Genomic DNA, 143,843 nt, shown 5'->3' with positions numbered 1-143,843 from the left:
TTAATGATTTATCCAGCAAAGCTTATTAAAATGGACCATAGTCTCTGAAGAAAGGATAGTTTGTCAAACCTACATCTTAGGACTAACTGGATATATTTTGCATGAATTGTGATTAATGCAAGGTAATTTCAGGGGATGGCTTTTGCTAATTAATAAATCAATCACACTGACTCCTCTGGGTAGATGGAACTTTAAAAGTCCATTACTGACTTGTTCAAAACCAGGATCCCACATACACATAGATTAGTGGTTTTAAGGCAATTCTTCATAAGGAAGCAAACAGATTGAGCAATACTTTAATGCAGGAACACGTTGCTAAATGTGTGTGCCCGAGAAAGAGAAACTGTAAAATGCAAGCAGTATCCTACAATATTCCTCCTTCCTGGTTGATTTCACATTTACAATCAACACTGCTCCATCATGAAGGTTCTGAGAAAAGTCAGATAGAAGCCCCCCCCCCGCCCCCACCAGTGGGATTGTGGGAGGAGCCGGAAGTGCCAGATATTTTAAAACAACAAAATAAAAACTTCTTGGAGCACTCAGTGGAGGAGCCCTTGCCTAGTGTGTGTGAGGCCCTGGGTTGGATTCCAGCATCACAAAACAGCAGTAACAACAACAAAGTGTTTATCTGTTATAAAACATCTGCACCAAACTTCTAGAGCACTTAGAAAAGAAATGCAGTTGCTGGGAGTGGGGGAGCGCACCTGTAATCCCCGCATTTTGGGAGGCTGAGGCAGGAGGATTGTAAATTCAAATCCAGGCTCAGCAATTTAGCAAGACTCTGTCTTAAAATAAAAGGAAAATGGGGGCCGGGGATTTAGCTCAGTGGCCCTGCGCCTGCCTCAAAAGTGCAAGGTCCTGAGTTTGAGCCCTGGAACCAAATATAAATAAACAAACAAATAAATAAATGGAAAATAAGATCAAAAGGGCTGGGGTTTTGCACAGTGTGAATCTCCAAAAACAAAACAAAACAAAAAAAAGCAGGTGACCTTCTACAGAAAGCAAGAAGCTGCTTTTTGGAAACCGAGTTCCATGCAGCGAAGGGCAGAAATCCAGAACTTCTGAGGTCCAAAGACACAAACGGGAAAGCATTATTAGCAAGTCCTGCATCAATTAAACCTGAAATAATTTTTTCCAAGTGTCTTTTCAGTGTTCCGTTGCCGGGGCATTTTGAAAGCTTCCCGGGGGGGAGGAACAGGTATTTCATGAATGTCCAAACACAAAGGGAGGTGCGGCCTGGGTGCGGGCCGCCAAAGGCTTTGCAGCCGCAGAGGACAATTGGAGAACCGCAGGCCTCCCTGGAAGGCCCCGGGCGACCCTGGGCCCCTCCCGCGCCCTGTCCTCCACAGGGACCCAGTGACGGCGCTGCTTAGGGATGCAAAGTTTATGGGTCATTTTGGTACGGGAGGAAGAGGAGGGAGAGGGAAGGGAAGGAATTCGTTCTCATTTTAAAAGTAAAATGAAGAGCCTGGGATTTAGCTCAGTGCTTCTGCTGCCTGCCTCGCAAGCCCAAGGTCCCGAGTTCGATCCCCGGTAGGTACCAAAAAAAGTAAAATGACACGATGCCCCAGCTGATCAGAACCGGTGTTTCAGTAGGGGTAAGGGCTTCCTCCTCCTTCTCCTCTGGAAACTTCCAGGTAGGTAAACTTTCCCCTCACAGGCAGGGGCTTTTCCTATCCTCAGCTCTCGCTCTGGCTAAGGGGCAGGTAGCTGAGACAGCACAGGCCGTGCCAGGGTACAATGAGGGGCTCCCCGGTCCACTCTGACTTTGGACGCCCCGAATGCAGACAGCCTTTCTCCACCGCAGTTTCCTTCTGCCGCTTGAGTCTGTGAGATCGTGGCCGGCCTCTCCCCACCTCAGCTCAGTTTGCCATCTAGAAAATGGGCACAATAGTGTGAGGCAGATTATACTTGGAATCAGAGCCGGCTTGCTAGTGAGTCTGTCTGGCAAGGGAACCCTGGAGAAAGACTGGACCTTGTCTCTGGCCTTTGAGGAAACGGCTACCAACGTGGAGGGAACAACTCTCTCCAGCCTGAATTTGAATTAACAAATAAGCATCTAAGGAAATTTTTTTTTTTTTTGGTACTGGGAATCAAACTCAGGTCCTTGCGCTTGCCCAGCAGGCTTCGAAACCACTGAGCTAAATCCCCGGCCCATCTAAGGAAATTTTTATTTATTTTTTGCAATACTGAGGATGGAACTCAGAGCTTCCCCTATGCTAGGCAAGTGCCCTACGTGAGCCAGCCCCAGAGGAAATATTTAAAATTAAAATCAGCTATTTTTGGGGAGCACATCTTGCTGTGTAGCTCAGGCTGGCCTTGAATGTGTTGTGTCCCTCCTGCCTCAGCCTCCGAAGTGCTAGGGTTACAGGTGTGTGCCACCGTGCCTGGCCAATAAAAGTTGATTTTTATATGGGCACGGCGGCACATGCCTGTGATTCCAGCGCTCTGGAGGCTGAGGTAGGAGAATCGCTGGGAGTGTAAGGCCAGCCTGAACTACAAAGTGAGACCTTATCTCAAAAAACAAAACAAATCAACTTATCTCCTAAAAGCATAGATTCTATGCAAAAATGTACTGAGTTCTTTATGACTTTCTACAGTGCGTATTGAATGTAAACTACTTCAAGCTAGTAGGCAAAGAAGAGCAATATTTTTAAATGTAAGCGATTGTATCGATCCGATAATTCACTTTTCTCTCTAGGAGGGGTTTTATTGTTTTGTGTTTATTTTTGCTTTTAGCGGCACTGGGGATTGAACACAGGGCTTTTGCATGTAGCTACATCCCAACCCTTTTAATTTTTTGTTTTGAGACAAGGCCTCACTGCTATATTGCCCAGGCTGGGCTCCAACTTGCTATGCACCTGGCCCAGCCTCCCAGAATTCTGGCAGTACAGGTGTGCTCCACCATGCCATGCCATGCCAAAACATTCTCATGCCAAACATTATGCAGCTGTGCATAGTAGTGCCTTAAAATTTAAAAAGCCAAGCCAAGTGTGGTGGCACACAACCGTAATCCCAGTACTCTGGGAGGCTGAGGCAGGAGGACTGCAAGTTCCAGTCCCAAAAGACTGCTCTGAAGGTGCTGGAGTCCTATAGCACTGCGGGGGCTTTTTTGCCCACTCGCTGAGTATAATTATGTCTGTTTGTTTGTTTGTTTGTTTATTTATTTATTTGAGGCAGGGCCTCCCTCTGTAGCTCAGGCTGGCCCTGAACTCACTATGTAGCCCAGGCTGGCCTTGATCTTGTGGCAATCCTCCTGCCTCAGCCTCTGGAGTGCTGGGACTACAGGAGTGGGCCACCACACCTGGCTTATTTAGTGGTTAATAGGGCTGGAACCCAGGGCCTCCTGCATGCTCACCCCCCACCCCCCAGCCACCCTAGTTTTGGTGTTGTTTATCATTACTTTCCCTTGTTTTTCTTAGTTATTCTTGCCAATGATCTGTCTTAATTTTATTGGACTTTGCAAAGATCCAATGATTAATTTCATTGATCAAGGGCATTTAAGAAAAAGTCACAACTTCCTCTTTGAAGTTTCACAAATCCCCTTCCCCTCCCTCTCCCCTCCCCCTCCTCCCTTCTTTTTCTTTTCAATCCGGGCCTCACAGACACTGAGCTGGCTGCTGAGCCCCTTCCACTGGGATCCCAGCGGATGCCCCATCTCCATTTCGAGGGAGGGGATCCCCACTGGAGCAGTGTCCTGGCCCTGGGGAGCGGAGCGGGCCGAGGGAAGGGGCTGGAATTTCCACTGGGGCGAGTGCTGAAGGAACGAAGGGCCTTTTCCTTGTCGAAGCTGTTTTTAGAAGCCAAGTAGAGCCAGAGGCCTACCATGCCACACCTTTCACAGGAGCTCAGCCCTCCCACAACCACCTTTTTCTTTTGCTTCGGGATTTTTCTTTTCTGGCTTTTATGACCTTCACTCCTCTCAGATCAAATAGTTTGTTTCTTTCTCATTCTGAGAAAAGCTTTCTAGATTCAATTTTCCTTTTGAAAGAGAGACTTTGAAGTCTTTTTCCAGCCCATCCTTTCTAAGAGGCCTACGCTGAGAGGAGCCAGACAAAAGTCACTTTCCAAACACTCACTCCCAGTCATCCCCAGTCCTAAGCTGAGAAGCCCCAGCTGCTGCGGGACCAGCACCCCAGCCCCCTTCTTGGAGAGGAAGGTATGCAGAGCCCAAGGAAGCAGGTTTCTGTTGTTTTTGAGACAGGGTCTTGCTTTGTGGCCCAGCCTGGCCTGGAACTCGTGGAGATCATACTGTCTCAGCCTCCCGAGTGCTGGGATCACAGGCATGCACCACCATGCCCAGTTGTGTTTGCAGTTTTGAATGAAGTCCCTTGAATGGCGCTGTTAGTTTAAAGGCTCGGATATTTAGTCGTGTCTCCTAGGACTGAGGCAGAAACAGTCCAAGCCCAGGTCGGAACATTTTGTGGCATGGCTGTGTCCCAAATTCCCTTTGGGGGCTTGGGGCACCTGCCACACACTGGCTGGAACCCCCACCACCCACCCAAGCCTCTCCCTGCGGCCAGAGGTGTTTGTACACAGACCCACCTTTAGTTGTGTAGCATCAACATATGGTTTGACTTATTCAGCAGAGGTTGGTGCGTTCCAAGCTGCTTCCTGTTATTTTCAGCATTTAAATGAAACATTTTTGGGCCGGGGATTTAGCTCAGTGGTTCCAGAGCCTGCCTCGAAAGCGCAAGGTCCGGAGTTCAATCCCCGGTACCAAAAAAAAAAAAAAAAAAGCTTGCACAATAGATGAAACATTTTCAGTCCGGTGTATTTGATGTGGGGCAGGGAGCCTGCCTCTTTTTCCCCGCCCCTTAGATTTTATTGTTTGATTAGGTCTTTTTGTCAATCGGCTCAAAGATGGCTTTCCTTTCTTTAGGAGAGATCTTTTTATTAAAACAAATCCATGGGGCCGGGATTTAGCTCAGTGGTCCTGATGGCAGCCTAGCAAGCGCAAGGTCCTGAGTTAGATCCCCATACGAAAAAACAAAACAAAACAAAACAAAACAAAAAACAAATCCATAGGAGAGATCCTCAAGTACAGAAAACAGGCATTTGTGTGAAAGATTTCAGAAAGAGGGAGAGTGCTAGGAGAGCGAAGAGATGTTTTATGTGTGTACTATGTCCGTCCATCAGGGTTGGGGAGAAGGCAGTGCTTTGGAGCTTTAAGCTGCAGATTTGCTGGGAGAGGCTTGGCCGCCCTATCGGGGTAGGTGCATCCTTCTAAAAATTCCTTTCCCACTTTATGATCAGGGGCTACCAAAGAGCTGATGTTTCTTCCCCACCTGTCTCAGTTCCTGCCCTTCATGATGAGGGAGGGTGAGCTGGCCCCTGGCCTTTCTGGAGTCTGTCTCAGGTGAACACCTTCGCCTCAGCAGGCGCTGCAGAAGTTTTCAGAAGGCATCTGCATTTCCATAGCAACCTGCAGTTACCTCTGTGGAGGCACCGCCATTTTATACGGAAATCATAATATGTGCACAATCATAATATGTGCACTTGGGGGCTGCCATCCTGAGGGACAGGAAGTGCGCGCCTCACCTTGTTCTTCCTCTCCTAGTTGAAGCTCAGCATCTATTTGCCAATCAAAACTGAATGAAGTCAGAATTGTGGTCATTGTTCGCTTTGCCACCTGAGAGATAGGCTGGTATTGGGAGTGTCTGGCAGTCCCATAATAAATAGCATCTGTAAAACATCGCGGATGCTTCTGTGCAGCACGTGCTATTATCTCACATTATAGGTATTTTTCTTATTTATTCATATTATCTGTCTCTTCAGCCTACAATGTCTGCTCCTGAGGACATCTTCACTACTGTGTCCTCAGCATTCAGATCAATGCCTGAGACATAATAGTTCAGTTTGTGTGTGTGTGCTCGTGTGTGCATGTGCATGTGCGTGTGTGTGTGTGTGTGTGTGAGACGGGGTCTCACTGTGTAATTCAGAGTGGACTTGGATTCACTACGAAGCCCAAGTTGGCCTCAAACTCACAGCAGTCCTCTTGCCTCAGCCTCCTGAGTGCTAGGAATACAGATGTGCGCCTCAAAAATTAGAACTTCGGTAGCCAGAAACCACTATTTTGCCAGGGCCTACAGCTGCTCTCAGAAGCCTCTGGCTTTAAAAAAAAAAAAAAAGGAAAAATCCACCTCAGGCAGGGTGGCACATGACTGTGAATGCAGCACTAGGAAAGCTGAGGTAGGAAGACTTCCAGTTGGAGGCCAGCCTGGGATTATAGAGAATTCAACCCTGTCTCGAAGTGGCTGTAGGACAGCCTGTTGTCCAGCTGCAGGGTCCCAGCCCCTTCCTTGGCCAGCCTGTCTCCGCTTCAGGCCAGCTTCCTCACCCGGTGGGCTCAAGATTCCAAAGAATTTCTAATACCAGCACAAGGTCCTGAGTTCGATCCAAAAAAAGGAGTAAGATTATTATTTAAAATTTATTAAAAACAAAACAGTAGAGAGGCAGGCTCATAGCCCTCGCTGTTTGGTGGCTTATTATTATTGTTATTATTGCTGTTTTATTGGCAATCACATTTCATTAAGTTTTTTGTGTTTGGGATGATTCAGGGCCTTGTACGTGCTAGAGCCACCCCCCCACCCCCCAGCAGACAGGGTCTCGGTATGTAACCCAGGCTGGCCTCAAACTTGCAACAACCCTCCTGCCTCAGCCTACTGGGTGCTGGGATCACAGGCCTGAGCCAACATGCCTGGCTATTTATTTATTTAGTGGTGCTGGGAATTTAACCCAGGGTCTCATACATGTTAGGCAAGTGCTCAACCACTGAGCTACACCCCAGTCCCCTACCCCTTTTTATTTTTATCTTGTTCGTCTGTTTGAAATAGGATTTCATCAAGTTGCTAAATTACCCAGGCTAGGCTCAAATTTGTGATCCTGTGCCTCAGTCTCCCAGAGTGCTGGAATACAGAGGGGCCTCCACACCCGGCTGAAGTTGTTTTTTGTTTTGTTTTGTTTTGGTATGGGGGATTGAACTCGGGTCCTTGTGCTTGCATAGCAGGCGGTGAAACCAATGAGCTAAATCCTCGGCCAGCCCTGAAGTTGTTTTGATAAAAAACAAAAAAGAAAAACAAATTTTAAAACCGGGGGTGGAGGAGGAGGGGAATATAAAGAATCGGGGTGTATTGTGGAGATGTATCAATTCTCCACAATGAACAGACTGCAAGCATGCACTAATAAAAATTTTTTAAAATCTCCTAAACTGGCAGGAAGTAAAAAAAAAATCAATCAATGAAATGGTCCTGATGACAGCTTCCGTGTGGGAGTGAAGATCTGCAATCCCTGGTTGCTGGGGTGGATGTGGCCTCCGCCATGTTGCTCGCCAGGCTGGACGCCGCCTGGCCCAGGAAGGAGTAGCACGAATGAGCTCGCCTGCTCCCAGGTTGTGAGGAAATGAGTGGCTGAGTGGGGAGGACGGGCTGATCTCAGGGCAGCAGACAGTGACAGCCCAGGGCTCCGGCATCCTCTCCAGTGACTGAATCCAGCCTGGGGCCAAGCAGCACTGTGCAGCTGTTGGTGCCCATGAGCTTGGGCCTCTGCCTCCCAGGGCTGACTCCGTTTGCCCTTTTCTGAGTTAGATCTGGGGTGCCTGGGTTGGAGGATCCGGGTTCCTCCTTTGTCCCGTTGTTCACAGCTGTGTGATGCTGTCCAGCACCCCTAGCGGTTCTGGGCCTTCATCTTCTCCTGTGTAAGAGCAGGGAGCCCACAGGATTTCAGTCCAGGCATAAGTCCCTGGGTTTCATCCTCAGCACCCAAAACAAAAAAGGTTATGCTTGCATAGTATTTATGGGGTTCTGCTCCGGACTTTGAAGTCTGTGTCTCCGAATCTGTACGATGGAATCTGGTCTCCAGTGTGGGGGTATTTGGGGGTGGGGTCTCTAGGAGGCCAGAGGTCATGAGGCCAGAGTCCCCGGGAGTGCCCTCAATGTGCCTTCCTATGGAAGAAGAGACCAGGCCGGGGATGTAGCTCAGAGGCACCACGCCTGCCTCGCAAGCTCAAGGTCCTGAGTTCGATCCCCAGTATCGAAAAAAACCCAGAAGAGACCAGGAGGCTGCCTTGTTCTCTTTCCACCACGTAGGACTCAGAGCAAGTCGGCTGCCTGTAACCTGTAAGTGGGCTCTCGTTGGAAGCCACCACCCTGGTACCTTGATCTTGAACCTGTACCCCCCAGAGCTGCAAGAAAAATGCTTGTTATGTAAGCCACCCTGACTGCAGAAATATATAAGCCCAGACTAAGGCAGTACTTACTATGTGCGAGACATTTTCTCATTCCTAACATGAGCCCTAGAATCTATCAAAGTGGGTAAATGTAGTCACCGAAATACTCCACCCAGTGTAATAAAGCTATTTCACACTGAATGATTCCTTATACTCCAATGTACACATTTTCTTCTTTTTTTCCCTGAATTGTCCTATGCAAAAAATCTTTGCATAGGGCCAGGGATTTAGCTCAGTGGTTTCGCTGCCTGCTGTGCAAGCGCAAGGACCCAAGTTTGATCCCTGGTACCAAAAAAAAAAAAAAAAAAAAAATCTTTGTACACTCCTGGTCTAGGAGATGGGGAATGGAAAGAATGAAGGACCAGCTGTGGATTCGTAGGAAATAGTAGAATTTTCAAAGAAATAATAAAACTAAGAATTGTTTTAAAGCGGGTATGACTCACATTTATCCTTTTAAAAAGTTCTTTGGGGAAGGACTAACTCCACCATCAATAAACTCAGGAAATACAATCTCCTCCCCTGGAAAATCCGCAGCGCCCGTTTACATTTTAAAAGGGCTCAAATGGTAGGGGAAAAACCTGGTGGATTTTCAGCAGCCCCACATTTCCTAGGAGGAAATGTCACAGAGCAGCTTGGGGGCCGGAAAGCGCTCACGTATTGGTGTCTGCCGGAAATCGAGCAAACTCGGGCCAGCTCATCAAAATCGCTCATCAGAATCGCTGATCAGGTGAGGAGCTGGGTGGGATCCAGGAGAAGGCACGGGCAAGCAGCCAGCGCATGCTGTCCCGATTCTGGTGGCGGCGTGCAGAGGTGAATTCAAAAGCCAAATCCCAAAGTGCAGAGGCCTGGTGAAAAGTAGCCGGGGCTCGGCAGAAGAGGAGCAGCGAGGTGCCGTGCAGAGTGGCAAAAAGCATCCCCGGCCGGCCTGTACCCGCCTGGCCACACCCCGGAAGGGAGGCAGCGGCAGATGTTCCAAGCCCGGGAATCTGCAACCACTTCGATCACTCACCGTGGGGCCGGTGCGGTTGTTTAATTGAGAAAGTTATTTATTCCACTTTCTTATTGATACCTCTTGTTTTTTCTCACTCCCGCTCTGTAATCAAGATGTTTCTCAGCTTCATATATTCCTCATTTTTCCGGCAGAGATTTTGTGGTTTCAAACACCTGAATAGCTGGGTGTGGTGACACACGCCTGTGATCTTAGCTCTCTGGGAGGCTGAGGCAGGAGGATTACAACTTTGGGCCCTGCTGGATGATTTAGCAAAATCTTGTAAAAGATAAAAGGAGCTGGACAATGGCTCAGGCCGAGGTCCTAGGTTAAATCCCTAGTACTGGGGCAATTTCTTATACATTTTTCTTATTTGTGTTTATGTTACAACTGGTGAGCCCAGATCTTACCTCTGTGCTGCTTCAAACACTAGCTAATTCCCTGAAACAGCTGTTCAGCGGCAGCTTTTGCATTATGTGCACAGAATGGAAAACTGGGTGGCTTGCATGGTAGGCACTTTTTCCTTCTGAAGTGACCTGCAAGAAAACTGAACAAATCTTTCTTCTCTGAGTATATTAAAGTGGATCATAAATGGTCATAAAGGTACAAGTATTAAAAAAAAAACAAACCCAAAAACAAGCCAGATGTGATGAAGAATTGTTTCCCTTCTTCAGCTCTTGGGAAATTCTTTTCTTTTTTGCAGTACCGGGGATCAAACTCAGGGTCTTGCACTTGCAAGGTAGGCACAGTGCCACTAAATCCCTGGCCCAGGAAATTCTTTTTTTTTGGTACCAGGGATTGAACTCGGGTCCTTGTGCTTGCGTGGCAGGCGCCGGAACCAGTGAGCTAAATCCCCGGCCCAGAACTGTAAGTAGATATGAATCCATTAAATAAAAAATTTAATTACGGAATGTACAATAAACAACCTGCTAATTTAGTAACATGTACTGGTTTTCTGATTTCTCTCTCCAGCCAGGTGGAGTGGCACAACCATATAATCCCAGCACTCAGGAGGCTGAGGCAGGAAGATCACTATGAGTTGGAAGCCGGCCTGGGCTACTCAGTGAATTTAAGACATGCCTAAACTACATAGTGGGACCCCATCTCCAAAACAAAATAAAAACCAAAACAATTTCTCCCTTTAAAATTCTTAGACTTCCAGACTAGTATTTCCATCCTGGCAGAGTATTCCCAACAATACTCACTTCCCAGGATACATTAGATATTCAATTTAAAAAAAACCTGAATGAATACATAGTGTATCGCAAAGTTAAAAAGTAAACTGTCCTATCAATCAGAGTCTATCTAATCAGGCAGAGTTATTCAGGAACAATGAATGGACAAACTGTGGCGGAAGTCCATGTTTTACACAATCCTCTGCCGAGCTGGGTGTGGTGCTACAGGCCTGTAATTCTAGCACTCTGGGAAGCTGAGGCAGGAGGATCCAAAGCCTGAACCCAGTTTGGGATACAGAGCAACTCAGTGGAACCCCGTGTCAAAAAAATGTAAAAAAATAAAAGAAGGGCTAGGAATACAGCTAAGGGGAAAGGCCCTGGGTTTAAGCCCCAGTCCTGCCCAAGAATCTAATTTTTTGGATTTTTTTTTACCATTAAAACTTTTTATTAGTACACGTTTGCAGTCCCTAATGATGACATTTATCGTGGCTTTTCTGGATTTTCATGCTTTCCATAAGCAGAGACATTGCATGGTAAACAAGGGCTGCCTGAGCCCGGTCATGTTTTTCTTGGCACCGAGAGTATTGCAATATTTTGAAACAGTGGCCAACCTTTCCAAAGGAAGTGCTTACATCAAAACCTGGGTTTGCAGCTCTTCAGCCGCGACAGAATGTGAGGTCCAGCCGCGGCAGTCTGGACGCCAAGCTGCGGGGCCACAGGGCTCCAGGCGGGACCCCTCCCCCCTCCCCAGGCAGTTTTGGCTTTGCCAAGTCCCCTTTAAAAAAAAAAAAAGTTGGGAATGGGGTCTTTGGGGATTTTCTTAGATTGTTCCCTCCACTCCAAGAATTTACTTGGTGCTTCTTTCCTGGTGTTTAAGACCTCAGCTCTCCTGAACCTCCCTCCCTGGGGATCTTGTACTTTGTTCTTTGTCTTTCAGCAGGAAAAACTCCAGAAAGCCTCTCTGCCCAAGGTTGGTGGCAGTCAGGGAGGGGCAGACAGAAAGGTGGGAGAGCGGACCACGGAGGGACCCCGGCTGGTCCCCAGCCCGAGACCCTGCTTACTACAGAGCTGTTTTGTTTGTCTTTTTTGGGGGATGGGTGGGTATCTTGATTCTATTCTGTTCTAATTCAAACACGCGCGCGCGCGCACACACACACACACGCACACACACAACTGTTGCCTCTTTCCACGCACAATTAGTCCTCCAGTTTGTGATAAGGAAAGCAGGTATTTTAGACACGGCAGATTCCCTACCAGATAGACACTGCCCAGCGCCCCCTCCGCCCTGAGTAGTGGAAGAATAAACGCCAATCTTCCGTGATGACCCAACTCCTCCGCGGTTGGAATGGGCTTTAGGGTGGGTGTTGGTGGCAATGTACGTTTTTCCTACCACGGACCTCCTTCCCCAAACTGTTAATTTTGTTTTTATGAATAATCCAGTATGCCCCAGTTATTATTTAGTTTGATTGTATGCTAGCCTCATGCTCTGCATTTTAATTTAAGTGTAACTGCAAGGAAAAATGCAAATCTCTTCTATTCAAATTCAAAAGAAAATAAATGGATTTTTTATGGCCTAAAGGATCTATTCATTACCAAATCATTTATCTTTTCAGGAAGAACAGTTTATATATCCAGCATGCTGTAGCGCTGTCTTTATTTTCGTCATTTTTCCTCTCCTTTGATAAATATGCTTGCTCTTTCAAATCCCCCTGAAATATCTGCCGATACGGGCAGCTTTCAGCAGAACAAGAATATAATTAATAGCATTAAACAGAAAGCAAAGGTTGATAGAAAGCTTGAACATACTGATATTAAAAGAAATCATAACAAACAAACCTAAAACTTGGATTGTGTGAAATGCATTTTTTTTAAACCATTGCTAGGCTAAAAAAAGATACACACTTGGCCTTCTCAAAGCAAAATGACATAAAAGGGTGGGGATAGTGTGTCTTTTCAGCTTTCTTCAAGTCTTGTTGAACATAGATTTCCCTAAGAGCTGGCTAGAGTCAGTACAGATTTTCCTTCTAACATGATCCGCTGGTAGAAGCTTGGAATTTAGAAAGCCAGGCTGTGGGTTTATTGAGTAGAGGTTTATATTTATATCTTGATTGAAGAATGGCTCGTGGAGGGTGTGGCTTCTGAGAGGGTGTCGCCTGCAGACAGCTGGGAGGCACCCAGCAATTTCTGCTCAACACCTCTCACCTCAGCAGCTGGCTTCCTCCTGCCCTAGGAAGGGCGGCCTGAGAAGCAGCGGTGTCCAAGAGTTATGGTTTTTATTTCTTTCTGTAGACATTTGCCTTTCTCCAGTGTATACCACGAACTTTAAAAATCGTATGATTGTGTTAAAGTTATCAAGAATGTTGACTTGCCCATTCACATTTGTGTATTAAATGGGATTTCACAGCAGATTGAATAGGTTTCTTTGTCCTCACTAGATTAAGTCCAGATAGATAATCTGGTTTAGTGATGGCTACATTGTTTGAACTGTGCTAATTATAGTGCTTGCAAAACCGTGGCGGGGGGATGATTTAAATGTTCACTCGAGGAAGGAAAAGAAGTCTTATGCCAAGCTTGGAAATACACAGTCACTAACTCCTCCCCAAAGGCCTGACAGCTATTCTGAGGCACCAGGCACGGTATGTAGGGGACCCAAGTGGCCCCCGGGCTGGTTTGAATCCCAGGCATACTCACATCCGGGGTTCAGAGCTGAGAGGTGGAGGCTTCAGATTAACAGACTCAGCAGGCGGAGGAGCAGGGTGAAACGCTGCAGCCACACCTGCAGGGGTCCCTGGACTGAAGGCTTCCAAAGGGAAACGAAGGGGCAGCCCTTAAAGAGGTCAAAGAGGGTGGCTGGGGGCCCAGGCCCCCAAAGCCAGGCCCAGGTGGGGCCAGGACCCAAATCCCTGAGTTTCCTGAGGTGTTTTTATTAAGTGCAGTTTCCCCTACAGACAAACTACAGGATTAGGATGGGAAGGAAAAAATGAGGAATCTAGAAGCTAATGTTTACCTTGCTACTCCTTTCTGGGTTCTAGGGATTGGCTCTTAACTGCAATTGTTCTTCATGTTATGGTTTAGTTGGGGGATTCCTGAAGTTAGGGCCAAAAAGCACAGCGAGGTCTTGGCATACAGCAGGCAGGAATAGGCTGTTTAGCAGGTGACGAGCACATGCTGAGAAGTGGGTTGTGGACAATGGAGAGACAGCGCTGCCGGGCTCACCAGCGCAGGAAGACCCAGTGGAAGGTGCAGGTTATTTAGGTCATGTGTGTAGAATTTGTTTTCTGAAAACCTCCCATCCTTAGGGCCGGGGATTTAGCTCAGTGGTTTTGCCACCTGCCTTGCAAGCGCAAGGGGCCGAGTTTGATCCCCGGTACCAAAAAAACCCCCCAAAATCTCCCATCCTTTAGGGTGCTAGGTGACTAGGAGGGGGGACACACAGAGCCCCTTTTGAGGAGGGGAAGAGAAGATGTGAATCCTGCCACCAAAGTCAAGGGCAGCATTCTTGTTCAGTGTGTCCAAAACAGCAATATGGAAAATAGATTATCCTTAAAAAAACAACACAAAACTTCGGAATGTGGGAAGATTTGAATTTTGCTCACCCTCAGATTTCCAGGAATTGGCTGTGACTTGAAGCTACTGTGAATTCATGCAAAATAAGTTTGGGAGCAAAAGTGAACTCAGTTGTAGAGTGGACCCTTTGCACCTCTGCCCTCTCAATTATAATAGGTTTAGCAAGCTGGGTATGATGGGACACACCAGTGATTGCAGCTACTCGGGAGGCTGAGGCAGGAGGATTGCAAGTTCAAAGCCAACCTGGGCAAGTTAGACTCTCTCAAAATAAAAAATAATTTTAAAAGATTGGGGATATAGCTCAGGGGTAGATCCCCAGTATATACACATAAAAACGTTTTGTAATAATTCATTCATCTGGTTTTGCAAGAATTAAAGGCTATATGTTGAGCATCAGCTACACCTGACATAAGGCCAGTATGAGAATTACCTAATGTGGAGCTGGAAGTGTAGTTCAACAGCAGAGAGCTTGCCTTGTACACGCCAGGGCCTGGGTTCTATCCTGAGCACCAAAAAAAGAAAAGGAAGAAAAGAAAAGAAAAGTTGCCTGCTATGTTGCCATGGTTATCCTGAAATTTATTTCTACATGCTCTATTTATTTGTGGAGTTTTTTCATTGGGGGGCGGGTAGGGTTTTAAAACAGGATCTCACTTTGTAATTGAGGCTGGCTTTGAACTTACTATGTAGCCCAAGGGAATCCTCCTGCCTCAGCCTCCTGAATCACTGGGATTACAGGTGTGTGTCACCATGGCTGGCTCTATGTTCTATTTTGATAAGCTGGGTTTTGTGTATTCATTGATGGCTTGCCTGTAAATTCATGCACCTGAAAAATGTTCATGTGCTTTAGAAAACGGTGTTTGTGAGTTGGAGTTCATTCTCACCGAGATAAACATAACTGCATGGAGAATATGTGCTTGTGGAAAAATATTTTTACAAAAAGCATAAGAAACTTGGGTTTGGAGGAATAAAGCTGTATTGGTAACAGTGAGTAGCTGTTAGTTCTCACGTATAAAGAAGAAAGGAGAAATTTACCTTCCACACGTAGACAATGAATAATAGTAGTAAGAACAGCTAGGGCTTGGGGATGAGGCCCAGCCTGCTTCCTCAGGTGCCACTGTATTCATTCTTCAGGGCTGAATTCTGCTCCTGTCTTTGTAAGTTCAACTCACTTTTACAATCCACATTTTGGGGGCATTAACAAGGGGAAAGGAGCATTAAGTGACAGTGAAATGTTCCAAATCTGCAGAAACAGCTCAAAAAAATCTAATTTTAGCCCTTAATTATCTGTCTCTCTCCCTCGAACCCTCCCTCCCTCCTTCCTTGGGGGCTCAATACGTAGTCCAGGCCAGGCCAGTAGCTTCGATCTTGCCATGTAGCCCAGGCTGCCCTTGAATTTGCCATTCTCCTGCCTCAGCCTCCTTCCTGAGTGCTAGGATCACAGCCAGGCACCACCTTGGCCAGTTGGCTTCTTGCTGTCAATCAGACATGTGCCCTGTGTCCAGATCCTTCTCCCAGCGTCAGTCATCTAGCGAGGCTCCAGGGCTCTGAGCTCTTGTTTTCCTGGAGGACTCAAGAGGGCTCGCGTCCCTTTTCTGCATCACGCATGCGCCGCTACAGAGGCCACCATCGTGGGTGAAGCAGCTGGATTATCAGCTCGAGGGGAAAAGGCACCATGCAGAGAAGAGGGACGGTGCAGCCCAGGAGGGGCTTCGAAGCCGGCAGAGGGCTGATTGTGAAAGAAATTGGAAAGGTCAAGTGTCCTGGCTACTAACCGGTGGGCTCAGCAGGCAATCTAACTATCAGGAGTGAGAACTTTATGTTTTGTTTGCATTTGCATATATGTATTTAAAGGAATGTGAACTGTAGAGCTGAGGGCGGAGCTCAGTGGTAGAGCCCTCTCCTAGCAGGCACGGGCCCTGGGGCCCTGGGGTACATCCGCTGCACAGCAGAGTGTGTGAGCCTCAGATTCCTCATCCCTAGGACGCCGTCCAGGCAGGGGGCACCGGAGCAGGCTATTGGGGTTTTGGAGCCTTCGTTTTCGTTTTCAGATCTTCAAGATGGGATATGTGGTGTTAGCTACCTGAGAAGTGATAAAGGGAATAAGTGGGTGGTGAATGTATCCTCTCACCAAGAAAGAAGAGCTTTGGGCTGCGGATGCGGCTCTGTGGTGGTGCGTGCTTATGGGAGATCCTAGGTAGGTTCCTCCCCAGCACTGAAAGAGGCGGGGGGAGAGTTGTTCTTTAAACTGTGACTGTTATTTAGCAGTGGGGAATGAGCTGGGTGGAGAGGCAGAAGGATGTCAGGATCCTCACCTTACAATTTAAGGCAACACCTCTGCATCCAGGAGCCCAAATTCTACCTGCAGCCAAAAGGAGTGGGTTCAGCTCGCAGAGTACTCAACATTTTTGGAAGGAAGCAGATTTATACACAAATTCAGCTATCCCCTTGAAAAACAGGGAAACCAGACAATTCTGAGTCTTCTGTCTTCTATAGCAATAATTACTAACAAGCTCTTGACTTTGATGGAGCCATGACCTTACTAGAATCCTTTATCTTTGAGGGTCTTTTCTGGTTCTTTTGGCATTTCAGTTTGAGATCTTTATTTTCCTTAAAAAATTTTTTTTAATCTGGGGCTGGGGATGTAGCTGACCTGCCTGGCAATCGGAAGGTCCTGAGTTTGATTTCCGGTATCAGAAAAAAAAAATTATTTATTTTTGCTGGGCTAATTTCTTTCTGTTTTACTTGCATTAAGGGATACTGATATTAGCCTAGAGAGTACTGAGGGAGGAATTTCTGATATCACCAGGAATGAGACACTTTGGGGTGAGTGGAGCTGGAATCCACAGGCTGAGAACCACTGATCGAGAAAATAAATGTCTTTATGTGACTTGAACTACAATGGTAATATTTGCTTGCCATAAAATGAAATACAAATAATGCAGTAAGGTAGAACATACATATGATGTAAAAAACCTATCATGTCTCTACTGGTTAATTTCAATCAAGAGATCATTCTACCCTTCTGCAATTAAAGGAAAAAAAAAATTTAAAAATCACTGCTTATTTCCTTATATGATAAAGGGTATACTATATATCTGAAGAACTTTGAATTTTTCCTCCTTCCCTTTCTTCCTCTCTCAAGATCGCACCCAGGGCCTCAAACAGCAAAGTGCAACAGCTCAGTGTCACACTTAGAGAAATGGAAGAATTCTTTATTACGGCAGTGAGTTAGTACTCCAAAGTCTGAGCACTGAATAGCAATGCAAGCAGCCTTACATAGAGATCTTTGAGGTGGGGGGGGCCCACCTACTGGGTGAGCATGCTCATTGAGGCAAATAGACGGAGTTATCAGAACATTCTGTAAACCTTAGGAACAAACAGTGCAGCATAAACAGTTACACTGTTTGAACAGAACATTTCGATACATTGGGCAGGAACATTGTGCAGTACAAACAGTTACATTGGTTGAACAGACTGTCCTAAGGGAAAAGCATGGTGTCGGGGGGCTGGCAACCAAGGCCTGCCTTGTCACTACTGCTCTTTTATAGTTTGCTTGGGTTATGAAAATTAAGCAGAAGAAAGACTTCAGGGGTTGAGCAGAGCTATGAATCCTTGGTGGAGCTAAGCAGGCTCACACAGCCACCATCTGCCTAAGCCTGAGCTCAGCGCCGTGCTCATTTAATCCCAGGGAAGGCGTGGTGAAGGAGGCAGTGTTTATTACTCTCAGGCTACAGGTGGGAAAACGGGCCTGGCAATGCAAAGCGACTGCTGGCCATGGAGACCAGAATGCCTGAGCTTTCACAGTCGCTCCCTAACCACTCCCGGCTGCTGCCTTTGCTCGCTGGCCTGCAGTGATTGCCGCCTGGCATTGTCACTGGGCTTGGTAAGGGTCTCAGGAACTCAAAACCTGGAGAGCGCTTCCAGCCTCAGTTTCTGCAGTCACGATTCCCTTGGGGCTGTTTCCTCAGAGAAAGGTGCCCAAAGACAACTCTGGGCGCAGAAAGACCAGGGTTTCATCCGCATCCCCCCAAGTCCATGGACCTCCTAGATCCCAAGATAAGGGGACACTTGATCTTGGAACCTAATCCTGCAATTTTTTTTGGTACCGAGAATTGAATTCAGGACCTGGTGCTTGCGAGGCAGGCAGAGGTACCACTGAGCTGAATCCCGGCCCTGAACTTAATTTTTAAATTAATGGATTATTTAAATTTTCGAGATGGAGTCTTGTTGTGTAGTTCAGACCTTGACCTCACTGCAGAGCCCAGGCTGACCTTGACCTTTTGTGATCCTCCTGCCTCAGCCTCCTGAGTGCTGGGGTTATGAGAGTGTGCCACCACACCCAGCTCATGAACTTCATTTTCAAGATTTTTGGGAAGCAATAGTCAACAAACTGATGATGTAAGGACAAGTTGTCAGAGACCTTTGTATTTCAGGACAACAAAGTTCATCCGCTTACTCAGAGGTCTGGAGGACTATTTAGAAGATGCATGTATGTTTTTATCACTTACGTGTGGTTTACTCACACATAGCTGGTCACACTCCCAGGTAAAAGAGCAGGTACCTTTAGGCTGGGGTGGGAGCTCAGTGGGAAAGTTAGTGCTTAGCAAGGCGGGCCTGGGTTCATTCCAGCGTGCCAACAAACACACATACAACAGAAACATGGGATCAGTGCCAGTGGCTTCAATGTCTGCCTGAGAATTCTGAGTGATGACACAGAAGCTGTAGGACACACTGACAGGAAAGTTTCACAGGGTACAGAGAGAATTATGTCAGGTGTAGGGGCACAAGTGTAATCCCTGCTACTCAGGAGGCTGAGGCAGGAGGCTTACAAATTAGAGGCCAGCATGGACAATTTAGTGATATGCTGTCTCAAAATAAAACTAAAAAGGCTGGGATGTGGTTTAATGGTAGAGCATGAGACACACACACACACACACACACACACACACACGGAGAATGTATTTACAGAAGGAATAGAAAGTGCATTTATATGGAAGGTATTTCCAATACTAAAGGTTTAATTATATTGTTGGACATTATTTGGGGGAAGGAGATAATCTAATCTCTATTTATCTATCATCTGTCTGTTTTTGTGGTATTGGAGAATGAGCCCAGGCCTCAAATACTCTAGGCAAGCATCATCATAAAAACAAAATGTGAACTGTTAACTTAAAAGAGAACTGAAAGTTGTTTTTGTACTAAAAAAAAGTCTGTGGCACCTTTAAATACTAAAAGAAATACTGTATTTCCAAATTACTCTTCTTTAATAAAATAGTTTTCCAGTTTTCCGTACTGAATGGTAGTGTTCTTATACTTATTTGATTAAAAAAGAAGTTCTTTGAAGCCCGTGTTCCTGTAATATGAGAACTGAACTCATACTTGCCATTCCATGCTGTCGCCTGGACTTTTAGCCTTTATAGCAATCTGTGAGATTTTTTTCGAGGAAAAACCCTACAGCTAACCTTTGCTCCCTCCGCTCTCATCTTCTCCTCCTCTCCCTACCTCTCCTCCTTTCTTTTTCTTCCTTCCTTTTTTCTAAAAGAAATGAGCTGGTTCATCAGTTTGTAAGATAATTACTGTTTACTGTATAATACAGGCTATGAACTAGCATCTTCTATGAGTAATAATAACACAGACCGCATTTAATAAGTGCACAGGGCCAGGGTTTTAGCTCTGGTTCCAATGGCTGCCTCCAAAGCACAAGGTCCCGAGTTTGATCCTCAGTACCAAAAAAAAAAAAAAAAAAAAAAAAGTGCATAGCCAAAGATTATAATCGAGCCTGACGGCATTAAAAATCACTTGCAGACTGGAACTTGGAAGGAATTCCCAAGTGTATTTTCAAACTCCTGAGTGCTGGGCTCGTCCGCATACACCGTAACACTGGCTGACCAAAACCCGGTGTGAAAAACTATTACTTTATTTTGAACACTTATTGACTTTCTGTGCAAAGCGCTGTAAGTGGATTATCTCATTTCATGCTGACAGCCATCAAGGGAGATGATGCTATTAGCTTTCGTTACCCACGAGAGAAGCCCAGAGAGGTTAAATAAGTGGCTGGACGACACACAGCGATTAAGTAGTGGGACTGGGCAAAAACAGGATCTGCCTGCCCAGCAAGACAGCAGGTACTTGACTGTCATTGCCAGAGTCGAGGGACTCATTTAGTTGGGAAGAACCAAGTGGCCGAAGGCGTCGCAGGGCTGCATCTTGACTTTCAGCCCTTCCCTCAAATCAAGCTAGACGTGTGAATTCTTTCGAAGCTGCTTCCTTGGTTTGCTAAGAGGGAAGACGCGTTTGTCTCTAAGCCTCTGAGCTCTGGACTTAGGCTGTGTTTGGATCAGCCCCACCCCCAGCGAGTCCCGTGGATGTGCTCGGTGCCCGCTTTTCTGACGCTCAGTTTCCCTTCCTGGAAATGGGCCAGAGCGACCTGCTGGAGGATGTGGTGGGGACCAAGCGAGGAGCCAACTGTGTAAAATGCAGCTGGAAACTGCTCGTCGCCCTATGAAGCTCCTGACAGCTAGAATATTTCAGTTTTTTCTTACTGAGTTTTGTATCTCTTTTCAGCTGTAAACATCTTTTTAAAAATTCTTTTATTGGTACATTTTAGGTATAGAATACGCTTACGTTTATCATTGGGTGCTTGGACCTGTACATGATGTATCTTGGCTTTTATTTTTTTTCCCCATTACCTGTGTGCCCTTCACCCGCTCCACCCTTCCCTATTTACATAGACTTTGTTTCCATTTTTTTTTCTTTTCTCATAATTTTTCCTTTCCCTACTTTCCTTTCCCTTTCCCCTCCCACCACCCTTACACCTTTGGACCTTTTAATATTTCAAATTATCAGTTATTCATTTTAATCATTTAAATCCTTATTTACACTTTCAGTTTCTCACACGAGAGAAACTATTCAGTATTTACACATGTGTGTCCTATTTATTTCACTTAAGAGTATGGCCTCGATATGTATCCATTTAGCTATAAATGTCTGTAGTTCTTGTTCTTTATGGCTGAGTAGTACTCCACTTTATAAAAAAACCCACATCTTCTTTTTTTTTTTTTTTGGTACCGGGGATCGAACTCGGGTCCTTGCACTTGCAAGGCAGGCGACGGAACCACTGGGCTAAATCCCCAGCCCAAACCACATCTTCTTTATCCAATTTCCAGTTGATGGGCAGTTGGGCTGTTTCCAAGCTTTAGCTATTGCAAACTGTGCTGCTATAAACATGGGTACACATATATTGCTGTGGTATGATTCATTTTTTTCCTCTGGGGAAGATACCCAGCAGGGGAATAGCTGGGTCAAATGGGATCTCTGGCCCTAGTTCTTTGAGGTATCACCACACTGATTTCCACAGTGGTTGCACCAGTCTGCACTCCCACTAACAATGGAGAAGGGTTCCTTTCTCTCCACACCCCCACTAGCATTTGTTATTGGTTGATTTCTTGATAGCAGCCAGTCTTTCTGGGGTGAGGTAGAATCTCAGTGTTGTTTTTATCTGCATCTCTCAAATGACCCGTGATGTTGAACAATTTTTCATATGTTTACTTGCTATTTCTATTTCTTTGTCTGAGAATGGTCTGTTCATTTCAGATGCCCGTTTTTGAATTGGGTCTTTGAATTTGGGGGGTCTGATTTTTTTCAATTCTTTATATATTCTTGATAGTAGATCTTAGTCTGAGGTACAGCTGCTAAAAATTTTTTTCCACATTGTAGGTTGTCTCTTAACTCTGTTGGTGGTTTCTCTTGCAGTGCAGAAGCTTTTTAATAAGATGAGATCCCAGTTGTTGATGCTTTGTGCAAGTTCCCATGCTACTGAGGTTTTGTTCATGAAGTCTTTTCCTATGCCAATGTCTTTAAGAGTTCTACCTAACTTATCTTCCAGCAAGTTTAGTGTTTCTGTCTTAATATTTAGATCTTTAATGCATTTCGATCTTAGTTTAGTGCATGGTGATAGGTATGGGTCTAGTTTTATTTTTTATTTTTTTTGGTACTGGGGATCGAACTCGGCTCCTTGCACTTGCACGGCAGTAGTTTTAATCTTTGGCAGGTTGAAATGCAGTTTTTTCAACACCATTTATTAAATAGGCTATCTTTCCTCCAATGAAGGTGGTTGGCTCCTTTGTCAAAGATGAGGTGGCTGAGTATGTCTGGAGTTGTTTCTGCATCTTCCAATCTATTCCATTGATCCTTGGGTCTGTTTCTTTGCCAGTACCATGCTGTTTTTTTTTTTTTATCACAGTAGCTTTGTGGTATAGTTTCAGGTTGGGGATTGTGATACCCCCAGCCATGTCTCTGTTGCCTAGAATTGCTTTTGCTATTCTAGGTCTCTTCTGGTTCCAAATGAATTTTTGGATTGTTTTCTCTAGTTCTGTGAAGTATACTGTTGGAATTTCAATCGGCATTGTATTAAATCTATATAGTAGTTTTGGAAGTATGGCCATTTTCACTATATTGGTTCTTCCTACCCAGGAACAAGGGATGTCTTTCCATTTGTGTGTGTGTGTGTGTGTGTGTGTGTGTGTGTGGTGCCGGGGATTGAACTCGGGACCTTGCGCTTTCGAGGCAGGTGACAGAACCACTGAGCCAAATCCCCGGTGCCATCTTTCCATTTTCTTATATCCTCCTCCATCTCCTTTTTCAGAGTGCATAGTTTTCAGTGTAGAGGTCTTTTGCTTCCTTGTTGATTCCTAGATATTTCATTTTTTTGGATGCTATTGTAAAAGGAATTGTTTCCCTAATTTCTCTCTCAGTGAGTCTGCTATTTGTATATAAGAAGGCTATTGTTTCTTGAGTGTTGACCTTATATCCAGCTACTCTACTGAATCTGTCAATTAGGTCTAGAAGAGTTTTGGCCAAGTTTTTTGGGTCTTCTATGTAAAGTATCATATCGTCAGCAAATAATGACAGTTTAACTTCTTCCTTTCTTATCTTTATTCCTTTTATTTGTTTCTCTTTTCTAATTGCTGTGGCTAATGTTTCCAGAACTATATTGAACAGGAGTGGTGAAAGTGGGCATCCTTGTCTTGTTCCTGATTTTAGCATGAAAATTTTTCGTTTTTGACTGTTTAGTATGATGTTGGCTGTAGGTTTTTCATAGATAGCCTTAATCAGGTTGAGATAAAGACCTTCTATTCCAAATTTCTGTAGTGTTTTTATCATGAATGGGCATTGGATTTTTGTCAAATGCCTTTTCTGCATCTGTTGAGATGATCACATGGTTTTTGTCCTTGACTCTGTTAATATAGTGTATTACATTTATTGATTTATGAGTGTTGAACCATCCTTGCATCCCTGGGATAAATCTGACTTGGTCAGGGTGTATGATCTTCTTGATGACCCTCTGTATTCTGTTTGCCAGTATCTTGTTGAGGATTTTTGCGTCTATGTTCATTAGGGAGATTGGCCCGTAGTTCTCTTTTTGGGTCGGGTCTTTCCCTGGTTTTGGAATCAAAGTAACACTTGCTTCTAGGAATGAATTTGGAAGCCTTGCTTCCCTTTCAATTTTCTTGATGAGTTTGAAGAGTAGTGGTGATAGTTCTTTAAATGTCTTATAGAATTCAGCAGCGAAGCCATTAGGACCTGGGCTTTTCTTTTTTGGTAAAATTTTTTATTACATTTTCAATTTCAGTCATTGTATTTGGGGTGTTTAGAATTTCTATATCTTCTTCATTTAACTTTGGCAATTCATATGTATCTAGGAATCTGTCCATTTCTTCTGTGTTTTCCATTTTATTAGAGTACAGGTTCTTTTTTTTTTTTTTTTTGGAATGGAGGTGGGGTTTATTTTATTAATATTATTATTATTATTATTTTTGGTACCAGGGATCAAACTCCGGTCCTTGCACTTGTGAGGCAAGCAGCGGAACCGCTGAGCTAAATCCCCGGCCCTGGTGGGGTTTATTTGAAAAGAAACAACTCCTTAAGAAACAAGAATATTCTGCACTGGGAGGAAAGACATTAGGATACAAAATTACACGTGTTTTAACTCCAGTCCTGTCCCCAACTCCAAGAGCAGAGTGGAAGGAGACAGTAGAAGCAAACAAGCAGTTCTGTAAAATTACACTTAAAAACCCTAGAAATTTGATTAAAATCTAAACTTGTTTTGCTTTTAAAAAAATTTAATATATCAAAAGACCTGTTTTAGTGACATGCTAGCCCCACTAGAATAGAACTCCTGTACCCGTTCGTCAGTAACGTGCTCAAGTTCACCAGCCATAGAGTATAGGTTCTTGAAGTAGGTATTGATGATCCTCTGGATTTCTGCTGGGCCTGTTGTGACTTCACCTTTTTCATCATTAATTGCATGGATTTGAGCTTTTTCTTCCTTTTTTTGATAAGGTTGGCTAAAGGTTTATCGATTTTATTTATTCCTTCCAAAAACCAATTCTTTGATTCATTGATTTTTTTCTATCATTCTCTTAGTCTCCATTGCATTGATTTCTGCTCTGACCTTTATAATTTCCTCTCTTGTATGAGGTTTGGGTTTGTTATGCTCTTCTTTTTCTAGGAGCTTGAGGTTCTGCATTAGGTTTTTTAACTGAGTTCTCTCTGTTTTCCTAATATGGACATTCACTGCTATGAATTTCCCAAGTAGAACTGCTTTCATTGTGTCCAATAGATTCCTGTATGTTGTACTGACATGGTCATTTACTTGTAGAAAATGTCTAATTTCTTCTTTAATTTCCTCTGTGACCCATTGGTTGTTCAGGAGGGTGTTATTCAATTTCCATGTGTTTGTGGGAGTTTTGCGGTTTTTTATGTTATTGACATAAAATTTCCAATTTTATTGCACTATGGTCTGATAATGTACAGGGGGTAACTTCAGTTCTTTTACATTTATTTAGACATGTCCTATGAGCTAGCGTGAGGTCTGTTCTGGAGACTGACCCATGTGCAGCTGAAAGGAATGTGTATTCTGATTTTGTGGGGTGGAACACTGTGAACATCTATTAAGTCCATTTGTTCAATAGCTTGGTTCAGTTCTAGAATTTCATTGTTAACTTTTTGTCTAGATGATCTGTCTATTTGTGATAGTGGGATATTGAGGTTCCCCACTACAACTCTATGTGCTTATTTGGCTTTTCATGTCCATTAATATTTGTTTTGTATAGCTGGGGGCAGTCGTATTTGGTGCATATATATTTAGGATTGTCATCTCTTCCTCTTGGATTGTTCCCTTCACAAGGATGTAGTGACCATCTTTGTCTCTCTTAATTAATTTTGGTTTGAAATGTTCTTTGTCTGCAAATAAGATTGCTACCCCTGCTTTTTTCTGGGTTCCTGTCGTGTGAACTGTTTTCCATCCTTTTACTTTCAGTCTATGAATTTCTTTTTGAGTTAGGTGCATTTCTTGTATACAGCATATTGCTGGATTTTGCTTCTTAATCCATTCTGTCAGTCTATCTTTTGATTGGTGAATTGAGGCCATTAACATTGAGAATTATAATTGATAGATATTGACTCATCCTTGTCAAGATATTTTGCTGTTGTTGACTCTTTTATTTCTTATTTTTTCCCCCTTTCCCTTTAGTTTCTTACCTTACCTAGTGGCTTCCCTCTGTTGGGCCTCATGGAGTTGTGATCTTCATTGTCTTTTTCTAGGATATTGTTTAGAATTGTTTGGAGAGCTGGTTTGGTCTTCTTGAAATTTCTCGGGTGTTCTTTGTCATGGAAGTATGTAATTTTCCCATTGATTGTGAAAGATAAATTTGCAGGATGCAACAGTATAGCTTGGAAGTTATTTTCTTTTAGGGCTTGAAATACTTCCCTCCAGGCTCTCCTTGATTTGAGGGTTTGTGTTGAGAAGTCTGCTGTGATTCTGGTGGGCTTTCCTTTGTAGGTGATTTGTTTCTTTTCTCTAACTGCCTGTAGGATTTTGTTCTTCTGTTGGGTTTCTGGGATCTTCACTATTATATGTCTAGGTGTAGAATTTTTTTGATTGTGGCTGGTTGGAGTTCTATATGCTTCACTTATCTGTATGTCCAATTCTCCACCTCTGTCTGGGAAGTTTTCTACTATTACTTCTGTGAACAGTTTTTTTATGTCAATTGTACTTTCTCTTGTTTTTTCGTGGACTCCTATCAGTCTTATGTTATTCTTCTTTGCATCATCTAGCAGCTGCTGGATTGATTTCTCATGGCCCCTTACTATTTTGAAGAGATCTTTGTTTTCATAGTCCTTAAGCGCAATCCTGTCTTCTATATCTGGTATTCTATCTTCAGATTCCCTTAATCTGCTCTGCATGCTTTCAGTGGAGTTTTTAACCTCCTGAATATCTGTTTGAATCTGTTTCATGGATTCCATTTCTTTCTTATGTTGGGTGATCATGGTTTCCATTTCTTTCTTATGCTGGGCATTTATGGCTTCTAGCATGTTTCTGAGTTCATCTATTTTTTTTTTTTACCTCTTTCTGTTCTAGAGCCTCTAATCATGTCTTTCACTCTGCTCAATATCCCTGTAGTTATCTGGGAAATTATTTCTCTTTTGAATTTTTCTAGAGCCTCATTCATCTGTTTTGTTACTTCCTGTGCTATCAGTTCAGGGTGACCAGGTGGTTGATTATCAGACTTTTCCACCTCGTTTCCCCCAGAATTTGCCCTTGGTGGGGTGGAAGTCTGAGTTTGTGGCTTGCTTAAATGTCTTCTCATTTTTATTTTTGGTACTGTCCTTGGTTTAGTTCCTGGGTTGATACTTTGAAGTTGTTTATTGTAAGTATCTTTGTTGATGTATTTAGACCACTTATGGAATGGTTGCTTCTCAGAGATTTCTTCCAGATACAGCTGCTCTTTAGGTTTTGAGTCTCTAATGACTCTGAGGCTGTCTCATTTTTATTACACCAGGAAGGACAACTGATTAAATCAATCACAACACCTTAGCCCAAGTGATGCAATCAGCAACACAATAGCTTCAAGTACCTCTTAGAAAATGACAGTTTGTGATAGTTATTAATCTATCACCTTTAACTGTGTGTATTAAATCAAAATCAAGGACCAACCCAACATGTGTTTATAGTGAATAAACTCTTCACTATAGCAACTTTTCCCTTCGGGGTGGGGAGCTAGAAGAAGTTGGGAGGGAGGGATAGGTTGGTAGAAGGATAGGGGAAGGTTAGCAGTGAGGCCTGAGGACACAGGTGAGAGAAGGAAAGAGAAGAAAAGAAAGATAAAGAAGAAATACGAATTAGGGCCAGAACAAGAACACAAAGAAAGATGAAGAACAATGTGCGACAGCAAGGGAGTGAGGCAGAGAGAGAGAAAGAAAAGAGAAAAGAAAGAAAAAAAAGAAAAATAAAAATTTTAAAAGAGTAGCAAAGAAGAAAAAAAAATAAGAGCAAAAAAATAGTGGTAATTTTGAAAATAACAAATAAAAAATAAAAGTGAAGGGCCTCCTTGAAGGTATTGCTGTCACAATAGACAACATGGGCAGCAGTGTGCAGTTATAAGTCAATGAGTCTCAGCAAGCCAGTCACAGACCCATGAGATCCAGGCAGATTTCTGGCTGCAAGTCCCAAGTTGAGCCCCCTGTCCTCCTGCAGGGCTGAACTCTGCAAGGTTCTACTGCAGGTTCCAGCTGCTCTTCCCCTGAAGATAGTCCAGCTTCCGATGGGAGGTGATGATCCCTCCAACTTACCAAGCATGGTGGTCTGGTGTGCCTTTATTGCAGAGATTCTCTTCACTTTTCCAGTGGGCTTCAGTTTTCATCAGGGAGCCTGAGAGAGGTCCTCTCTCTGTTGTTCATTTCTGCAGCTCAGGACAATGGCCTTTATGCTCCCCTGTGCCTCTGTAGTGTGGAACCAGGTAGCTGCACAGCCAAGAGGTGGGGGGGAAGCCTGTTATTGCAGGCACCCGCGCGTCTAAGCTGGAGGCTGGTGGGTGTGCCTGGGGGGTTCCTCACCTAGTTCGGTCTTCGGTTCGGTCCCCTGGTCCCCTAAAACTTCATTCTTGCTTCAAGAACTGCTGATCCAACTTTTTCCAGAGCCTCCTTTGTCTAAGCACATTCTCTTCTTCCTGGGATGCCTTCCTCATTTGGTCCATCTCCCAGGAGAAGTCTTGCCTGGCCAAGAGCCCTAGGACCAAGTGAGTCACAGAGCTGTGAGAGAAAATTGTGGAAGAAAAATAACCTCGCGTGGGCGTGGGAGCTCAGACTCACTGGAGGAAATCGCGTGCTAAATGATGCTGGCCAGGCCGAGCCTCTCCAGCTGTAAACATCTTTGAAGGAAGATGTTTCCTAAGGTCAGTTTTTGACCCAATCAACTACAACTATATTCAAAATTATGAAGGTAGACAGGGTCTGAGAATCCGGGATGTGAGTGAGAAAAGATTTGGCCACACTGGTGACCCTTTGCCTTTGTTATTAAACCTGAGACCCCCCCTCAATAAATAAAAAGTCCTAAATTAATGGCTTTTAAAACTATACTTTTCAAGGTTAGAAAAAGAAATAGACTTTCTGGAGTGAATGAGAAAATTCAGGGTGAACACATGGGGAATAAATGAGGCAGCAGAAGAGAGGTTTATGGGGAAAGAGAGAGAGAGATGAGATTACACTGGTGACTTTAGGCATAGTGGCTCACACCTATGATCCCAGCACCCTGGGAGGCTGAGACAGGAAGACCACATGTTTAAGCCCAGCCTGGGCAGCTAAGTGGCTTAGTGAGAACCTGTCTCAAGCTGAAATTTTTAAAAAAGGACTAGCGATGTGGCTGAGTGTGAAGGCCCTGGGTTCAATCCCCAGTACTGCAAAGAAAACAATAAATTGTTTGTAAACCGCTTGCAGGAGATCTCAAGTGAAAAGTACAATCTGAGGAGCAGAGCTCCGCCGTACTGCTTTTGAGTCCGAATGCTGTATGATCGGATTAACATTTTAGGTAAAACCACTCAGGGATCTATCAAACATGCTTACTTTTTGTTTTTTATTTTTTTCCAAAGCTGAGGATGGAACACAGGGTCTCACGGTGCTTGGCGTGTGCTCTTCTACTGAGCCGCCTCCCCAGCTTGAAAAAGTCAGGGTTTCCTACTATTTTCAGACTGGGTGTGCACCAGCCACACAAGGTCAAGCCCAGGAGCCCCGTGCCTGGGACAGGTGGTTTCTGCATCAGCACCTGGGACCCCAGGGCCTTGGGTGTGGCTGAGCCCAGTGGTGCACTTGCCGGTCAGGACGAGACCCAAGTGAAGGGTTGAAAGTTTAGGTTCCCAAAATACTGGCTCTTCCTTCCCTCTTGCCTTCTGCTCTTCTGTCAGTTTGGCAACCTGGCCCTGAGGAAAGCCAGCCAGCCTCCAGGCTGTGAGCCATCCTGCGGAGGCACCCACTGGGCAAAGTCTCTGCCGACAGCTGCAGACAAACTGACCTTCTGTGCAAAGTCCACATGCCAAAAGCACCCGAGACCTTGGATGCAGATCTCTCTCGAGATCTCATCTCGAGCCACGAGATGAGGCTGCAGCCCGGCTGACACCTAGACTGTCCGTCCCTTGAGTTAGTGACATCCAGAGTCCTTAGAACACAAACTACATTTGTTGTTTTAAACTACTGTGTTTTGGAGTCATCTGTTGCTTAGCAACAGTTAACTGACACAGTCTCTGTTTCCATGGAGCTTACAGCCTATTGGCGGCCAATGATGTCAGTTAACTATGATACCAATTAGTGTAAAATTCCAAAGGCAGAGGAGAAAGAGGCATGAGATAGACATAGGGTAGACCATCCCCTGGAGCGCGGCCTGAGTGTGTTTAAGGCCAGGGAAAAACTGTTGAGAAATGCTGCTTGCGCTGGGATCGGAGGAGCACAGCGCTGCATTAACCTGGGGTTCCAGAAAGAGCAGGGATGTGGCTGGAGTGATGCTGAGCTGGAGGGGCAGCGGATCCCGGAGCCCTCTTAGGCCCCTGAAGGAGTTTGGTCTGTACCGAGGCCGGGGCTGGGATAGAGCTCTAGTACTCGAGGCCCTGGGCTCGTCCTCAACTCTGGAAGGAAAAATTCCCAGCCCAGTGGGATTGGGAGGAGCTCTTGGATTCTGCCCCGGGGCTGAGCCTCCTCACGCAGCAGACAGCGGCGAGCCCAGGGGTTTTCAAGGGCAGACGGAAGCAGGATCAGTTGGCAACTGAGACCCAGATGTGCGGCCGGCTCTGGAAAGTGCTGGGCAGACCGGGCAGCAGGACGGGTGGACGGCTGGGCTCGGGTGAGGGAGTTTTCAAGCAGGGAAGCAGCAGGGACCAGAGGGGACACATTATCCAGGGACCCAAGCGTGGCCAGAGAAAAGCAGCACGAAAGAGATGTCGAGCTTTCCGTGTCCACAGTGTTATTGCCAGAGTGAAAAGAAGGCCCGCCTCAGTGAGTCCATGCACGGCCCAGACACCTCGAAGGAGAGCCTGTGTTTCCTGGAGCAGGTCCTGCTGATGCGGGGGTTGGAACTGTCAGTCCAAACGGGCTTGCAGGGGACGGAGCAGCTGCAATGAGGGGAGGTCGATTCGCAACACCTTGGAATTGGCTGTTTCTGCCACACAGGAGACAGAGAATGCTAACACAACAAAATATGTACCTAGGCTGTGGGTGTAGCTCAACAGCACAGCACCTGCCTGGCAAGCATGAGGTCCTGAGTTTGATTCCCGGTACCCAAAAACCTCAAGAAACAATAAAAACTGCAATTCTGCAATAAAATATGCACCATACACACAGAGGGTGAATATATAATGTAAAATATTAATTTATAACCTTATTATAGATGGATTTGATTAATTTATTGTGCTGGGGATTAAATCCAGGGCCATTGCATGGAGCTACATCTCTGGCCCTTTTTATGTTTTATTTTGAGACAGTGTCTCTCTACATTGCCTAGGTAGGACTTGAACTTGTGGTCCTCTTCCTTCGGCTTCTCAGAGCGTTGGGATTGTAAGTGCGGAGCCACTGAGCCTAGTCTATGTTATAGATTATATGCAAGTTAATTTTCAGCCCTTAATCTTTCTTTCCTAGCTTCCCCTCCCACTTTTTTTTGTGTTTTTTTGAGACAGGGTCTTACCGTTTGTCCCAGGCTATCTGCCTGCCTCAGCCTCTCAAGGGCTGGGATTCCAAGTATGCTCCACCATGCCCAGCTTCCCTAGCCCTTTTTATTTTGAGACAGTTTCATGAAGTTGCCAGGCAGGATGTAATCTTTCCATTCTCCTGCCTCAGCCTGCCAGGTGCTGGGATCAGCAGCCACGCCTGGTGCAGCCCTTGAACCTTCAGCAATCCTTCAACCCACTGGACGCCTGCACATCCGTCACACTAGCTCAGACCCGGCAGAGGTGTAGCCACAGGAAGCCATGGCCAAAGCCCTGCGGGCTGAGGATCAGACTCCACCACTGCCTTTGCTCCACCTACCACCTGCGAGCTGCTCTCTGAGGCAGGAGAGGTCCCGCTGTCCTCGCTGTCCTCAGACCGTCGTCAAGGGCCTCCCACCCGGCCTGGGATGAACCCAGGGGCCTTGAGTGGCCTGGGAGCCTCTGCCTGGTTCTCTCTGATCCCTTCCGCAGATCAGGCTTCCTGCCCCAGGGCCTTTGCTGCTGCTGTTCTCTTAGCTGGGAACATGGTTTCCTGGGAATCACCTCCTCTCTGGCCCCCTCTCACTGCCCTAGTTTATCACCAGCAGGGCACTTGTGGCTCAACTGACCTCACCTGGCTGCACATGCTGCTCAAAGCTGCCTCTCACCTGGGTGTTACCTCCCCAAGGACACTGTCCTAATCTGTCTCCAGATTCGATGGCACCGTGTGGGGACCGGCGGCCTTGCTGGCCCTGCTACCCTGGCTGGGCCCCGGCGGGTTGTGCGTCCCGACAGGGTGCACACAGCCAGCACACATGCCTCCTATTTAAAGCACACAATTCCTGGGTTTTCAGTAAACAGAGGGACTTGTGCAGCCATCACCACTGCCTGATTCAGAACCTCTTCATCACCCCTGACTCCTGAGCAACATTCCAGTCCCACCCTGGGCCACCTTGCAGCTGCCTTCTGTCCGTTTGGTTTGCACCTTCTGCTCTGCACGTTTCATCCATGTGAAATTGTACACTGTATACTTTGTGTCTGACTTCATTTGCTTCCATAGTGTGTTTAGGGCTCATCCATGTTGTAGCACGTATCAGCACTTCATCCCTTTTTATTGCCAAGTAATATTTTATTTTATATCCCCATTCATTCATGTGTCAATGGGTATTTTCTTTTTCTTTATCTTTTTTTTTTAAGTGCCAGGGATGGAATCCAGGGCTTTGAGCATGCTAGGCAAGTGCTCTGTCATTTAGCTACACTCTCAGCCCTTTTTATTTTATTTTGAGAGTGTCTTGCTAAATTGTCCAGACTGGCTTCTAACTCTGATCCTCCTGCCTCAGCCTCTTGACTAGCTGGGATTAGAGGTGTACACCAGCATATCTGACTTGTTTCCAATTTTTGGGGACTATTGTGAATATGATTTTTTTCTTAAATTCTTTTATTGGTATATTTTAGCAATACAATACATTTACATTTATCATTGGGCCCAACTTCCCATCCCTGGTACCAAAAAAAATTATCATTGGGTGCTTGTACCTGTATATGATGTATGGGGGTTCTTATTTTTTCCCCATGACCTGTGTGCCCTTCACCCCCTCCACCCTTCCCTATTTACAAAAACTTCATTTCCATTTTTTTTTCTTTTCTCATAGTTTTTCCTTTCCCTTCTTTCCTTTCCCCTCCCCTCCCACCACCCCTACAAGTTTGGACCTTTTCTTCTTATTTCAAATTATCAATTATTCATTTTAATCATTTTAACCCTTATTTACACTTCAGTTTCTCACACTAGAGAAACCGGTATTTACACGTGTGTCCTCTTTATTTCACTTAAGAGTATCACCTCAGTGTGCATCCATTTAGCTATAAATGTCTCTAGTTTCTCATCCTTTAAGGCTGAGTAGTACTCCATTTTATAAAAAAACCACATCTTCTTTATCCAGCCTCCAGTCGATGGGCACTTGGGCTGTTTCCAAGCTTTAGCTATTACAAACTGTGCTGCTATGAACATGGATACACATATATCACTGTGGTATGATTCTTTTAATTCTTTGGGGAAGATCCCCAGCAGGGGAATAGCTGGGTCAAATAGGATCTCTAGTCCTAGTTCTTTGAGGTATCTCCATACTGATTTCCACAGTGGTTGCACCAGTCTACACTCCCACCAACAATGGAGAAGGGTTCCTTTCTCCCCACAGCCCCACCAGCATTTGTTATTGGTTGGTTTCTTGATAGCAGCCATCCTTTCTGGGGTGAGGTGGAATCTCAGTGTTGTTTTCATCTGCATCTCTTGAATGATTAGTGATGTTGAACATTTTTTCATATGGTTATTTGCTGCTTTTACTTCTTTGTCTGAGAAATGTCTGTTCATTTCAGATGTCCATTTTTGAATTGGGTCTTTGAATTTGGGGGGGGGTCTGATTTTTTTCAGTTCTTTATATATTCTAGATAGTAGTCCTTTATCTAAGGTACAGCTGCTAAAATTTTTTTCCCACATTGTAGGTTGTCTCTTAGCTCTGTTGGTGGTTTCTCTTGCAGTGCAGAAGCTTTTTTTTTCTGATAGAAAAATTCTTTAATCAAAACAATTTTACACATCAACACTTACAGCTTAGAAGCTTTTTGATAAGATGAAATCCCAGTTGTTGATTCCCTGTGCTAGTTCCCTTGCTACTGAGGTTTTGTTCATTAAGTCTTTTCCTATGCCAATGTCTTCAAGAGTTCTACCTAACTTATCTTCCAGCAAGTTTAGTGTTTCTGTCTTAATATTTAGATCTTTAATCCACCTTGATCTTAGTTTAGTGCATGGAGATAGGTGTGGGTCTAGTTTTAATCTTTGGCAGGTTGAAATGCAGTTTTTCCAGCACTTTATTAAATAGGCTATCTTTCCTCCAATGAGGGTGGTTGGCTCCTTTGTCAAAGATGAGGTGGCTGAGCATATCTGGAGTTGTTTCTGCATCTTCTAATCTATTCCATTGATCCTCGGGTCTGTTTCTTTGCCAGTACCATGCTGTTTTTATCACAGTAGCTTTGAGTATAGTTTCAGGTTGGGGATTGTGATACCCCCAGCCATGTCTCTGTTGCCTAGAATTGCTTTTGCTATTCTAGGTCTCTTCTGGTTCCAAATGAATTTTTGGATTGTTTTCTCTAGTTCTGTGAAGTATACTGTTGGAATTTCAATCGGCATTGTATTAAATGTATATAGCAGTTTTGGAAGTATGGCCATTTTCACTATATTGGTTCTTCCTACCCAGGAACAAGGGATGTCTTTCCATTTTCCTATATCCTCCTCCATCTCCTTTTTCAGAGTGCTTAGTTTTCAGTGTAGAGGTCTTTTGCTTCCTTTGTTAGATTGATTCCTAGATACTTCATTTTTTTGAATGCTATTGTAAAAGGGATTGTTTCCCTAATTTCTCTATCAGTGAGTCTGCTATTTGTATATAAGAAGGCTATTGTTTCTTGAGTGTTGACCTTATATCCAGCTACTCTACTGAATCTGTCAATTAGGTCTAGAAGAGTTTTGGCCGAGTTTTTTGGATCTTCTATGTAAAGTATCATATCGTCAGCAAATAATGACAGTTTAACTTCTTCCTTTCTTATCTTTATTCCTTTTATTTGTTTCTCTTTTCTAATTGCTGTGGCTAATGTTTCCAGAACTATATTGAACAGGAGTGGTGAAAGTGGGCATCCTTGTCTTGTTCCTGATTTTAGCATGAAAATTTTTCGTTTTTGACTGTTTAGTATGATGTTGGCTGTAGGTTTTTCATAGATAGCCTTAATCAGGTTGAGATAAAGACCTTCTATTCCAAATTTCTGTAGTGTTTTTATCATGAATGGGCATTGGATTTTTGTCAAATGCCTTTTCTGAATCTGTTGAGATGATCACATGGTTTTTGTCCTTGACTCTGTTAATATAGTGTATTACATTTATTGATTTATGAGTGTTGAACCATCCTTGCATCCCTGGGATAAATCTGACTTGATCAGGGTGTATGATCTTCTTGATGACCCTCTGTATTCTGTTTGCCAGTATCTTGTTGAGGATTTTTGCATCTGTGTTTATTAGGGAGATTGGCCCGTAGTTCTCTTTTTGGGTCGGGTCTTTCCCTGGTTTTGGAATCAAAGTAACACTTGCTTCTAGGAATGAATTTGGAAGCCTTGCTTCCCTTTCAATTTTCTTGATGAGTTTAAAGAGTAATAGTGATAGTTCTTCTTTAAATGTCTTATAGAATTCAGTAGTGAAGCCATCAGGATCTGGGCTTTTCTTCGTTGGGAAATTTTTTATTACATTTTAAATTTCACTCATTGTAATTGGTACATGTGCTGCTGAAATGAGCACTCATTATAATTGGGATGTTTAGAATTTCTATATCTTCTTCATTTAAATTTGGGAATTCGTATGTATCTAGGAATCTGTCCATTTCTTCTGTTTTCCATTTTATTAGACTACAGATTCTTGAAGTAGTTATTGATGATCCTCTGGATTTCTGCTGGGTCTGTTGTGACTTCACCTTTTTCGTTCTTTTTTTGGGGGGGCGGGTACCGGGGATTGAACTTGGGACCTTGTGCTTTAGAGGCAGGCACCGGAACCACTGAGCTAAATCCCCGGCCCCAAAAGCTTTTTTTTTTTTTGATACCGAGGATGGCACTCGGGTCCTTGTGCTTGTGTAAGAGGTGGCTAAACCACTGAGCTAAATCCCCAGCCCACCTTTTTCATTCTTAATTGCATGGATTTGAGCCTTTTCTTTCCTTTTTTTGATAAGGTTGGCTAAAAGTTTGTTGATTTTATTTATTCTTTCAAAAAACCAACTCTTTGATTCATTGATTCTTTTTGTATTGTTCTCTTCGTCTTCATTGCATTGATTTACCCCACTATCACGAATAGACAGATCATCTAGACAAAAAATTAACAACAAAATTCTAGAACTGAACCAAGCTATTGAACAAATGGACTCAATAGATGTTTACAGAGTATTCCACCCCACAGAATCAGAATACACATTCTTTTTGGCTGAACACGGGTCATTCTCCAAAATAGGCCACATGCTAGTTCATAGGACATATCTAAGTAAATGTAAAAGAACTGAAGTTACCCCCTGTATATTATCAGACCATAGTGCAATAAATTTGGAAATTTTATGCCAATAACATAAGAAACCGCAAAACCACCACAAATACATGAAAACTGAATAACACCCTCCTAAACAACCAATGGGTCACAGAGGAAATTAAAAAAAAAATTAGACAGTTTCTACAAGTAAATGATAATGCCAGTACAATATACAGGAATCTATGGGACACAATGAAGCAGTTCTACTTGGGAAATTCATAGCAGTGAATATCCATATTAGGAAAACAGAGAGAGAACTCAAATAAATAACCTAATGCAGAACCTCAAGCTCCTAGAAAAAGAAGAGCATAACAAACCCAAAGCTCGTACAAGAGAGGAAATGATAAAGATCAGGGCAGCCATCAATGCAATTGTGAATATGTTTTCCATGTTCTGCTGTGGAATGCTGAAGGAAACAGATTCCTGTGAGACCAAAGCCCCGCAGTGGTAAGGCGAGTGGAGAGTTACTGGTGAGACAGTCTCCCTGTTTGGGGTGGGAGAGAGGCTCTCAGCGGCACAAGGAGGGAGCATGATCTCCCTGAATCCCCTTTCCACTGTCTGCTGCAGACTCATAGTCACTCGGAGAGGAGTCGCACCTGGGTGGCAATCCTGTCTCCAGCTCTAACGTCGCTCTGAGCTGCCTGAATGGCGCTGAGGAGCAGAGAGCAGCTCAAATTCAGAGCCTTGGGGGAGGCAAAGCTCCTGGCCTGGAAGCTGGCTTGATGGGGGAGGTGGGGGGGTGTCCTTCTGTTCTCTCTCCATTCCATTTCCTCCTCCCTCCCTCCTTCCCTCCCTCCCTCCCTCCCTTCCTTTCTTACTTTCATGCTGACAATCAAACCATGGCCAGGCCCCCAAGGCCCTGCAGCTGCTAGGTAAGTGCTGTAACCCTGGGCTAGACACCAGCCTTAGAAACCCTTTAAAACAAGACACACAGCTCTGTGTGGAAGCACAGTGGGGAAGGAAGCCCTTCTGGAAGTGGCCCGGGCCTCCCGCTCTGGTCCTCACCCTGGGCCTGGGCAGGAGCTCCACCTGATGCAGATGACAGGCGCCCAATGCGGCAGAGGGCTTCAGTGGACTGGGTCCCTGTTGCGCGGAGGCCTGAAGGTCGTGCTGGCTTGGGCAGTGGGGAGTCACTTCCCATTCCAGGCGATGCTAAGGCAAGGTGGAAAAGCCCTGCAATTCACAGGAGAGGGTCTGGTCCGAGGCAGCAGCCCAGCTCTAAGGCATGGGCAGCTCATTGTGTACCAGTTTCTCTTTATGACTTCGGTTCAGAGGTGCAGTGCCAATTGTGAACCCATATTTCAGAGATTGCTTTTTTCCACTGCTGAGCATGGACACCAGCGTCTTGTCCGTGAGCTAGGTGAGTGCTCTACACCCCAGCTTCACCTCCAGCCCTTTGACTATGACACAGGGTCTCCCTAAATTGCCCAGGTTGGGCTTGAATTTAACGATCCTCCTGCCTCAGCTGCTCAAGTAGCTGGGATTACAGGTGTGTGCCACCAAGTCCGCCTCAGGTAACTTCTGTTATGTATTTTGTAATTTTTATTTTTTTCAGGCAGGGTCTCGCTGTGCAGTTCAGGCTGCTCTTGAACTCACTATGTAGGCCAGGCTGGCCTTGAACCCGAGGCCACTGTCCTGCCTCAGCCTCCTTAGTGCTGGGATCACAGGTGTGTGCCACGGAGCCTCACTCAGGTGGTTTGTTCAGTCAAAGGAAATGTCAAAATGAGAACTTCGATCCAAGCAGAACTGTACAGTGAGAAGAGAATGCTATATAGTAAAAGTCCTGGGCCGAGGGGACAGCAGTGGTCAGAAGGAAATGTATAGCTTGAAAATACACCTACTGGAAAATAACATAAAAAGGGATTGGTAGTGAACATTTGAACTCAAGAAAGATGGAAAAGAATAACGTAATAATACCAAAAACTAGAAGGGAGGAATGAATAGAGTCAAATGAAAAAAAAAAAATCAGTGAGGGCCAGGGATTTAGCTCAGTGGTGCCGCTGCCTGCCTCACAAGCTCAAGGTCCTGAGTTCGATTTCCAGTTCCAAAAAACGCCCCCAAAACAACTTAATGAAATAGAAACAAAATAGAAAAAAATATGATGATTTTTCACAGGAGAAAATTGAAATGTAGAAGGCTTACATAACTTTTCCAAGGGATCCCACTTAGCTAGGGAGGGGTAGCAGGCAAGGGACCAATCTTCCGTGCCTTATTTGGCTCTCGCTGGCCTCCAGCCCTGTACCCCTGCCCTGAATGCCAAGGGGCCTCCTAGGCCGGGGAATCCCTGCTTCTTGCCAGCCTGGCCCGGGGAAGGCACCACCTTGGAGACCCAGCCCGGCTAACATTTCTGGGAGAAAGGAGCCCTGGGGACTGGCCGGTCCAGTGTCACCTGGCTGTGGCTGGGCTGGGGCTTTCCGGGTTGAGCACGAAATTCCCGTGTCTGGGAAGCCCCTCGGTGCTGGGCAGCCTGCAAGGGCTTCCAGAACCTCCTGGTGGGAGGCTGAGGGGCCAGGGCCACTCACTGGAGTCACCTCCTGCGGGAGGATTCCTGTCCCCCTGAGGGCTGGCTTTGGAAGAACAGACTGGGGTGAGGCCCAGGAATTGGTATTTCCCCTGGGGGGATTTTGATGCACATTTAAATTCAGAGAATCAACGTTCTCAATTTATAAAATTCCAGGCCCAGATGGGGCTCAGGATAGCAGCGCTGTGGGCCAGCTGTGGGCAGGAAGAAGCTGTTTTTTTTAAGAAGCTGGGTTTTTAACTCTCTGGATAATAAATGACCTCTCCAAGCCCTGGCTTTCTGAGGCCTGAATGGTGGTAATTAGGGGCCATACCAAACACAGAGCCTGACCTAATAAACATCTGAGCAGCTCTAGTTTCTCTTCCTAAGACTGAGAATCACTACAAAAGTTTTGCCTGTGGGGAACCAACTCTTGAGGATGTTTTTCCAGAAGGACCCCAATTAAAAAATCTCCTAATAGCTTTTAGAATTTAATATCTGAAAAACAGAATAAGGAATTTGCCTTGGGCACAGTGGTGCACACCTATAATCCTAGCTACTTGGGAGGCTGAGACAGGAGGATGTAGATTCAAGGCCAGCCTGGGCAATTTAGTATCACCCTGTAATACGGCTCAGTGTGAGGCCCTAGGTTCAATCCTGAGTACTAAAACAAATAAACAAAAAAAATAAATTGACCTGTTTATTCCAGGTCTCTCCCCTTCACAGCTTGGCTGTCAAGAAGTTCAAACAGTGAAAATTTAATCATTTTTATTTTTATTTATTTAAGCATTTTCTACCCAACTATCCCCCTCCTAGGCATCTTCCCCAAAGAGCTAAAGACATCAGATTACAGCAACACGTACATGTATGTTTATAGCAGCACAATTCATAATAGCTATGTCCTGGAAGTAGCCTCTATCATGTAGTAGCTATACACAATGGAGTACTACTTGGCTATAAAGAAGGATAAATTTGAAGCATTTGTGGGGAATATAATGTTGAGTGAAATAAATCAGACACATGATTAAATATCATGATATTTCTCATTTGAGTGAGGCAAAGTACAAACAAAGAGCAGAATAAAGAATGAATGGAAGGAAGCAAGGGGATGGATCTCTTGCGAATGGGAAGGTTCAGGACACTGAGGGCGAGGGGTTGGGGAGGCGGAAGTAGAGAGAACGAAGATGAACCACGTATAGGGAGCCAACAACCGCAGCGAGCATAAACAGCGTACGTCGTCAAGAGCAAGAGCTAAGAGTAATAACAAGAAGGAAAATGGGGAAAGGGGGTGAGGGCAGAGAGAGGAAGGGCAAAATATTAAAGAAAAAGGAACCAGCTGCCTTCTGCACACATGCCTGCTCCCAAGATGAATGCAAATTCACACATTGCAAACACGTACTCATCAAATACAAATTAAAGGGTTTTCCCATGCTGGCCGTTGAATCCACTGCCTCATGTGTGCTAGGCAAGCACTGGACCCCGAGCTACCTCCCAGCCTTAATTATTTTGAAAAGCCACTCGTAGCCAGGTGTGGCAGTGCACACCTATAATCCCAGCACTATCTGGGGGGCTGAGGCAGGAGGATCACAAACTGGAGGCCAGGCTGGGCAACTTGGCAAGTAGCAGAGACTGTCTCAAAAGAAAAAATATAAAAGGGCTGGGCATGTAGCTTAGTGTGAAAGCCTGGCACTGGGGAAAACAGCCACTGGCGAGCACAAGTCTGTATAATTTTTTTCTATATTTTCTTTTGTGCCATGGAGGTGGAAGCTAGGGCTTTGGGCTCATGGGTCCCAGCCCTGAGCCACCCTATCTCCAACCATGCACCTTTGAGCAGACTTGTTCGCATCTCCCGAGACACTGCATGTAGACTGCTCAACCCACCTCCCGCCGCCTCCGCTCCCTCTCCCCTCCTTGTATACAGAGGCTGTGTTTCCTTTTTTTCCTTCTTTCCCTCTTTTTTTTGCCTTGTCCCTTCCTTCCTTTTCCCCTCCCCCCTCCCTTGTTTCCCTTCTCATTTGAACATTTTCTTCCCATTTCCCAGTATTTACGGTACATTTCAGTCTTCATTTCCACTTTTGGTTTCTCACCCAGAGAATGCGGTATTTAAACATGTGTGTCTGATTTTTTTTTTTTTTTTTGTACTGGGGATCGAACTCAGGACCTTGCGCTTGTGAGGCAGGTGGCAGAATCACTGAGCTAAATCCCCGGCCCATGTCTGATTTATTTTTATTTATTTTCATTTTTTTGGTACCAGGGATCAAACTCGGGTCCTTGCGCTTGCGCAGCAGGCAGCGAAACCACTGAACTAAATCCCTGGCCCATGTCTGATTTATTTTTGAGACAGGGTCTCACTGTGTAGCCCAGGCTGGCCTCGAACTCAAGGTGACCCTCCCGCCTCAGCCTCCCAAGTCATATTACTGAATTTTTAAACTTTAGTTTTAAAATCAATCGAAATCACTCTGTGTTCCACAAAGTGGCAGCCGTCATGCAGAGGGTCCCCACGGCTGTGGTGGAACTCAGTGACAGCAGGAAGCCGGCCGTGGCACCTGCAAGGTCTCTGCCGCGGGGTCAGGTGTGTGGATGCGTGTGACTGCCGCACTGCAGACACAGGGCCACCTGTCACCTCAAAGAGCTTCCCCTGCTGCCCTTCCGGTCACTTCGTCCCTCTCCTCGCCACTATCCTAGTCCCAGGCTGCCACTCACCTGCTCTTGTGTCATTTTGAGAACCTCCTATAAATAGGAGGTTGCCACAGTGTTTGGCCTTTGAGATTGGCTTAGGACCACTTCTCAGAATGAGCTTGAGATTCATCCAAATCGTTATACTCATGGGTAGCCAGTACCTTTCATTGCCAAGTAGTATTCCACATATTATCATAGTATAGATATTATAAATATTGTTATATTATTTGAATAATCCCAAATCATTTTAGTCAAAGGTGGAGCTATAATTAGGGTACTTAACTAAAAATTCTATGCTACTTGCTGTTGTGTACTGACTCATTCCATCCTGAAAGTTGCCCCATGACCTGCGTGTGATAGCCTCTCCTGTAATCTCAGCACTGGAGAGGCTGAGGCAGGAGGATTTATTGGTAGGAAATTTAGCGAGACCCTCAAAAAAAAAAAGCCTGGGGATTCAGCTCAGTGAAAAGGCCCTGAAATTAACCCCAGAAACCCCTCAAACAAAACAACAAACAGTGCTGTGAGCTGGTAGCTATTATTTATCTTTCATTTATAGGTAAAGAAAGTGAGCTCCAAGAAGCGAAAGTCACAAAGCCAGCCAGTCTGGCCCAGAGTCGGGCCCTCAGCCACGACACCCTGAGTGGCCGGGTGCCACACATGTCCAGCTCAGGACCCGTGAGGACCTCCCAGCTGAGGGTCCCCGCCAGACAAGACTAAACCTGTTCCAACCTGCCAGCTGGAACCGACACCTCCACTCAGCTTCTTGGCTGAATACCAAGCTTGTGATTCTTGGTAGTAAAACTTCAGTCGTGGGGCCAGGATTCGGCTCAGTGGCACCTTGCTTGCCTCGAAAGCACAAGGTCCTGAGTTCGATCCCCGGTACCAAAAAACAAAACAAAACAAAAAAAGTTCAGCTGTATTTGAGATTCAGAGAAACAATAGAGGAAATGAAATGCAACACACCGATCTTTTGGACATTGCCTGTGTTTTTAAAATAGAAAGCAGAATCAATGTTTTTGGTAATTTCTATTTTAAAAGGTTTAAGTTTAAATTCATTAATTCCTATTGTTGATACTATTATTCCTGCAGCGCTGGGGGTTGAACCCAGGACTTTTGCACTGAGCTGCTTTCCCAGGCCTTTTTAAAACTCATTTTTGATTCTGAGGCAGGGTCTCGCTACGTTGCTAACTAGTTCAGGGTGGCCTGGAACTTTCCTCCTCTGGCCTTCTTGCTTGTGGAGAGGGTAGAGATGTAAGGAAGGCGGCGGAGGGGAGGGAGAGGGAACATGAAAAGAAGTAGGATGTCTTACGTGTGTGTACTAACGCCCCAGGCAGAATGTGATCACTGTGAACTACAAACATGGACTCATAAAAATTTAAAAACTTAATAAAATTAGCCATCTTAAGCATTTTCAATTGGACAAGTCAATGAAGCCTTCACTACATTCCCAAGGCCGCATGAGTCTCACCACTATTTATTTCCAAAAATTTCCATCATTCCACATAGAAACCCTGTACCCCTTAGGCAACAGTACCCCTCCCTCCTACCCGTAGGCCCTGCTAACCTCTAATCTACTTTTGGTCTCCATAAATTTAACCATTCTAGATATTTCACGTAAGTGGACTTGCAGCATATTTGTCCTTTTGTCTTTCATGTAGTGTAATGCTTTTGTTTTATTTTTTTGAGACAGTCTCTCACTATGTAGTCCAAACTGACTTTCAACTTCTGTAGCCTAGACTAGCGATGAACTCAGATCCTCTTGCATCAGCCTCCTGAAAAGGGTTCCAGGCATGCACCACCATGCCTGGTTTGGCATAGTACTTTTTTTCTTTTTGGTACTGGGGATTGAACTGAGGACGTTGGCTTGTGAGGCAGGTGGTGGCACCACTGAGTTAAATCCCCAGCCCTTGGCATAGTACTTTTAATTTCCTTCCATGCTGTAGTACATGTCACAACTTTGCTCATCTTAAAGGCTGAGTAATATTCCATTCCATAGATGTACCACATTTTCTTTGCCCATTCATCCCTCGATGGAATTTGGGCTGCTTCCCTGTTTTAGCTGTTATGAATCATGCTGCTAGGAATCTGGGTATACAAGTATCTGCTTGTGTTCCTGTTTTCAAGCCTTTAGGTTTCTGGCTTGGAATTGAACTGCTGGCTCATGCAGTAATTCTAGGTTTGAGGAACTGCCAGAACAACTCCAATGAGCAGGAGAATAAGGAGCCAAAGAGAAACCAGGAACAGTGGCACATGCCTGTGATCCTAGCACTCTGGGAGGCGGAGGCAGGAGGATCACAAATTTGAGCATAGGCAACTTACTTAGTGAGACCCTTTCTAAAAAAAAAAAAAAAGAGCCAAAGAGAAAAAAAAACCACACCCAGGCCTCCTAACTGAGCTCAGAATTTGTATAAGTACACTGATTACATTTCTCCCTTTCCTATCAAGCATTCCATCTATAATTCTGCTAGTTAATATTCAGAAAGAGATTCAGGAAAATACAGTCTCGACTTTTCTTTTAAGTCAAGTCTTTCTTTCAGAAGTCCTGAGAAAATAAAACTTCTCTAGAACTGGAAACTGTAATTTTATACCGTGTCTGATACTCAAGCTTAAGTAAGTTCCTTTTCTGGGGGTATTTTTGTTTTAATGTTTGAAGATACACATGAATAATTGCACACAATCACACACTATACTATATTAGGCAAGCTGTTGATACATCTCTTTCCTCAAGGGTGTGTTTGCTTGAATTTTCAAATTTCTGGCCCGATCATAATTAGTAAATCAAAATCACAATGAGTAAATCAATGTCCCTCATGGCAAGCAACTTAGAACATGGTCCTATCTATGTTAAATAGTCAGCATTTGGGTTCAACACAAATGTGGCTTTTCTAAGAGGGTAACTCAGCCATACAGGCATAATCAATTGGGGATAAAATTCTTTAGGAAACTTAAAATATTTCAGGAATCTAAAATATCCTATTTACAGATAGGAGAAAATGTGCTCTCTCTCTGTGGAACCAAAACATGTGCTGAGCACAATTCCCTGAAGAGAAATCCCCAACCTGCCTCTGCACCGAGTGCATTTTGCTATATTTATGGTCTTGAATTGAAAGTTCCTCTGTACCAGTTCTGAGAAGCAATTTGTTATTTTCCTCTAAACCCCTCAGTTGTGGCGAGACTTCCCTCCCAGCTGAATCAGCCTGCTGCAAGAATGTGTTTGCATGACATTTAATCCCTGACTGGGAGCTCTGGTAGAGTTTCTTGCCAGCACTAGAGATTGCCTGTTTTACCAATCCCCCTCCTAAGCAAGCAATGATAACCCACATTTGGGGCCCGTAACATCCTATCAGTCCAGTTTTAAACAAGAGGAAAGAGCTCCACCTTGTACCATAAATTACAGTAACGGCGTTTCTAACCACAGGCGCGAGTTCACACGAACACAGTCTATTTCAGGATCTCCGGGCCAAGAAGAAAGCTTTAATAGAAGAGGGCTGGGACTCCCTGCCCAGTGGCATGCTGGGAAACTGGCTTATGAGGTGCATGGGTCGGGTCAGGGGGCTTTGACTGTGCCTGCCAATGTCCCTGGTGTAAATATTCCCACATCTCTCAAAACAGCAGCCCCTGTTCTTTGTTGCAGAAAGCTACACAGGAGGCTTTGCTACCCCAGGACTTCTGCCTCTCAGAAAATCCCAGGGGCACTGCTAATTCTTTCAGAGTAACAGAATTGACTTAAATTGTTCCAAAGTCCATATTTAACCACACACACACACACACACACACACGCACGCACACTGGAAGCATCTCATTAGTGCCTCCCTGCTGTGTGGAATTAATCTCATTTCCAAATGATTGTTGCATGTACTAGGACTTGGTGTTACTCTAACAAAATGTTCTTGCCGTGTTGATCTCATTGGTATTTTTGTGCTCCCCAAGTGTGTTTCCCAGGAAACTGACCTCTGGGCAGAGTGGCAGGCAGGGAAGTGAAAGTGTGTCAGAAACACCACGTTAGAGTTTGCTGAACGCATCTACTTGAAGTTCCTGAGTGACTGATGTTTTTCTAGGGAGGAAGAGCTTTCTGATCTCTTGGCATTAACTAGGTAGGTTTTTCTCTGGCGTCCTCTGGGTTTCCTCCGAATCCCAAGCCAATCTCTGTGATATTTATGCAGCGTTTGTGACTCGAGATGGATGGCCTTCAGCAAATCCCTGTCATATCTCTTTCCCACCGTCCAGTGCCCAGAAAAGCACCTGGATTTGTCACAAACTGAGCTACAGTGACTCATTTTCAAAACGAAAATGATAGCTGCTGTCAGTTTCCCCATGTCTTTCTGTGACTCCATCCTGCACGGTGGGACCATGAGCATCTGCTCCACAGGACGTGTCCTCGGTTGTGAGGCTGAGACGTGTCACGTGTCCACTGTTCCCACAAATGTAGTTGTTGCTGGGCACAGGGTGCTCTTCTCTAAGCCCAGCAGAGGCAGGAGAATTGCAAGTTTGAGGCCAGCGATTTAGTGAGACCCTGCTCAAAATAAAAATTACAAAAATAAAACATGGGCTGGGGATGCAGTTGAGTGGTAGAGCCAGTACCTCTGAGTTCCATCTGAAGGACTGAAATATAAAAAGTTCTTATCCCGATCTTCTGCCCTCTTCCATCTGCCTTGTTTTTTTCAGCTAAATGTTTTAAATTTTGGTAAAATATACTTACTTTACTTAAAAGACTTACTTTTTTCTTGGTACCGGGGATCAAACTCGGGACCTTGCGCTTGCGAGGCAGGCGGTGGCACCACTGAGCTACGTCCCTGGCCCCAGACTTACCATTCTAACCATTCTGCACATACAATCCAGTGGCATTAAGCACATTTGCACTCTCTGGTGCTCATCCTGATGAAATTGTTCATCTTCCAAAACTTCGCTCTGTGCCCATGAGACCAGCACCCTCCACTGTGCCCCGGCCCTGGCCTCCCCCATTTTCCTGTCCCTATGAACTTGGCTGTTCTCGGTGCCTCCTCAGTGGAAGCGCACAGCATCTTCCGTGGGGCTGGCTTCTTTCACTCAGCACGGCACGCGTGCCGGCATTGTGCCTGTTTCCAGGGCTGTTGGGCACGCACCACCTTTCCATGTATCCATTCCCTGGATGGTGGAAATTTGGTTTTTTTCCACTTTGGGGCTCTTGTGAAGAATGCTACTGTGAATCCTGGTGTACAAATGTCTCTTCTAGCCACTTCCCTTTTTTAAAGTGTGTTTGAGACTCGAGGACCCAATTCTTACCCACAGCACTGAGGACACGGGTTCTAGAACAGCCTCAAACCTCGGCCCTTGGAGAAGTCTCCCCATCCACCCTCTCGGAAGTAGCTTCCATCATTTTCCAGTCCTGGGCTCAGCTTTATTTTTCTTGCAGGAATTATAGGCTTCTTACATCTAGATACTGATCTACTTGCGAGCTGTCTAGAAGGCCTATGGTGACAGTTCCAGGAGGCCCAAGGACTTGGCTGTGTCCCAGCATCTTGGACAGTGCCTGGCATACAGTAGATGCTCACTAAAAACACCAATGGCTGGACAGCTGGCTGTGTCGTCTCTGTGTCTACTGCCCGCTGAGCTGGAAGCCTCCCAGCCTGTGTACCTGCGGCTCCGGGGCCCTGCGCTCCCCACTCACCTGGGAGAGGAGCATCCGGGGGTGAGTCACCTGCTCCCGCCCTTGCTGAGGGCTTGGCCTCACTGTGACCCTGACCCCCAAGTCTAGAGATGGCTGTGACTCACACCTGCTGACAGGTGAGTAAGGCTTCCCTGTGGCCAGGGACAGACACGCGACAGTCTGCTTTCAAAACAAAGGGACTTCACTTGCTTGCTCCTGGTTGTTGTATGCAAAAACATTGCCTGGTGTTGTGTTGCCTGCTGGCTCTGCTGCCGCCTGCTTCGCTCCTGAGGTGTTCCAGGGGACAAGTGCACCTGCTCTTCCTTTCTTTCCCCTCCTCCCCTCCCCCTCCTCCCCTCCCCCTCCCCCCTCCCCCTCCCCCCTCCCCTCCCCCTCCCCCTCCTTGTTCCCCACCCCCCTTCCTCTCCCTCCCTCCCTCCCTCCTCCAAGGCCTCCACAGTGATCCCATCTTCCCGTCCCCGCAGTCCGGCTACAGAGGCCCAGTTGCCTCCTTCAGGCACTTAGCAAGGAGGAAATCTCCAGGGACAGGTTCAAAACGGAAAGCGAGCCCCGAGACCCTCACTCGACAGCTCAGGCACTTGTCTGAGGCCAAAGGGGCCAGGATGAGGCCACAGATCCGACAGCGACCTCGGGAGTCTGCAGAGCGAAGGGGGCGTTCTGAGCACAGACTCGGGGAGCTGGGCCCACGGGCCTTAGCTCCAGCTGGGCAGGACAGGCAGGCTGCAGGGGAGGAAGCCGAGGAACAGTCGCCCTCAGGCAGTGGGAGATCTTGTCCCCAAGCTCTGCTGACAAGGTCCGGGGTCTGCCTGGTTTTGCTCTCCCAGCGGCGGCAGAGGGGCATCTGGGAGCAAAGGCCACAGATTCGGAAAACCCCATGGCGAGACTCCCCGCCGCCGAGAATCACCCCACCCAGGGCCCGGATTCAAGGTGCCGGGCACTTCCCTCCTTCCGGGGGCTGCTGGGGGAACCACGTGCGTCCCTGACCTCTGCCCTTCACTGTCACTCACCAGACTTTCTCCTTCCGATACATTGTAATTACACTCATGGGGGTGGCACCTGTACTATCAGATCTTAGTCCTATTTAGTTTCCCTCTCTCTTCACCTCTAGCTCTCCTCCCCATTTGGAAGAGCTATCTTCTCGTTCTTACTATCTTTCTTCTTTAAATTATTTACACTTTGAGTTTCTCAAAAGACAGAAATCATGTGATATTTGAGCTTCTGTGTCTGATTTATTTCACTAAACATTATGCATCCATTTTCCTGCAAATGACTCAAATCTATCCTTCTTTATGGCAGAGCAGTACTCCATTGTGTGTAAACACTCCATTTTCCTTATCCATTTATCTGTTGATGGACATACAGGCCACTTCCAATATTTAGCACCTATGAGTTGTGCTGCTGTAACACGGGTGTGGCTGGATCATTGTAGTGTGATGACTTCAGCTCATCCAGGAAGATACTAGAAGGAGGATCTGTGTTGAGTGGAATTTCTAATTTTAGCTTTTTGAGGAATCTCCACACTGATTTCCACAGTGGTTGTACTATTTACATTCCCACCAACATCATAGAAAGGTTCCTTTCCCCCCACAGCCTCGTCAGCATTTATTACTTTTTGAGTTTCTGATGATCTCACTCTCTCTGGAGTGAGGTGGAATCTCAGGGATGCAGTTCGGGCTTCTCTAGTGCCGGGAGAGGCGGAGCGTTGTCCCATGTGCTTATGCTCCTGTGCGCTTCTTCTCAGAAGGTCTCTCCACCTCAGGTGCCATTTTTGACTGGGTCTTTCAACTTTGAGGGTCTAAACAGAACCTCTCCGGGCACCCGCTCTGCGCCACTTCCGGAGGAGGGGCACAGCGGTGACTGTGGCAAAGGACCATTGTCCTGGGTTCCCTGGCCCTTCCCTAGATGGTGCTGCAGGTGGGCGGGATCGGGTCCCGAAGGGGAGGCCCACAAGGAACGGGCACCCGGTCCCCCTTCACCCCTACCCTAGGGGAAGCCCTGCTGCTTCCAGAGCAACCCTGCAAATGACGCAGGTGTGTGAGTGACAGGTGTGGGACGCGCTGCTGGAGGCCTCCTGCTCACAGAGTCACCACGCTTCCGTCCTCTCCTCCCCCTTGTTCTTCCAAATATCGGGGAGTCAAACAGGGGCAAGAGGGACGCAAGGACGCACGGACGTCTCCAGAAACTTTGCTGGCACTCAGGGGAGGGGCTTACAATGCAAATCCCTCTACTCCTACGGCAGCTTCCCCAGGGCTTTCTTTGTGGTGCTGGGGTTAGAACCCAGGCCTTTTATAGGATAGGCAAGGGCTCAGCCAGTGAGCTAGGTCCCCAGCCCTGTTTTCCTTTTCTTATTTCGAGACGGGGTCTCACTAAGTTGCCTAGGATGGGCTGGGCCGTGTGATCCTCCTGCCTCAGCCTCCCAAGACTGGACTATCTGGAATTATAAGTGTGCTACCCACCGGCCTCCACTCCAGGGACTCCTCTCTGCCACTGCTCTTTGCTGCCCACCCCGATCCCTTCTCCTGCAGCCCCCAGACATGCTGGCTCCATTTCCTTTCCCTCCCTTTATTTTGCCCCTCACTCTCCGCCTCGCTGCTCCTGGAAGAGAACTGAGTTTTCTTGTTGCTGAAGGCCAAGCAGCTTAGAGGCCACTTTCCCTAGGGGTCTCTGGAGGCCATTTCTTCCCACACAGGCCAGGTCAGCCCCTGCCACCCCCTGGTCCCACGTGGGGCGGGCAGAAACGCCCTCGGAGACCTTCGGGCAGCAGCCCAGGGAGCCCGGGCCTCTCCCTGGACTCGTGGCCGTCTGCGCTGTGGCGGGTCAGGGTGGGCTCTGCAGCCTCCCCTGGCTCCCTACGCACCATGGCCTTGTGTGCGGCTGCTCACCTGGAAAATGGGCAAAATGATTTTCCCTGCCTCTGAGGGGGACAAACAAGTGCGTGCATGGAAAGTGCCTCGCATTTGTTGACCGCTCTTTCTGTCTCTGTCTCTGTTTTCTCCAGCGCCCTACAAGATTAAGGGCCCACCTGTTTCCTGCCTCATCCAATAGCAGCTGCCCTGACCTGCAAAGCAGCTGAGGTGGGCATTACAAAGAGCAGGTCTGCAGCCCGCCTTCTGTGCTAGGACCCTCTGGCACTGCTGCGGACTCTGCCTCCCCTTCCTGCTTCTCCTCTTGCACCCAGATACACACTCTGGGTTCCCCCAGAAGCCTGCGTCCTCCTCTTGCCTGGAGGGGCTCAAGGACTGACCGGGCCAGACCAGAGGGAGAAACAAGGTCCCCTCGCCCCTCCCTTCACGGTGTGAGCCAAGAGTGGAGAAAACAGGGGAGTGTGACCTCAGCGTGGCCGCTTATGGGTTTGTCTGGGTGGGCCATGGAGGTGTGGCCCTGGGATCTGTGTCTGGTCCTTCACCCCTTCCTCTCTGCCACTTCCCCTGCTGTGCTTCCTGGTCCCCATGAACAGCAGCTTTGCTCCTCCCTACCCTTCCACTGTGATGTTTCCCCCTTGGAGTCAGAATACTATGGACTGAACCCCCTGAACCTTGAGGCAAATTGAACCTCTCTTTTAAGTTGTAGATAGCAGATATTGTGTCAAGGCAATGGGAAAGCTGTCTGGCACAGGTCAGGTAAAAATTTACTTGAGAAAAATTAGTTTTTCTGCAGCTATCAGAAGGCCTGGCAGCCATGATCTGGTTTTCTGCACAGCAAAACTGAGTTGAGCACCCCTTCCTCACCATATGTCTCACGTCCTGCTGTCTTCACTTCCTTCCTGGGCTGTCTGGCCCAGGAGGGCTCTGGAAGGCAGGCTGCAGACCTGCTCTTTGCAATGCTCACCTCAGCTGCTTTGCAGGTCAGGGCAGGTGCAACAGAGGCTGCCCCTGCCCGTACAGGGCACGCTCAGAGCTGCGACTTCTCAGAATGGTCTAGTGGGTGGGCTTCGGCTGGTCTTTGGGTTCTCACCTGCTGATGGGTCCATGGTCTCCTGTAGGAGGAAGACGATCATCACCCAGGGAAACAGAAATAAGATCATAATAAGCACTAAGAAAATATAAGGCAAGGTGATAGGTCTAGTATAGGGATTTTTAAATTGGAGTTCACAAGGACAGATTCAGGGGACCTGTGAATTTACACGGGGACAAAGTGACGTCTCTATTTCCACTCACCTCTTGCCTATATTTTATCTATTACTTTGTCACATACTACAAATTATGTGAGTCAAATATCTTTTCCTGTACTTGGCTTCCTTTGTAATCTGTGGTGTTTTGCTTCCCTGTATTTAAAACTGCCATTCTGAGACAGGCTGGACATCTGTCAGGGGCACATGTCCCCTGAATGTGTTGAGAATCCCCGATCTAGTGAGAAGCATGTGTGAGTGGGTGATCAGTGTCCACAGTGCAGACGGGAGAGCGCCTCTGAGAAGCTGGATCAGAGTAGAGATCAAAATGCTGACAAGGACCCCGCTGTGCTGAAAGCCAGGGAAACCCTTGGGCGAGGGCAGGGGAGTTACAGTAGGGCACCGGGTCCAGGGATGAGCCCCCATAGGGGCCGGTGATTGCATTGGGTTCCTGATTGTTCCCCGGCATAACAAATGTCCGGTTTCATCCAAATCAGATCATTGAACCCAGGAGAACGTTAAGGGAGTGAAACTACTCTGTTCGGCACAGCAATGCTGGGTACACGTCACATTTGTCCACACCCACAGAATGGACATCCAAGAGCAAACCCTAGTGTCAGCCATGGGCCTTGGGGCATAGTGATGTGTCGGTGTAGGTTCATCCGTGGAAAGAGGACCACTGCAGGGAGGATGTGGGTAGAAAGAGGCTGTCTATGTAGGGGGCAGGAGGTGCAGCGGGGAGCTCTTCACTTTTGGCCATAAACCTAAAACCGCCCTAAAAAAGCCAAAGGATTTCATTTCCCTCTGAATTTCCCTATTGGCCAAGAATGGTGCTGATCGTAAAATAGCACAGTCTGTCTTCTACAGGAGTGGGGACACCAGACAGGCCCCGGGAAGGACGCTGAGACAGAGCGAGGACATCGGTAGAAAGCTGGTGAGATGCGGACAGAGTCTGCATTGATGGGGCAATATTGCATCACGGTAAATTTTTGCATTTTCATAGATGATTTAGGAACAGGTAAGATGTTAACAGCCAGAGAAAGTTGGGTGAAGCGCTCATGGGAACTCTCTGTACTGTTTCTGCAGCTTTTCTGTGAATTTCAAATTTTTCAAAATGAAACTATGAAAGAAAAGAAAGAACACAGTTAGGAATGTTCCTCACTCTCCTTCAGGATGAACCAACATTATAATTGTACACCGCACAAGTTGGAACCTCGGTTCATGAACTTCATTCATTCCATGATTCTGGGGAAGATGATCGCAGTCTTGTGTTTCTCACCCGAAGCAGAATTTGCAACCAGAAGCAAAATTTTGTTGAATGTTTCTGTTCACGAACCAAATTGTTCAAGAACAGAAGCATTCATGAACCGAAACATAACCTTTGGAGGAGTATTATTTAAACTCTCAAAAAAATTAATACTTGCTATAATATCAGATTTATAAGGTACAAAAAGCTGTTGAGTCCTACTTTAAATAGAAAACAGTAAGCATTTTTAAGAAAAATAAGACACTAGAGCTTGGGATGTAGCTCAGCGGTGAAGCACTTGCCCGGGACACAAAAAGCCCTGAGTTTCATCCTCAGCACTGATAGATTGATAGATAAATTTAAAAAATGAGATGCAGGGCCAGGGATTTAGCTCAGTGTTTCCGGTGCTTGCCTTGCAAGCACAAGGTCCCAAGTTCGATCTCCGGTACCAAAAAAAGAGAGAGAGAGAGATGCAAGTAGCTCAGGCGGCCGTAATAAGCTCCTGCAAGCAAGGAGCAGACAATAGTACCCAGAGTTTACACATCTGAGAAATGGCTGGAAAACAGATGGGCTGGTAATGTTCTGCCTGTTCTGTTTTCCCAAGAGCCAGAGCGTTTATTGCAGTGTGAACAGGGAAGGGCCCTTCGCTGGTGTTGGTGGGGATGCCCCTCATTCTAGGGCCAAAGCACTGGGCCATTCCCCTTGAGCGTCCACATTCCTGTGCCGACCTTGCAGGGATGTTTTCCTGGCCACCTTCCTGCCTGCTGATGGAAGAGGGCTTTGTTTTGTTTTTTCTTTCTGTCTGTTATGTCTTCAAGATGTTCAAGAATCTTTTTTTTTTTTTCTTGAGTTGGTAAACAATGACGATGGTTTGTGAAATCCAATTTCTCGTTTCAGTTGGAAAGAAAGATGATTTCATCAGCACACAAGCTTTTTGCACTAGTCTCAGCTAGGGTAATCAAGCTGCTCACAGTTCCATAGAGCTCCAAAGCATATTTGATAGCAGGATGATAATAAAATAACAATGAGCCTGGCAAGGTAGCGCATGACTGTTGCCCTAGCACTGTGGGAGGCTTAGGCAGGAGGATTGCCAGTTCAAGCCCTTCCTGAGCAACTCAGCGGTTTAGCAAAACCCTGTCTCAAAATTAAAGTAAATAAATTAAAAAGGTGTTCTGTGGCCAGCAGCTTCAGCACTGCCCCTCTCTCCAAGATGCCCAAGAAGGGCAGCCTGGCCCGAGGGGTAGGGAAGGAGGAGCCCAAGAGGAGTGAAGTTGTAGGCTAAACCCCGTCCTCTAGAAGTGTAAACAAAACCCCAAAAGGCAACACAAATGGTTAAATTTTGGGAAAGAAAAATGTAGCAAAAGGGAAAATAGGTTGAAGAGGCTAACAAAGAAACTAAAGATTATTTACCTGCAGAAGAGGGAGAAGCTAAAAACGGAGACTCCAGCCTCTTAAGAAGCAGAAAAGAAGCCAGGGAGTGGTGGTGCATGCCTATAATTCCAGCACTTGGGAGGCTGAGGCAGGAGGATTGCTGCAAATTCAAGGCCAGCCTGGGCTACATAGTAAGTTTTCAAGGCCAGCCTGAACTGCATAGTGACACCTTCTCCACCCCCCCACCCCAAATTATGGGATGATTTGAGGTCTGTGTCCTAAATGAACGTTTGTAAATATAATGCAATATCAGCAATTCTCAAAGCGGGTGATGGTGCCTCCCAGGAAATATTTGACAATATCTGGAAACATTCTTGGTTATCACACTGGGAGGTGCTACTGGCATCTAGGGGGTGGAGGCCGGGGTGCTGCTCAATATCCCATAATGCATGAGACAACCTTCCAAGCAAGGAATCTCCTAGTCCACAATGTCAAACGTGCCACATTTGAGAATCCCTGTGCTTTATGGGCAGGTACTGTGGGTGTATCCAACACGTTTCAGACCGGCGTTGGGGGAAAGTGAGGTAGCTCAAGTGTTACAGCTCTGGGTTACAGCTCTCTAGGTTTTGGCTACAGCAATTTGAAGACTTGAGAATTTGAAAGCCACGCGAAGAGATGGAGAAAAAACCTTTTATTAGCTGGCTTAGAAGAGTTTAAATATTCCAAATTCTGAGCCTGGAGTTGCAGTGAGAGTCAGTTTATATACAGTTGGGGAAAGGAAGTTGAGAAGAATCTTTTAGGACGGAGACATAGCTAGAAGCCAGACCTTCTTGAAACCTTAGGTAGAAATATCAGGTATTAACAGTACATTGTTTGAACAGAGCACTTTTGATACATTAGACAGGTACACCCTGCATAACAAACAGCACAAACAAATCTTACAGAGCATTTTGATACATCAGGTAGGAACACAGTGGAGCACAAATGGTTACATTTCTGGAACAGAACATTTTGTGAGCAAAACATGGGGGGCAAGGGCAAAGGCATACACTACTGTGTATTATTGCTTTATCAATATTAAAATCTTATTTTTTGAGGGGAGCCATCCTTTCTAGTTGAATATAATGTGGTCAACAGTGATGGAAACTTGAATTATTGAACTTAAAACATGTATATAAAATATTAAAATGTCTATGTCTTAGTTACTTTCTCTTTGCTGGGACAAAATACCCAACACCCACAAATTAAGAGAGGAAAAGGTTTATTTTGGCTCACAGTTTGTAGAGGTTTCAGTCCATAGTTGGCTGGTTCCAAGGCAGAGTGCCATAGCAGAGGGGCATCACAGGTGAGAAACAGTCCATGGCATGGCAGGCAGGTAACATAGAGGGATCAAGGGAGGAGAAGGGATATACGTAGATACATCCCACGCTCACAGTGACCTACCTCTTTTAACCAGGCTTTACCTCCCAACATCACACCCAGCTTTAAACCCAAAAGTGGACTAACTCAGTGATGAGTATCACACACCCATGCTCTAGTCACCTTCCAAAAGCTTCACCTATGAGCACAGGAGGCTTTGGGAGGATCTCTAGAGGTAAACCATAACAGTTTAAATGTCCACAAAATTTGATGTTCCTCTCATATTAAACACCTGTCAAGGAACATAGTTTTGGAGCTAGCAGGTTGAGGAAACTGTAAACTATACATAGCAAAACTACATGAGGACACCAGTCAGTTGATAAATAGAAATGTTTTGAATTATGAGAGCTTTTCAGGTGCAAATCTTTGCAGAAAATATGTCTGCCCCATACTGAGAACTGAATAAGAGAATAACAGACTGATTTTTATGTGCCTATATAGCTACATAAATATTTTTCATCTGTCTCAATCTATAGAGATTTGCTATAAAATATTCTTCAACCAATACGCTTGACTCATGCATAATTCTTCACAGAAATCATTCCTCAGATAATTTGCACTTATCAAACTTATCATTATCCCAACAAATGCAATGTTGTCTGAATAGGACTCTTTTCCTAGAGCACAAAGCGGGGTAATTTTTCATTGTTCCCATGAGTGAGTCTTCCAGAATGTCTCTGGGCATCTGGAGGCAAAAAGCACATTTATTCTTGAGTTTAAAAGCTTGGGACTGTCAGGGAGATACTGAGAGAAGATCCCGAATCACTCTGACTTTGAGCAGATGAGGGGGGCCTCCAGTCCTCCTCCAGGGGTCTCTGCTGCCTGGTGCAGGGGGTGGAAAGACTCTGGGACAGAAACCAGGCCAGGTGACTGCTGTTGGCACACCTGTAGATAGAGGTTTCTTCTTACTGCAGTGAGTAAGTCACAGTGAAGTACATGTGTCTTTCCAAAGATGGGAAAGGATAGAATAAAACAGAAGTTGGCAACCTTTTTCTGTCAATGGCTAGATATTAAGTAATTTTTAAGAAACAGATATTTTCGAGGCTGGAGGGAGTGAAGGTGGGTAAAATACCACTTGCCTGGCATGCTTGAGGCCCTGGGTTCTATTCTCAGCACTGCCTCTCCCAGTCCCCAAAAGCAACAATAACAACAATCAAATTACAAAAAAAAAGCCAGTTTGGGTTTTGAGGTCAGGTATCTTTGTAGCAACTTCTAAACTCTGCCCTTAAAATAGAAAAAAAAAAATATTAGAAACCTCCTCAAACAAAAAACAGCTCACTCTGCCCTTGTAGTATAAAAGCAGCCATAGAAAATAAGTAAACAAGTGAACATGCCTGTGTTTCAATAAAACTTTATTTGCAAAAACAGGCAGAAGGCCTAGTTTGTCAACCTTGGAAGAAAAGCATAAATATTTAAAGATATAGATATGAGTAGATGTAGATAAAAATAGATATTTGAGGTATGGAGAGAATGTTTATGGCCTACTTACCACCTCTCTTCTTAAGGAAAGGGTCTCTATACTGTTTTGGATGACAGTGCCCCCTGTTGCATGCCAGTATGCATGATTCTTGTTTTTATTTCTTGTGGTTCTAAGAATCAAACCAAGGGCCTTGTGCAAATGAGACAGGTAGTCTCCCACTGGGCTTTACTCCAGACCCTTTTCATAAAGTGAAAACAGAAGGATAAGGCATGGGAAATACTTCATAAAGTGGCTTTATTTGACAAGCAGATAGCATTTTGTCTTCTTCCTTTTTCTTTTTTCTTGTCTCGAACATGCCAATGATTGCTGGAACATAAGCTGCAATTTTGTAACTAAGAAGGCAAGTAAAAAAAAATGTCAGAACCCTCAGACTTTGCATTCTTGGGCCAATAAACCAAAGCCAGCAGTAGCTGACCTCTGGGCTCCTTGTTCCATGGAGTAAGTATGCTGAAGCTGCTGCTTAAGTTCGGTCTTTGTTCGTTGCCAAACCACAATTCCAATACACAGTTATAGGGATAACAGACATTGCTCAGCTTATAAATGCTAAAAGTAATAGTAAGTTCAGATCGTGTCAACTATGAAAAGACAGCATCTAAAATTGAAGACTCCAAATCCATCAGATCTGATGTTAAGTTCTGACTCTACCACTGACCTTGGATAATTATTCTCTCCGTGCCTCAGTTTCTTTCCCCATTCATGGGCATAATCATATCACACAGCTCGTAGTATTGTTGTTAAAAGACTTAAGTATGAGTCAGGTATGGGTGTGTATGCCTGTAACCCCACCACTTAAGAGGCTGAGGCAGGAGGATTGCTCTGAGTTCAAGGTCAGCCTGGGCTACATAGTGAGTTCAAGGCCTGCCTGAAATACATAGTGTGACCCTGTCTCAAAAAAAAAAAAAGAGATCTAAATATGGTAATACATACATAAAATGCCTGACATACAGTAAATACTCCCCAAAATCAATGTTACTGTTGTTATTATTGTTCTGTACAAAGGCCCATTCTCTTCTCTGAAACAAAGATGCGGGTATGGTCAGGGGATGTAGCTCAGCGGCAGAGCATTTCCCCAGTGTGCACAAGGGCCTGGATCCACCCTCAGCATCTCAAAACCAAAACATCTTCCCCTCATTCTGCAGGGCTCATCCTTGTTGCTAGAATAATGCATGGAAATCTACCCACCATCTCTGGACTTTGAGTAGCTATGTTATATAGGGCTGAGTTCAAGGTGTGGCACTTCTGGGATGAAGATGGTTCCTGTCCTCAGGACAGTTGTGGCCAGCCTGGAGAGCCATCAAATACACACACACACACACACACACACACACACACACACACACACCCCTCTGGCCTGGAGGCACCGGGATGCCTGGTGCTCCCAGCCTCAGGGAATTTGCTATTTCTGTTTCCAGCCTTTGTAAGCCTCCCTTTGCCCCTTGGATACCAAGCCTTTTTGCGGAGGTGTCTATTTCTTGCTGGGAGCCTGCTGGTCAAACTCAAATGCCAACGAAGGCCCGCAGGGTGAAGTGGGTGAGTCTAATGCCATCGGGAGGGGTTGGGATGACAGAGCCCTGAAGTGGGTAGCTGGAGCTCAACCTAACCACTTGTGTCCTTTGAGAGTATGAGCCTAGTATTAATTTTTTCTAAGTAAAAGCTAAAAACAAACAAACACACACAATTTTTGCTGGGGGCTAGGAATGTGGCTCAGCATGCATGAGGGCCTGAGTTCAATCCCCAGCACTGGCAAAACAATCAATCAACCAACCAAACAAACAAAAAAGCAAAATAAGAAAGAAAAATCAAAGAAATATTTAATTTTAAAACTTTTCTGATTTTCAGACCTAATTTTTCAGTGGAAACTGAAAACATAGATTTAGCAGAAGACATTTCCCCACTTACAAAAATATTCTGCAGGCCAAAGAAAACAAACTTGACCGGCAGGTGCCACGCTTGTACGGGCAGCAGCCCTGGTACTTAGAGAAGTGAGTTACACTGGGATCATGTTAAGGACTCCAGCCTGGATAGACATACCCAGGCTTAGTTCATCTGGGATAACTCTTCCAACATATCACCTCGAGAAAGGTCTGTCATACCCGCTGTGTAAATGGGGAAAACCTTTCAAGAATTTAAAGGTAAAATGATCCCTCAAAGACCCTGTTGGTGAGAACACACAGAGGGATTCCGCATCTGACCCCTTCACCTGGGCCGACCCACTCTGTCAGCTCACTGGGTCTTTGAGGGCGTCACTGGGCTTGGCTGTCCCCATCTCTTCACACCCATGTCTGAATCAGCTCATTTTTCCACAAGGATCATTTCTCACCTTTACCTGGGATCCATGGAATCCCCTAGATAATATGTAGATGGTTTCAGAACAGGTCCATGAAACCCTTGAAATAATAGGCCAATTTTTATGTGCACAAGTCTGTCTTTCTGAGGAGCTAACCTGTAGCTTTCACGAGGATTTCAGATGCAAAGCCACAAAAAAATGAAGATCATCTGTCAGGATGTTGCAAAGTAAGTTGAAGAAATAAATTAGACCTACTAGGAAGGCTATATATAATAAAAGATGGAAATAACAAGGAGTTAGTGAAAATGCGGAGAAATTGGAATCCTGGTAGGTGGCTAGTGGAAAGTAAAATGGAGCCACCATTCTGGAAACCAGTTTAACAGCTCAGCAAAAGCTAAATATAGAGGGGCCAGGGATTTAGCTCAGTGGCACCATGCCTGGCTTGTAAGTGCAAGGTCCTGAGGTCCTGAGTTCAATCCCTGGTACTGCAAAAACAAAACAAAAAAAACCCACACTAAATATAGAGCCACATAAAAGCACAGAAATTCCATCCCTCAATGCAGACCCGGGAGAACTGCAGACACGTGCCTACCAAAATCTGTACCTGAATGGTCATAGCATTAGGGAGAAAAGGCAAAAAGTAGAAATAGCCTAAATGTCCACCAACCAATGGATGAATTAGGAAAAAAAAAAGGTGAGCTATCCGAGCAATGGAATATTATTTGGAAATCAAAAAGGGAGACGTACTCACACACGCTACAACACGGAAGAATCCTGAAAACACTGCTAACTGAATGAAGGCAGTCACAAAGACACACCTGTCGTGTGATCCCTTTTATATGCAATGTTCAGGAGTGGCGAATCCCCAGACACGAACTAGTTTGACGTTGCCTTGAGCTGGGAATGCGGAGAAAGAGAAATGCCTGCCGAGGCGTACAGGGGTCTTTGGTGGGGGTGACTGGCTCTGCCCTCTAATGAGGTAGGGGTGGTTACACAACTTTGTGAATATGCTAAGAACCACTGAATTGGAACTTTTGGGTTCTTTTGGTACCGGGGATCGAACTCGGGTCCTTGCTCTTGCGCAGCAGGCGGCGCAACCACTGAGCTAAATCCCCGGCCTTGAGCTTTTAAGGGGGGAGTTTTATGGTATGTGAATTCTGTCTCAATTTTGCAAATGGAGAAAGGAAAGAAATGAGAAGGTGGACCGAGTGCTGGGCCAGAGCCGGACAAGCGCGAGCGCCCTGGCACAAGGCCTGGGCACGCGCGGCTGAGATGTGCTGTACAGGAGACCCCTCCCCAGCCAGGGCCCTTGCCTTCTTTCTTCCTCCCTGGAAGAACACGGATTTGTTCAAAGTCAAACAGTAGCCAGGTCCCAAGAGTTGGGCTGGGTCTGATCATGAGGCACAGCACGGAAAAGAAAATTCACCAGGTGTGAGGAACTGCTGCTGTCTTCTTTATCAAAGCACATCAACAGGCGCATCTCCGCCTTGCCTCTGGTCCACCCTAGGCGGCCCCTCCTGAGCACACCTGCTCAGTTTAAATTCCGGAAACACAGCTTATCAATAGCCAAGGACTGTCTGCCCCACACTCTCTCCCATCCTGTTCTTCCTTCCCCTCAGCAACCCTTCCGATCCTCCCTTCCTGCAGTTTAAACTAGCCAACCGCAATAGACTGCAAGCCTTTGAATTCAGCCAAAGAATTTAAAGGATAGCTCCTTCCCATGTGTGAGGGCCTAACCTACTCCCCATGCCCCCTTTCCTGCCACTTGGCAAACTTGCTGCCTCCTGTCTGGTGCAGTTGTGCCCTTCTGCAGAAGTAAACTTTAAATTGTCTAGTTCTCTTGGTTGCTGTCTGAATGCATTCTTTCTAGCACCACCAATTTGAGTCTGGGGGCTCATTTCTAACAATGGGAAGAAAGCTGGTAGAGCAGAGAAGGAGATCTGCTCTGGGGAGGCAAGGACTTTCCTTATGTATTAATTGCGATACTGGGGATGGCACTCAAGACCTCATGCATGGTTGACTCTGCCACTGAGGGGCATCCCCAGCCCAGAGGGAAGGTTTTTCATACTGAAGTTATTTTTGTTTGGATAATCAGTGGGTTACAGTTGAAAATATTCTATCTGTAATATATGAAGTGGAATTATATTTGACAAAGAGGAAGTGAGGAGGTAGATAAAGTAATTGAAGCCAACAGTCAGGTATTGGGGATTTACACTGCATTCTCATTTTACAGGTAAGGTAGCTGAGGTTCCAAAGAAATGAAATCACTTGTCCAATGTCTCAAAGCTATTTGGTAGCAGACCTGGAATTCAAATCCAGATCCATTGGCTACCAAAGACTGTGATTTGAATCCCTAAATAGAATGTTTTATTGGGGTGTGTGTGTGTGAGAGAGAGAGAGATCACACTCTGTGTCTGGCTATACACTTTAACTTTTAGTTAAAAAAATAACTTCTAGTTATATTACTTTTTGGGCTTGCTATGTAGTCCAGGCTGATCTGGAACTCATTACGTAGCCCAGGCTCTGCCTCAGCCTCCCTAGTGCTGGGATTACAGGTTTGAACCACCATGCCCCCTAAATATTACTTCAAATGTTGTTATCACCTTCATGGTAATTTTATAGATAAGCCAAAGTCCAAAAAGGTAAGCAAGTGAGATAATTAAATACTGACCAAAATAAGTACATAAATAAAGCCCTCATGCCACCTGTGGGAGATGGAAAGACTCTTTCACATCCCCATGTTCACACAGCTTTGCAGTGTGACTTTGTGGCCATCTTCATTGATGCGTGGAGTGCCGGTATTATAGGCTTGCCAGTGCTCGACTAGATTTATCTGATTTAATACTGAAATTCTCGTGGTTAGGTCAAACGGAGACAACTGATCACTGCTACATTTTGAATGTATATAACTCACCCAAATTCCTACGATGTAATTTAACTCCCAAGGTGGTAGTATTAGGAGAGGAGCTTTTGGGAGGTGATCAGGTGGCGAGTGTTCAGCCCTAATGAAGGGGATTAGTGCCCTCACAAAGGGCTTAAGGGAGAGTTTGTCTCTTCCTCTTTGCCAAGGGTGACACAGTGTGTGTCCCTTTGGGAAGACATAGCAACGAAGCAGAGAGGAAGCCCTAAACAGACACTGAATCTGCCAGTGCATTGCAAACTTCCCAGGATCTGGCATTGTAGGAAGTAACTTTGCATTATTTATAAGTTACTTCTTCTATGGCATTTTGTTATAGCAGCAGAAACTGACTAAGACAGTCCCTCAAAGCTCAGCTTCAGTTTTAGTTCCAGAAGACAGGAACATGAACTCTTATTCAGACCTAACAATAGTTATTTAGAAGCTGAGGAATTTCATATATGTTTAAGCCTAAATTACAACTTAGTTTTTCTTTTGATAGCTAATGACTCCTTGAATTTGTACCACAAATTCCTATCTAAATCATGCTGTCTTAGGAATTCCCAATTGGCAGAATCTTGCATGTGAGGTTTGTATTTTGGAAACTGACACTCTGTCTACAATTTTTCCATAGTGTACCTACAGATGGTGACTTGTCTTCATGGCTGAATGTTAGTTCATACATTCACATGTATCTTTCATTATCTAAGAGTACAGAATCAGGGACCTAGCAGGTGCCATGCATTGTGCCAGGAGGATCAAATGATAAATGAAAAGAAACTGTTCTTGTCTTCCAAGAGCTTTGATTGTGTGGTGAAGAAAATACTCATCAAACACACAATGTAAAACAGCAGCTGCCACAAGGGTGGCAAGTGGGAAGTGTACGGTAGCGCACTGCGTTATGTGAAGTCAGAGGAATATGACCTGGCTGTGGGGTGGGGACCCTTACGTAGGGCATCCTGGAGGGACAAGGAAGATGAGATCTAGAGGTGAAATGGAAGCAGAGGATGGAGGGAGGCAAGGAGGGAGCACTGCGGGCAGAGAGGAAGGTGAAACTGCTCAGCAAAACTCCTAGGCAAGAGGCAGCCTGCAATATTCAAAAAAAGCCTGTACAGATGAAGCCGATCACAATTGTCTTAGTTACCTTCCCATTGCTGGGAAAAAATACCTGACACCCATTAGTTAAAGAAGGAAAGGTTTATTTCAACTCACAGTTTGTGGAGGTTTCAGTCCATAGGCAGCTGGCTCCAAGGCAGGGGGGTATGGCAGAAGGGAATGGCAGAGAAGAAACAGTCCATGGCATGGGAGGCAGGAAGCAGCGAGGAGCAAGCTTGCCTTCCTTCTTTGCCCACTATGTTCCATCCAGGCTACAAGCCTATTGGTTGGTGCCACCCACACCCAGGGTGGACCTTCCCTTATCCACACCCAGAACTGTACTAAATCAATCAGCAGATTAATTTAGTTATCATAGCTTAATCCATATTCACACACCCGAGACACAGCCACCCCTGAAAAGCCTCACCTATGAGTATTCTGGGGGGACATCTACTTTTAAAAAAATTTTAGATATACATAGTGATAACATTCATCATAGGGAATTTGCACCTGTACATGACATATCTTGAGTTTTTTCCCATTCACCTCTCCCTTCAACCCCACTTCCCCTCCTTGTTTACAAGAGCTTTGTTTCCAATTTTGCCCTTCTTTTCTTGTCCCTTCCTTCCCTTCTTTCCCCCTCCCCCTTCCTTGTTCCTCTTCTTGGGGGGACATCTAGATAGGAGCCATAAGAACAATGCAAAGGAAGGCAGCCCAGAGAGGGGGACAGGGGCCTGGCCAGACAGGGTCTACACAGGGATTATAGGTTGACCTGAGTCCTCCCCAAAATCTGTGCTAAATGTCCTAGCCCCCCAAATCTCTAATGAGACTTACTGGAATGTAAGGTCATTGAAGATCTAATTCCTTAAGATGAGGTGATACCGGAGTAGAGTGGGTGCCTAATTCAACGTAACTGTTGTCCTTCTATGAAAACCCAGCTTGGGGGGGCATGTAGCTCAATGGTGAGTGTGTGTGTGGTACTGGGGATTGAACCCAGGACCTCATAAATGTCAGAGAAGTGCTCTGCCATTGAGCTACAGCCCCAGTCACATGTCTCAAATTATATATATATATATATATTTTTGGGGGGGTACTGGGGATTGAACTCAGGACCTTGTGCTTACAAGGCAGGTGCAGTGCCACTGAGCTAAATCCCTGGCCTTGTCTCAAATTATTTTTCCAACATTTTGAAAAATGTGACCCATTAAAAAATACATTTTTTTCCATTAAGTTTATTGGTACATTTTAGGTATAAAATACAGTTACATTCATCATTGGGATCTTGTACCATTACAGGAGTCTCTTGGTTCTTATTTTTTCCCTTTCCCCTGCCCTCCCTTCACCCACTCCACCCTTCCCTATTTGCAAAGACTTTGTTTCCATTTTTTTCCTTTTCTCATATTTTTTCTTTTCCCTTCTTTCCTTTCCCCTACCCCTCCCACTTCCCCTGCTCCTTTAGACCTTTTCTTCCTGTTACACAATATCAATTATACATTTTAAAAATTATAATATCAAAATTTAGAGGACATTACCACAGATTTTACAGAATTTAAAAGGATATAGAGGGCCAGAGATTTACCTCAGCGGTTTTGCCACCTGCTGTGCAAGCGCAAGGACCCGAGTTCAATCCCTAGTACCAAAAAAAAAAAAAAAAAAAGGATATAGAAAGCATATTACAAAAATCTTTTTAATTTTCTTATAATCAACTAATTTAAAATACAGAGCTATCAGGTGCTTTTCTGCATCGCATTGATCATTGCAGTTGATCAAATGATTGCCTCAACAAATTGTTATTGTAAGATTTATGTAAAATTGCCTCATATTAATTACAGGTAGAAAACTAAGTTGTCAGGAAGAGAAATGTTTATTTGCTTTATAGTCACTTTGTGAAGCTTCTAATCAGATAAAAAAATCCAAGAGAAACCTTATTTTGCTCATGTATGTAGACTATAAGACATTTTTCCTTAAGGTGATTTTAAGTAGATTAATGTTTATATATAATTATCTCTAAGTTTTTGTGTTTTAGGGAACATCATCAACAACTGTAGACAAGAAATAAATTATTTATATTTTTTCTTGTTTTCTGGTTGTTGGTAGCTTATTTCTCGATTTTAAATTCTCATGATACTAACATGGTTCAGTAATTTTGTGATATAGCCAATTGTTTAGAAAATGACAAACAGAAATACTTTTTTGCCCTTTTATTAGTGCATGTTTGTAGTACATGCTGATTACACTGTTTGTAGGGAGTTGGTACAGTACATAGCACAGCTCAATCTTTTTCCATCCCTTTCCCCTCCCTCCTTCCATTTGTTGATCCCTTTCTCTCTCTTTTTTTTTTGGTACCGGGGATCGAACTCTGCTCCTTGCGCTTGCAAGGCAGGCACTGGAACCACTGAGCTAAATCCCCAGCCTGATCCCCTTCTCATTTGAGAAAGATCTATCTCCCTACTTCCTATTATCTATTTTTTACTTAGCTCTTTATTTATATTTTGGATTTTTCACATAAGAGAAACCATGTGATATTTAAGCCTGTGTCTGATTTATTTCATGTAACATTATGGTCTCAAGGTGCAATACCTTTTTATAAGCAATACTTTTTTATAATTTTAAATGGTGATACATCTTTGGATGTAAAGTTATGTCAATGAGCAGTTGAATAAAATCAAACTAGATTGAGATTCACTAGTAGAGGTAGGTAGGTGCAGATAATTTGTATGTATATTGCAAAAAACAAAATCAGATCACATTTAAAAACCTTAAAAGTTTATTACTCATACAAAATCATAGTTTTGTATGATAAGAAACAATCTACTGGGAAGGCAGAAAAACTGGCTGAGAGACCTAACCCAAATTAAGAGTTCTCCCTATCACTGAAAGCATGTTCCCTCAGGGAGAGAACAGCTCTGCTGTGACGCTTCCATACTTCCTAAACTTGTGCAATTTTTAGAATTAAAGTAATAAAACACTTCAGACAGCAGTTAACCCAAAACTTTAACTCACTTAAGTAAGGAGATAAACTAAGCAAGGAAACAAATTTCCTGAAGATCTTTCTATCCTGAGTATGCTAGGATCTCAAAAACCCATCCGAAACCCCTCCACTGTCCGTTCTAAAGAACAAAGGATAGTGCTGGGGAACCCCCATTCTGAAGCCTCCACAGATAAGGGGCCACGGAGCACTTTAGTTATGTGATAAGGACTTGTAAGTGAAAGTCCCTTTTTACTAGGTCTCCAGCAAATACCTCACATAAAATAGTGTTCATAGTTTGAAAATATGTTTTAAAAAGGGCCTCACACACATTTGAACAACTCCCACTTATTTCTGGCACTCTCTTGGCAGGGTCAGGTATCAGCATAAGTTCTGAAGGGGCCGGGGACACCTCCTCATGGCTCTATGGTCAAGGCACTTGTACCCGTCATCCCAGTCACCAGCCCACCAGGGAGCGGTGAAGTCTGATGAGGCTGAAGGACCTGCACAGCCCACACGCCTGCTAGAGCAGATGGAGTGAGAGCCAGTCCACTGGACAGCAGAGTGCAGACAGTGCCTCCAATCAGAGTGGGAAACAGGAAATAGATTCCTACGTCATAAAATTTCCACAGCCTTTCTGTGATGTATTTAGCCTCTAACTGATTGTAGGCCTCAAATACTTTCATATGTTATCTTAAGAGACTCCAAATTATATGGAAGATGTTTTTGACATTTTTTTCCCAGTACTGGGGGATCAAACTCAAAACGTTGCGCTTGTGAGGCAGGCATGGTGCCACTGAGCTAAATCCTCAGTCCTTGACATTTTTCTTAGTTCTAATTTTTCTGCTGGCTTTATATAATTATGTAATATTTTTAAAAACCCCAAAATATTGAAATTTGTTTTATTTGCATGTTGTAAAACATTCAGTAACAACAAATTCTCATCATGAATGATATGAGAGCAGAAATACTGCTGTAATTGAAAATTCACTAATAAAATATGCTGTATGATCTATTTCATGATTTTTCACAAGAAAGGGTCATCTAAATGCATCAAATATCCTATTACAGGGCTGGGAATTTAGCAGAATGGTTCTGGTGCCTGGCATGCAAGTGCAAGGTCCCGAGTTCGATCCCCGGCACCTAAAAAAAAAAAATCCTATTACAGTCACCTTTATGAGTGATATCCTCGTGTCTTACTCTTCTGAACAGATTCTGGAAGAGAGTTGTGAAGATCATAATGAATCTGCACCATTTCACACCCACCAGGAAACAGTATCCTTGCTTGATTCTTTTAATTATCTTGGAATCGATTATCTCCAAAGATAATGATTCTTCTAGGATAGGACTCCACTTCCACAAATATGTACCGAAATTCATATTCACCATTCTTTGGATTCTCTTTCACTTCCACATGCACTGTTCCTTGTTTCCCTGGCCCGGACCCTTCAATATAGAATTTCACACGTGTGTGTTTCAGCCCATCTTTTATATGTTCGATAAAACTGACGTGATGCCTTCGACCATGTCTCGTCATCTTCCCTTAGCCTTTAACAGGCTCACTAAAGAAACTGATCACCTCGGGATGTGTTCTGTATTTTTCTAAGGCTTTCCCATATATCTTACTAGGACTGGATGAAGAAAAATGTTCTTTAAAAATCACGTAAAACAAGCCACCGGTAATGCTGATTCCAATGAGTACCACTCTTAAATAGGTGAAATCTTTTCCAGCTTCTTTCACTTTGAGTCGTTAGGATAGCGGTTTCCCCTCTCTGACCTCTGTGCACAGATACTTGCTTGCCGCTGTCCTCTGCTTCTGGGGTCGCGGTCCCTGAGTCCAGATAGTTTTCTGAGGGACTTCAAAGATAGATCCAGGTGGCGCCATTTTCTTCTGCTCTCGAAGTGCCCATCTCAAACTAGGCTCAGTGTAAACCAAGCTTTGTTAAGCGCGAAGTGCAGCAACAACAGTCGTCTCCCAGAGGGCTGTGCAGCTTTTCTGCATACTGTGTAGCTCGTAAAAAGTACACATCATGTTCACAGAAAACTTCCACGTAGTGACGATGCTGACTACAGTCAGTAAGGATTTACCACCCGGCCAGACCCGTGCTGAACTTCACACATTTGTATTACAAGAGCCTTAGGTTTATATTGACAGAAACTCTCCTGAGAGATTGTTCATCTTCCTTTTGTCCTATTGTTACATGAATTAAAATGAAAAATACATTTTTTAATGTTGGGATCCAATACACTGCATGTATACAAATGTGTGTGCTTGCATACACACATATTTATGTAGTAACTTATTCTTCCGATGTGCCATGTCATTCCATTCTTTTCTCTTGCCTTAAAAAGTGATAGCTATGATCCACTAAACTGCTCTTTTGAGCTATTCACAGGTTATAACCTGCAGTTTTAGCACTGTCAATGCATTTACGAAATGAAAAGAGAAAAGCCCTTACTTATACTCTCTGCTGTTTCTGGATATTTTACAAATAACAATTTAGTAACCTCTACCAAGTCCCAGGGAGGTAGAAATTCTTTTCTTCTTCACACTTTCCATATGTCAAAACTGAGGCATGAAGAGGCTAAGCCACTGTCCCAGGCTATAAGCAAGCATGCTAAAGAACTGTGCTTTAAACCCAGGAAGTCCTACTGCTGCTGCTGTTCCTCAGCCCGGGTACTTCCTCCAGCCTCGGACTCGTGCGCCAGTGACCAGCAATGAAGAACCGTGCAGTTCTACGTGGCCTTGCTAAGTTTGTCAGTCTGGACGTGACAGTGTCCTCTGCTCTTTACTTTCCTTGAGAGCCAAAGACGCTAAGGACTCCCCAAATTAGTCACCTCCAGAAAGCCAAGGAGGGCACCCCTCCCCCAGTCCCAAGCCCTCCCTCGCAGCGTTCAGCGGGGACTGCTGTCTGCAGGGGACTTTTCACACCCGGGCAGGGCCAGGGCTTCTTCAGAGGAAGTTTCCAACTTGCCCATTATTTATTGATTTACCCCAAAGTTATCCAGTTCCAGAGCCTAATTACTGGCGTAATCGTGGAGATGTTAGGAGAATTGTAAGCCCCTCTGGCTAATGGATGGCCTATGTTGGAGGGATTCAGCTAATTCACATATCTGTCTGCACTGTTAAAGGGGAAGGTTACACGCCAATTATCCAGGCTTCCTCAGCCCCTCCGGAAACAATGGAGGCAGTGTTCGCATACTGGATGTGCCACATTCCAGCCGCACATCAGAAGCAGCTGGGCCAGATAAAGACCTCTGGGGTTTGGCATTTAGGAATCGGGTCCACGGAAGTCACAACCGAGGCTCGATTCTTACTGCATAAACAAATACAAGCGGGCATCTTTAACCTGATTCTTTCCACAACTGCCTAGTGGGTTTGCAGGTCTCGTCTTCAGCGTTTCCTGCTCAGACTTGCTGAGTGGGTGGATCGAGATGCCCAGGAAGAGAAGGGAGACAAAAGCGCAAACAGCTTCAACGACAGAGGAGCGAATCCTCCGAGCTGGTAAACAGATTCCCCCAAATGAAGAACCTAGACACATTCTTGTGCCCAGTTTTAGAATCAAATAGGTGAAGATAGTTTTCTCCCAAGAGCTTGATCGGAGAAACGCATAGATACCTGTATAAAAATGTATAATATACAGTAGATAACGCACGTAGTATATACGCTATGTATATTTCACCTCTACTCTTTTCCTTTTGTGTTTCCCCCTTTTATTGCTTTTTTCCCTGATTCAGAAACTGGACTGGCAGTGTCGTGATGAAGTCAGAAAAGCCTGTTTCCGGTGGCATTTTTAACCAGGCACAGTAGCCGAAGTGCCTGGACCCCCGAGAAAGGCCCTGGTCTCCGGAAGCTGCTCTTCACTTTTGCTGGCAGAGAGCGCGGGATCTGAGTCCAAATGGCAGCTGCTGGGCACCCGGGGGAGGGAAGCTGCTACCTGAGACCGCACTTTTCCAAACTGCCCTTCCTGTTAACTCCATTTCTCAGGGCGCAACGTGGAAACAGCGCTGCTGTCCGCTTGTCTGAGGTCACACAGCGCAAAGCTAGCACAACAGTAAGCTAAAACCAAACCAAAACCCCGGTGGGTCCTGGGTCCTGTTACCCAGGACCGTGAAGACGCCAAGGCAGCAGCGACCTTAGGACCTTAGTGAGAAACTACCGAAAGCTTTGGAGCAACAGGCAGAGCAACAGCGCAGATCAGCCGTCGCCTTGGGTGCTGTTTCAGCCCGGGGTGTCTCTTCCTCCACCTCCCGGAGGAAAATACAGTAATTCACTCCAAGCAGGAGGGGGGAGGGGGGAGGGGGGAGGCCCCCCCCCCGGCTTGAACGGCGGACTGCGGCGGAGGACCTGGCAGCACGTGAAAAGGGGCAGGCTGCTCACAGCGCCCAAATAAAGTGCCGGGCTGGGGAGGCTCCGCTGCTGAGGTGGTGATTTCCCGGAGCGAAAAGCAGACATTGATCTGTTCCCATGGAGATGAGATTTCTACTAGTCAATCAGGCGACGGGGACGTCAGACAATAGCCAGTAGTTTAAAAAAAAAAAAAAATCCTGAGCGATAGTCGATTCCTGCTGTATTTCAGCGTTTCTCCCGAATGCACGGGAATCGAAATGGCTTGGAAATCCCGGACGAGCAGCCCTGAGCTCCCGCGGGGCTCCGAGGAACCGGCGATCCCGGGCCCGCGCGCAGGACGGGCGGGGCCGCCTCCCCTGCGGGTTCCAGATCCCGAGGTGTCCAGTCACAGCCCTTATTTGCATAAATTTGGCTTCCCAACTCGAGCCCTCCCTCTCGAGGACGAGCAATGAATGAGGTCTAAGGGGCGCTGAGGTCTCCCCAAGCGGCCGGCGGCTGCACCTCGAGAGCCCCGCGCTCCGCAGCCTTCGCTCCCGGGCTCCCCGTGCCCGAAAACTGCGCGGGTAGAGTGATGAGGGCTGTTGCTCGGCCCGAGTCGTGTCATCGATCCCAGACGGCGGACCGGGTCCATCTGCAGAAATGTTTCTTTCCATAGGAGAGCGGCAGTTCTAGCGCCCGCAAAGTAGGAGAAAGACTTCTTCAACACGTTAGGACTTTAAAAACCATCTCAAAGGTGCCCCCCTTTTTGCTTTTTCATGCGTCATTTTTACGCACGCCCCAGGCAGGAGAAAAAGCAGCAGAGGACTTCCGAGAGCGCGCTGGGAAGGGCGAGGGTCTTCCCGGGGGTCCGCTTGGAAACCCCGTCCGCCCTGCTCCGCGCCGCTCCGCTCCGGGCGCGCAGGAGAAGCGGCCGCCCCGACGGGCCAGGGGCAGCCGCGCACCGCCGAGCGCCAGGCCGGGGATCCTCCCGGACTGACTCCACGCTCGCTCCGGAGCCGCCGCAGGGAGCCCGAGCGCGCCCGGCCGGAGAGAGAACAGCGCCCGCGCCACGCTGACTTTGGAAGTGTGGGCCGCGTTCCCGTCCCCGCGGGGCACTGGAACCCCTGCGTCAGGCGCTGAGCTGGAACAAAGACGCCCCAGGGCGTCCTCGGGAGCCTCGGGGAGCGGTCTCTGCGCACAGTCCCCGGGGAAGGCAGAGTCCGCTCCTGCGGACCCTAGAGAGGACCATCCCGCGGACCGTCACCTCGAGTGTCCTGGCGCTTCCACCGTGCTGCAGAGCGGCGTATGCGTTCCTCAGATATGGAAGCAGCGTCGGAGCATCCTTCGGTCCTACTTTCTCATTTTTAGTTTTAAGCATTTAGAAAAAAAGACACGAGAGCCTCTTTAACAAGAGCCTACAACTTCGGGTAAAAGGGCTAACGTGCCCTAAGCATAAACTCACGATCTCACCAGAGAGCTCATGATTACTCTTACCTGCGTGGCGCATCTCCCTCACAGACATTTCTCTTCAATAGCATACTTATACTCCGTTTTAATTATATCCCTGGTGTATTTAATTAAATTGCCCATCACTGGCAATTTTTCAGTTGATTTTTTTTTGAAAATTAGATGTGAATTTTTGGGGGAGGGGAATTGTAATACATGCTTCTGGGGAAAATTCAGATTAAAGGGTGACCCCACCCCCCTAGCCAGTGATTCGGATTTTAGGCGCTGTCTTGCAGAAGTAGTGCACGCAGAGCAGTATCCCTGTCTGTCAGCCACACCTTTGTCTTCAGCAAGTGTCTGACTTTATTTAGGTTTTTGAGGCAAGGTCTCACTCTGCAGCCCAGACTGACCTCCAGCTCACAGCGATCCTCCTGCCTCAGCTTCCCAAGTGCTGGGATTCCAGGAGTGCGCCACCACACCGGGCTGAAGGTGACATTTTAAGTAGTTGTATATATAGTATTTCTTGGGATGCTACTTCTTTTTTTTCAAATTTTTTTTTACTTTTTGGTATCGGGGATCGATCTTGGGTCTTTGCGCTTGCAAGGCAGGCGGCGGAACCACTGAGCTAAATCCCCGGCCCGGGATGCTACTTCTTGATGTATTTCACTTGTCCATTTTGCCAGACTTTCAGGTAGCCTTCGTCTTTGCTGCTACCTGCAGCACTGCAATAAAATACCCGTCTGTGGTATACTCAGACACATTCGCCCCTTTCTGAAAGAAGCTCTTGTTACTGCACACCGATCCTCAAATTGCCTGAAGCCAAAGGAGAATTGATCGAATTAACTTTTTAAAAAACAAGGGTTTAAACCCGTATTATTACCCTTTAATAGTGTATTAAGGACTCGGGCGCCTTCTTGTAGTTGTTTTGTTTTGTTTGTTTTTTGCTGTGCTGGGAATCAAGCACTTTCTCACAGGGCCACACCTCTAACTTCCCCTGCCCCCTTCTTGTAGTTCTGTAATTCTTAGGTTTTTTTTTCTTTTTTTGTACTGGGGATCGAACTCGGGTCCTTCCACTTGCAACGCAGACACAGGAACCACTGAGCTAAATCCCCGGCCCTCTTCTTTTGGTTCTTAATCTCTCCTCCAGCTTGAGCAGGAGGTCCGGGGTGGGGATGGGAGGGACCTTGTCCCCCAAAGGCAGCCATACCCAAATCATTCCCCGGCATCTCATCTTCTTAAAAATGTGTACTTCATACTGAGTAATTCCTTCTCTTCCACTCCTTCCATCTTGGCTCCGGAAGATTGCAGCTCTCGCTAATAATGTAGGTGCAGGCAGCTTCCTACTCTTTCTGTGAGTTTAAGAGGGAAGTCATTGGGGTTTAGAACAAAGTATCTGCTTGCAAAGAGGTGGGTGGCATTTTGTGTGCGCTGGCTGGGGGAGGGCTCTCCCTCCCCCGGGAGGAGTCTGATTTCATTATACCCCTAGGAGCCCGGTGAAATCATGGAGACGGCTCAGTCTTCTGCTAGCTCCTGAGATCTTTTTGTCCTTTGTTTTGCAGTGTGGGCCACAGATTTCTGGTATGCCTGGGAGAAGGAAATCTGAGTTAAAGAGAAGGACTGTTCCATGTGCCTTGTAGCAAGCAAGCTAATTGGCAAATTTAATTCAGGGAGAGAAGGAACAGGCCAAGGAGAAACAGGAATGGGGCCTGTCCACATTCAGAACAGGAAAGTGGAAAGCAGCTACCATCTCCGAGTTCAAAATTATATAAGCCTGCAAAACGAGTCTCCTGTTGTATTTGTCATTGAAATCTGCAGTCCTGTTTGAGTTTATCTTGAGCATCTGGGAAGCTGTCCTACTAGTTCAGAAAAAGGAGGCATGGCCTAGGAAAACATACTACTAATAAGAAAAATGCCAGAAATCCTAACAGCTCAAGTGGGAAGTCCAGGCAACAGAGAAATGAACAAAAGGAGACAAGTGGACAAAATGCCGAGAACTCCTTTTCCTCTGTTATGTGTCCTAGTGGCATAATAAAGGTTGGTTTTGCCATGGTTTCCATGCTGTCTGTCAGGGAAATGGCCCAATTGTGTGACTTCAGTGGCTGCTTCCAGGCCAGTGAGAGCCATAGGACAGCATGGGGCACGCCTGGGGGACAGGTGTCCCTTCCTCCATTTTGGATTCTGGAGCCATTTTGGATTCCTCCATTTTCAAATCTGGTGGCTGGGCCAGTTACCCTTCTCTCTGCAGAGTCCAGCATTTTAGGGTCAAATTTGTACACCTCCAGAGGCTCCCCTTCACTGCCATGACTCTACTGTTCTTGAATGGACTTGTGTAGGACAGAGGGAAGAAGCATCTTTAGTCAAAGGCTAGGCTAACACCAAGTTAAAGTCATCGCATGATGGAGGCCATTTCCTGAGGCTGTGCACTTGCGTTGAGGCGAATTGCCAGAGTTGGGCAGGTTGCTTCATTTCTCTACTGTAAGAAGAGGATAATCATCATCATCATCATCATCATCATCATCATCATCATCATAGGTAACATTTACAGAGTGCTTAGATGGAATAAATACTTTATTCATGGATCCATTTCATCCTCTGAACCTAATGAGGTAGTATAATTATATTATCTTCATTTTATAGATGAATGTGGTTCAGTCAGATCACCCAGCTAGAAAGTGGTAGAGACAAAATGTAATAATTCTAGACCAGGGATTGGCAGTTACAAGCTGAGGTCCAATCTGGCTGTGTATTGGCTTTTTGTAAATAAAGTTTTATTGGAACCTAGCCTTGCTCATTTGTTTATGTACTCCCAGGATCCCTTTGAGCCACCATAGCAGAGACTATAATGGGCTTCAAAGCCCCAAATATTTACTATTTCTTTACAGAAAAATTTACAGGTTCTTACTGTAGATGGCCCAACAACATACTCTTCACACCATGTGTCTTTCTGCCCTTCCAAGTCTCTCATTTAAAAAATGTGGTGCCAGCCAGGTGTGGTGTATACATGTGTAATCTCAGCACTCGGGAGGCTGAGGCAGGAGGATTACTGCAAGTTTGGGGCCAGCCTCTGCTATATAGTGAGTTCAAGGTCAGCCTGAACTACATAGAGAGACCCTGTCTCAAAAAAACAAAAGAAAAACAACAGTGATGCCAACCAGGAAAAATAAAGCTGAACTGTCAGAAATAATAGTAGTTATTGTAGAAAATATTACAATCCCTGGATCTACTAGGGGCTCAGAATGTTAAAAAAAAGGTCTTCTCCCCACATTGAAAGTGCTTATATCTTAAATTTAAAGCTAAACCAATCTTGTTGCCTTATCAGTTTTGTCAAAACTGCATATAAATGATAGGGAAATTTCCAAAATACTAAAGAAATGGAATCCAGCTTTTCAAGAGTCATAAAAATAATTTTTTCATATATGTTATTATTTATTTATTTTTGTTTTTTTGAGGCAGGGTCTCCCTTTGTAGTTCAGGCTGGCCTTGAACTCACAGTGATCCTCCTGCCTCAGCCTCCTGAGTGCTGGAATGGATCACAAGCATGTGCCACCACGCCTCGCTCATATATATATATATTTTTTTTTTGGTACCGGGGATCGAACTCAGGTCCTTCTGCTTTCGAGGCAGGTGGTGGAACCACTGAGCTAAATCCCCGGCCCCCTCATATATGTTATTTTTAAGCCTGTGGGTTGACTCAGCTGTCCAAGCAAGAAGCCACTGCATTCAAGTCTGATGTTTAGGAACCTGAACCCTGGAGAGTTTGGAAATTGATCCCTGTTGCCATGGAAACTAAAAATTTTCAAGGCCTCAATACGGTTTAGGTTTTTCATTTTTATTTTTAATTTATTTTTTATTCAGCACTAGGGATTGAACCTGGGCCCTTTGCACTGAGCTACATTTTAAAAGTTTTTAATTTTTATTTTAAAACTGGGTCTCTCAGTCCCTAAATTGCCCAGGGTAGGCTTGAACTTTTCATCCTCCTTCTGCCTCAGCCTCCCAGAGGGCTGGGAATATTAGGTATGCACCACTGTGCCTGGCAGTAGGGCTTAGTTTTTCATGGATTTCCAGGATCAATGACTGTGGCTGTACAAACAATCCAGGTTTAAAGAAAAAATGTTAGTGAACAAAATTAATAACATCTGCATCCCACCATTCCAGGCCCCGGGCAAAGAGTTGAGAATCCTCCATGTGAAGGGCTCCTACTCACGCTTCAAGGCCCACGAACAAAGCAGGTGCAGGAAGTCTCTCAGTGAGCACAGAATGAGGTGACCCCCAAATCCTGGCCCCTGAGTCCAGTCTTGGCCTTCTGAGAGGAGGCCCAGCCTCGGTGGTTCATCTTTCCAGGCAGGCAGGTCTCACCTCCCTGGGTGCCCACCATGTGTGGCACAGCCCTGAACAAGACAGATAATACAGTGGACCCCTGAGTTACGACCTGCCTATACGAACAACTTGGGTTATGACCAGACTTTTAGTTTTAACTTATGGCCAAAGTCTTGTGTTACGACCCAAATGCTGGCCACTTGTGCTTTTAGATGGCCTCAGATACAGATTTAACCCTTAATGAGTTCTGGAAGGAACATGACAACAGCATTTCCTGTGTGGGGTTAACTGAGAAATCCTGGGCCAGTGTCTCTCTAAGGACACTGAGAGCTGCCTGTGTACAGGAGAGAGACTTTGAAGGCTGTGGAGAGGAGCCTGAGCCTTCACTGACCAACCTGAGTTACAACCAGCCCTCAGGATCGAATTGAGTTTGTAAGTCAAGGATCCACTGTAATTCAGTCGCAAATCCGATGAGGAGGGGCAGTGTGAGAGAGGCAGTGACCCAGGGCCATGGGTGTAGCCAGGTAGTGGCAGCCAGAGGTAAGACTGGAGCTCCAGAAGAAATGCCGGGGAGGGGCAGCAAAGGCATTTTCTTCAGGCTGGGAGAGGTTTGAGAATGTGGACGTATTAGTTTGATTCTTTGTGGCTTTAGCAGACTGCAGTGCATTGACTCTTGCCAAAGATGGAAGGTTTTAGAGGCCAGAGTTAGCTGGGAGTTTGGCCTTGGTCTGAGACACGTGGCCCGATGCCTCAACATTGGCGTCTGTGCCTCTGTGTTGTCACACAGGGAGCAAGACGCTCCTCATTCGTCTGTGACTGGAGGTAGTAAGAGTCACGAGTCACTTCAGTCATGCCATAGAATTGTGCTAAGTGCCTAAGTGTTTTTTGGTGCCGGGGATCGAACTTGGGACCTTGCACTTGCAAGGCAGGCGGCAGAACCACTGAGCTAAATCCCTGGCCCTAGAACAAGTTTTAAAATAGGAGCAGGCTAATCACATCCCTAAAACTACCTGGGAATGCTCCTGCGTGCCTACATTTATAGTAACCGCTTTTTCTATATTACAGAAGTGTGTGTGTATGTGTGTGTGTGTGTATATACGCCTGTGCATGTGTGTCTTGTACCCTAGCACCTTTTCATCTTTCTATGGAGCATTATGGGAAGTAGGTGGCATAAAAACAGCCAAGGTACCAAACTAAGGGATTCATCTGGAAAATCCTTTAATAATAAATCAGAGTATGTAAATCCTATATTAATTCATCTTACACGCATTTCTTTTTAGGGGCCATTCAGAACAACGAAAGAAGTATAATGATGTTGATTCTCACAAATGTAGCTGTCACATATTTTGGAAGATTTCATAATTTGCACTGGCTATTCCCCAGAATAAAAGTGTTACGTGATACTCTTCCAGATTTACCGTGTGCAATTCATCAATTAAAATGTATTTTATCAAATCATGTAAGGAAATATGAATTCCAGTTAAAGTCCTTTCCTCCTTCCCTCCTTTCCTTCCTCTCTCCTTTCCTTCTGGCTGAGGCTTGAACCCAGAGCCTTAAGCACAACAGGCAATCGCTCTACCGCTGAGTTACAACCCAGCCCTATCATCTTATTTTTTCCCTTGAAAATGTTTACTGTTTTCTATTTCTTATTAAGGAAAAAAAATGAATTTATTTGAATTATAGTAAGAACTTAAGATGTCAAGTTAAAAAGTCCATGACTTTATGGTCTTTTTGCAAGTTATGCAAGCAAAAGAGAAAGGGATAGTAAGAAGGAAGAGGTGGAGGAGGAGGAGGAAGAGAAGAAAAAAGAGAAAAATTAGTTAGCAGATCTTGGTTGTTTTCTACTTAGTAGTAATCACTAATTATTTAGTTATTTCTTTGCTGATAAAACCCTACCTACACACATACACACAGGCAATATAATTTTATTTATTTTTTACTGCCACGCACTCACGGAAAGCTGGGACTGGCAGTCCCAGGGGATGTAGTTTGATTAGTCAGTGCAAGTGATTCACAACGGTGTCCGTAAGATGAGATAATTTTGAGAGCTTTGAAAAATGGTCCATGCCAGGACCTCAACCCTGCTATTATGATTCAATTACTCAGAGCCAGTTGAGATAATTCTATGTCTATCGGTAGCTTCAGTAGTTGGCATGTGACACAATTCTGACCAATAAGAGGTGGGATAACTTGGCTGGGATTATATTTCTGGGAAAGTTTTCCTGTTGCTGAGAATGTAAAGAAGAGAAGGAATGTTCTTTCTTCAAAATCCATGTATCTATCTATGCTACCTGGCGCTATGGCAGCCCTTTTGTGGTCACAAGGGGCAAACTTGAAGTTTGTACAAAGCCAGTACACCAAGATGGGCAGCAAAAGAAGATAAAGAGATCAAAAAACCCTGAGGTTAGAAGAATGAAATAGACAACCCTGAAACTGTTTTTTCAAGGAAGACATTTATGTCATTTTTAGTTGGGATCTGTTTCCTCAAGCTCTAAGTAGTTTTAATTTACAAGCACAGAGTGGCTGAGCTGTCCATAGTCACATGGTTAGCAAGTAGACAACCAGGGCTCGAATCTGACAAAAAAGAGGTGAGCAAGACCCCTGCTCCCTTTGCTGCCTCCGAGTCAGGGTAAGATTGGAGCCGCACCAGCCATCCTGAAGCCAGGAAGGAGGAAGCAGAAGTGCATTCGAGAAGGCAGAAAAGGCAACATCTGAGACCCAGAGATCGGGGAGATGAAAGGACTCGGCCAGGGCAGAGTGGACAAGGTCAGGTCTGTCCAGCCCCGAGGACCCCAGCGCGGTAAAGTGGCATTCAGAGCCTGACATACTTCTCTAAGAATTCTCAGCGCACACTTGTAGTCCCAGCACTTGGGAGGCTGAGGCAGGGTGTTGCAAGTTTGAGGCCAGCCTGGGCGACTCAGCCAGGGGTGGGGATGCAGCTCAGGATGGCGGGGCTGGGGTGGTTCTCTAGCCTGATGTGATGGGACAGTCATGCATCTGCGGCTCTCCACCCAGCAGCTACTCCCTCTTCTTCCCCGGGCTAGGCCCTTTCTGTAATCCGGGCAGCAATGCACCCAGCTCTGAGGAAGGAGGGATATCGGCTCCAACACAGTCATGGGATTTGTTTTCTACCCTGTGGGACCTTTCATTCCCTAAAAATTCCAATTCCATGGGGCTGGGCTGAAGCACGGCAGCCTATATCTTTATTTATGTGTTTAATTTTCCCTTGTGGTACGGTGGATTGTACCCTGCCACTGAGCTACATTCCTGGCCCCTTTTATTTTTTATTTAGAGGCAGGGTCTCGCCAAGTTGCCCAGGCTAGCCTTGAACTTGTGATCTTCCTGCCTCAGCCTCCTGAGTAGGTGGGATTACAAGTGTGTGCCACTGTGCCCCGCTGAGTCAGCTCCTAACTTCTGGCCGAGGTCTCTTCCACAGAGCACACAGGACCGGCACCATTCCGCACCAGAGATCAGTAGTTTTCCTCTGTAAAGGGCCAGACAATAAGCATATGAGGTTTTGTGAGCCATACATGTGGTCTCTGTTGAAACCACTCAGCTGTGCTGAGAAGCCACCCAGACCATATGCAAACAAGTGGGTATACTTGTGTGCCAATAAAACTTTATTAACAGAAGCTGATGGTGGGACCGGGGATTTAGCTCAGTGGTTCTGCCGGCTGCCTCGCAAGAGCAAGGTCCTGAGTTTGATTCTCTGGTACAAAAAAACCCCAAAAATGCTAGCGGTGACCAGATTTCTCTTTGAGCTACTGCCTCTTTGGTGAGACCAATCATGGTTCATTTCCTGGTCCTGGCCTCATCTTTTCTGAATACTGCTGACTGAATGCTGAACTAAAGCCAGGCGTGGTTCAATCTCAGGCGGGCTGAGGCAGGAGGATTGTTGTGAGTTCCAGGCAAACCTGAACTACACAGTGAGATCCTGTCTCAAAAGAAAAAAAATGCTAAACTAAAAATAGGGATTCTTTTAGAGAGAACGATGTAGGCAGAGACTCTTGGGTAGCTGTAAACTGCTGTGATTTAAGCCAATTCAGCAAATCAAGACTCTTAGGGGTTTTTTGTTTTGTTGTTGGGGGTCGAGGCGAGTGCCGGGAGGCGGATATTGCCGTAAGCCATTCTAACCAATCCACACATCTGGAGCACTTCTCATTTCACCAATGAAATCCATTCCTAAGATCAAACTAACCAATCACTAGTTTCACCCACACAAGCAATTCCTAAACCCAGGAAGCATTCGCAGTGGGCATCGTTGGAGCACAAACCCTCTTGCCATGGTGTTCTCTGACCATTCCTGGGGTCAGTCTGGGCACACATGGCCTGCCTGCCAGCGCCCTGGGGCTCACCCCCCCCCCGCCCCCACACCTGGACGTCAGAAACAAACCGCAGGGACCCAGGAGCCCCGCCCGCCGCGCCTCCTGTTCCGGGATCAGCTCCTGCTGTTACACGGGTGCTGCTGCTCCACGGTGCCCCTTCGCTTCCCAGTGCTGGTCCCAGGGCGTCCTTCTGCCAGCCGATCCTCTCCTGCTGCATTTCCACGTGAACATATTGGCTGGTGCAGGAGGTTTCCTATTCTAGATTTTCTTTTGCTCTTTCTGACTCCAGTGGGGCTCAAGATTTTCCTTTTTGGATACGCACAGTTAGAGTGTCCATTGACATGTATAGAGAACTAACACCACTTTATGCAAAAAAAAATTTTTTTGTAGGTGAAAGTATATACAGTGTTCTCCTTACTCATCCTTGTATAAAAATAGTTGGGCCAGTGGACTCTGTCAGCAACTTAATTGGCAGCAGACTTTAGGAAGTGAATGTGTGTGTGTGAGTGTGTGTGTGTGTGTGTGTGTGTGTGTATGCTTTAAATAGCATGATGACCTGGATTTCATTTGATATCACAGCCTAATTTTTATTCATAAGCTAATTTTTCTGCACGGAGCAGAGCCCTTACCTCAGTCAGTCCTTTCTGGCTGGCCACTCCCTCCCTCCCTCCCTGCCTACCCGCCTCGGTCCACCTCCGCCCACCTCCACTGCTTCCGGTCTCGGTTCTGTTTGCTCGGTCCGCAGAGATGTGCCTGTCTCGCTTGTGCAGAAAACATCATTCCAGATTAGGTCAGCTGGGCTCGTGTCCCTCCACACAGTTTTTAAGGTTATTTATTTAAAAAGTACTTTATCGTAGGACCGGGGATTTAGCTCAGTGGTTTCGCTGCCTGCTGCGCAAGCGCAAGGACCCAAGTTCGATCCCCGGTACTAAAAAAAAAAAAAAAAAAAAAAAGTACTTTATTGTAACAGATACTGTTTCGCCAATATTGCCTACCTCAGTGGCACCTCACAGTCTAGTTCTTTTCTTCCAGTACTGGGAATCAAACTCAGAACCTTGAACTTGCCAGGCAGGTGAGGTCCCACTGAGCTACATCCCTGGACCCTACAATCTAGTTTTAAAAGAAAAGTAAAATATTTTAAATGGTCAGAGGAAAAACAAAAAGACAGCTACACAAAAGTGCCACTCCCCACGAAGAGGCTGTGTTCCAGGATTTGGGTAAACCTAAGGTAGCCATTGCTCAGCAGTTCGAGTTTTACATTTAAAGGAGAAAGAGGACACAGCACCCAGTCGTTAGAGGTTTTGCTCTCCTGTGTCCAGCAGAGAAGGTTCTGGCACTCGGTGTCCTCACCGACAGGGAGGGTCTCATCCTTTGCTCCAGTTCCCCACCCTGAACCCGCTTGGTGTACTCGGGGGGTTCCTTGCTGTGATTCTTGGTAGGGAGCAAAGTCTGCCTTTCATCACAGATACTGAAAGAAGTCAAAACTCGATCTCCAGCCCCCTTGCAGCCAGTGGGTGCCTGTAGGATGTAAGCGCTTCCGGAATCCCTGTCAGTGGCTGGTGACAGCCACGAGCTTGGGGCTGTGACTGAGGTTCCAAGCCCCAAGGGCTGGAGACCAGGCTGGCAAAGACAGTTCACCTCTCCTCTTCCACAGGGACACGGGTCTTTGGATGTAGGGCCCACCCCGATTAGCTTAGTAAGAGACATCTGCAAACACCTCGCTTCCAGAGCAGGCCAGTGATCTTTCGCCGCATTTTCTGCCTAAACCCACCAGCCTTGGTCCTGTTGCTTGTTGCCAAGGACTGTGATGGAGACGCCACAGACAGGACGGTGGAGTGGAGGCGGTCGCTGCAGAGAGCCTCTCACTGTTACCGCAGGGCTTGCATCTGAGCCGGCAGATGCCGAGACACCAGTTATACTGATGCGGCTCCATTTCTGTAATCCGCTTTAATTTAGACCCATCTAAAGAGAGAATTCTGCCAGACTGAGTTTTTGAAGATATGAAATTTGAGACAGACATGTTCCTTGCCAAGAAAGAAACGAGACAAGGTACTTGGTAAAAAAAATTGTGATTGTGGTGCTGGGTGTGGGGCCCAGGGCCTTATGCATCCTGGAAGTGCAACACCACCGAGCTACACCTTCAGCCCAGACGGGGTTTGTACAAGGAATACACTGGGCCCCCAGTAGCTGCCAGTCGGGGGTGCAATGAAAATCTAGGGCCTCACATGTGCAACAATCACTTAGAATTCCAGGATAGCAGCAGCGGAGCATTAAGCCTGTCACAGGATTTCTGTTAGACAGCACAGGCCAGACGCCCACCAAGCCGAACTTGCATACTTCTGTTGTTGTTACTGGGGATTAAACCTAGGGTTTTCATGCTGAGCTACATCCTCAAGCCTTATTTTTGTTTTTTGATTTGGCTTTTTGAGACAGGGTCTTGCTATGTAGTTCAAGCTGGCCTTGAACTCACTATGAAGCCCAGGTTAGCCTCAAACTCGAGGTGATCTTCCTGCCTCAGCCTCCTGAGTGCTGGGATCACAGGTGTGCACCATCATGGCTAGTTTAAATGTTTTTTTTTTTTTGGTACCAGGGATCAAACTCAGGTCCTTGTGCTTGCGCAGCAGGCAGTGAAACCACTGAGCTAAATCCCAGGCCCTTAAATGTTTTTTTGAGACAGGGGTTCAGTAGGTTGCTAAGTTGCCCAGGCTGGGCTTGAAAATTTTTAAAAAAATATTTAAAAATATTTAATGAAGAAACACACCTCACTTGTGTAATAAAACAGTGCTATTAATGTATTTTAAGAAACAAAACAGCTGGGGATTTAGCTCAGTGGTTTTGCTGCCTGCTGCGCAAGCGCAAGGACCCAAGTTTGATCCCCGGGACCAAAAAAAAAAGAAACAAAACAAAATTATTTTTAAAAGACCCAGAAGATAAAAACAAAAATCAACTTTTGGAGAATTACGAACCGAATTTTCTTCTTCCTCTTCTAATTCTTGCTGCTATTCTTCATGTCTTTTAGCTTTGATCTCCATAAGGTCTCTTAATATTGATACAGGTTTTGCATTCTTGATAACAGGCTGCTGTAAAAGTTGTGTTGCAGTAGCTCTTTGTTCAGGGTTCTTCATTGAACACTTTTTAACAAAATCGATGAGGTCATCAGACCAAAGTTTGGGCTTCCTAAATGTTGGTGGTGGATTTGTGGGAATCATAAAAATAGCCCTCATTGGATGTATATCAGCATAAGGAGGTTTTCCTTCAGCCATTTCTATAGAAGTAATGCCAAGCGATCAGGTGTCAGCTGCACAGTTACAGCCTATTTCTTGAATTACCTCAGGAGCCATCCAAAATGGAGTTCCTATCACAGTACTGCGTTTTGCCATTGTGTCTGTTAACTGACCAGCCACTCCAAAATCTGCCAATTTTGCACGTCCTTCTGTATTGAGGAGAATATTTCCAGCTTTTATATCTCTATGTATTTTTCTCATAAAGTGCAAATATTCTAATCCTTTCGATGTAGATTTTAGAATGGTTGCCATTTCATCTTCTGTTAACTATTTCACAATTTCCCCCTCTGAAAAAGGATCCCTAACTGCTGTGAGAGGGCAAAGGACGAAGACCAGTCTGCAAATTCCAGCTGAAGAGGGTTGTCGTTGTGATCAGCAGTCAGAGTTACTCTGCAGAGGGTCTGCCTAAAGGCCCTCGACAGGAGCCAGGCATTGTCATCTTGGTAGCTGTGTAGCTTTGAGTCAAAGATGTAGGATCCTGTAGGAAAGGTTCCTTTGTGTCCTGGATCTTTGTTGACCTTGAGGGGCCAGGGGCAAAATATTGGCTGTCCTCATAGCCCAGTTACCTTTCTAGTTTTGGTCTCCGAACATTCTGGAAGCTTTGTCTTGAAATCTAGCAGCCACAGACGAGGGAAGTGCCTTGAACCAAACACTGCTGAGAGCTCCAACCAGCAATCTCGGTGGAAGACCTCCAAAATGATACAGGGGAAGAGATGCAACTCCCAAACCTATTAGATGTCCGAAACACGAGTTTGTGCTCTCTAAAATCAAAGAGTGAATTCTAGGAACAACGGAGGTTAAGAGTAGGAAAAGTTTATTGAGAGAAAGAAAGCTTCTGTCTAAGAGAGACAGAGGGGGACCGGAAAGTGGGCTGACCCTCGGCTTGAAATTTTGATCCTCCTGCCTCGGGCTACCAAGTGATGGGATCTCAGGTGAGCACCACCACACCTGTATGCTTGTAATCCAAGTTTGGAATCAATAAAAACCACCTCCACTCATGGAGCCGTGGGGCAGCTTCTAAACTATTTTTTTAAATACAAGCTTCATTAGTTTTCACACTGACTTTAGAGAAAACTTCAGGATCGCCTCCCAGTTACCAATGAGGCTGGTGAGACGTCAGGGGACAGAGACTCCCCAAGGGCTCCCAGCAGAGAGATGGTAGTGTGGGGATCCACACGGAGGTCTGCGGACTTCCTTGTCCCATCTCTCAAAGTCAAGAATGTTTGACAAAAAGACATGGCCACGCTCAGGTCTGTTGAGCCAAGTGTTCTTTGTCCCCGGCATTTTTGAAGCCGGCTCTTTCCATGTAGCATAGGCTGGTCTTGGACTTGTGGTCCTCCTGCTTCTGCCTCCCAAATGCTGGCATTACGGGCATGCGCCACTGAGTCCAGCGAGAGCCGAGTGTCCGAATGCTGCCTCTTCGGCTGTGTTTCCCAGGCTGCCTGGAATGTGAGCACCACTAGGAGCCACAGACAGGTCTGTGTTGATCAGGGGTCTGTGAACTATAGCTCCTGGGCCACGGTTGGCCCTTTGTTTCTTTTTTCTTTTTTTTTTTGTGGTACTGGGGATTGAACTTGGGTCCTTGCACTTGTGCAGCAGGTGGCGAAACCACTGAGCTAAATCCCTGGCCCCTTTGTTTCTTTTTATAAATAAAGTTTTATTGGAAAACAGCCAAGCCCATTCTTCCATGCATGGCTGCTTTTGAGCAAAAGTGATGGAGCTCTTGTGGCCCAGGGCCTGACACACAGGCGACTCCAGCACGTATCTCCTGAGTGTTTAAGAGATGCTCTTTACATTCCATTAAATCCTCCTTCTCACCAGCTCAGCAGGTGGCTACTATTGAGGGTTTGCAAATCAGCAGCCACAGTTTCTGAAATCTAAGAAATTCCAAGAAACCCATCCTTTTAAAAGAGAACTCATGAAGGGAGGGGAAGGGAAAAGGAAAGGAGGGAAAGGAAAAACTATGAGAAAAGAAAAAAATGGAAACAAAGTCTATGTAAATAGTGAAGGGTGGAGGGGTGAAGGGTACACAGGTAATGGCGAAAAAATAAGAACCAAGATACATCATGTACAGGTACAAGCACCCAATGAGAAATATAAACGAATTTTATACTTAAAATGTACCAATAAAAGAACTTAAGAAAAAAAAAATAAAAGAGAACTCAAACTCCCAACTCCTGGGCTCAAGTGATCCTCCTGCCTCAGCCTCCCAAGTATCTGGGACTCCAGGGCTCACCATCACATCTGGCTCAGCTGCACTTTCAAAAGATGAATGTGCAGCAAACTCTGACCTGTCCTGACCCGACTTATCCGCAGCAAAATGTTCCTTGAACAAGTGTGAGGCTGTGCATAGCCACGAGTTTCATGACGGGGATGCTGCATAACAGAAGTCAGCACAATGCGATTCTCCGGTCTGAGCACTGAGAGTCTGCAGCCTGTCTGGCTGGAAGGCGTGCGTAAGAGAAGGATGTACAACTTCCTTTATTCGGCAGCTGAGGACTGGAGGCTGAACAGCACTGTCAGTGACAGCAGAGGCTGAGTCTGAGTCCAGCCCTCTGCTCGGATCTGAAAGTCCTAGGCATCAGCAGCGGCCTGACCACCACTGACTGGCTTCATCCAGAGGAAATCAAGCTGCAGGCCTGGCCTCACTCCCACTCTTGCTGAGCTTTGCCTGCTGCCAGGAGAATCTTGTCTTCCCCTGTCAGATCTTTCCAGGCTGCAGCTGTGCCTGGCCACACACGCACACACGCACATGCATCTCGGAATGGAGCTGCATACTCTTACATTTCATTTCCCCGTGGCTGCCTGTTGTTTTAGCAATCTTATCTTTATGGATCGGTGACAAAACTCACCAGTAACTGGGCGAGGGAGAGAAAACAGATGCTTTTCCAGCCGGGCTGGGCTGAGCCGAGCACTTTGTCATCGAGGTTAAAACCTTTGGCTCCACCAGCCAGGGTTCCTTGCAAAGGATGGCGACCATTTCTCTGTCTGCCTTGGGGAGCTGCCGTGGTGCCCCAAACTCTCAGCCATAGCTGAGGGGGAAAATGTCATTTGCTTGTTGGAGATGACAGTGAGGGGGGGCCCTGCAGGGGTGCCATTTCCTCCAGTGGAAAATCAGTGTGGTTTGGGGCTAGCAAGTCTTCAATGAGCTGTAGGTTTGGCCCCACGACTGTGAAGTAAGTGTGGAGTAGGACCCAGTTGTAAGAGGGTGAATACTGCACGATTTTGTCTAAAAAAAGAAGGATGTATCTGTGTGTGTGAGTATACGCAAGAGTGTGAAAATGTAGAAAAAAGACAAGAATCAGCTCTTACCATGAACACAGGAAGTCAATGGGGGGGGGAGCTGAAGGGGAGGGTGGGCTTCTGTTCTCAGCATAGACACTGCAGTGTTTTTCCTTCATGGTGCCATCGAAAATAAAAAAAAAATACAATTAACTGGCAAAAACAAACACCAGGAGAAACAGCTGTGTGAAGCCAGAAAGCCCTTTAACGTCGAAGAATCAGGAGGCTCCAGAATGCAGGACTTCCGGGTTTGGGCATTCCTGATTCACTCAGACTTGGAGGCTGAATCAGTTCTTCCTGCCCGGAACAAGGGAGAGTAACTTCCGTGTTGAGCACAGGGAAACCTCTCTCTCCTCCTGGCTTAGGGTTATTAACTTTTTTTTGGCTTACTGCTGTGGTTTTTGTGTCTGTAAAGAAATAGGAGATTTCCAAAATGATGATCTTTATCATCTGTCCTCTACACATCCTTTGAAAAAGGTCAAATGATTAAAGAAAAGCCATAAAGAAGAAAACCCCACTACATTAAAAAACCAGCCCCTTCAGAACCTAGCAAGAATAAAGTAGGTCCTGGGGGAATCCTCTAGACAGTGTACAAAAAACTTCTGATCTTTGGTTAACCTACTGTTGGACAATGTAGTTGCCTTCTCCCATTTAGGTTATCTTTTAATTGAAGTTACATTAGATTGCCTGTTATTTCTTTTTTTCTTCTTTTTGTAGTACAGGGGATTGAACCCAGGGGTGCTTTACCATTGAGCTACATTCTCAGTCATTTTTAAATTTTTTTTCTTTGTTTTGGAACCGGGGAACAAACCCGGGTCCTCAGCTTTCAAGACAGGCGGTGGAACCATTGAGCTAAATCCCTGGCCCTTAAATTTTATTTTGAGGCGGAGTCTCCCTAGATTGGCATCCTCCTGTCTCAGCCTCTGGAGTAGCTGTTATTACAGAGATGCATCACCGTGCCCCGTATTTCCAGTTACTCTCGTTCAATGTCTTCCTTATAAATTGGGTTGAAAACCAGGAAATGACGAAGGAGGCAGAGGAGAGGGGAACAGGGTCATCCCTCCTGTTTCATCTCCATGAGGCACCAGCTCCAGGTGTGGATGCTTTTCCAGCTGTGAGTCTGAAACTTGCTTCTCTTAGGACAACAGCACACTTAATTCCTGGAGGTTTCATTATAGCTCTGAAAGCATAAGTGAGCAGCACAATCTTCATTACGATTTGTGAAGTGGACAAATTGTTTTCTCCAGGCTGTGATTTTTAAGTTACAGGACATTCGTCTGGCTTGTCAGTGTCGCTGGGCTTTGAGGCTCCAGAGTTGGGTTTGAGAAGAGTGTATCTGCATCCACTTTTAGCATAGGGTTATATGAAGTGAGGATCAGGCAGGAAAGATTTTTTGTTTCTGGGCCGGGGATTTAGCTCAGTGGTTTTGTTGCCTGCTGCGCAAGTGCGAGGACCCGAGTTCAATCCTCGGTACTAAAAAAAAAAAAAAAAAAGATTTTTGTTTCCATTGATCAAATGAGATAAAGAAAAGATCTTTTGGAGGGTTGATGTAAATCACAGATTTTGTTACGGCCCTTTTCAAAGGATTATTACTGTATTATTTCTTATTCGATCCTCAGCACTGCAGGAGGTTGACAGAAGCAAACTTCATGCTACAGAGAAGCAAAAAAGATTAACTCTTGGGCCAGGGATTTAGCTCAGTGGTGCCACAGCCTGCTTCGCAAGCACAAGGTTCTGAGTTCGATCCCTGTTACTGCAAAAAAAAAAAAAAGGTTAACTCTTGTGTGAAAACAGTGGGCCAAGAGAGTTTGAGTCTCTTCAGTAAATGGCAAGCATGGTTTTGTTTTGCTTTGTTTGCGGTGCTGCGGGTCAGCCTAGGGTCCCGAGCATACTAGGCAAGGGCTCTGCCCCTGAGCTACACCTCTGGCCCGAATTACAGCTCTTACCGTGCTTTAGTAGGGCACTCCAGCGTATCTGTGCTAAAGGTGACAGAAAATTTGCTGATTGGCACACTAAAAGCCAGAGGTTTACTGTGGCACGAGTCACCCCGCACACCTACTTCCGGCTTAGAGGAGGGACTAACCGCACCTCTGTGTCAGGTCTGTGCGGTCAGCTTTGGCACGTCCGGCCAGGAACTTGTCTATTTTTAGCATTTACTACCTGAGGTGGTTGTGGAACGCATGGACTTGGAGGAGCACACAGGTCCCATGAGTGGGTGGTGCGGGACTTCGGGGGATCCGCCTACACATTCGCAGGCTCCCTTTTATCCGAGGGGTGTGGCTCGCCGTTTACAGGGAGGGAGCCTGGATCTCAGCGTGGAAAGCAGCTCTGACACCCGAGAACAGGGACCCACAAGAGGAGTGTCCTTCCCTGGCCTCACTTTTAGACTGGGCTGCTTTAGAGGCAGAATTTACTTTTCAAATATTTACGTTCAAATGTTCATGTTCATGGGAGGGGATAGGTTTCTAGCAGGTGTGAAGTGGCATAAAGACAACAACAATAATAAATAATAACTATATAATAATCATCATAGCTCGCGCGGATTTGTAGGGCAGGTACTCTTTGAGGTATTTTTCAAGTGTTAATTCATTTAATGCTCACAGCAACCCTGTGAGGTAGGTTCTGCTGTTATACTCACCTTACAGTTGAGAAAACTGAGGCAGGAGGCCAAGAGGCTGTCCAGCTCTCCCTGGGGTGTTACTAAGGTCACACACAGCGAGGATAGTGAATTCCACCTTCAGCCACTAGACAAGGGCAAGTTCGGTTTCAGACTGCACATCAGTGTTGTTGCTAGGAAGCCGGGGGGAGAAACTCAGTTGCGTCTTTAACTGATTAAGTTGCTAGGAAAAGAGCTGTGGGAGACTCAGAAGCCGAGGACAGACGTTCCTGGTTTCTCCTAGCGTGCTTTGCTTTCTCCGGGTGCCTCAAAGCCAAGGTCTGGTTTGAGCTTGGATGGTTGATGAAAATCAATAACAGGATCTCTCTCTCTCTGCTTATTTCATAAATTGAGTGCATGAGTGATGCAGCTTCACTGTGTACTTCGGTACATGGGGGAGGAGATTTTCCCAAGCTCTGCCGAGTTCACTGCATCCACCCGGGTCGTTTCAGACTTGACTTCCTCAAGTGGAAGGTCTGGCTCCTCCAGGGAGCAGATACCGCTTACCACCCATCCTCTCGTTGGGTGCCTTGGCTGTGTGTGGCAGGGACTACTAAGCTGTGCACTGACCAGCAGCATTGTCTTTTTTCCAGGTGATAAGGAATCTTGGATTGCAGGGCTGCTGGGACATTTAAGAAAGCCTTCAAAGATCCATACTCTTCCTTTCTTTCAGCGTTGACCTCCACCTCGTGGTTCCACGGTGGCTGCTCCTTGAAAGGCTTGGTGATGTACTGCACTCGGAGAGAAGAGAAGGTGACAAATGTGGATGCTAGCCAGATTTTTCTTTTCTTTTCTATTTTCCTTTTTTTTTTTTGGTACCAGGAATCGAACTCAGGTCCTTGCGCTTGCAAGGTAGGGGTCAGAACCACTGAACTAAATCCCCGGCCCCTTCTTTTCTTTTTTCAATGCTGGGAATAGAACCCAGGGTCTTGTACATACTGGGCAAACACTGCCGACATGCTATATTCCTACCCTAGAATTTTCCTTTTTATCCAAGGAAAAAAATTCTGCAAAGGAGCTGGGGTAATCAAGGTTCTTTTTTTTTGGTACCGGGGATCGAACTTGGGTCCTTACACTTATACAGCAGGTGGTGAAACCACTGAGCTAAATCCCCAGCCCTGTTTGTTTGTTTTCTGAAAGCCAAGCTTCTACACATTGTGAATGATTCCATGGTTCTGTGAATAAAAAAGAAGAGGTGAGAGAATATTTGATAATCAGTAGTGACTGCCAGTTACCTCCTGACTGACTCTGTGTGTGTGTGTGTGTGTGTGTGTGTGTGTCCCCGCCCTGTCTTTCTATGTTGGAATCTAATCCCTGGTGGTATTCGGCAGTGGCGACGTTGGGATGTGACCAGGTCATGACAGCGCTTACAAAGTGGCCACCGAAAGTTGTCTTGACCCTCGTATCATGAGGGGACAAGGGGAAGGGGAAAGGCTCATGGATGAGCTAGAAAGGAGGCTTTCCAGACAACAGATTGATGTGTGGTGAGAGTGGTGGATGGGTCAGTGTCCACGACATACCATCAGGTAATGGGAGAAATTATCTCGCACTGCACCTTCTACTTCCACCTCATTTTCTCTGCTCTTCTACAAGGCCTCAGGGCCATGGTACTTGAGGTCCCTCTGCCGGGACTGCTCTCTGCCAAATGGCCATTTCTCTTCACTCATTGCTTTATCCTTCACCCAAATATCACCTCCCTGGAGGGGCCCAACCACCCCATCCACAGCAGCTCGGTGGATCCCTCTGCTCTCCCTCCTGTGTTCTTCTTCGCGCGCTGTCACCCATGGACACATCACGTGCTCATGCATTTCTTTGCTTGCTATTCGCTTGTCTAGCAGGCACGATTCACCAGGGCCTTGCTGCTGTGAACTGCTGGCCTGAGGGCTGTGGGCCCGCTTCCTCCTGGTCTCACAATATACATTTGAAGAATGAGTTGATGGTTTCAGAGTTCCACTTCTGGCACTGTCATTATGCCAGAGCCCAGATCCTATCCTGCAGTTACCAGGAGTGCAGGATTTGAATTCAAACACGGTTGGCTTTGAATGCTGGCTCTGCTCCAGGAGCGCTTTCTGGAGTTGCTAGGCCTCCTTAGGGCCCAGTATCTTTGTCTATAAAATGATTTTTAAAGGCAAATCTCTTATACAAAAACAAAAGACAGAGGACAAGAGACCAAAAGGTAGTCTTTTAGTGATGGGGAGAAGGTTTGGGAAGGGAGGGTTTTAGCAGGGATGAAAATAATCAAAATGTGTTACATATATGCGCCGATGTCCCTTTGTGAATCTCATTATTCTGTATTGCCACAATGCACCAATAAAAGAAAAACTGACAGAAACACAGGCATAAAAAACACATGTCTTAGTTGGGGGACATGCCTGTAACATCAGCTGCTCAGGAGGCTGAGGCAGGATGATCCTAAGTTCCAGGTCAGCCTGGGCAACTTAGAGTAACCTAGTCTCAAAATAAAATAAAAAGGGCTGGGGATGTAGCCCAGCGGTAGAGGTTCCTAGTGTGCACTGGGCCCTGGGTTCTAGCTCCAGGATGGCAAAAGCCAAACCAAAACCGTGTTTCTTACACTCTACAGAGACAAATAAGGCAGTGACTAGGAAGCACCGCGGTTGTCACTAAAAAGGCAGCAGGCAGGTTCAGTGTGCAACAGGCATGGGCAGCTGCTTCCGGGGGCCAGGGCCCAGGGTATTCCCTTCCGTTCACGTTCCCAAGAGAGTGCCTTGGAATGAGACTTAAAATATTTCATCAGGTGAAACTCGGGAGAACTGTGAGCAAATGGAAAACCGAACACTTCCGAACTGCGATCTGCCCAGGGCAGCAGGAAGAAAACCAGCTCGTTCAGCGCCAGCAAATGCAGCTCAGGCTGCAGTCTTCCAGAGCCAGGATCAGGAGCCTGCTGGCTGCAGATCTCTGCTCCTCTGAGAAGAGCATCATTTCCTCTCCCTCCCCTCCTAAGGGTGACCGGTATAAACCCTGCTCAGAGCAATTTTAGCTTCCCCCTGTAGCTTAGATTTCGCATTTTATGTTTGTTTCCGAAGTTTTCTTCCAACCCAAATAAACACAGGCTCAGAAATGAAGGGACTCGGGTTATCATTATCTGATTCTCCAGGGGCTGGACACCGAGGCTGGCCCCACTGGGCTGTGGGTGATCTGGCAAGTGTGCCTGCTTCAAGGAGGGTCCTAGCAGCCAGGAAGTGGGTAGCTGTGGGCTGGGGTCACTCAGTGTCCTCACCTGTCACCTGTAGCTCCTGCAGGGAGTGAGCCACTTCTGGGCTTTCCCTACCCTTTAAGGTAGCACTACATAGAATCTTTCAGGATTTTCTATTCACATTACATTTAGCCTTTCTATTTGTGTTCCCCCTCCCATGCTGTGGGCATTATTACCACCCCCAATGAAAGGAAGCACATTCCATTCATTCATTCATTCATTTGGAGCATCTACTGCATGACTGGTTCCATGCCTGGTCCGGTACTTGAAAGCCCCTGCCCACAGGGCAATTCATGTCTATCAAGAAAGCTAATGAACTACTAAGTACAAGAGTTAGCTAATTTATAAGTCAATGCAGAATTGAATAGAATACATTGTGTTTATTGTAATTACGCTTAATAAAGTAATTGTGTTTATGACTACATGACCACTCTCATATAATACTTACTACATGCTGGGTGGTATCCTAAGCACTTAGTATATTAACTCATTTTATGTGTCTCTATTTTACAGATGGGGGAACTAAGAAACTGAAAGATTAAATATGTATTGGAAGTTCTACAGCAGTTTACTGCTGGGGGATTTGAAGCTCAGCTATGTAGATGTTCAGAATCATCTCGAACCACACACTCTACTCTGTTGTCTTTCCAGACAGCCCATAAAAAGTAGGCAAGATGACACTGAGCATGGACAAGAGGCACCAGGAATGGATGCTGGGTGATGGTATGGCCTGGGATGGGTGGGTTGGAGGGGGCTGTTGTGCACGCACACGTGTGTGTGTGTTTGTTTGTGTGTGTGTTTGTTTGTGTGTGTTTGTTTGTGTGTGTGTGTGTGTTACTAGGCAGATTCTTCAAGGCGGAGAAGGAGAAAGACCTGTTGGCAGAGAAGAGAGCAAACGCAGAAGCTGGAGGCAGGGAGGACTGTGGCCACGTCAGGGTCAGAAAAGGCCGAGTATCCAGGGCAAGCTGTCCCCTGGGGACCCCAGCAGGAAGCAGATCCGAGGGGGCTTTTAGTTCAGGTTCTGCTCAGAAAAGGCAGCTCTGGGTGCATCATCCTGGTCAGGGTTTTGGCCAGCTTGTCTCGTCTGGCATTTGCCCTGGAGGTGAAGGTCATCCCCTTGTAGTCAAGAACCTTCAGGCAATTTGGAATCCCCCTTCCTCCAGAAGAGTCTGAGCTGGATGCATCTCTCCCTCCTGATCAGTGACCTGACCCGGTGACCGCTCCAGGCGCAGTGACCCGTGGTGGTGATGAACTCACAGCAGTCTGAGCTGCTTTCACACCAACCTCAAGACTTCCCCAAAGTGATGTTTCCTGGGTTGTGGTTTAAAAATAAATTCTGAATATTAGGTTGTTTTCTTGCGATTTGCATGATTTCTAAAAATGGAGCACAGGGACCAAAAGTAAGAAAAAAAAAAAAAAAAAAGGAGGTGGTTTTATGTAACAGGTTTCCAGGACATCAAGACCTTTCCTGTCACTTACATCTGCCTCCTTAGAGGCATAGGTCTTAGGACCCATGGTGCTGGCAGATAAATAAGACTTGAGTTAAGAGAAAATAAGTGACCTACACAAATATTTTGCAACAAAATTGTGTGCACTAGTGACAACCCCATCACCCTGGAAGTGATGCAGTTAGTTCTAGGCTGAGTAGCAATACGCCCATGACCCCGATACCCAAGCAAAGCACACTGGACCCACACTGCTCACTGTGTTGGGGAAGGAAATCTCATTTCATTCACTCTTTAATGGGTAACCCTGAACATTCATCAGGAGGGAATGAAGAGTTCAGGCAACTCGGGTTAGAATCCTCGAACTCCTCATTCCTTGACTGTGACCTTGGGAGAGGCCCTTACCTTCCTGGAGCCTGTTTCCCCATCTATACAGTGAGCACAATGATGGCACACATTTTGCAGGACTGGTTGTAGTGCTGTAAAGAAGTTAACTCAGAGCTGGGTGTGCATAAGACCTCCACGATTCCCATCATGCCCCTCTCAGTCCTCCCGTGCCCACTTCCCATCCCCCAGGTCAGTGTGACCCCGGGTCTCCCGCTTAAAGGCTGGGGTTTGGCTCAATGGTAGAGTGTGTGATTAGCAGATTCAAAGTCCTGGGCTCAATCCCAGCATCACAAACAGAAACAAAAACCCTGGTCAGGCTTTGAGATTCTTTTATTATGTCCAGGATTAGAGAAGAGAAATGTAACTTCACTGATAGAAGGACATAATTTGTTGAACATTCTGCTTAAGTTTTCAAACTTTACTCACTGTATGAGCCTATGTGCTCTATCTTCTGCTTGGTGGTCAGATGTAACTTCATAAGTCATAGTGAGCTCCGCCAGTGAACTTTCTGATTCTCAAACACAAACCTCCCTTGTCCACCCCAGGACATTTGCATATACTCTGCCTGGAGTGTCATTCTGTAGACTGCCCACTGCTGGCACCCGAGGACTGAGAGGGGGATGATGGGAAAAGAACCCAGTGGAAGTGTCAAGGAAGGTCATAGTGGAGGAATGAGGAATTTGAGGATTCTAACCCAAGATGCCTTCAATTGCTATATATATATATGTGTATATATATATATATATATATATATGATTTCTTCAGAAAGCTCCCTCAGTTACTCTTTTTCATGATCTAGTTTTGTTGTTCATAACACCCACCAAAATCTGATTTATTATTATTAAAAAAAATTTTCTTTTTGCCCATCTGCCCCTAAAATGGTGAGGTCTTTGCCAAACATATTTGTTTGTATATTCCCCAGTGCCTTAGTGCAATATTTCGCATACCATAGGTACTAAATAGGTAATCTCTGAGTTTGTTATTGATTCTGAATTTGCAAATTGGTGACCAATGTTTGGTCACAAGTCTCCTATTAACAGGCAACTGAACTTTGCTTGTTTTCTATTGCCAAGAGCTGCTTTGGGATGACCCAAACGTGTGTTGTCTTGTGGAGCCCTAGTGTGAGGCTGAAATGTCAGGTGATACCGGATGAAGCTCAGACGTCTGAAACCTTCACAGTACCAGGCCTCCGCTAGGGAGTAGAGAATTTGGCCTTTCGGCGCATGACAAGATGGGGTTTACCGTCAAGTCCACTTAGCACATGTTTATTCTGAGTCCTGCTTTCCTTTGTTTCCTGTAAGTATCGCTTCATGCCCTGCAGGGATCTGAGGTTGCAGAAACACAAGGAGACTATTAACATATCAATAGAGGGATCTCTTTGGAATCCAGAATTTAGACTAATATTTGCATCTTGAGCTCAGAAGCCGCCCAGGCAAGCCTGCTTATTGATTGCCTTTAATTTCCCTTTAAAACAGTGTCTACTCCTGAATAAAAGATTAAGAGAGGAGGGCTCAGCTTGTCTTGTGATTTATATTCACTTTCTCCTCCTTTCTATTCAGAAACACATTGCACACTGTCCCCACTCCTGAGATGTTTGGATTCAGTTCCTCAAGAAAAATAGCTGCTGGTCATCAAAGCCTGCAGCTTAATTGAATTTATCTTTGTCCACTTAATCTTCATGCATATAAAAAGTGGGGGTGGGAGGGATGTGTACTGAAGACACATACCGCAAAACACACAGGGACATTAGGAGAATAAGCCCAGGAAAGATACAAAATATGCTTTAAAAAATTGAAATGGAGGATGCCATGTAGAATTTCTGTGCTGCTCTTGGCTTTGGGTGTTCTATGTCACTCCAGTATAAAGATGACAGCCTACAAAGTAAATGTGTTGCATCATTGTGGAGCAGTTCTATCATTTTTTTTTCCCCACAGAAAATAATTTATTTTGGTGTTCCTAAAGTTCTTAGAATTTTCATAGCATGCACAACTCTAAATAGAAAAAAAAAATCAGTTTTTTGAAAAGCCTTTTTCCAATTAATAATTTGATATCTATTGACAACCCCACAGAATTTTAAATCTTAAAAAGTATTGCTGGGCTGGGGATTTAGCTCAGTGGTTCCACCGCCTGCCTCGAAAGCGCAAGGACCCAAGTTCAATCCTCAGTACCAAAAAAACAAAACAACAACAACAACAGCAAAAAATATTGCTGATCCCCATAATTTATAGTTATTTGAATTCTATAAACTTCTCTGAACAGAATGATTACACGTGGAGAATCTGCAAAGCCCAGGATGCTTCCATGTTTCTTAGGTTTTTGTTATGCGAAACATATATTCTCTGAGTCAGTTCTGAACGAGGAGACACCCAGCTTTCCCTTTTACAGATAGGCCTGAGACCCGAGGAAGGTCACAGGACTCGCCCTGCTCGGTACTGGTCAGACTGCCCTACGCAGAGAGAGAGGGGTGCACACGGAGGCATCTCGGCCGCAGGTCCCTGCCAGCCCGGCACCCCCGCTGTCCTCTGGTGGGTGCTACGCAGATGCACTGACCGCTCATCCGGTGGCAGGACCCACAATCCTAGGCTACAAGGAGCTGCTTCCGGATGAAGGATACCAGAGACCCTGTCCTGGAACAAGCGCACCCTATCTGCTCCACGGCTGTGTCACAGGCGGGTAGCAAGACACACTTGTCATGCAAAGTCTTGGCAAATGCGAGGCAGGGCCAGCACAGTGCCACTCAAAGCATGACACCAGAAGAGCAGGGGGCACTGGGCTCTCCATGCCTGTGTGCTCGAGTGGGTCCTTGGGTGGCCAGACACTGAGCAGCAGACGCTAACTCGAGCCAAGACAGGCTCTGGAGACGGAGGGCTTGGGTACTGTTCTGGACAACGGTATGTCATTCTTGCCTCCTCTGTGCTTAGCGTCTGAAGGGTTGGCCTTGGGGAGTTGCAGGTATCACAGAAAAGTGAAGTCCTATCTTTTCATTTTGGCTGTACATTTTTTTTTTCCTTTTGGGGAAGAGAAAACACAAAGGTAGCCAGTTGTGGTGGTGTGTGTCTATAAATCCAGCCCTCTAGGAGGCTGAGGTAGGAGGATCACACGTTTGAGCACAGTCAGCAGCTTAGCGAAACCCGGTCTCAGTACAAATGAAAAAGGGCTGGAGGTGTGGCTCAATTTGAAGATGCTGTGTTCAACCCCCAGGGCTGGGGGTGGGGTGGGAGAGAGATTTCTATTTTGCATACATTTTGGTATCTCTATAAATGAATAGTTGGCTATATATTGGATCATTAATAATAACAGCATTAATAATAGGAAATATCTATCAAGTTTTGTAGCCATTATACTAAATGCTTTACATTCTTTATCTTATTTAATTTCCAACACTTGAAACGAGCTTCTCTAATTATTCCCATCAGACAAGAGTTACAGAAGTAAAAGAAGCTGCCAAGTCTGTCAAGAGGCAGAGGCAGATTTTGAAGCTGGAAATATTTGACTTGAGAATCGTGTAGGCTGCAGACCTGCAAGAGAAGCATGTTCCTTTGGTCTGCTTCCATTGGCATTTCTTTCTTCAACAAGGGGGTGGAGGAAGCATCAGCTTTCCAGTTAGGCAGCTTGAACTTCCAGCCCTCAGCTGGCTTCCTGGTGTCACTAGATTTAACCACTAGTGAGAACATCTCCCATGTCCAAGTAGGATTACTGGAAACACTGTCTTTTTCTTTTCTTTTTAAATATATTTATTGGTACATTTTAGGTATACAATACATTTACATTTATCATTGGGTGCTTGTACCTGAACATGATGTATCTTGTTTCTTATAAAAATATGGAAAGCTTCACAAATTTGCGTGTCATCCTTGTGCAGGGGCCATGCTAAACTTCTCTGTTTTGTTTTGTTTTTTTGGTACCGGGGATTGAACTTGGGACCTTGTGCTTGTGAGGCAGGCCCCGGAACCACTGAGCTGAATCCCCGGCCCGATGCTAAACTTCTCTGTATCGTTCCAATTTTAGTATATGTGCTGCAGAAGCGAGCACTGTCTTTTTCTTTTAAAAGACTTAAAATTATTTTTTTAATTTAATTAGTCTTTATTTGCAGTAATAATGAGGACATTCACTGTGGGGAGTTGGTACGTGTACATAACACATCCTAATTCTTTTCACTTCTCCTTCCCTCCCTTCTTCTCCCTCCCTCCATGTCTTGGTCTCCTTCCCATTTGCAGAAGATCTACCTCCCAAACAGTGTCCTTCTAATCTGTTGCCTTTGGTCATTCCGCACAGGCATTTTCGGGTAAGTGACTTAAAATGTTGGAGAGACACAAGGTGCTGGGTTAATAAAGCTCTTACTATGACTGTTCCATGCCCTTAGAGGCCCCACTATCCTATGCAATGAGATGAAAATCCCAAGAACTGACAAGGGAATGACACCAAGTGCCTTTTAAGCTGGACTGTCAACTTGATTGGTTTGAGAGCTTCTGGGTGGGTCATGGAGCTGTGATCTTGGGGACTATAACTGGTCCCTGGCTCCTTCCACTCTGGTACTGTTCCCCTGCTCTCTGCTTTCCAGATGCTATGAACTAAGTAGTTTTCTTTGGCAGGAAGTTTCTGTCTTGCCCAGATGACCATGGACTGAACCCTCCAAAACCATGAGCCAAAATAAACTTCTCTCCCTTAAAGTTGTAGATGTTGGGTATTTTGTTCCAGCCACGGGAAAACTGACAATTCAACATCTCAGGACATCACTCTCCAAGAAGTTATCAGTTATGGTTTTATCCTAAAGAAATCTGATGATGCCCAAGATTGGAAGCTGAGTATGTAAGTTGTGGTCATTTGAGTGTTTTCTAGCTTCCCTCCTTGGTGGGGGATATTATGGTAAATTAAAAGTTTTATGTTTTATGACCATTCCTGTGACGGTTCAACTTGATTGTGTCAACTTGACTGGTGTGGGATCTGCCTGGGGATGAGTGGACAACATTTCTGGGTGCATCTGTGTGTGTCATAAAAACAAAACAAGAGATATCAGTGAACATTTACCATGGCATGCACCTGGAATTAACAGTAAGGGAGACAATAGTCTTCCAATCTAATCCAACAGAAACATATGCTAAACAGATAATCCTACAAATAATACTTTAAAGACCATCAAATACTTGCTATGAAAGAAACATATACGCGATACAATGAAGGAATATTTGAGTTACATCTAAACCTCCATCTCCCCTCCCTCTGCCAATGATTCCTTTTCCATTTACTTCTCTGCAGTGCATTGGCTAAATAGGCAGCGTATATAGTTCAGATCTTGTATGAGCACTTACTGGCTGAGGCCTCGGACAAATTACTGAACCCACCTGAGCCTTAGCTGTAGAGTGACACCAGTAGAGGTACCTGCTCCTAGGGTTGTCTTGAGATCAAAGGAGACAGTCTGGCTCAAGCACTCAGCCTTAGAATGGGCACACAGCAGGTGTTAAGAAAGGCCAGTTGGCCCAGGGATTTAGCTCAGTGGTTCCGGCGCCTCCCTTGCAAGCCCAAGGTCCCGAGTTCGATCCCTGACACACACAAAAAAAGAAAGGCCAGTTGTGATTTTCATTAGTCTTGGAAAGTGACTTCTGCATGGTTCTCTGAGTTAATTTACTTAAGATTCCCCTATTTTTACAAAAGTGACAAGAAAGTAGAAGGGAGAGCATTGTTAGACAAGAGGAAGGGAAGCAGCAGGAGGAAAGGAGGTGGGAGGGCAGATCGTAGGAGGCATGAATGTGATCAAAATAAGCTATACCTGCGGATGCCCTGCCCCTAACATGACAATTAGGCGGGGGGGGGGGGGATTAAAGTACGTTATGTAATGTATAAATCTACCAAAACAAAACCCATTCATCTGCGTAACTAATATGCACTAGTAAAAAATGTGGGGGAAATAATCCCACAAAGAAGCACAGTTACCACGGTCAGAACCTGGGCCCCCCTGAAGCTGTGTCCAGCCAGCCTTTGGGGACCGGCCCCCATCTACAAAGGGAGGATGCTAACTCCACTTGAGAAGTAGATGTGATGCGTAGCAAGCCCTCAGCTCAGCAAACAGCAGCTGTATTTTTATCATCACCTTATTCTTACTTTTAGGCTCTGTGTCTGAGTGTCTTTTAAATCCCAAGTTGAGGGCTGTTTATGCATCAGTTTGGACACAGGAATCTGAAAGTCTTTCTCAGAAGAGGGAGTCAGTTGTCCTTAACCCCCAAGTCTCCCCTGAAAGCTCTCTCTGCCTGAGCTCATTTACAAGAGGGGTGGGAGATAAGCGATTCATACGGAGCCTGCCCTTAAAACGGTCCTTTAATCTCCACAGTTGCTGTGGAATTCATGTCATCTCTGCTTGGGTGATCAGACTGTGTTTCATAAACAATATTCTCTATGTTTAAAAATCTTTAAATAGCTTCTTGTTGATGGCTTGACAGGCACTAGCATGAATACCTTGTTTAACTTGAGTTTCGCCTGGTAGACAGGGCCCAACGTCAGCTGTTCACGGCGGCCTCAGCCTTCTAAGGAGACACCTGTGTTTTCCTGAATATTCTCTTCACATTTGAAATAGTTCCTTGGTTTTCCAGCATCCTCCTGTAGAGGTGTTTCTGTACCTTGATTGTCTCTTGGAACCTTCTAAAAACTGATATGTTTGTCGCAGGCTTAGAGAGCTTGTTTTCCGTTATTGCTTTAACCTCAGTTTTCTTCACCCAGAATTTCCTAACATTCACATTGGGAGCTCCTCTTATCCTGTCCCACCCCGGGCAACTGGGGAGAACTGGATATTTTAAATTCCTTTCGGAAATTTGGTTTTAACTACATTTTAATTATCTTTAAATGGAAGGGTTAAAAAAGGAACCCTTTTGTTCATCAGCTGCCCTGCTTCTCCTGGGCACTTGCTCCGTGTGACTCACTTTCTCTGTTTTCCACAGAGTCCTAGCAGGCCCGCCTCTGAGAACGTAGCGCTGGTGCTGTGGGCTCCTCTGGGGCCCCTGGCCACTCCGGGGCCCTCTCTCGCTGGAGAACCGCCTCGTTTCCTCTTCCTCCTCCTCAGGGCCACAGGCACAGGGCAGGCAGCTGCAGTGTTCTTTGAAACAGACAACTGACCACGGCAGCTCCCCCACTTCCCATGTGTCCCTGCTGTATTTCAAACAAAACAGAAAATTCTCACCATGGCCACGCGTGCCCTCCTGGTGTCTGCTCCTCTCGGTGTCCCCTCTGTCCTCCTCCACCCACTTGGGTAGAGCCCTGCTTTCCTGCCTTATTTTTCTTGAACAAGCCTGTCCTGGCCTCAGAGCCTTTGCTTGCCTTTACTGGGACCTCTCTAATGGTTTTCTCATGGATACTAGTTTTCTCAACTTCTTCCTAACTTAGTGTTCAGCAGAAATGTCACATCCTTAGAGAGACTTGGGACGCCCCAGCGTGCACCCCAAAGACCGCCCAGGTCCTTCATCACATTTCCTGCTCTAACGGCTCTGTAGCACTGAACAATATCTGCAGTTGTCTTAGCATTATTCTATCTTTTTCTAGAGCAGGGTAGAAAAGGGACTCTAGCTGTCAGCAGTATCGACATCTGGGGCACCCCTGTGCAATACAGGGTCTTAACTGCAGCTGTGGCAGTAGAGATTAAACATTTAAGCTGCAAATCATCAGCTTGCATTCAAATTCCAGCAGTGTAACCTTGTGTAACCTTGGTTCTACCTATAAATCTGGACTATGAATACCTGTGGGTTGAGGTGAGAAATGAATTCAGTAATTTCAGTAGCTGCTTCCTCCCTAATAGTTATTGGTTGTTATGGTTCTCCTAAATTAAAGATTTCCAGAGGCTCCCCATCTGCTTGATACCTCGGATCATTATCATACTGGATCTTTTCCGGCCTTATAAAAATTAAACAAACATATTTCGGGAATGTAGGCAGCCACTTTTCTTGCTCCAGGAATAAAGATCCAGAAAGCACCAGCAGTACATTTTCGGCATATTTGACGCTGATTAATAGTCATGGCAACTTAGGAGGTCGCCTGTGGTATGCCACGGGACTCAGTCTTTGATCTATTCTGGACCCCATTTTGATTCAGTACGGACGAATTAAAGCATTCAGATGAAATTTCCAGGAGACGAAATATTGGCATGAAAGGATCCAGAGGCTCAGCGGTCTCCACAGCCTCACATGGAGGGTTGGAAGGAATAGGGGAGCACTTACCAGGCATTGATGTGGACTCTGGCCACAGTTAAGTAAGTGTGGGTGTGGGGCAACGTGGCCAGACAGGAAGCGGATCTGGGGCTTCCAGGTGGCCACAAGTTCAGTTCGAGCCAGATACAAACAGCTGCCAACAAGCAAAGGATGTGAGGCTTCTTGAAAGGAGCCAGTATATGACCACCAAGGAAGGTAAAGAAAGAGAACAATTCAGAGGAGCCGGGCAGCCCACACTTGGAGAATGGTGGTTATGTATGGGGACAAAGTACAATTTTTGATGGGGTTGTCAGCACTTCACTGGCCAAAAAAGGAGGGGGAGGAAGAGTCAGGTTGATGTGTCATCTGGGAGCCGTGTCAGTATGAGGAACGATGGAAGGATCAAGCGATGGTTCCTGGGGAGCGGCATGGCCACAGGAAGAGCTTGGGACAGCTATGAAGGAAGGAGCTGCCCCGCATCCCCACTGCTTTTGGGCAGGTCTTGAAGAAGGAGAGGGGAGGTGCTCACCTCTGGGGACCCGTCCTGCTCGAAGGTTTCCTCCCCACGCTGAGTGACCTGGATCCTCTCTCTCCCTGCAGGCCACATTGCTCATCCTCACCCTGTCTTCCCGTAACCACTAGAAGCTAGAACACTTGGGGTCTCTCTCCAGGGAGGACAGACTTTGCCTCAAGGGCTGCCAGTCCGTCTTTGTGTGGTTGGAACTGTGATGTGTAAATGTGGGGCAGGAGGGCAGATATCTGCCACCATGGCAACGTGGTAGCAGAGTCAGTGCACAGAGAGGAAGGGAGTTGGCGGCGATGCAAAGCAGCAGGGAGGAGCAGCGAGCGGCTCCCTGGCTTCCAGTGTCCCACTTCTTGCTTCCGGTTCTTCCTAAGGCTTCACTGCCCTCCTGGGCTTGGGCTTCATGTGGTATCTTTGTGTCCTTATCATTAATTCCCCACTGCTCCTTCTGCTCATTCAACTGGTTCTCTTCATGTCCAACTGAAAGTGTCTTAGCCATTGCCGAGAGCAGCGGGCAGTAGCTCAGGATAAACAGAATAGAAGAGTGGACCCTGTTCTGCTGCTGAAAGCTGCCTCTGTCAGCGTCCAAGCAGAAGCTGTGGCTCAGCAGATAACTGGCAGGCATAAGGAAAAAGGGTGGCCTGGGGCTTGCTTCAGAAGCAATGGGCATTAATTCTAGGCTGTGCCCCTTTCTACTGCAATGCTCATAACCCTTAGCAAGTCCATTTCTTATGCAAAATGGGGACAATAAAGTATACCTCATAGAACTGGTGAGAGGATGAAATCACCTAGTGGATTATTTTGAAATAGGGTCTTGCTAAGTTGTCCAGGCTGGCCTTAAACTTGCCATCTCCCTGACTCAGCCTCCTGAGTACCTGGGATTACAGGAGAAGGCCGTGGTGCCTGTCTTGGATTAGTTTCTTCTTGCTGCTGTAAGAAATTGCCACGTGGCTGTGGGTATAGCATAGTGGCAGAGCATATGCTCAAAACCCGTGGTCCAGGGCCGGGGGTTTAGCTCAGTGGTTCCGCTACCTGCCTCGCAAGCTCACGGTTCCGAGTTCGATCCCCAGTGCCAAAAACAAAACAAAAAAACCCCTGGGTCCAATGGGGGGGGGCAGGAAAACTTGCCAAAAGCTTAAAACAAAGCAAAGTTGTTGCATTAGGGTTCTAGCGGTCAGATCTGAAATGGGTTTCGCTGTGCTGGTTCCTTTGAAAGCTTTGGGGGAGAGTGCCCTGCACTGCCCGTTCCAGCCTCGCCAGGTGGCCTGCAAAGCTCTTCCATCTCTGTCCCCTCTGACCTGACTCTCTCGCCTCCCTCCTTCAGAGCGAGGAGCTGTGACCTCAGCTCTCTTGGGTAATCTAAGAGAATCTGTCTCCTGGTTCATTTTTCGGTGCTCTCACCAAATCCCCTGGAAATGAACAGAAACTCCTTTGGCTCCTGGTGGCGGAGGCTGCAGTTCCGGGCCTGGGCGGGACCTTCCTGCCTTGCTGTCCCACAGTGGAAGGCGGCAGGGTCCAAGAGTGGAAGAGCAAGAGGGCTGAGCTCATTCTGCAACGATAACCACAGTGGTCACCACGGCTTCTGAGCCTTGCAGGGCAATTCAGCAACTTAGTGAGACCCTGTCTCAAACAACAAAAAGAGGGCTGAGGGTGTATCTCCGTGCAAAGCCCGGGTTCAGTCCCCAGAACCCCCCATTTCTCCCAATATTAAAATATTCTCGTTGTTTTAGTCATTGCTCTTGTTTACCAAGCAGCGGCACCTGCTGTGTCCAGGCCGGTGAATGACACAATTCCAGGGCTGCTGTCCAGACGAGATGGGACTGACTCCCTCCTCCTCCAGGGGACCCAGCACAGTGCCCGGGACTCATTTATCAGCTGTCTCCATTGCTTTCTGTGGGTGTTGCCTTTTGTTTGAGTGATTTTGCGTCTCCGAACTCTCGGTGTGCATTAAGGACACGGAGTGGCTGTCGTATGTTCTCCAAAGATGTTTTTTGCAGCCCAGAGCTGACTTCTGACACAAGTGCCATTCAGCTCTCATCTGATAACACGTTTCTTGGCCGAGCGCTGTCCTGTGGATGCCTTCCTTGGCACCTAGGATCGTTGCTTCATCATTTGTTCTTTTAGAAAACAGGTTTGTCCAGCAACTTGTATCTCTAATCCTCCTTGTGATTTGCTTTAAGGACACTGTTCCTTAAGTCAGCTGGTGCTGGCTTCCAGGCCAGGTGCCCTGGGCTTTGATGGCATCCTGAGGTCCTCACAAACCCAACTCTTAGTGAAGTCGCTGTCAAGAGTGCTTCTCTGGGCATCTTCCCTTCTTTTTATTTCAATTTGTTGTGGTCTTGCTGGATACCTGCTCCGGGCTTGGAGTTCTACCTGTCTTCTTTGGGTTTTTTTTAGTGCTGAGGATCGAACTTGGAGCCTTGAGCTTTCAAGGCGGGCGCAGTGCCACTGAGCCAAATCCCCGGCCCACTGCCTGTCTTCTCACATGCAGTGCTTAGAACTCTGTGATCCCGGGTACTGTTAGCTCCACTTTTCAGTTAAAAATGAAACTAATTTTTAGAGAAGTAAAAAAAAAAATCTAATCCAGGGGCCGGGGATTTAGCTCCGTGGTTCCACTGCCTGCCTCGCAAGCACAAGGACCCGAGTTCGATCCCCAGTACCAAAAAAAAAAAATCAACCCAAAATCTAATCCAGATCCACAGGGAGTGGGTAGGGAAAGTTCTGAATTCTTGTGGGCCACACTCCAAAAGTCAAGCCCTTAATCCGCACCCCATGGTCCCCCACTTCCCGCCCTGAGCTGCTGCCCTCACTCGTGCTTCAGCTTGAGCCTTGAAAACCAGCTGAAGACTTGGTGCATAGCACACCTTGCCATCTACAGTGCACCCTCGAGTTACGACAGGCCTGACATAAGAATGACTTGGGTTATGACTGCATTTTAGTTTTTAATTTACGACCAAAGTCTTGAGTTACGACCCCAATGCCAACTGCTTGTGCTTCCAGATTGTCTCAGATACAGATTTAACCCTTAGAGAGTTCTGGAAGGAGCATGACAGCATCCTCTCCTGTGTGGGGTTGACTGAGAAACCCTGGGCCAGGATCTCTCTGAGGACACTGAGAGCTGCCTGTGTACAGGAGAGAGACTGTGAAGGCTGTGGAGAGGAGCCTGAGCCTTCACTGAACAACCTGAGTTACAACCAGCCCTCGGGAACAAATTGAGTTCGTAAGTCAAGGGTCTGCCGTATCGGGCTGAGCAGACTTGAAGGTATGCAGGGCAGGAAGGGAGTGTGTCCACTTCAGTGCTAGACACAAGCCTGTGATGGATCCCGAAGCAGCAAGACAGCGAGCGTCCTCCGCCGCACACTTTTCCCGCAATCACCACGAGCAGTCCTGTCAGCCCTCGCTGCCACATTTTGGCTGGATGATGCTTTGTGCCAGGCCTGTCCTGGATGTTTCACGTCGTCTCTGGCGCCTACTCACTGAAAGGCGGTAGCATGACCCCGTTCCTGGTGTGAGAACCGAATCTCGGACGTTGCTGAGTGTCCTCGGGGGAAGTTGAGCCTGGTTGACAGCGACTGGTCTGATTACTAGTGTATGGCGGAGGCCGTTTTCAGTCCTTAGCACAGCACTAACTAGTAATGGTGCATGGCCTTTACCCCACCCCTTCCTGCTGGCAGAACCTCCTGGTGGAAGTTGAATGTTTGATTAGCTGACTTAGAAACCTGAGAAATATTTGTTTAACCATATAGTTAATTAAAAGGAAACATTTTAATAATCCTTTTCTCGTTACAGATGACTCTTACTGAACTCGTGTGTGAAGTCCCTTCGAGTGTGCTGTCTCGTGTATTCCGGTAACTCTTGTAAACAGGCATCCATATCATCCCCATTTTACGGACTCGGAAACAGCCTCATGAAATAAGTTCTTCAAGGCCCCTGGGAGAGATCAGTGCAGCTGAGATCTGCACCAAGTTTGTCTCTACTTGGGGTTCATTCACCGGGCTGATTTCTAAAATTGATATTCATTCACAGAAGGGCATTTAAACAGCTAATAAACAAAAGAAGAAAATAAAGCCACTGCTGATTCTACCCCTCCGCGATGCCCATTACGGACACTTTGTTAGGATCCGTCTGGGTGACGAACCTCGGGCACATGGGCCACAGTGTGTTATCTGGCACCACGACAAAACAAAACACCCAGAACATATGCTTTAGAAACAGACAGGTCACGTTTAAAATCTTACTTTTTCTCTTGAAAGTGAGGACTCCTTTCTCATCATGATGTTCAACAGTCTTCATTTGCTAATTTCCTCTTCTTTTTCTTTTTTTGCAGGGCCGGCATTAGAATCCAGAGCCTCAAATATGTTAAGCAAGCGCTCCACTACTGAGCCACATCTTCAGACCTCACGGGCACTGTGGAAAAGGGAAAGATCGTATTCCAGGCGGAATCACATAAACAAGCTTCCACTAGGGCCGGGGATTTAGCTCAGTGGTTTCGCCACCTGCTGCGCAAGCGCAAGGACCCGAGTTCAATTTCCGGTACCAGGAATCTTCTTAGATGGCGGGGAGCCTAGACAGGGTGCTTCTTCATCCCTGATGAGCCAGACCTCTCAGACAGTGGCTCCCCGAACTGCACTTACCTGCTTTCCACAACTCAGCCTGCCTCTCTTTTTCCTGTTCACCTACAGTGAAAGGAACCTCACTCAGGGACCAAGTACGAGACTGAACGGGATGCTTGGTGGGAATATGGAAAGATTATCTTTAGATCGTTTGCAAAAACCAATCCCAAATGGAAACTACCTTCTTATAGGGAACTCAAAGAACTCACTTTGCAAAAACTGGAAAGCCTAGGCCAAGGATCAGAATAATCGTGAGCAAATTGGGGTCACAAGTTTTTCATCTGTAAATTGGAGCAAATAATAGCTACCTTGGGCTGGATAGCTCAGTGGCACTGTGCCTGCCTGGCAAGTGCAAGGTCCTGAGTTTGATCCCCGGTACCGGAAAAATAAAAGTTACTGCCTAGATTGTAGTTCAAGGAAAAAGATCAATGTGGGGAGGCTGTCAAAGATGTGCAAACCATTATTAAAACAAGTTCTCCACTTCTCCATTGGCTTCTGAGAGAAAACTCAGACTGAGTTGTCTTTAAAGGAAGAAAATTGCATTCCCAGGTAGGACCACAACTTTAGATACAGTGTACACATTTAAATACTCAAAAGCAAGCCAGGTGTGGTGGTGCACACCTGAAGTCCCAGAACTCTGAGAGGCTGAAGCAGGAGGATCACAGGATTGAATGTGATCTGGGCCATTTGGCGACTTCGCCAGGCCTTGTCTCAAAATAGAAAAGAAAAAGTCCAGGGGATGTAGCTCAGTGAGAAGGTCCCTCGTTCCATCCCCAGTACTGAAAAACAAAACCCAAAACAAAAACAAAACCCATATTGCGTGATTGCCCCTTTGCTGCACTCAGCCAAGGGCTATATCAAGATTTTCCTTCGCTTCCATCGGTCCCGTTGGGTCAGGCCCCAGAGAATGCTCTGTCTCCCGTTTGAAGAGTTGGATGCATTCTCAGTGACTTCATCCTCTGCAGCATGAACACCAGGAACCCGATTCACAATTTTCTGAGGCGGGGGTCCTGACCCTCGGGGAGGCTCCCCGCATTCCTGGCCTCTCTCCACGCCCTCTGACTTCCCGTAGCCGCCATCTGAGCCTCCTTCTGCCCACAAACTCCCTGGAAAATAAAGCTGTACTCACTTCAGCCAAATCCCCGCAGCCCAGCAGGGTGGAATGAATCCTGTTGATATTTCCTGTGTGCCTCTTGGAAGTGCAAATGGATTCTCCCTCTTTCTGTCTTCACTGGGTCAGGTGAGGGCACGCTGGAGCCTGACAAGCCCCCCAGCCCAGTGCCTGTCCCCGGCTCCCCTAGCAGGGTGACAGAGGGGGCTCACCCTGTCATGCAGGCTGCCAGCTCCTCTAAACCCTTCTGAGAAAGCCTTCGGAAGCTCAGCTTCATTCTATTATTGCTATTAATTGGGGCCCAATTTGGATGTAACAAATTGTACAAATTTTAAGTACAATTCTGAGTTTCAACGAACATCTACACCATTTCAGCTACTGCTCCAATTGATTTAGAAGCCTTCCATGGCTCATGCATAATTCTAACACTCTGGGAGGCTGAGGCAGGAAGATCACAAGTTTGAAACCAGTCTGGGCAACTTAGTGACTTAGTGAGATCATGTCTCAAAAGGGGAGGGGCTTCCAGCCCCCAGTGAATTCCCTCATGCCTCCTGTCAGGAATGCCCCACCCTTCCTGGAAGTTCTGGAAGTTCCGAGTCCTACCACCATAGCTGAGTTGGGCCAGTTCTAGAATATCATAGAAATGGAACCTGACAAAATGTTCATTTTGGGTCAGGCTTCTTCCAATATTGCAATATTTTTGATTCTCATCCATGTTATTTTGTTGTTGTTGTTTTTGTTTTGTTTTTTTGGTACCGGGGATTGAACTCGGAACCTTGCGCTTGTGAGGCAGGCAGCGAAACCAATGAGCTAAATCCCTGGCCTTTCATCCATGTTATTTATGCATCTTTAGCTCTTGTGAGTGTCCCCCCGCCCAGGCCCATAGCCTCTTGTGTGTATGTACTAGACTTTGTGACGATAGTCACCTCTCGGAGGCCACTGATCATGTTCCCCTCTTTTTGGCCAGTATGAATAATGGCGTGATGAACATTTCTGCAGGACTTTGAGGAATGTGTGTTTCATTTCCCTTCGGTCCATTCCTAGGCACGGGAACTCTGCAGCGTGGAATAAAGATAGGTTGGATGTATGTATCAGAAACCACTAGTCTTCTCCACTGCAGAGATCAGATTGCTTTCGAGCTTCTGATTAACCTGCGCCCCATTGCCTGGCCTTTAGTAGGGCAATGACTTTTCTTTTCTTCCTTGTCTGGGTAGATCGATTGCAAAAAAAATGGCTGCATCTCCTTCTTTTTCTCTATGTTGCTCCCCTTGGCCGTGTGATTTTTGTGGTGCCTTCTTCAAGAACTGGCTCAATTTTCTACTCCTTGAATGTGGGTCGGATCTGCATCTCGCTTGGGCCAGCAGAATGCAGTGAAAGTAAGTGTCCCAGTTCCAAGCATTGCCCTTGAGAGCCCTCCTGTAGGTCCATTCGTGTTTGAAAATGTTGCTGCCCTCGTCCCACTGGCCTCTAGCTGGAGCAGAGACCTCAGAACAACCTTCCTGGTGTCTCAGCTGAAGCATCACAGGGCAACTTGTAGCCAGCAACCTCCTAATATCGAAGCAGGAAACGGTGAGGACCCCAGCATAGATAACTTTTTAACACAAAGACAGGAGCAAAAAGTGGCTTTAATGAGGCCAGAGGCTCAGCTAGTGAATCCTGTAATCTCAAGAGCCCCAAATAGAAGTTTGGGCTTTCTTGTATACCTCTTTTTACATCTACAATGAGGCTTAATTCCATTGGAGTTTCCCTGGGAATATAGCAAGCAGGATTTACATGAAGCAGAGCAGTGGAGACGGGTGAGCAAAGAGCTCTGGCAGGACTTTCTGAGTCCGTTACGCTTCTTTGGTGACAGATTACACAAGTTGTCATGGCTGCTCAGGTGCATTCTACAAAGAGCGTAGTCACCTAGTTAACCCATAGTTGCCTAATAACACAGTTAATCCATAGTTGCCCAATTCCGTATGGAGGGGTGTTCTCCTTTCTCAGTATAAGAGAGGCCAGCCTTGATTAGCAGAAACACCTACTACACTCACAGCTGAGTACAGAAGCAGGAAGAGCCATTTTGCTAAGCCCATAGACTCACAGCAGTAATAATTGCTTCTTGTTTTAAGGTATTGCATTTGGTGGTGATATGTTACACAGCCATAGCTAACTGACGCATTTCCAGTAGGATACATTTTAACCTATTTCTTTTTTTGAGGGGGGTACCGGGGACCAAACTCAGGACCTTTTGATTTCGAGGCAGGCGGCAGAACCACCAAGCTAAATCCCTGGCCCCCCATTTCTTTATAATTTACTATTTATGTCAATATGGCCAATTTGGTTATCATCTCTGAACCTTAAAAAATTTCACCTATACAAAGGGAATCATAATGCTTACTTTGCAAAATAGTTAGAAGGTTAGATTAGCAACTGAAAGGACAAAACATAATGCCTACCTAATAGTAAGCACTAGTAAAACATCTTCCTAGGTAATGATAATGATAAATGAAATCTTTACCTGCTTTTTAATGTTGTTTTACCCTGACACATTTTCTTGTAGCTAATCTTCTATGATTTTAGAACCAGCAGGGCCAGAATGTCCTTAAGATGTGCCTGGTTTGGAGTATGAACTCTTTCCCCCAGCAGGCATTTCTTGGTCATGTGACCCTGCTCAGTTACACATGTTCATTGATTAAGGAAAACATAATGGCAAATGCATAGCTAAATTCTGAGATGCTTTTGCAGTGGATTTGTACTTCGTGAAACTACAATAGCATTGTCAGTACTTTTAAATGCTAGTAGTACACGAGAAATGAAATGCACTTACATAGTTGACGATGCTGTTCTGTGTGTAAACCAAGTCATGGGATCGCTATAATTATTTCTCGTCTTCCCCAATCCACCACGGTCCACCACCACAGGTGGGTATGGCTGAGAATTTGGAAACCACTGATCAAGGTTGAGGGTACCTATAATCCCAGACCCTGCAGGGAGCAGACTTTCCTCAAAACCATTCAATCCGGCCCTTCTCATGCTTCTAAATTCATTTGCTCTATTCTCTCACTGGTTCATTTTGCTCTGCCCCGATGGTTTTAACTCCTATTCTCCACCTCCTCTTCAAAAACAGAGCTCCTTCTCGGGCTCCCATGTGGCACACCCTCCTGCCCCAGCTCTTCCCTCTTTGCCCTGCTTTTGTTCCTTCCTGTGCTGACTTAGACCATGAGCCTGGAAGCAGGTACCACCAGCCCATGGCAGCAGGCTGAGCTTGGACTTGGGTACAAAGAGACCCGGGGCTTGGGTTTGTGGCACATTCTCGTCATCGGTGGGGGGCCAGGCAAGCTGCTCACCCTCTGAGCCCCTACTTGTGGTCAGAGGCTGTTGGATGGGGCTGTTCCTTTGTGTTCCCTCTGCAGTGGCACAGGCTCCTTGCTGGGTCTTCACGCATCACACGGGTCCTGCTGCGTCAGGGCTTCCGGCCTCTGTGGGACACTCTTCCCCAGCTGTCCTCGAAGCGCATCATCACACTACCCAGCTGTTGGCAGAGCGGCCATGCCTCTACGCGGCCCTTCCTGGACCATTCTGGAAGGGCAGCTCCCCTCCCAGCACCCCCGTAACACTCACTGTGCGCCCCTCACCCTACTCCACTGCCTCCGAGGACATTTTTTTTCTCTGGTGGTCCAGGACATACTTGCTTTGTTTTTAAAAGTTGCAATTGAGATATAATGTATACACAATGCAGTTCATCCACTTCAAGTACACAGCTCAGTGGTTCCTAGTTTACTCGCAGAGCTGTGCGACCGCCACCCCGGTCCGTCTTAAAACATTCCCATAACTTCCCAAGGAAACCCAAGCCCTTTAGCTCTTACCCCATCCCCTTCCTCCCAGCCCCAAGCCACCACTCAGCTACTTTCTACCTCTGTTGATCTGCCGTTTCTGGACACATTGTGTCCAGCTTGTAACACAGTCGTACAGTATGTGCCCCTTTGTGCTTGCCTTCTTCCACTGAGCATGATGTTTTCAAGGTCCATCTGAGCTACAGCATGTATCGGCACTTCATTCCTTGTAGTGCACAAATAGTTGTATGAGTATGGTACCTTTGGTTATCCATCCATCCATCCATCCATCCACCCATTCATCCTCTTGACGAAGGACATTTGGGTTATCCCCACCTTTTGGCTGTCATGAATAATGCTATGACCACTCATGTCCAAGTCCTCAGGTGGATCACTCATGTCCAAGTCTCTTGGGTGTATATAGTTACTCAAGAGTGGGTGAGATGGTGGAGCATTGGTTTGTTTTTTATTAGTCATAGGAGACACCAGAGGCAGGCTAATTCTATAAAGAAAAAGGTTTATTTAGCTCATGGTTTTGGAGGTTCATGGGTAAAGTGCTGGTGTCAGCTCAGCTCTGGCGAGGTCACCTCATGGTGGAAACACATGAGGGCGGAAGTGACCACACTGCCCTGCTGGAAGCCAGCAGGAACCTGGGGTCCCATAGTCCCTCCAAGAGCAGCTTCTCCAAGGACAGAATGACCTCCCATGAGGCTCCATGCTTTACAGGGTCACCACCACCACACTGAGGACCATGCCTCCTGCCCCTGAACCTTTGGGGGACAAAAAGAAGCAAACCATAGCCTACAGAGACCCTGCATGAACCAGCCAGGGAACTGCCAGACTGTTTACCAGAGTGGCCAGGCCGCTGTATTCCCCAGAGGCAGCGCACAAGGCTCCAGGGCTCCCTCTTCCTCACCACCCGGTGGACACTGAGATGCACTTCATTGTCCATCTGTCATGGCTCACCCCTGTACCCTCTTTCCCCACCCTGGAACACTGGAAAGTCAATGGTAAATGTGGGATGAATGAATTATACCCCTTTCCTCTCCTAGAACCTCACATAGAGAAAGTTTTCAAAGTTGTGGACACTTGAATGGGGTTTGTGGACTCAGTTTGAAATGCATCTTGTAGCTGGGCGTGGTGGTGCACCCCTGTTAGTCATCCCAGCACTCTGGGAGGCTGAGGCAGGAGGATCACAAGTTCAAGCCCAGCCTGGGCAAGTTAGTGATTTAGTGAGACCCAGTCTCAAAAAGTAAAAGGGCTGGGGATGCAGCTCAGTGGGAAGGCCCTGGGTTCCATTCCCAATATGGGGGCAGGGAGGGGGAATGCACCCTGTGTTCACGTCAGTTTTAGGCTGAATGAAAAATAATTCATCCTTTTTCATCCAAACTCATATTCCATCTACACAACTCATTAAATCCTCCTCTCATTTAATTTTCACAACTGCAAACAAATCTGGGAACATGAATCAAGGTCCTAGGGACTCAATATTAGAGTACATGGAGCTAAACCCTCAAGAAGGAAGTCCCTGTTTGAGCTCTCCGCCACCCAGCGCCTGTCCTTGGGCGGGGGGGGCGGGGGGGGGCTGTCCAAGGCACAGATTTCGAATGCCTCACCTAGATGTTCCCTGGAGAAGAGGGGCTTCTGCTGCTCATTTCTTTAGTTCATTTCTTTCTCTTTTTTACTTTTCTTGGTACCAGGAATCGAACCCAGGGCCTCTCGCTTGCCAGGCAGGCACTGCACTACTGAGCTACATCTCTAGCCCCATCTCTGAGGATTTTCAAACTTAAAAGTGCCTAAAGTTGATCCCAGAGCTGTAGGTATCTGGTCATATACACTCAACACTGTGGGAGATTAGGGACAAGGGATTTGGAAGTGTAACTTGGCTAATGTGATTTTAGGCTAATCCTGACTTTCAAAATTATCACCAACTGCACATCCCGCCCTCAGGAAAGATACTTTTCACCCAGGGCTCCGGAGATGCATTTGGCAATGGAAGAGGACCTGTGGGCTTAACTGGGGGCCACATTGGAGCCTCACATTTTAAGAAAAAAAAAGTGAGGCTCAGGAAGAAACAAAAACTTGTCCAGGGTCACAAAGACAGTGAATAAACAGTAGCATCAAGACTTGATCCCAGAGCATATGACCAACAGCCTGGCTTGTCTGGGACTGGGCCCCTTCAGCCCTGAAAATCCTGCATTAGTCTTAGGCAAACTGGGGTGCTGGGTCCCCCCAGTTCCAGGCTTCTTTGACTCCAAAGCTCAGATGTAATAGTGAATCTAGAGTCCTGGGAGAACAGGACCAGAGTCATGAGTGGGCTGACTTACTCCCTGAACTCTGCCAAGGAGGACACAGTGTCCCATACAAGGCAGAGGGAGAAGTGACCACCCACAGGCATGGGAGTGTCGCTTGTTAACTGGCACAGTCCCAGGCAGACCAGTGGCAGCGTGCACATGGAGGTCTATTTGCAGGATCTGGAAGGCAGCACTCTCGGCAAGGCTCCGGCCACAAGTCAGCTTCTTGAGGCTGTTAAGCACCAGGAGATTGGATGAAAGTGCTTCTCTGATAAGAGGCTTGAAGTCCTCTTAGGAGACTCTAGTTGAGATAAGTGGGCTCTCCAGTCTGCACCTGTGTCACAGTTTCCGGGCTCCACAGTGTTATGGCCAGGTCTGGATGTCCCCCCAAAACCTCATGAGGTCACCGGTGGGGCTTTTTCAAAGGTGGCTGGATCTAGTGTGTGACACTGGGATTGATTCATGGTGCAGTGCTAAGATCAAGGGCACTAGGATTAAGCATGTGAATGCCACACACCCTGAGTAGCCTGGTTAAGACACATGGGACAGAAAGAGCTGTGGGCGGCCCTTGCTTGCTTTGCTGCCTTCTGCCCACCATGAACTGTTTCTCCTCTGCCATGCTACCCTGCCTCACAGCCGGCTGATGATGGACTGAAACCCCTACAAATTGTGAGCCAAATAAACCTTTCCTCCTTTAACTGTGGGTGTCAGGTATTTTGTCTCAGTAACCAAAAGAGTAAGACATAAGTTAACCGTCCACGGTCTCTTCAGTCATGTGACCCAGCTGCTTTGGTTGAAAGCAGCTTTCTGGAGCTTCCCAGATCAAAAAACAAAACAAAGCAAAACCAAACAAAGCAGCAACATCACAAGACCAAAATTGAAACAAACACAAAATCCCTACCACCAAAAAAAAAAAAAAATCGTTTCCTAACAAGTATAGACATAATGGCCATTATTTTCTCAGCAGCTGTTATGTGCCAGGACTGGGTTGTCTTTTCTGTGGGACAGTATTTTTTAGAAATGGCTGTGATTGAGCCTCAGTTTACAGGGGAGACCACTCAGGCTCAGAGTAGTTAAGCAACTCATTCAAGGTGACACAGCCTGCAAGGGGCAGACATGCGAATCTGAATCCGGAACTTCTGATGGCAAATCCTCAGCACTTTATCTGTGTTTCCTCTTTCTTATGTGGGGATTTAAAATTAATCTGGTTTCCCTGGAATCCCATGGAATTCTCGGATGCCATTTGGGATAAACAGATAAACAAACTTTCTCCTCTCTCATCTGAATGTTGTCAGTTTTCTCCTTTTAAATATAGGCAAGCCACAGCAATGTTAGTGGTACTCGCAACTTTGTTACCAATGAAAACAAGCTATTTTCATATCACATCAGAGTTACTCATAATTTTGAATATCATTTATACTTTTTGGCATTTCAGAATTACAGTTGCTAGACCTCCCACTGGGTCTTGGCACTGAATGTGTTAATAAAAGAGCACATACATCACCCTACTGTATGTACGTGTGAGTTTCTTTTAATAACTGTGTTTTAATTAGTTTTCTTCGCAAGCCTTTGTTGCCTCCTCTTCTTCCTCCTCCTCCTCTTCTCATCCTTTTTCTCCTTCTGCAATACCTGGAATTTCACCCAGGACCTCCCGCACACTAAGCAAGTGTCCGACCCCTGAGCTACATCCCCAGCCCTTTTTATTTAGAGGCAGGTCGGCCTTGAACTTGTGATTTTCCTGTCTCAACCTTCTGAGTAGCTGGGATTACAGGCATGTGCCACCATGCCTGCCTTCCAAGCCTTTTAATCTTGTGTGTGTGTGTGTGTGTGTGTGTGTGTGTTTGAGTGTGTGGGGATTGAACCCAAGGCTTCATGCATGCTGGGGAAGTGCTCTGCAACCCTTTTAATATTTTTATTCATCCTCTCACCTCTTTTTGGTTCAGGGGATCAAACCCAGGGCCTTGCATATACTAAGCATGTGCTCTACCATTGAGCTACACTTCCATTCCCTATTTTTTTAGTACTACGGATTGAACCAGGACCTTAGCACGGAACTACCTCCAAGCCCTTTTTTAGCTTTTGTTTTGAGACAGATCTTGCTAAATTGCTAAATCGCCCAGGCTGGGATTGAACTTTTGATCTGCCTGCTTCAGCCTCTTTGTGCACTGGGAATGTAGGTGTGTGCTGTCCCGCCCTGCCCAGTTCCTCTTTTCACACATCTAACCATGTCCTGGGAACAGAACTACAGACAACAGGTCCACAGCAAGACTGAGCTCCTGCAGGTCGTTGGGGAGGGAACCAGTACTGTCAATAATTCGCTCTTGATGCACATAATTTTACATAATTTCTCCACCGTATTATGCAAATGTGCACATGGAAGGAGGGTAAAGTCTTAATGGAAATTTCTTATTTATTCATCCCTCAAATCAGGTGTGTCCAACCCTTGGCATGCGGGCCACTTGTCCTCTTTTTTTTTTTTTTTTAATGTTATAATAAGAAAATACAAAAAAAAAGTGAGGAAGAAATCTTGTTACTGATGTACAATAACTATGTGATGCATTTTATATGTGGCCCGAGACAATTCCTCTTTGCTGGACGTGCAGCAGGGAGCGATGTGCTCCCCGGCCAGGAGCTCTGTGGCTGAGACCTGAGAGGAGATCCCGGCCCGGGCCGGGGGGCAGCAGGCCTGCTGGAAGTGTTCAGGGACGCTGTGCTGGGCCACTGACCCCAGCCAGACGACAATCGCTCTATACACCTACAGTCACTTTTCATTGAAACGAAGGAAACAGACGCCCGAGAAGTTTCCACAGGTGGGGCGGAAGGTTCCCCGGCACCAGAGGGCGCAGAGCCCTGGCCGGCTACCTAAGGCGTCCGATCACGCCGGCCAGCGGGCAGATCCAGCGCTCGCTTCATGGCGGTTCATCGCTTCCTCTTCCAGCCTCAGGAAAGTCGGTGCTTGGGGCCGCACCATTCAGTCTCCTCCACCCTTGTACCCTGGCATCACCCTCCGTGCCCGAGCGTCCCAGTCTGAGAAAGGTACAAGGAGCCACCCGGGAAAGCGGGACGAGCCCGGGCCTCCAGTTCACTTGAGCGGCTTCCTCTATGGCTCGCCCTCCTCCTTCCCCACTGCCCCATCGCCTATTCCCCAGGGCTCCATAGTTTAGCGTGGGGCTGCTTCACCGTGCAACTGAAATGCAGTTTCCCAGGCTGTGCTTTGATTAAGAGGCCTCTGTCCCTCCGTCTCTGCACAGCGGTTCCCTCTGCCTGAAGAGCCCTCACTGCCTGAGCCGGGCACCTGGGGCCCCGCCCCCGCCCCAGCACCTGGCCTCCAGAGGGGCCTGGCACCTCCAGGCCCCCGTGCACACCTCATCTGCACATTGCGCTTCTCCGGGCCACAACACGCGCGCCCGAGGTGCTCGGGGTCCACAGAAGGCTGCTGTGAGCTTCGGGGACAGGTGGTACTGGGGAACTGGGGAGCTTTCCCTGGCTCCAGGCCGTGGGTAGCCAGACTCCTGATTCCTACAAAAAACCGGAAGTCTGAATTTTTATCACATGTTTTGAACCTTACATGTTTCACTTGCTCCGGAGTTTTCAAACACCCCATGTAAAACAGACGAGGCACACACAGGTATGGAATAAATAAATCAGTGGAGTGGGCTACCAGTTGCAGCCTAAGCTCTAGGCAAAACTTGCTGAGTCTCAGGGCCTGGTCTTCCATAAGTTCCCAGTTCCCAGACAAGGACCTGGTACAAAAAAGCACTTAGAAAATGTTTGTTGAGTGACTAAAGGAACAAGTGAATCAATCAAGACGTGAAACCTCTTTCCAGTCTACATGGACTATATATCACAGCAGCCTGTTTTTATTTGCTGCCCTGTCCCTTGGACTCATGGACAAAACGAGGTCCATACCAAAGTGCAAGGTAGTTTGGCATTTGTACAACAATAATGAACCCAGCAAGAAACCCTTGTCCCTTCTCATACCAGTCGTGTAATTCTCAGCTAGTTTTCACAATTCCTCTGTGAGCTAGGCTCTACTATCAGCTTCACTTTGCAGAGAAGAAAATATAAAAATGATTAGATCAATTCAACTGCTCAAGACCACATAGTTAGCAAGTTTTGCATGATTATCTTCAGGGTAAAAACTAAAGTCTCTAGTAGACCTACAGGGTCTATTTCTCCTCCTCATAGCCCATCTGTCCATATTTCTCACTTTTACGCTCTGTCATCCTATCTCTGCCTCTCTGGCTTCCCTAGATGCCCCAAGCATGCTTTGTCACAGGGCCTTTGCACTGACTGTCTGCAGGGCATGCTCTCCCTGAGATCTTTGTTGGCTCTATTTCACCTCCCTCACGTCTTATTCTCAAATGTCCCCTTTTTTGTGGGAATCCTCCTGGACACCCCTGCCCATGTAAGACTGCAGCTCCCATCCCTTTCTTAGTCCCATCACCGTTTTATTTTCCTCCATAATTTTCCCCCCCTTTTAACACAAGACAGATTGAGTATCCCTTACCCAAAATGCTTGGAATCAGAAGTGTTTTAAATTTTGGATTTGTTTGGATTTTGGAAGATTTCTGTATGAGATATCTTGGAGATGAAACCCATGTCTAAACACAAAACTCATTTGTGTTTTATACGCATGGAAAGGTAATTTTTCCCCCCATTCCTCTGCCCTCCCTTCAACCCCTCCACTCCTCCCTATTTACAAAGAGTTTGTTTCCGTTTTTTCCTTTTCTCATATTTTTTCCTTTCCCTTCTTTCCTTTCCCCCACTCCTCCCACTTCTCCTTCCCCTTTGGACCTTTTCTTCCTATTTTACATTATCTATTGTACTTTTTAATCCTTATTTACATTTTCAGTTTCTCACACCAGAGAAATCATTCGGTATTTACACATGCGTGTCCTATTTATTTCACTTAAGAGTGCATCATTTAGCTATAAATGTCTCTAGTTTCTCATTCTTTATGGCTGAGTGTACTCCATTTTATAACCAAAACTGCGTCTTCTTTATCCAGTCTCCAGCTGATGGGCAATTGGGCTGTTTCCAAGTTTTAGCTATTGCAAACTGTGCTATTATGAACATGGGTGCACATATATTGCTGTGGTATGAGTCTTTTAATTCTTGGGGGAAGATACTCAGCAGGGGTATAGCTGGGTCAAATGGAACCTCTAGTCCTAGTTTTTTGAGGTATTTCCATATTGATTATGGAAAGGTAATTTTATACAATTATCTTAAAGCTAATTTTAGACTTTTTTTTAGTATTTTGCCAACTTGTCACATGAGGTCAGGCATGGAATTTTCTACTGGTGCCTTCAAGTCAGCACTTAAAGTTCTCAGATTTTGGAGCATTTTGGATTCTGAATTTTCACACTAGTGATGTTCCACGAGTATAGGATTTGATTTCCATGTTTGCTTACAATAATACAAAGTTAAACTCCACAAACTCAAAGGAATCCTTACCCCCACGGATTCCTTCACTACTTTATCTCCAGTTCTAAGACAGTGCCTGGAGCTCAGAGGCCTGCAGAAGGTGCTCTGTGGCTGGCTGCTGGACCTGAACTCCGGCTGATGATCTTAAAGTCAGTGCCCCCCACTGCCATGCCTCTAGCCCCTGCACAGGGGCAGCTTTCTGTCCTGGACACAGTCCGGGCTGCCCACTGGGTCCCGGAGCCATTTGAACAGGATGAAAGCTTGCAAACACTCCTCATCAGCACCTTCTGTAACAGCAGAGAGGCCTCGAATGTTGAAACTCTAGACTCTGCCCTGAACTTGCACCCCAGCTCTCCATGTGCAAGACATAAAGATACAGACTCAAAAGGCTTACAGAAATTTGAGGGTTAAAAAAGGGGGTAGGGGAGACCAGAAATGTAGTGAAGCAGCTCCAATCGTAACACTGGAGGCAAGGCGCTCAAGAGGTGGGACTACTGATGCATGCAGCCTCACTGTACCCAGTGCCTGTCTGGTTTCAGTCCTGCTTGTGCCATTGGCTTCCTGGCCTGGAGTGGTTTACTAACTTGTTAGCCTCCGTCTGCTCCTCTGACAAATGTGGAAAACGGTATCACATTCCAACCAGTCCAAGAAGTCCCAGAAATGCAGCATTATTTTAGTGAACCACGAGGAAAGAAAAGCAATGCTTTGAATTATAAACAGCCCATGGATTCTAAGCCTCTTAAGGACTTTAGAAATAAATGAGGTTGCCAGATAAAATATGAGTTGTCCAGTTAAATTTGAACTTCAGATAAAAATAATGTATTAGGATAAGTACATCCTATGAGGGACATACTCCTCGACACATGCCTATACTAAAAAGTTAGTCATTGTTTATTGCAGTGTCAAATTTGATTGGAGTTCAGTATTTTATTTGCCAACTTCAGGAACACTAGTCGTAAGGGACAAAATGTATGTTCTAGACTCACATGGGGTGTAGGTCAAAAGCATTCATGTAGGAAAGCCTTACTCATGGCTGGCACACAGAGCAGTAAATGGTGGGTGTTGGCATAAAGCAAGCACCAGTTTGACAGACTCTTTGTCCCAGGTAGAGAGGCTCAGTGTCTGACACCCAGGGCTTGCTGAAGAGCTTCTTGTATTGAAAGAACCTGAAAATATTTGGTCACTGAATAGAGACACCCCGCTCTTTTTATTCAATGAATGGATGCGTCTCATTTTGAAAAAGTTTAATGGAGTGCCCCATTGTTTTAGCCCTTTCCCGTACCTATGTTGGAATTCTTTTTTTTATTCATTAAGTTCACTGGTGTACTTTAGGTATACATTATGATCACATTCACCAGTGGGACTTTGTACCTGTACATGATACATCTTGGTTCTTGTTTTTTCCCCATTCCCTGCCCTCCCTTCCATCCGTCCAGCCCTCCCTATTTACAAAACCTTTGTTTCTGTTTTTCCCTTGGCTCATAATTTTTTCTTTCTCTTCTTTCCTTCCCCCACCCCCTCTCCCTACTTCCCCCACCCCTTTGGAGCTTTCTTCCTCTGTGAATGAATAGATGAGGGCCTCTATGATGCAAATAGCACCTGAGGACTGGGGATAGAATATCTTTAGATACCCGCCCCAGGGGGTCTCCCTCAGCCCCTCCCTCCCCATCCCCCCCCCCCTTCCTCCTCCTCAGGCTGCTGCCTTCTCTGGTTCTACCTTTGACAGCTCAGGTGTCTGCTGCCAGTATCATTTCCATCCTGCTTGTGCATCTCCTGTTAATTAGCCTAATTTCAGGGTAGCAGGCAATGGCAGCAGGCTGCTCTGGAAGGGGGATTAACCCTGCGCTTGCCTCCCAAACCCTGGCTGGCTGCGTCAGGGCCTGGGGAGGCTGCCGCAGTCACCTGGGCTCTGGGCGGTCACTCTTGCCAAGGGGCTTCTTTTCATAGGCTGAATGTACCACAGTCTGCTCAGAGCCTGCCCATTACAAAACAGTGACGGTATGGCAGAAGCAGCAGTGTGTACACATGGCCAAATGTAAGAAGGAACAGGAATCTACAATGTCTGAACCTTCCTTGCCTACATTCTAGTTCCACCCGAGAGGTAACAATTGCTACCAACCTCTGCTGTAGGCAGAAATATTCTATGTACCATTTATAGAGATCCAGCCTTTGTTCTGTTAATGTTTAGTCTTTACTAAATAACAACAAACAACTGAAGTTGAAAGCTGTGTCGTCATGTCCTAGATAGATATATTCACCCATAAATGCCTATCCATTGTATTTTGTCTAAGTAGGATTACACAAATGCACACTTTGGTGACCTGCCCTTGTTGCTGGACCATATATCCTGGCTGTCTTTAATGTCTACATCTCCATGCTGACTCATTCTATTTTATAAGGCTGCATGCTATTTGATAGGAGGGACAGGTCATAATTTACTTAACTCGTCTCCTATTATAAAGCGTTTAGGTTCCTTCCAGTTTTGGCCCATAAAAAGCATAAATAAAGCTTTGCAAATAAGTAAATGAAGCTCCTGCAGCTTGCAGAGGGTGGCAGGAGTGCCTTCCAAGCAGTCAGGCCCGGCCTTGCTGCAGTCGGAGGCCAGCAGGCCCCGGGGCAGGAGGTCCCTGCAGACCCAAGTGTCTCCCTGTGTTTGCTGGGCACCCCGGAAGTTCCGATGGTTCTGGGCAGAGGCCAAGGCAGCCTGGGTGGTTTGGAGAAGCAGCTGTTAACCAAGCAGGATGGAAACCTTCCCATATTTTAACCATCAGTGCAGTCTGTCTGGTCTGTTTTTTTTTTCCCTGGTACCGGGGATCGAACTCAGGACCTTGCACTTGTCAGGCAGACGAAGCTCCACTGAACTAAATCCCTGGCCCTGTCTGGTCTTATTTGTTGACTATTGGCCATATTTCAGTATTCTCATGGTTGAAACCTTTTACTTTTAACGAGCTTATTATCAAGCCTTTGCATGGAGAGTTTGTTTTTATGGAGAATAAAAAATAATAATAGATGACATTTATGTGAGCTAAAGTTCACGCTACAGGCTTTCTATACCCAAGGTCCTGTAATCCTTCCCAGGAAGCTGAGGGCCAGGTGTATTTACCTCCCTCCTCATAGTTGGGGAAACTGACACTTAAGAGGCTTAATGACTTAGCTGAGGTCACACAGCAAATCAGAGGTGGTGCTGGAATCCCAGCCCATTTCCATTTCCGTTCCAACCCTGTTGCCTTTCTTAATGACTGAAATGCGAGGATGCCAATGGAGGCCTACAGTTCCTGACACACAGGGTTCTTGGGCACATGCACACACGCACACACATGCACGCACACACACGCATGTACAAGCACGGACACACCCACACACACATGCACACATGCTCTGACGGAGATGGAGACAAGAAGCCAAAATGAATACTAAATTGGAGAGCCAGGAATGGTAGTGTGTGGCTGTAATCCCAGCTACCTGGGAGGCTGAGGCAGAAGGATAACAAATTTGAGCCCAACCTGGGCGATTTAGCAATTAAAATAAAAAACTAATGAAGGCTGGGAAGGTAGCTCAGTATGGAGTGGCCCTGGGCTCAACCCCCAGTGCAGTACAAGGAAGAACAAAGAGAGGAGAGGAGAGAGGAGAGGAGGGAAGTGAGGCACTATAGGTGAGAAGCAGACAGAGGAGCAAAGTGCAGGTCGGGTCACTGGGGACACTGGGGACTCACTGGACTTTGTGGTGCAGTGCAGAGCCCTTCTAACACCTGGCTATGCGACCCAGGCTTTTTCTGAGTCCCAGGATCTCCATCAGAAAAATGGGAAGATAATCAAGTCCAGCGGGATTGCGGAGCAGAGCTGAATTCGCCTGCACAGAATGCCTGTAGGCTGGTGTGACTGGGGGAACGCTGTTTGCGTCCCTGCAATGCCGAGGGCCCCTTAAACTCCCTTGACACGCCCTGTCACACCCTAACCAAGAGGAGGGCTGGCCTTTACATGCCGATTGTTCCGCTTGACAAATATAACTCAACACTAAATATAGTCCAAAAAATTTCTTAATCCTACAAATAACTCTCTAGTCTAAAAATATCAAGAAATACAATTAAGGCCAGGGATTTAGCTCAGTGGTTCTGCTACCTGCCTTGCAAGTGCAAGGTCCCAAGTTCGATCCCCGGTATGCACCCCCCCAAAAAAAGAAATACAATTAGATGTTTAAAATCCAACTGCAATGCAATCTACTGTTAACATTAAAAAAACCCCTTTTTAGCCAGGCATGATGGTGCACACCTGTAAGCCCAGTGACTCAGAAGGCTGAGGCAGGAGGATGGTGATTTTGAGGCCAGCTTGGGCAACTCAGTGAGACCCTGTCTCAAAATAAATAATGAAAGGTGGCAGGGCTGTAGCTGGTGGTAGAACATGCCTAGTGGATCCGCACTAACACTACCACCACCACCAAAAAACAGTTTAATTGACATGTAATTATACATGTTTATGGGCTGCGTGGTGGCATTTCACTACATGTGTGATCAGATCAGGGTAACTGGTGTATCCACCACGGCAAATGTTCTGCGAGGAACATTCCAGTCCCTTACGAGTATTGATTTTGAAATATACAATTAGTTATTGTCAGACAGTCTTACCCTACTGTGATGTAGAACATGAAATTTACTACTCCCCTCCAGCTGTACCTCTCACTGCCGGTATTTTGACCTGGATATTGGGGTACATTTGTATTTAGGTTAAAGCCCTAAATATCTTCTCACAGTGCACACACTGAAGATCTGGTTTTCCTCTTTTGGTGGTCTATGTGGCCTTTCTGGGGTACAGCTGTAACCAGGATCTCTGCTTTGGATCACAGCGGTCATTGGGTGGCTCTCACTGCCTCACTGTCCCTACTTCTTAAATACAACTCTGCCCATGCCAAAAGGTGTTGTCTTCCCTTCTGTAGCCTAGGAGACACGTCCGGAATCCGGAACTGTTTCCTTGGGGAAGCCCAGCCCAGACTGGTATCTGTCTCTGCTTTCAGCACCATGGCTACTGGCTCCACCGCGGAAGTTCATGCCAATAATGGTCCAGGGAAGCAGAAATGATATTAGAGCATTATGACTTATATCTAGATGTCTTCCCAAAGCCTTATGTGCTCATAGGTGGGACTTTGGGGAGGTAGCTGGATCTAGGGTGTGTAAGTATGAATTAGGAGTGTGATAACTGGATTAGTCTGCTGATTGGTTTAGTATAGTTCTGGGTATGGATGATGGGAAGACCCACCCTGAGCATGGGGACACCAACCAATAAATAGGCTTGTAGCCTGGATGGAATAAAAAGGGAAAGGGAGGCTTGCTGCTTCCTACCTCCTGCCTACCCTAACATGGACTGTTTCTCCTCTGCCATGCTGCCCTGCCTTGGAGCCTGCTGATTATGGACTGAAATCGCTACAAACTGTGAGCTAAAATGAACCTTTCCTCTTTTAACTTCTGAGTGTCCAGTATTTTGTCCTAGTAATGAGAAAGTAACTATGACACTGAGTAATAGTGCACTTGTCTTCCCCTTGGGACAGCCAGATCCTCATGTGAATTACCAGTTGTTTGTGCACGGACAAGAGCATTTCAACGAACCTCTGTGTAGAGACAGACTTCTTTTCTTTTCTTTCTTTCTCTCCTCTTCCCTTCCTCTTCCTCTTCTCCTTCTCCTCCTCTTCCTCCTTGTCCCTCTTTTCTTTCTCCTTCTCCTCCTCCATGCCTCCTCCTCCTTCTTCCCTCTTTCTCTCTCCCTCCCCTTTCTTTCCTTGAACCTCTATCTCTGAGCTACATCCTCAGCCAGAGATTTCTTGTTTCTTCTGAGGTTCTCATCCACACTTTTATTTGAAAGATAAGAGCCTTCTTTAATTTTGTGAGTGTTTGATGTGCCCCAGGGCACTGAAATTGATACCCATGGGCACAGGAGGCAGGCAGGGAATGCCAATAAAAAATGTTTGTGGATGGGCAGAAGGGCTCATGTGTGCACATATGAGTGTGTGAATGAGGATGAGCAAAGGCATCTGAAGGGGTTTAGTGGATAAGTGTTCATCCATGAGAGGCGACAAGGACTTTAGGATAATCCTGGCTTGGGAGGAGGCACACATCCTCGTGGACATGCTGATGAAAGTCGGTGGTGTCCCCAGGCTGAAGACTGTGAATGAGCAAAGTGGCCCAAGAGTAGAATTTACCCCAGTGGGAGAGGAGGGAGGAAGAAGCTGACCTCAGATCTGACTATGGAAAAGAAAAACCAAATTGTTCTCACTATGTAGAGAGTCACTGATGACAGTGGTACGTTGTCTTGAGAATTGTTTTCTGAGCATGTGCATGTACGTGTGTGTGTGAGACTGTAATGTACCTTCTATTTTCCCATCTTTTAGTCAACTATGTTATGAGCATCTTTCCTTCCATCTGAGTTCTAAGGACTATGTCGTGTTCTATTTCATGGTAGGACTATATTATCCATCCGCTATAAAATACTCAGATTGCTTTGAAGTTTTTACTATTTATTATAGTTTGATTTTGCACTTAGCATCTATTTACCACATTAAATTGTGTTTAGAGAAAAAGCTTTGTGAAAATTTGCATTTTTATTTTTAATTCTTTACATGGTTGGCCCATTTCAATGCGCTGCTGTCTTTGTCTTGGCCTAATGGGAAGTGCTTTGAAGTTAAAGACAGTCCTAAGGGCCTGCCCCGAGGTCTCCTGTCCCCAGGACAGTGTGGAACCCATGGCAGGTCCTCCACTGGGGAGATAGACGGGGTCAGCGGGTGAGCCTAGCAGCAATCACTGTGGCTTCATAGTCCTTCATTTCAGAAGCAACAGCCTGCATTCTTTTTCAACCAAGAAGCAACTGATTCAGGCAAATATTTAATATTGCTTTAGCTTTTAATTATGCATAGTGTTCATTCAGAAAAATGTACAGATGTAAATGTATAGATTGCTGAACTTTCACGTACTGAAGATGCCCGAGTAACTCTCAGCCAGATCAAGGTAGAGAATATTTAGGCACTCCAGCCACCCCTCTCGAACTCACTTATAATTCACATGTGTTTTTACATTGATTTATTTTGTGGTCATTGTAGGTGCTTTGCTTCTTTCTCACCTTCCTTTTTCAGATTCAGCCTTAGCAAATGGAATCTCACTTCTAGCAAGATTGTCCATTGCTGGTAAAATGAGCTCTGGGGGAGATGAGGAGGCTGTGAATGCAGAAGTAAGAAGGAGGCGAAATTCTAGTTAAAAAATTAGACATTTGGAAGTGATGATGAAATGAAGGCCTTCTTAAGAATACTTGCAAGAATGAAATCCTTCTAAGTTCTTTAAGTACTGTACAGACCTCCATGGGAGGAAATGTGTACTTGGAATTATCCTGCTCTGTATCTAACAACTAATCATATATCTGATTCCTCTTCTTCATTCTGCCCATGAAACAAATATTTCAGTTGGTGATGTATGTATCACAAGTCACAGGCTCCTGTGAGTGTGGCAAGATAGCAGTAATCAAAATCAGTGTAGCTCCTGCTGCCAGGGACAGAAACAAACAAACAAACAAAGCACATTGTGTGTCAAGTGGGAGTGGGTCCACCTGCAGTGATCAGCAGGGCAGGGTGGGGGCAGGGCAGTGGACAGACAGAAGACAGGGGCCTTGGAAGGTGTGGTAGGGGTTGCGCATTTCCTCTGAAGAACATGGGGCCATGGGAAGATTGGGCGCTCAAGACTTAATCTGACCTGACTTAGACTAAAAATATCACTCCAGTCCCTGCTGTGATAAGTACTGGGGTGAACATGGACCCGGGCTCCTACAACCAGCTAGGGCAGAAGGCCTCAGTCAGTTATTGTTGTTTATCGACTGACATCAAGTATAGGCTGGGCCCTTTTTGCCTCCATCTTTCCATCCCTAATGATTTTTAAAATTGTTTGTCAGACATGTGTTTCACCCTGTTGGCTGCAGGATACTATGTTTTATCGATAGTCTCAAGCTTTCTTCTGGGATGCACCTAAGATCCATGGAGATAGTTGATCCTTTTAGGGTCTTTTTTTTTTTTTTTTTTTTTGGTACTAGGGATCGAACTTGGGTCATTGTGCTTGCACAGCAGGCGGTGAAACCACTGAGCTAAATCCCTGGCCCCAGGGTCTTGCTTTTTAAGATTTGTTAGCTGGGATCAGAGCAGAGTCTAGCGGAGGGTTAACTATTCTCTATGACTGAATGCCTGAGGTAAGGCTCTCCGTAGCTCTGCCCAGTGCCCCAAGCATTGTGAGATTGTCCAGGCTGGGTATATGGGCTCTGATGCTGTTTCCTGTAATTGAAGAAAATAAGACTCAGTTGATACTTGTAAGGCAGCCCACAGAATCATGAGAAAAATAAGCCATCTTTTTTTTGTGTGTGTGTGTATGTGTGTGTGTACTGGGGATTGAATCAAGGGCCTCTGAGCTGAGCTCAGAGAGCTGGCATTACAGCATGCACCACCACACATGCCAAGCACCATTGATGTTCCAAGGCACATATTCTGGGGATGGTTTGTTAAACAGCAGAAAATTACTTAAACATGAGTAACAAGCTGAATCCAGTTCTTGGGTGACTTCTGGAAGGTTCTGTGGGCTGTGTGCTGATCGGTTCTCAGCCAGACCCCAGGGGACTCCCTGCTGATCTCTGTAGCCCTCAGCCACATTCTGTTCCTCTCTCTGGTACCTTGTCCTGCTGAACTCTAGTTGCCTCAGTTTCCCCAGATACTCAGCTCCTTCTCCCCAATTTACACTCTATCCCATTCCTCCAGGATGCCTCTTCCCAGACATACTGAATTTGAGATGCCTTCTGGAGAGTCCTTGAAATGTCTCCTGGAAGAGGTCCCTTACTGTCTTCGTTACTTTTCTCATTGCTGAGACAAAATACCTGATATCCAAAGTTAAAGGAGGAGAAGTTTATTTTGGCTCACAGTTTATAGAAGTTTCACTCTATAGTCAGCTGGCTCCAAGGCAGGGTGGCATGGCAAAGGGGCATCACAGAGGAGAAACAGTCCATGGAAGGGTAGACAGAAAGCAGGAAACAGCAGCAGCAACAGCAGTAAGTCTGCCTTTCCTTTTTGTCCCATCCAGGTTACAAGCCTTTTGGGTGGTACTTCTATCCTCAGTAAATCCATCCAGCCACGCCCAGAACAATGCTAATCCCAATCAGAGGACCAATTTAATACCAGACAGTATCATACACCCTAGATCCAGAAGGCTCTTAAAAGCCCCACCTATGAGTGCATGAGGCTTTGGGAGGACATCTAGATACAGCCATAACACTTATCAAGGCCTGGACTCTAATGTGCAAGGTAGGCCAAAGACTCAGACAAGCCTCCAGTAGAACGTAATGACGGTATCCATGGATGACCTTGACATTGGGATCTGAGATTGGGGTCAACTGGTATCTGCAACTCTTTAAATTATTCCAGCTCCTGGATCTTTGATTTGGTCTAATGAGCCTCAAAACGTTATTTCTGTTTCTTCTTTCTTCAGCTACACTAAAACAATAGATTAATGATTCAGGTTACTCCTTATTTTTTACTTTTGGCCAATGGGTTACATTGCTATTTGTTATTAATAGCAGCTAAAGTACTGATGCTAATGTATGATAAGCTTTAAAAAGTTATTTAAGGTGTATTTAAAGTATCGAAATAACAGCACTCACTCACTCATCAGCATCCGAATTAGCCAACACGCTTGCCTGAAAGCCACAGTCCAATGGAAACTAGTTTACATAAGACTCCTAAAACAAACCCTCCCGAGGACATGGAATTTATAGGCTCACTTGGAATGAAAGCCTAGGACATAAGACCTGGATCAAACAGTCTTCAGACCTGTACTGAGACTCACATTGTAGCCTGTAAATATGTGGAATTACTATGTGTTAATCAAAAATAGAACAAAAGTTAAAACAACAACGATCTGCAGACCCCCCCCCCCCTTCTGCCTCTCAGTTCTGCTTGCTTCTCTCCATCTTTTCCAGCTTGGCAGAACCAATGTATATTGGCCTTAAGGTTTTGACTTCAGAGAAAAACAGAGAATTTTCCTGAATATCTTTGGTAAAAGTCCTCGGGAGGGGACACCAGGTAGCTTGGGACCTGTGCCCACTCCAGATTGGAGGAGGGGGATCAGCCTATAGGGTCCTGAGCTTCCGCAGGATCCTACGGAGCAGGGCTTCTAGTCTTTGGCAGCATTACATTCTGGGCTGTAGAGGCATGAGGCTGTCCTATGCATCATCGGATTCTTAGCAGCCTTCCTGGTCTCTACTGACTAGATGCCAGCAGTGTCCCTTCCTCACTCCATCATGTGTGAAAACCGAAAATGTCTCCAGATGTTTCAAAATGTCCCCTAGTGAGCAAAATTTCTCCCACTGAGAACCTCTCCAAAGGAGTAAGAGTAGTGTATTAGTATTCCATGACAATCACAAATACCTGAGATCATCAACTTATAAAGAGAAAAAGATTTTTTTGCCTCAGGTTTCAGAGGTTTTAGTTTGTGATCAGTTAGCCCCATTACTTTTATGGATGTGGTGATGGTAGAAGCCTGTGGTAGAGCAAAAACTCTCACTTCATGGGCAGGAAGCAAAAGAGAGGAAAGAAAGGGCTTGGGTCCCACAATTCTCTTCAAGGACAAAACCCCAATGAGTGAAAGATCTCCCTGTAGGCCCTGCCTGTTAACTGTTCCACCACCTCTCAAAACACCTTCCTGGAGACCAATCTTCCCTCATATGGACTTTTGGGAGACATCTAAGATCAAACTATTGCAAGGCATCTCCTGTGGAGAGACAAAATGGCGGCCAGTAGGCTCCACCATGTTGATATGCTCTCTGAGGAGCACAGATGGAGATGGCCAGTAGCTGGGATCCATTACTACACCATGTGAATCTCTGCAGTGGTCCCAAGTTAGTGCAGTGCTTCGATTTCTCACCAAATAATTTGGGAGAGTGTTCATAAAAATCAGGAAATACCTATGAAAATGTGAGTTGTAACTGAATGCCACAGCAGAACTAGAATAAATGGTGTGGTGAGAACCGTAAACCAAGACGGGAACACCAAGTTCTTTTGCGGCTCAATCTTGTACTAGGTGTGTGATCTTTCTTAAATTATTCAATCCCTTTAATCCTTGGTTTCTTTAATATAAAAGATGGCTAATGATGTCAGACAACCAATTAATAATGTATGTGGAACTGAAATGCTAGGCAAACTGGAGTATTATTTTAAATATACTCTTTAGTTAGTTGAATATAAAACTTACTTGAGTGGCTTTTTAAGAATTCGATGCTGGCTTCCTTCCTTCTCTTTCCCTCTCCTTTCTCTTATCTCTTCTTATTTTTTTCTTTTCTCTTTGATTTGCTGGTTAATGTAGAACAATAGCAAAGATAATGGTTATTTTTACTTTCTAGGATGTTATGAGAGGTAAAAGAACTGCTCATCTGATTCATTATCACTGTCTTCTTTCGTTCCTGTTTGAGAAAGGAAGGAAGAAAGGAAGGAAGGGAGGAAGGAAAGAAAACCATTTCCAGTTCACTGAGCTCACTGGAGTATAAGTGTTTCAGAAACGATGCCACCCGCAGGAAGGCGGACAGGGTAGGCCCAGCAACACGAGGTGTGTATGTGCTCAGCCTTCTGGCTCTGTTCCACCTTGGTAACAGCCCAACCGGTTTATTCAGTGAGATTTAAGCTTCTGGTCTTTGTCTGAACAAATCAGAAATTGCCAGAAAACGTTTGAACAAATTGTGGAGCCTAGTTTTAGTGAAGGGTGGAATATATCCCAGAAACAAACAAATGACCTAATCCCATGGCAGAGGCGGGGGCTGAGTGATTCATCTCGAAAAAGAGACTTAGAGTAAGGTTTACTTCCCATGTGAATGAGTGAAAATTGCCCTTTTGATCCAAACCAGTTGTAGGAAAATTTTAGTGTGACACCTTTAGGGGTAAACACTGTTTGACTCAGATTAGATTCCTGATTTATTTATTATGCAAGATCCTCCTTGGAATTTTCAGTTAAAAATGCTGCGTTTGTTCCTTTTCTGGTTGTAGAACCAGGGTTTTTACGGGTGACAAAGCTTACTGTGATAATCGGTGGATTGTTTTTCATGTTCCTGTTTTAGTTCTAAAAATTGCTCAAGTGAACACAGACTTTTTCGAGCGTAAAATTTCTTCTAAAAGATACCTACATCTCATCAGGAAGATGGGATACTTTCTGGATACATTCTGTGTTCTGTAAGTGAGAGTCCACTGCTCTTTATCATGGTTTACATTTGAATCCTACAAACTACAAGGAAACACTGAGAGAGAGGAACTTTTCATTATGTGCTTGGCAGGAGTCTCTGCGTGTTTAGAGTCTGGGAACAGGACACTAGAAAAGTTTTTCTGTTGTTGTTAGGGAGGGCCCACATTCCCCTCCCACCCACTGACCCCTCTACCGCCTTGGCTTTGGAGTGGAAACAGCACTCCCCTGCCCTTCCTAGGACCAAGGGAACCATCTCTCCTGCCTCGGCATATTTCCACAGCTAGAAATTAAGGAAGCTGATGAACAGCTTCCTAGCTAAGTACATGAGCAGTATCCTCTCGAATCTTCTGATACAGTTTGTTTTGTTTTGTTGTAAGGACTTACTTCCTTTGTAAAGAAACTCTGGTACGATGCTCTTGTTTGAATGTTTGTTTGTGTCCCTTTGGGGTCTCCTCTCCGGTGTGATTGTTGTGATCAGAGAACTGGTCAAACCTGTGGCCTTTTGCCACAGAATTATGAATGATGAGGTGGGATATTGCAAAATGGGGTCTGGGGAGGTAAAGAGTCCTTTTCTGTGTTCTTCCAGACCTGTCCTCCAATCCACATAGCTACTCACTCTCAGTGAGTGGAACTAGTCCCTCTAACTGCGTGTGAGTTTTAAAGTGCCAACACAGAGAAATAATAACCATCATTCTTCTTCAAGTTTATCTGAGAACTGTGGCCCCATCTCATTTTTAAAGCGTAACATGTGAGTGACTAGAACAAAATTCTCTCCCCGGATTCCTTCAGAGAATGTCTGTATGGCTTTTTTTTTTTTTTGGTACCTGGGATCGAACTCAGGTCCTTGCGCTTGTGCAGCAGGCAGTGAAACCACTGAGCTAAATCCCCAGCCCTGTAAGTGACTTGCTTTTTTTTTTTTTTGGTACCAGGGATTGAACTCAGGTCCTTGCGCTTGTGCAGCAGGCAGCGAAACCACTGAGCTAAATCCCCAGCCTGAGAATGTCTGTAAATAGTGCCTCGTACACATGAGTCAGAGACTCAGAAGCTGCCCAGTGAGCCCTTGGCCACAGTTTCATTTTTAAGAGTCATTAAGAACAACTGAATAGGGCCTGGGATTCAGCTCAGTGGTTCCTCCGCCTGCCTTGCAAGTGCAAGGTCCCGAGTTTGATCCCTGGTACCAAAAAACAAACAAACAAACAAACAAACAAACAAACAAAGAGCAACTGAATAGAGTTTTAGAAAATAATGGAAATACTCCTTGGCTTTTCTTGCTGGTGGGGGGTGGATGAGAAAACACTGGGGAGTAGAGCTAATATCTTTGAGTCAAGTAAAGCCAAAATGTGGGAAGAAACCACACCTAGGGGAACTCTTTAGTAAGTGGTAGGAACTTGATAGGTGAAGCTATCTGGTCTATATCAAGGTTTTGGTGTGTGGGGTTTGGTGTCAAAGGCACAACCCGATCTTTGACACACCTCGGGTTCTCTGAATGTGAATGTAAAAACATTGAAATGATTTATTTTATTTGGATTTGAGTCCACTAACTACAGCTCTTTAGCCCTGCACAAATCTCATTGTCCTAATATCAACACTCTTAGAGTCCATTGTCCAGCTTAATTAAACTGCAGAGAGCGTGTGGCACCTGGATGTGCTGGAATCCAACTAGTAAACAGCGTTCTCTAACTGCACCTGACATTTGAGGGCTTCCTCATGATCAAAGTTCAGCCATGGTTTACAGTTTCAACAGTTCCATCGCTTGGGTTTTTGTTTACTTTCATTTCCCAGGGGGCCAGAGCTGTCTCATCTGGGCTTCAGTTTTTATTCAGTGCTTTTGAGAGGTGCCCAAATTAGCCCATTCCAGCAATAGCAATACTCTTAATAGAGGAGGTTTTTAATGCTCCCCAGCCCACTTTAAATAGAATACCCACTATTGTGCATTTATTGTGTAGATACACAAAAAACACAGTTACTGCCTGGAATCGATCTAGACCAGTGATGGCGAAGCTCTTAGAGCTTTCAGTGATAACAAATCACTGTGTGCCATAGGTTCCCCACCAAGGAGAATCCTGAGGACCACGCAACGCTGGGTTCTTGGGGAGGGTGGGGGTTGGTTTTCTCCCCCATGATCAGACATGGGTTTAGTGTATGAGAATTAAATAAAAATTGATAACACAGCTGCAAATAGATACAGTGAAAGGAAAACTTATTTGTAAGATCTTTATTACTCGTGCCTAAATAAGATCATTCTCTGGCCATTTGGTGTTTACAAGAGAAAAGCATTATTCCTGGCTTCTAAGGGAAGAAGGCTATTACAGGAAGCACAAAACATGTCACCCATTTTTATACTCTCCAATTTTGTTATTATCCATTCAATATTTCAGTTGATGGAACAATGAAAGCACAGGCCTTAAGCAATTTTTCTAGAAATACGGATTTACCTACCACTTCTTCCAAAAAGCTTTCCATGGAAAGCTCATTCTTACCTAGCTTTGCTTCAGGGCTTCATTGCTACAAGGCATTTTATTAACACACGGATTTATTTATTACCCCTATGCCTCTAGAACAGCACTGACCAATCGAAATACAATGCAAACCACATATAAAATTAAAAACTTCCTAGGAACCATATTAAAAGGAAACAGATAAAGTTAATTAAAATAGTATATTTTATTAAGTGTGTCCATGACCTTATCATTTCATTCTATGACCAACATAAAATAGTTCTTAGTGAGATCTCTTCCAGAGATGCTGGGTCAGCGGAAGACGGGGTTATGCCTCAATCAGCCTATCGTGAGTTGAAAATATGCTAAGTCGGCAGTGAGTCGTATATAGCTAGCTAGCCTGCGCAGCACCGGAGCTTGGTCACAGAGCGCTGTGGAGAACCCGCTGGAGCCGGTTCGCTGCCGCTGCCCAGCCTGGAGGGAGGTTTGCTCCAACCGAGGCATGGTTTCTCTTGCACGCGCATCTCCACTGCGCCTGCGCAGTCTCACAATCTTGGGCCCACCGTCGTGCTTGGCCTGGCGTCTGCACTCGGGTGCTGAGCTGTCTTCGAAATCCAGGACGGGTTTTCAGCTCACTGCACGCCTCTGTAGGATTAGACAAGACCCCTTTGGAGGGCTGACAGCTTGCATCAGTCCTAGCTCCAGGGTAGAAGCTCCACTGGGTCAGCGGCTTTGTTTTCTTGCATAACACAGTGACTTGTGCACGGAGAAAATAGCCAATGAAGCAGCAAGTGCGGGTTAAAATGATAAGGCTCACAATTATTTTGCCAGAGGCCTGTGTATTGTGTCTTCTAGCATGCTGCAGTGCCTCTAGTTTTTTCTTCCTGGTATTTCCTTCTTGACTGCTACTCTGAGATCAACATGTAAGGACTTTATTTATTTTGGTACCGGGGATCGAACTCAGGACCTTGAGCTTGTGAGGCAGACACTGGAACCAAACCACTGAGCTAAATCCCCGGCCCATTCTTGCAATTAAAAAAAATATTTTGATCCACCAAGGTTGGTGGAGCACCCCTGTAATCCCAGCCCTCGGGAGGCTGAGGCAGGAAGATAGCTCCGAGTTTGAAGCCAGCTAGGGCCACATGGCAACTCTGTCTCAAAAAATTAAAAAAAAAAACATTGTATCTGTGGATAGGGAGGGCCAACTAACTATTCCTTATGGGGTGATTAAACAAGGAAATTAATATTCATCACTTCACATGCTTTGTGTAGTGGGGCACACATTTGAAATAGACTCTGTTAGTAATGTCGAAATATACATTAATTATTACTTTATGACAATATTAGTATATTAGTAACTATAGTAACCGTGCTGTGCAATAGAGCTCCAAAACGCACTCTCCTGCTTAACTGGAACCTGTGCTTTTCGGCCCCTTCCCTAGCTGGGGGCGGTTATTTCCCGAAGTGTCTTTGCACCCTTGCCCTCCAGGGGCTGAGCCCCAGCCTCCAGTCCCAAGTTCTCCAACTTCCTGATGGGCGTGGCGAGTGGAAAGAACTTTCCAGGTGCAAAGCAGTCTCTGTCCCAGGGCTTTCCAACACCACAGCCAGGGTGTTCCTGAGCCACGTGGGGGAGAAAAGTTCCTTTCTCAAGTCTCTGGGCTTCAAACCTGCCCCAAACCAGTGCTTTCTCCTCACTTCCCTCTTTCTACCTTACATCAACTGAAAATAATAGCTTAGCCACGAAATAGCATCCATTTATAATACTAACTTAATGATGATACTATAATAGCAGCATCCCTGAGAGCTTATCATGTGCGAGCAATTTATTCTAAGCTTGATGTTTGTGGTCTCAGGGTCCTTGCCACCCAGAGGCCCTGAGTGTCTGAGCTTCATAGATGGGGAAACTGAGGCCCACTGAAGGCCTTTGCTGTGGAACGTTTAGAGCTGGTGTGGAGGAGGCGGTTTGCTGCCCCTTCTTGACTGCTTAGGTGTCCTGCTTCCTGGCACATACTGTGTTTTGTATCAGGGATGGGACCCAGGGCCTTTGCACTAAGCTGTATCCCTAGCCCTTTTAAAAAAATTTTGAGACAGGGTCTTTGCCAATTTGATAAGTTGCTCAGGCTGGGCTCGAACTTGTCATGTTCCTCCTCAGCCTCCCAGAGTTCTGGGACCCCAGGTGAGTGCCACTGCACCTGGTCACACACAAGCGCTTTATAAGCTTTTGGCTATTGAAGGGCAGGACTAAGCTGGGTGTGGTGGTGCATGCCTGTGATCCCAGCACTTGGGAGGCTGAGGTAGGAGGATTGCTGTGAGTTTGAGGCCAACCTGGGGGCTACATAGTGAGTTCAGAGCCAGCCTGAACTACAAAGGGAGACCCTGCCTCAAAACAAGCAAACAAACAGACAAACAAAATTTCTTAAAGGGCAGGACTTCGACCATTTTTCCATCTTATATGTCAGGGCAAACTTCCAGAGAGTCACCTCAAGTCTTCAGACTCTCTTCTGGCTCCTTTCCGTTTCTCCTAGCTTTCATCTTTTCTTCCTCATCCCTTTTGCCTTTGCTCTCCTTTCATCCCATCCTTCATTCACGGCCCTTCCACACTCCATGCAGCTGTCCGAGCCAGGCCCTGCGTGAGACAGACAAACACCTGGCGGTTCCGCTTTGAAGTCTCTGCGTACCTGATGCAGAAGGTGACAGGTGAGTAGCTGGCAGGCTGCGTTCTCTTTGCAAACCGCCCAGGAGCTGTGGGAGCCGCTGAGCCTGTGACCGCCTGCCTCTGTGTGACCGAAGCTCGCCGAGCGCCCGGGGTGACGAGCGCCCGGGGTGATGGCCTGAGGCCCGCTGTCCCCACCCACTGCACAGCCTCTGTGAGACCTGCTTTCCTCGTCCCAGCAGTGAACTCTCAGCCATGCGGATGCCTGGGCCAGGATGGGGCCTGCGTGGTCACCACCTCCATGACCTGCAGGCAGAAGCCATTTTTAAATGAGCGCATGTTGCAATGATCACACCTACCTCTGATTTGAGGGAATTGGTCCATGTAAATATCAGATCTTGGTAACTTCTGATCCCCCCTCCTTGTCCTGTTCCCCTGGACCCTCCCCATCTCTAAAACGTCTGCTCCCCCCTACACTTTTAAACAATTTTCCCCCTTCGGTGCTGTTTTCGGCTTGTTTAGCTTTTCCTTCTTCGTTGGAGGGAACTGTGACCTCCAAGCTTCCTGCACCCAGGACAGGAAACCGGAAGGCCGTCTGCCAGCTTCAAAAGTCATCTAAAAAGTGATTAGCTGTGATGGTGTGGGTTTAATCCCAAGCTAAATAAATAACCAAGGATACCAGATATAGAGATTTTCACTTTTCTTTTTCTTTTTTTCCCATTTAGCTGGCTGGTGCAGCTGAAAGGGGCCCGAGAGAGCTGAGTTGAGGTGTTTCTGCACATGGGAAAATGTCAGTGAAAAGCACCGGCCCCAGGGCAGCCTGCCCCCATCAGCACCCGGCTGTGTCCGCAGTTGAATCCCTGCATTTTCTGAGCCCATTATTCCCGGGGATCGAGGGATTTACGGGAAGCTGTGGTGAGGACTAATGCAATCTGTATAAAGTGCCTTACAGAAAACATATTCCCAGTCCCCTTCTATAAATAAGAAAAAAACTTCACAACACATTAGAGAAGTAAAGCTTTTAAAATTTCCTTAAGGAAGAAAAGAAAATGAAGGAACACTGGCTCAATCCCACAAGGATGCAGAGACCTGTTCTGGGCTAGCACACTGCAGAGGAACCCGAGAAAGTTGTAGGGAAAGCAAACCCGGCTTGGAAGAGCAGGCTCCTTACCCAGATCAACGGTGGCAGGCGTCTGGCACGCTTGGCAGGGGGAAAGAGGACACACTCTGCCCCAGCCTTGGCTGCTGTGCTGGGAAGTTCCTCCCTCGGGGAAATCAGTGTATCCTAAAGTAACCTAGGGCCGGGGATTTAGCTCAGTGGTTCCACCTCCTCCCTCGAAAGCACAAGGTCCCGAGTTCGACCCCCGGTACCAAAACAACACATGCTGATGTTGGTGGTTAACAACAGGCACTTTGAGCCGGGCTGTCGGGGAACTGTGGCCTGAGGCGCCGCTGTGTGTCCTCCCATGACCTCGGAACAGGCACCTCCCGTCTCTGTTCCCTCACCTGCAGAGTGATAGCTGTTGTAAAAGTGAAATAGTGACCGTCCCTGCAAAGCGCTTATCTTCCTGCTTGGTGAAAGTTCGCTCTCGTGACTTCTAGGAAAGGACCGGCTTGGTATGTTTTTCACATTCAAATGCTTCTTCAGAAACAGCAGAGCTAGGCCTGTGCAAACACCTGTAAGCCCAGCTGCTCAGGAGGCTGAGGCAGGAAGATCGAAAGTTTAAGGCCAGTCAGTGTAACTTAGATCCTATCTCGAACTAAAATAAAAAGAGCTGGGGTGTATACGTCAGTGGCAGAGAGCTTGCCTAGCACGTGTGAGGTCCAGAATTCAATGTCCAGTGTGCCTCCCCCTGCCTCTCCCCCCAATCTAGGATGGGATGGGAGAAACCGGATGTGAAGTAGGGCATTTGGGACGATTAAGCATAATCTTGCTGTCGTCGGATGGAGTCCCAGGAGGTCTCCCCAAAGAAGAGGTGGAGGTCTCGGTTCACGCTGCAGAGCAGCTTCTTGATTCATCAGAGAAAAGCCTCTCAGGAGGGTGCGTGGGAGGTGCAGGCAGGTCGGCCAGGCAACAGTGGGAAGCGGGGAAGAGACTTCAGTGGGGGGAGTGGAAGGGCCACAGCTCCGGTGCAGATTAGGCCAGGCTGCTGACCAAAGAACGAGACCTGGATCGGTGGGTATTGCAGTTCTGCTTCGGCAGGAAGGCTCGGCGAGGAGTTTTTCTTGCAGTCTCAGTCTTGCGGAGATCGGCTGGAAGCCAGGGTGACGGAGACCTGAGACTCGGGGGAGCCACCTGGTAGCTGATGTCCTGTAAATGCCTTCTCTCTGTGTCCCCAGTCTTGAAGCGGAGTGAGAGAGGCCGTGGAAACTGAGCACTAATCAGCCTGGCCAAATGGTGACTGTGTACACACGCGGGGATGGGAAGGAGCTGACCCCACAGTTTAAGATAGTGAACGACATGGGCCAGGGATTTAGCTCAGTGGTTTCAACGTCTGCTATGCAAGCGCAAGGACCCGAGTTCGATCTTTGGTACCAAAAAAAAAAAAAGATAGTGAACGACACAAAAGAAAGGCCAGCCTCGGACCTGGTTTGGCCACCTACTGGGTATCTGTCGACAAGTGAGAGTCATTACTTAGCAAAAGCTTGGTTTTAGGGGCCTGACTGTCTCAGAAGAAAACAGATGATGCTTTCAGTGAGGAACAAGTCCAGGACTCGGGAGTTTTTTCCTGGGTCCCATAGTGGCCTCTCTCTGCATCATCACCACCTAGAAGAGAAGCTTCCGTGTCCTACTGCAGTCCCTCTGAGTCTGGCCTGGAAGAGGACAGCAGGGGAAAGAGGCTGCGGAGACCAGGATACAGTGGAGAAACTGGGAGCAGTGGCCAGGTGCCTTTGCAGCTGACAGTTGGGGACAGGACCTTGAAGGTCTCGTCCATGTGTGCCATGGTCCTGACAGCAGGCCAGGCACAAGCCAGCCCTGCGTCAGGGACGCCAAACTGCTCCTGAGCCGCCCTGCCACTGCCCTGTGCACCAACTTCCCATGTGGCTCTAGGCCTCTTCAGCAGGGGGTGGGCACCTGGCTCCTTGCAGGCGTGGGGAGCTCTCCTCCCGGGTTTGTTTATTTTTTCAGGACTTGGGATTGAACCCTGAGCTTTTGCACTGAGCTACATCCTCAGCCCTTTGTATTTTTAATTTTGAGACAGAGTCTTCCGAAGGTGCTGAGGGTAGACTCAGACTTGTAGTCCTTCTGCCTCAGCCTCCTAGAGTGCTGTCGAGGTGGTTCTTCTTTTTTATTTTTAATTTTGTATTTCAATGTAAAGAAGTAGACATTAGTAAAGAAAATACAAAAGCTGTTCTACGAAAAAATAAATTTTCATACCAAAAATGTCCTTTTTATATACAGTGTAAGGCACAAATCTGTTCCCCACACACGCAGTGTGCAGTTCATCTGCAGTATCAACACTGCACCTGGAGGGAGCAATTAGGAGAAGCCATCTAGAGGACTCCTGGGGAGGATGCAAGTGAACACACGCGCGTCAAGTGCCCTGGCTTGCACGAGAAAAGGGATGGGCCAATCCCCGACAGGCGGCGTGGTGAACACGGCACTGCAGCGCAGGCCGGGCCTTTGGTGATGGGATGCAGGGACCGTCTGTGTTCAGCAGGTGGGAAATCCTCCCCAGGGAGCACACAAAGCAGGGTGCTCCGTCCTCTCTCCGTCGGAGGCTGTGCAGTGTAGAGACATCTACCTGGCCCTGCCGTTCATTTGCTCTGTGGCTCTGAGCCAGCTGCTGACCTCTCTGAATGGGGCACCTACAAACTGGGAGCAGTAGGTGTGACAGTGTGTGTGAAGCACCCTGGGAGTGGTCAGCGTTTGGTGAAGGGGAAGTCAGTTTCGCATGTCCTGCTGGGCTCCTGGTAAAAGGGCAGATGACTCAGTAGCAGTTGAAGTTTCCAGGAAGAGAAATTGATTCCTATGCATTGACATTTTATTTAAATATTAGTTCCTCCCTCTTCTTTCTAGCTCTTTGGTTCAGAGCTCTGGTTCTTTATACTCTTTTGAAATTTCCAACAGTATATGGACTGGGGACTCATGGTGCACTTTGGTATCACAAACACATTACTCTATCTAATCTTACAACAGTCCCATGAAGTAGCTGTGATGAATGTGGTTGTTCTTTTACTCATGAGAAAACTAAAGCACCAAAAGTTTAAGTTAAGTCAAGATGGGAATTCTTGGGCTGTAGCTCAGTGGTAGAGGATTTGCCCAGCAAGAGGCAAGGACTGAGTTCAGTCCCCACCTGCAAAAGAAAGAAAAAAGAAATATGAGTTCCTCCACTCTGACTGTCTCCTATTTGCTATCACTGTATTATTCATGAAAATGTGATGCCAGGCAAGACGTGCTGCCCAGAAAACAACACATCTGTGCACGATCTTGCGTGCAAGACGGTTTCCGTCACAAACTGCATGCTCTAAGGTGGCAATTTTATCACGAGATAGAAACTTCCTCCTAGGAAACATTTAGGGAATTTGTAGGGGTGCTTTTGCTAAGCACAGTGGTGGAGGTAACCCTAGCATGTGCCAACAGGTAGGGCAGGGAAGATGCGTGGGAGATGTTTTTAAGTTTTAAAATTCATATTCAGTAAGATTTAATGCTTTTGGTGTACAGAACAATGAGGGTTGGGGGAGGTGGTACAGGGGTTCAGACCCAGGGCCTTGTACACGCTAGGCAAGCACTCTGCCACTAAGCTACATCCTCAGCCCTTTTAAAATTATATTTTGAGATAGGGTCTTGCTAAATTGCCCAGGTTGGCCTTGAACTTGAGATCCTCCTGCCTCACTCTACTGCGTAGCTGAGATTACAGATGTGTACTAGACTGCCCGGTTAAGATGATGAGTTTTGACATGTGTGGAGCTGGATAAACACCTCCACAATGGAAACACAAATGGTTGCATCACGCACAACACCCTAAGCATTTCTCATGCCGCCCTACTGCATTCATTCCTATCTCTAGTCTTGTGTTTTGTGGCATTTTAGAGAAATGGACTCAGTACACAGTGTTCTTGGGACTTGGTCCTTTTCACTTGGCACATTGGTGTCAAGGTTTACATACACCATTGCTGGAATCGGTGACTCATTACTGTTTTCCTGTAGATGGACTACAGTTTGCTTGTCTGTTCATCAGCTGATCATTTGGCTTGTTTTTAGACTTTGGGAATTTTGAGTAAAGCTACTGTGATCATTTGTGTTCTGTTTTTGTGGGGACCTAAGTTTTCACTAGTAAGTAATGCCATGTAAATGCCAAGCGGTGGGATTGCTGGGTCATAGTTTTAATAATAAACCACTCCAAAATAATTAAATCATTTTGCTTTCCTGCTAACAAAGAGTTGAGACTTCCAGTTATTCTGTATCTTTGCTAGCGTTTGGCCTATCAGGTTTAACAAATTTTAGCCCTTTACATTTTAGTGGTATTGCATTGTGGTGATTAGTGATGTTGAACATCTTTTCATATGTTTATTTGTTCAATTTTTTTTTGTACCGGGAATCGAACTCAGGTCTTTGAGCTTGTGAGGCAGGCGGCGGAACCACTGAGCTAAATCCCCAGCCCCCTGTTCAAATCTTTTGTTCATTAAAAAAGATCGAGTGGGTTGTTTTCTTATTATTGAATTTGGAGAGTTTAAAAAAACAAAATCTGGATACAAATCCTTTGTCAGGTATGATTTGCAAGTATTTTCTTCCAGTCTGTAGTTTGCCTTACTTTTCTCTTAACTGTCTTTCAAAGAAGAAAAATTTTACATTTTGTTGGAGTTTAATGTATTAAAATTTTCATCTGCGGATCATAATTTCCGTGCTGTAGCTAATGTTTTTAAACGCCATGAGCTAACCAAACTCTATCTGTGGGCCACATTCCTCCTGGGAGCTTCATGTTTGGGCAGGATTTTTAGGAAAAGGAAGTAGAAGGAATTCCGGGACAGGGAAGCTGTAAACAGGGGCCTCTCAGAGCTACAACAGGGACAGAAACTGACCAAGGGCTCAAGATGCTGAGCTCTGAAATCCGTCACCGTATGTGCTGAGGCCACATTACCCTTAGCTGCCCCTTGCCTGTGACTGTGTGTGCCAGG

General features: G+C 46.1%; 1 long non-coding RNA gene and 3 pseudogenes across 1 annotated transcript; 1 reads left to right on the top strand and 3 right to left on the bottom strand.

The window, feature by feature from the left end:
• Positions 1–63,984: 63,984 nt before the first annotated feature.
• On the bottom strand, positions 63,985–68,742 carry LOC101697304 (mitochondrial import inner membrane translocase subunit Tim21 pseudogene; annotated as a pseudogene).
• Positions 68,743–89,529: 20,787 nt separating this feature from the next.
• LOC110344558 (uncharacterized) lies at positions 89,530–93,953 on the top strand. The gene is made up of 3 exons (XR_002387192.2): positions 89,530–89,682; positions 90,077–90,255; positions 92,159–93,953. It is a non-coding gene; the product is annotated as an uncharacterized LOC110344558 (long non-coding RNA).
• A 4,313-nt stretch (positions 93,954–98,266) lies between these two features.
• Positions 98,267–98,366, bottom strand: LOC147822178 (U6 spliceosomal RNA; annotated as a pseudogene).
• A 58-nt stretch (positions 98,367–98,424) lies between these two features.
• LOC147822177 (U6 spliceosomal RNA) lies at positions 98,425–98,481 on the bottom strand (annotated as a pseudogene).
• Positions 98,482–143,843: the final 45,362 nt, after the last annotated feature.

This window comes from Heterocephalus glaber, unplaced genomic scaffold (genome assembly GCF_053883595.1).
Source record: "Heterocephalus glaber isolate CG9 unplaced genomic scaffold, H.glaber_assembly_v1.0 deba00001673, whole genome shotgun sequence".
NCBI lineage: Eukaryota > Metazoa > Chordata > Mammalia > Rodentia > Bathyergidae > Heterocephalus > Heterocephalus glaber.
Note: the sequence above shows the minus strand (reverse complement) of the source record. Positions and strands in the feature narration are given on the sequence as shown.